At 41.7% G+C, this 144179-nt stretch overlaps 1 protein-coding gene across 2 annotated transcripts; it reads right to left on the bottom strand.

Moving 5' to 3' along the window:
- Positions 1-31508: 31508 nt before the first annotated feature.
- TBX15 (T-box transcription factor 15) lies at positions 31509-138793 on the bottom strand. Of its 2 annotated transcripts, none has more exons than XM_032249589.1 (8): positions 138568-138793; positions 82473-82686; positions 77647-77748; positions 75802-75973; positions 74584-74751; positions 62488-62552; positions 48216-48313; positions 31509-32630 (listed from the first exon to the last, which is right to left on the bottom strand). In XM_032249589.1, exons 1-8 carry the CDS (start codon positions 138770-138772, stop codon positions 31846-31848), a joined length of 1809 nt encoding a protein of 602 aa, XP_032105480.1. In that variant the 5' UTR covers positions 138773-138793; the 3' UTR covers positions 31509-31845. The 2 variants fall into 2 exon arrangements, with proteins under 2 accessions (XP_032105480.1, XP_032105481.1); XM_032249590.1 differs by lacking the exon at positions 138568-138793 and adding an exon at positions 95265-102871.
- Between the last annotated feature and the right edge of the window lie 5386 nt (positions 138794-144179).

The following is a 144179-nucleotide window of genomic DNA, read 5'->3' as shown; positions in this document are numbered from 1 at the left end:
TTTTTTTTTTTTTTTTTCCTTTTCCTTTTTTTCTTTTTCTTTTTTTTTCTTTTTTTTCCCATTTATTTATTTTATTGCATTTTAGGTTTTGGGGTACATGTGAAGAACATGCAAAATTGTTGCATAGGTACACACATGGCAGTGTGATTTACTGCCTTCCTCCCCATCACCTACATCTGGCATTTCTCCCCTTGCTATCTCTCCCCAGCTCCCCACCCCCCACCGTCCCTCCCCTGTTTCCCCCCAACAGACCCCAGTGTGTAGTGCTCCCCTCCCTGTGTCCATGTGCTCTCACTGTTCAACACCCACCTATGAGTGAGAACATGCGGTGTTTGATCTTCTGCTCTTCGAACAGAAACTTTTTACCTTTAACCACCATCTTCCCATTTTCCCCAATCCCCACAGTCCCTGGGAACCACTGATCTACTTTCTGCTTTTACAAATTTGATTTTTTTAGATTTCATATATAAAAGTGAGATCATGCAGTATGTGTCTTTCTGTGCCTGGCTTATTTAACTTAGCATAATACTGGTGGGGCCACTTTTTAGGAAAAGCCAAGATATGGAAATCTAAATTGATTTACAAGATAAACCAGGATCCAATTATTCTCATCACAAGTGGGATCTTTCTTTATTAAATGATTCAGAATAATGTTATTTTATGTATTCCATTATCTGCTACTGTTAAAATATGCGTAGGTCTCAAAACTAGGTCCATTCACCTTTCATCGAACATACTATTTGCATAAAATACAGTGTCACTCTATTTAAATGATTAAATACTTATATTTAAATGAATTTAAATAGAGGAAACATGAGTTTTGTTAATGGTCTCTTTGGATAATATTTTAACCTAGGGGCTCAGTAGTTTTTATAAATGTAGAGGTCAGTTCTAGTTCAAACTGATTCATAGGAATATTTTCATTTATTTGGTGTGCATGTGTGTGTTTAGAGTTTTTATTATCATTATTATCGTAGGAGAGGTTTTAATTGAAGGTTCAAAAAATATTCATAGGTGGTTTCTGTTTGAGTTCAGTAAATCATCCAGGGACTCCTGATTTACTTCAGTTGAAGCTCTGTGTATCTGTGTCTATTGCTTATATGGACATGTCTGTACCAAATATGTGCATAGGCATAGACATCCATCTTGATTTTTGTCCAAGCCCACCTCACCTTCTGTCTTAAGCATTCAGCTCCTGATTGTTGAAAGAGACCTCTGGGTGCACAGGAAAGTCTAAACTTCATAGAGAGAGAAGCAGCTTCCCATGGCTGAGTGGGAAGGCCCGCAGGAGCAGCCTCCTAAAATGAAGAGCCTCCCATGGCCAGCTCTCTCCTGGGCCAGCACTTTCCCACATGCTCCTCAACCAGTTTATGACTAGCTGCTGCCTATCCCTGCACCACACCGCTTCCTGGGTGATTTCAATAGGTATGTGAGTACCTATTATAAACCAGGCTCTATTCTGTGAGCCAAGACTCAACACTGAGCAAGAGATACATGTTTCCTGCTCTAGCCACACATCACAGCATTCTTCTCTGAGATACCTACCTCTTGAGTTATAATAATTTTCAAGAATCAAACAGGATAGATAATAGATATTTATTTACATTTTTGACTGATAAGATTTGCCACATTACCTGATATTCATTATTAAATAAGATAAACCCAAGAAAGAAAGACTGTGAAATGCACGTGAATTGCAGGTGATCTTTGGGAGGTGTTTTGATCTATACCATGTTTATATCAAGTATAAGTATAAGATTTACATTTACCTGCAAGAATTATGGCATGTTTAAAGAGCCTGTGTGAATAAACATGTAGCAGATTTGGAGAAAAAAGTGAGTTTTGCTTTATTGTAAATCTATTCTTCTTCATTCCATTATTCGAAAAATATTTATTAACCTGTTACTATGAGCCAAGCATTTGTTCAGATAAATGGTTAAGTATTGTATGTCTCAGGCTTTAATACAAATGTTTTCATATTCATTACCTGAAATGGTCCACAGAAGTATCCTGTGCTGAAGACAAAGCAAAAATATTATTATTATCACTACGACTTCAATCATGGTCCTGAGCACCCGGAGCCAAAGGTTCAAAATGTCCTTCTCAATATTGCATAGTTGAGGAGCCGCGTTGTTACTAGGCAGAGGTTAAGAACACTGAGACTGGAGATCTACTACTGGGTTCAAGCTCTGCCTCTGCTGTGTGACTTTAGGCAAGTGCTAACATCTCTGTGCCTTAGTTTCCTCATTAGTAAACAGGAAGAATAATAGTTCCTACCTCGTTGGGCTGTTATGAGAATTAAATAAAATGATGCCAGTTAGACACTTCGTGTCTGGCAGCTGGTGGGTGCTTAATAAGCCTTCACCATTATCATCAAACTCAGTTTTCTAGTGCCAAAGCCTCCCTCTGCTGCCTGTGTCCGTAACTCCTGTCTGACTTCACTTTGTTCAGGGATTTTCCTCTCTCAGATCAAAGGCATTAATATTTCAAACTCCCAAATTCCACTGGAAATTCTGACTAGGCTCATCAAAACTATTATGACAAAGGCCTTAACACTGGTGGCCACGAACCAATACGGTCACCAGGTTTTCACTTTCCATAGGAAAAGCAGTTATATTTTCCAAGTCCAGCCAGTTTTCCTCATGGAAATTAAACCACCGTGGATTCTGGTAAGCATGATATTCTTTTTATTAAAGCACTAAATTTTTCTTTATGTAATAGAGGGAGAATTTGCCTTCAAGAACTAATACATGTTTTGATATCCATACAGATAATAATTCCTTAAGAATATTTTTAAAGTTAGTTTAGTTTGGTTGAGGAGAACTTCTATGATTTTTGTTTTCACACACTGACTCCTTAGACAGCAGTTAGTCAATCAACACATTTCCTGAGCATTTATCTTATGCTGAACCCCAAAATAAATACTGGAGATTCAAAGATAAGTAAGAAGTGGTTCCTGACATCATGGGTCAGGGGAAGCTGGACAGGCAGCTGCCCTCTGAATGAGTATCCATATGTTCTTATGGGTTACCTTGTTTGAAGAAATCTTATTTGGAAATGAACATTTTAAAAATTGCATGCTGAGCTCACCTACTTCCATACTTTATGCAAGTTAAAGGTGCCAAGAAGCTGATCAATCTCATACAAGCCATGAAGATAGAGAAAACTGGGTCTGTTCTATCAATAAAGTCGCAGAACTGTGAGAAACTCTGAAGTCTCCAATCCAGAACGGGGAGATACTTTGGCCAGGTTGGAAGCCCATGAGGTTGGCAGGATGTCCAGTAGTAGAGCTCTCAGGCCCAAGATTCGTGCTCTTTTGGCAAAACAGCAACTTCCTGCTTCAGAGTAAATAGGCTTAAGAGGCTGATGGAAATGGTTCTGAGGAATGGATCCCTATCCAAACGCTCTTGCAAAAGGTTTCAGTAAGTTAAGTGTAAAAGAATCAGAAACAGATGGATTAAGTTTCTCACAGAATACCCAGGGCTGAACAATTAACAACAACAAAAACAAGTTTTAAAAAGGGAACCAGGTATGGCCATTGTCCAAGTCTGAACCCTTGAATGAGGGTTTGGAGTGTTCCACCAGACACCTAACTCTGTGGGGTCCTTTACTATCTACCACACTAAAACTATGAGTCCTTAAAGTTAGGTTTGTATACTGCTGCAGCCTTCTCTAGAATATGAACCACTGGAAATGCAGCCAGACGTCCCTTTGTTATGCAGAACTCTTTCCCAGTATATACTCCACAGATCACTTGTTCTGTGATGTACAAGCCCCCATACCATTGTTCAGGATCTCCTCTGCCAAGGAGAATCTCTGCTGAATTAACCCCTCATGTCCCTCAAGGCTTACCTCCAATGCCAGCTCCTTGGAGACATTTTCTTTGTCCCTCTCTCAGCCAGCTCCTCCACCCAACCTGACAACGGCCCCTCCTGTTGGGTGACTCCAGACAGCTGCACCAAAGCAAAGACCTATTTGTCCACAACCCAAAGAATGAGCAAAAGCCAGTTAGCACCTTTGAGAACTAAGTCTTACTCCAGGAGCACACCACTGCACAACTTCAGGGGACATTGCTAATTCTGTATTTTATGTGAATAGCAGCCTTCCTAGCAAAAAACAATGTGCATAACAGTGACTTCTGGGGATGGGAAAAAAGGTAACCCTGCCGTGCTCATCTGTGGCCCTGCCTCTCCACACTTACCCATGTGTGCCAATGGCCACGCTACCCAGCACACTGCAAAGGCATACACATACACTAGAGTTTGAAGTGGAGAGAAATGTGGAACCCTGCGGTGTCCATGGAAGAAACCAACATGTGTGATGGTCTATATGGGCTAGATTTAATTTCCCAAAGTGTATTCTGTGGATTGTTTGAGGTGTTAGACAAAAATAAGATTACCTGGTCAAATTAATTTGGAATCTCCTCTGAATATCTTAAAAGCATGCACTATGTTGCTTTGTATCATTAACTTCCAAAGTGGGTGTGAAGAGAGAATAGCCGAGATCAGCGGTTCCCAAACTCGTTTGATCCAAGAACCTGTCTTCATAAAGCAGCATTGTGGCTTTCTGAGAAACATGTAAAACAAGAAAAAGATACGGTTTTCTGCCCTTTTTAAACAAATGGCACAGTGTCCCACCTCAATCTTACGGCCTTACTTGGAGCCCATAATAGTTTTTCTGTACCAATTGTCCTGAATGTGAGAGATCTGTGGATGGGTCCCAGAAGGTTTGTGAATGCCCTGAAATTGCATGCAAAATTATATTCACCTGTATGTTCTTGGGAAATGGGCCTTCAGATCTGGGGAGGAAATCAAGACTCCAAACTAAGGCAGATTCTCTACCAAATCCTTCTTCATTACTTTGGAACAACGTGGGGCAAGGAGAAAGGGAATTATTTTTATGCCCAAGTAAATGGGGGCACAGAAACAAATTCAAGAACAGGAATGTTTATCTAATAAACATTTATTAATTAAACATCCCCAGAGTAGTCACAATGTGGGTGATGTTCCTAATTTGGTCTAGAGTCTTTTTCTAGGCAGACTTTGAAAGACTCACTTTGTGAAGACTGGTTTGGCATCTAGCATGGCGATGAGAATTCTAGTTTCCAAGGCTCTCGCCCTCCACCACTCCTACACCATTCCACCTGGCTGGCAAGGGCATAGATGGCAAATCCATTGCAGGGGCTCCAGATGCCTCCAGGCATCACAGAAGTGGGTTTCATTGTACAGAAAAAGGATCCAAGATAAAACGAACAAGTTCAAAAGATCAAGATGCATTTTCATTGATCTTGGACTCGTAAGAGCAGTGCCATCAATCACAGTCATTTAAAAATTCCTATTAATGGCCCAGAGTGCTGGGGTTTCCATATGGTTTGTCTTTATAACATTTGGTCTTGGGCACCTCTTTAGAATCGGCATGAGAATCTGTCAGTGTCAGATTCAGACCCTCGCCTGTTTCCTCACTCCTGGCAGTAGTGTAAGGAAAGAAAGAAAGCACATGTGCTTAAGTATGTGCTTTGGGACAATGGAAATTGGGGTTGAGCTATGGAGCCAGAGGACTGACCTTGCCCCTGAGAGAAACCAGAGGGCTAAAACAAGATTAACCCAAGTCAATGAGAAGGTCCTAGGATAGGACCTGGAACCATGGTGAGGAAGCAGCAAGTCTGGAAAGAAATTCTGCCCCAGCTCCACCATGCAAGATATTCTGGTGGCACCAAGGGCAGGACTGAGCCTGATGTCTCCCAGTGGAGAAGGAGTGGGTATTTGAGGGACTGTGTATTTAGGACAAATTAACAGGGACTGAGAAAGTGCCGGGAGGCATGGTTGTAGGGGAAAAGCCCTTCCTTCTTCCTCCCTCATCTACCTTCAGTGAAGCAATGCAATACACACTAGCAAGAGGAAAACCCAGCCTTGGCCAGGTGCAGTGGCTCACATCTGTTATCCTAGCACTTTGGGAGGCCAAGGCGGGTGGATCACGGGGTCAGGAGTTCGAGACCAGCCTGGCCAACATGGTGAAACCCCATCTCAACTAATAATGCAAAAATTAGCCAGATGTGGTGCCACACACCTCTAATCCCAGCTACTCAGGAGGCTGAGGCAGGAGAATCACTTGAACCTGGGAGGCGAAGGTTGCAGTGAGCCAAGATTGTGCCACTGCACTCCAGCCTGGGCAACAGAGTGAGACTCCATCTCAAAAAAAAAAAAAAAAAAGAAAAGAAAAGAAAATTCAGCCTTGCACTATCCAACATGGAAGCCACTAGTTACATGTGGCAGTTGAGGACATGAAATAGTATGGATTTGAAATGTGCTATATGTGTGAAACACATATAAGATTCAAAGACTTGGTGTAAAAAAAATAGTAAAATATACCATTAATAATTTTATACGGATTGTTAAAATGACTTAAATTTTTAGTTGACAAATAATTGTATATATTGATGAGGTAGAATGTGATGTTAGGGTTTATGTATACCATGTGGAATGATTAAATTAGATTGATTAACATATCAATCACCTCACATACTTATTATTACTTTGTAATATATTTTCATATTGGGTCAAATTAAATGTATTGCTAAATTAACTTATTCTTTTTTTACTTTTTAAATGCAGCTCTTAGAATATTCAAGATCACATATGTGAGTCACAGTATATTTCTGTTGGATAGCCCCGTTCCAAAGCATGGCTATATTCGTCTCCCAGGGCTACCCTAACAAAGCACCACAAGTCAGAAGCCCTAAAACAACAGAACTAGATGCCCTAAAACAACAGAAATGTATTCTCTCACAGTTCTGGAGGCCACAGGTTTGAGATCAAGATGTTGGCAAGGTGGTCCCTCTGGAGGGCTCTGCAGAAGCGTGTGCTCCAGGCCTCTCTCCCAGCCTTCAGTGGTTGTTGGCAATCCGTGGGGTTTTTTATTTGTAAATGCATCAATCCAGTCCCTGCCTCCATTGTTAAATGCTATTCTTCCCAGTGTGTCTCTGTGTTTCTGCCTCTTCTTCTCTTTGTATAAGGGCACCCATCATGTCAGAGTTAAGACCCACTCTCCTCCAATATGACCTCATCTTAACTAATTGCATCTGCAAAGACCCTACTTTCAAACAAGCCTACATTCTAAGGTTCTAAGAAAGATATTGATTTACACAACAGTATTCAAGCCAGCACAATAGCTAAACCTGTCCTTTTCAGGAAATAGGAGTTCAAGCCTCCCCTCCATGGAGAAGACACATTTTCTCAGCATTGAGTGGTGAGATATGTTTGCCATGTCCCCTCACAGACTCACCATACATACCCTGAACCCCAAAAGAACTGCTGCCTAGTGAGGAGCTTGCCAAGGTAAAGCACATTCAGGACTGAAATTAGGAAATAGCTTCTGTCCTGGATCCCTCATTAACCACCACAGTGGCCTTCCGCAGAAATACTAAACCACTCTGAACCTCAGAGTTTCTTGTTTCTGCAGTGGAAATACATACCCCTGCACTTCCAAATTCACAAAATAGCTGTGAGGATTACATGGGATCATTGCAAAAGTGCTTTTGAAGGTACTAACAGTCCATATAAAATATAACCCTTTGTTACAGGCTGCTGCCAACTCCTGTCCTTTTGCCATACCAGATTCTCCAAACAGGAGAATCACTTCAAAGGATGGAGGATCTGAAATCTCTCAGCTTCTAGCACAGTTGGAGATGGACACTTACAAAATCCTCCCTGAGGAACTCCCTGCCCTCAAATTGTTCCTTTCAATCCAGTCTTCTCACTGTGAACAGAGGATTATTTACACATTTTTGAAATCTAATCATATCATTTACTCTCTGCTTAAAAACTCTTACCAAAAAAAAAATATATTTATAAATATATATAAAAATATATATATATATTTATTATTTAAATATATATATGTATATTTAAATAATAAATGATACAGACCTTGCTATTTTTGATCGGGGAGAGAAGAATGTTGGGGTGATCTTCTGGTAGTCTTCCACTGGTTGAGGCCCCAGGATTAGGAGTCAGGCAAAATAAACAGATCTTAGTGATGGAAGAGTTGTGATGTACAGAGCAGGATTTGGACATTATGCTATTGGAATACATGCAGCCATTCAGAGGAAGCCCAGGACACCTCAGCCACCTGTGAGGCAGGCTCAATCAGCTGGGCAAAAAGCAGCAACTTTGGCAAGACCAGGTTCCAACGGGCCATCAAGGGACGAGGCCCAGAGGAAGCCTGAATTAGAAACACTTGCCGTTTCTCATTAGGCCCAAGAAAGTTATTTATTTTGTTTTTTCTAGACTGTTTTATTTGGCATAATCTTGAGTGAAATGTCATTCTCTTTTCCCAGGGTGCTTGAAGCTGCTTGTTTGTTTTTGCAATTGGCCATTTTACAAGTAGGGGTCATGGGCACTCACACTGAGACCTGATGCCACCGGTGAGCACGTTATTCCACTAAAATACAGGACTTGGGTAAGGTCAGCTGCATGGCGGATAGGCCCTGCTTGAGGATGGCTATGCATTTTCTGATGCTATTACTAATGGTTACTGTTTGTAGCTCTGCCAAGGAACCTTCCAAAGTCGTCCTCCTTTGCTGTGAATGAGGATCCCTAAGTCAACTGTGAATTTGTTATTGATGCCTCCTGCATTCCCAACAATAGCCTCCATCAATACCACCTTCCCCTTAAAAATCCCAGGTCTCCGAGTCTCCCATCTAGTTAGCTCTGAAAGAACCTAAGCCTGTATCTTCTAAGTAGGGTGAGCAGATCTTCAGTTTACACTGCACAGTCCTAGCCTCACTTGCACTGATAATGACAGTGCCCCTTTTTCTCTCAAAATTGTCCTGGTTTGGATGACAAATTGTAAGGATGCCCTATTTTCAAACTATGTTTTCTAAAGAGAGTTCTTTTTGAATCAGAAGATGCCAGAGCAATATGTTTTCTTAGGCAATAAGTTTGGAAAACATTGTTCATTTTGTCTTAAAAGAATCACAATTTATATTAGCAAATTAAGAACTCTGAGAAGTCCCTGCATAAATATATCTGCTTAACTCTGTTAAACCCAATGTTCCCAATATTTATTAAACCACAGCCCTTGATTTTTGACAACCGCATGTCAATAGTTCCTTGGAAAACAGTTTGGAAAGCACTTCTCTGAAGTGTAAGAGATTCAATGTGCTTCTCCCAGAATTTCAAAAAAATCCTTCAGGGAGAAGCATATAATCATCTGAAGGGCGGATGATACCCTCTGCAAATCCTCCACGTTGGTCATAACCATATTTTTGAATTAAAAATCACACAACATGATCTGACCCATCAATCTGACATGGTCTAAAAATGAGACAAGATCTTTGAAATCAGGGCAGACCTAAACAAATCTGAGATGCCTATAGATGGTCCTGCCTACATTCCTTTCACTGTCGACCTCAGGACAGACTTTTTAAACCCTCAGAGGAAGCTCATTACCACTAATATGTCCAGGCTTATCTCTGAAATCCTTTTGGAAGTTATGTGACACTGTTACTTCGCCACCTTGCCTGCTCCACCTCGCAGCAGTCAGCCACTAAGGCACACAGGTAGGCGACCTTCCATGGGATGGTGGAGTAGAGGCTACCTTCCATGGGGCCATGGCAGCCACCTCTCTGATTCATGGGGTAAAGATACGACTTCCTGGATCTCACCCACCCTCCTCTCATCTTTGCCATGAAAACAAACCACAGCTTGTGTATTTCTGGCACATTTGAATTTCTAAAAGAGTTAGTCTTACCCTGTCGTGCAGTGCCCAGGATATAGGAGACAGCTTCAAACATCACAGGCTGAAAACTCTTGCATGCCTAGAGAAATGGACATCTGTTTTCTTCACCATAAACCTAGATGTTTTTCTGTCCTATCTTTTATTTCTCCACTTAAAAGATCAATGCTAACAAAGTGTTTTTGGTTTGGAAAAATGTTTCCAATTTGTTACAGGCTTGGTCATGGTCTTACAAATCATCTTTAATGTTTCTCCAAAATCTGAAATTATACTTAAGTAATGTGCCAGTATCTGCCTGTTATAAAATAATGGTCCTATGACTCTCAGCAGGAAAGGTGAAATATAATTGATTCTGAACACTTCCAGGTATAAATAGTGGATGATGTAAGTCCTTTAATCCAGGAGTGAGCCTCTGACAATCCTTAAACTAATGTGTGAAATTATTTGATGACATGGATTTACCTCATCCTGAGTTCGAAGACATAGATCCCCTTTGATTTTGGGGGAAAAGTTTTCTTCTCACCCAAACTGGAGACTCAATCAAACACCACCCAGTAGTGACTTTATAGAGCTGGATGGTCCATTAAGCCATGCTGACTATATTCTGGCTTTCTGAATATTATCAAAGACTAAACTGGTAGAATAAACGCTGTTATTGGTATGACTCATTCCTGCAGAAATTTCTGGAAAGAGCATTTAACGTAGCTGACAGTCAAAAAAATATATTTTTTTAAAGAATGCCTGTATAACTTTACAAAAGAAGCAAGTATTGTTTCTCTGTGAAAGGTGAAGACTGAGTATGGTCCCCAGTTTGTTATATAAAGACAATGTGTACATTTCCACTGAGGTTAGACTAAAAGAAAGTGGACTAGGAAACTATTTGGTTCTATGGAAAGAGATAGTCTAGATACGGGATGATTCATTCATTCACTTCCATTCACCAATCATTAATGAAAATCTACTATGGTTTACACACCACAGTCCCCAGGTTCCTGGAGACCAGGGAGGGCAATTCCAGGTCTTCAAGCTCACAACAACTAGTAGGAAAGACACATGCAGTGGATAATGGCTATGTGTGAGTTAGTCCTGAGAGAGGAATGAGGCCCTGAGCAAGCTATTGACATTTCTCAGCAGCATTTTTAAAAAATAAGAGTTCCTTACATGAACAAGATAGGCAGGGTATTTCAGGCCAATTAAAGGACTCCACAAAAGTGAACACATGTAAAAACCGTATGACATTAACACAAAGAACAAATGAGGAAGTGGTAAGAGATGAGGCTGGTGCTAGATTGCCCGAAGGCATGAGGGTGGACACTGAGGTCCCTACCACTCAATAACTCTGAGTCAAGATCATTTTCCTCCAGGCTGTCACCAGCTTATGTGCCATGAAATGATAAACTAGCTCTTATTAACCATGTCAAAAGCTCAAAGTGGAAGGTCAAACCCAGGCAGGAATGAGGACAATGCTGATGGATTTCCCTGCCTAGTTTAAAAGGATCCGTATGCTCACTGGGAACTAGTTGCACCAAGGGCCAGCATAATGTGCATGTACACCTCACACTTCCTTACAGAGAGTCTCATCTGGGTTTTCCCAGATGAATAGATATTTGACATGACAGAAGATGTCCCCAGCCCAAGAGGAATCTTACTGGTTTTTTGCCTGGCACCCTTAATGAGTCAGTTTGGATCTGAGGCCTCCACAGAACCCTGTTGCCACCCATCTGGTTAAGTGAAGTGAGTATGGGTTTCTGGTGGTCCACGATGAACGTGTGCCCCATACCTGAAGACAGCAGCACTGCCCTCAAGAGAGCAGGCTGCCCCAAAAACTGAGCCCAGAACTAATTCAGTAAGCATGGCTTTATATAGCTGAACAGAAAAGGCAGCAGGGCCCGTACTTTTCTATGATGTAAGGTTTGGAGCCATTAAACTCCTTAATGTCTTTAGATGAAGCCTGGGCATCCAGCACCAGAAACACAGGACCTGGGAGGGAACTGCTACAGGCACATCCTGCCCTTTGCCCCTTGCTTTCCCATAAACATTATTGGATCTCTTGGGCCCAGAAATCTCTGGTTTTGTTTAACATGCATGGTGGACTTCTCCTAAAGATAGCCAAAGGTCATTTCTACTGCACTGAGAGCGTCTGAAAGCTAGGGCTTTCTTTTCTACATTTTCTTGCTGAACTATCAAGTTTTCAAATGTTTTCTTCTAGAAAATGTCCCACAAGCTCAGTTTGATTGTTCCGTATTGACAATTCTGTGACCAGGGCTAGCTTCATGAGTTTAACACTCGGAAAGTCCCGTAGTTCAGTGTTCTGCCATTGCCATGTTGAAATGCTCAATAAATCTGAACAAGGAGACCCACATTTTCACTTTGCACTATCCTGCATATGATGCAATGATCCTGACTGCAACCAGTAGAAATATACCTCTGGCTTTGGAGTAACACTTTCTTTTTTACATTTTTAAAGGGCGTTCACACTTGCTATCTCACTTGATCCTCACAATAAAGCATCCAGAAAAGGAGAAAAAGTGGAAGAAAACATAAAACCATGAAGTTAGAAGAAACCTGGGTTCCGATCCAGGCTCTGCAATTATTACTTATGTAAACTTGAGCTAGTTATTTAATTTCTCTGAACACGGGCTTCCTCTTTCTAAGACAGCACAACTACTTAGCACATTAAAACTGGTGAGATAATTATGTGAATAGTGTGAGAAAGCACTGCACGTGGTAGACTCTTACAATCATGAAGATGTAACTGAATAAACCTCGTTTCCCCTTTGATCTTCTAGCTTCTCTTTCTGTCCCCCATTTCTCCCAGTTTGCAAGACATAAAAGGTGAAGCTGAGTGATTCAGATGATCTGCCAATTGTGTTATTCTGGATCCTATAAAAAGCAGGAGTCAAGCTGGGATTAAATGTGCAAAGATTTTTATTAGAGGAAAAGGCTCTGTGAGAGAAAAGGGAGAAGATGGGAGACTCATCAGATCAGGAAGCAAGTCTGGCCCCAGTGAAGAAGAGAATGAGAGCCGGTTGGGTGGAAGTGCCCTAGACTGCTGTGCCATCTAAGAGAGAGTTTCGAGGCAGCCGTGGGACGACCTCGGGCAGGCCAGTCAACTCTCAGCTCCTCCATCTCCCAGGAACGATCCCAGCCGCGCCCACTCATTGGCTGCAGAGCTGATGGGAGGCGTGGCCTTGGCGCAAAGGAGGCTGTGCATTTCAGGAGCAGCATGCAGGCAGTGCTCAGTCATTTCCCCTGTATTTGCAAGTCTTTAGGGTGCATTTTCATGGTCACCACATTGAACTTCACATTGAGTTAATGACGAAACCAGATCCACCCTTGACTCAATTATCCCACCCTCTTCCTGTGTGACGGAAGGTGTTCTTTAACCGTTTTTTCCCCCAAAAGCAGAACAATGTTTTGCTGGAACTGGCAATTCTGCCTGGCCCTGGACACAGGGTCTATCTGCTGAAGATCCCTCTGTCCTGTCTCTTTGAGGAAGTGAAGCGTTTTCCCCCAGAACGCTTCCTTCGCGGCTCAACTCAGCAATACTGGGTTTTCGGAGCCCCGGAGAGGAGACTCATTCATTCAGCCCTTTCCACAACCTGCTTCCTGTAACATGTTAAGGGTGATTAGAGAAAATTGCCCAAAAGATAGGCATCTTTTGGCTGTTGTAGTCCATGAAGTAATTTTTTAAATGAAAAAAGAAAAAGGGAGGTGGAGGTGAAGGAAAAAGCACTTTCACATCCATTGCAATATTGACACATTACTCTGAAAAGTGGATGAAGCTAGGGCAGGTCACATTATTATTCTGATGTTTTAAATGTGGAAACCGAAGTTTGGAACGTTTAAAACACTCGCCGCAGATTTCATAGCTCATGGAAGAGAGAGCTGGAACTCTTGCCCACGCCTTCCGCCCTCCTCCGGTAGGACTGAGTCTACACAACACCAGTTAAGTCCTTCATTTGAATCATAGAAAATGTTAGTCAGTTCAGCAAATTGTTATTTTAGCAGTTCCACGCACCGCCCCTCCAACCACTTCCTCTCAAGGTCTCTTGGGCTCTAGAACCCAGGATACCTAACCACTGCCAACATTTGTGGGAGGGAGCTTTAAAAAAAAAAAAAAATCACACAAACTTAAAAAATCACAAACTTAATCAACAGTAAGCAAGGGGAAAGAAGAAGGGAATAAGAACTCCAGTCTAATAAAAATTTATCTAAATAAAGGAATGTTTTAAAACTAAATAAAGTTGTACTATGTCGTTTTCATGTAAGTGAGGTATTCGTAGAAACTCCTCAAAGATCTGCCTTAAGGAACAAAATGATTTATAATATATTTTTCTCATTTATTATAATGTCCCTAACTTAGTTTTTAATCCTTAGAACCATGTCTGAAAGTTAGTTTGCATTTGTAATGCAATATTAAGAAGGATGGACTAAACCAATTAGGGGGGGAAATAAGAATATGTGGAAATTTGCTTTTAACCTTCTTGAATGAAAAACAACGACCATTGACCATATTTAAAAGCACTGATTTATTTGCCAGAAAAGCACACACATACTGTCAGGCTTGGTCACTAAAAATAGATCCAAAAAGGAGGTGATATTAATCTAGTGGAAAATAATAGAATAAAACCGAATTTATTTTTTAAAATAGTATTTTATTCATTCTTAATACCTAACTCAGGCCAGCTCGTTTATATCCTACTTCCCCTTTACCACCGCTCCCACATCTTCACACGTACACACCCTGCCCAGTTAATCTAAATTGAAGAAATTTTACTGTGTTCACATGGTAAATTTGTAGAAGACTGTTTCCATCCATAATGCCAAGTAAGAAAGTAGAGCCCCATGGCAAAAGTTTAAAGTACAGATAGTGTCTTTTTAATCCCACAAAATCGTAGGACTGATGCTTCTACCCAGTTTGAGAGTTCCTTCAACAATATCCATAAGGTACTCCTTTTGCCTCCATAGGAACTTTTTTTTTCTTTCCAAGTTTTATTTAACATTAGAGGGTTTATGTGCAGGTTTGCTATCTGAGTAAACTGCGTGTCACAGGGGTTTGGCATACAGATAATTTTGTCACCCAGGTAATCAGTATAATACCTGATAGGTAGTTTTTCAATTCTCTTGCCCTGCTAACCCTACACCCTCAAATACATCTCAGTGTCCATGTGTACTCAGTGTTTAGCTCCCACTTATAAGTGAGAATGTGCAATATTTTGTTTCCTGTTACTGCATTAATTCACTTAGGATAATGGCCTCCAGTTCCATCCACATTGCTTCAAAGGACATGATCTCATTTTTCATAGTTGCATAGTATTCCATAGTGTATGTGTATCACATTTCTGGATTTTATCCAGTCCACTACTGATGGGCATCTAGGTTGATTTAAAGAGTACTTACCGATCCCAGGAATCATGGCTCTTAACAGAATGCCGCTAGCTTCTAGAAAACAATTTCACATCAAGTTGAAATCAACTCATCAACTATTTGAAAGATATTTATCATAGCATCCATGTCATCTTATTCTTTTTGGGTTATGCATAAACAGATCTCTCCAACTTTTACTATAAAGGTCCTATTTCATGTATAGCATTCCCATGGAACACCTATAAAGATCCTATTGCTTTGAAACACATAACTTGCCATTATTTTTCTTTAAGTATAATACGTAGCTCTGGACTATGCCACCATTGAACCTGTATTTTTCCTTCTTCAAACTGGGGTTAGTAGTATTTTCTACCTCATAGGTATCTGTTGAATATTAAAATAAATAGTACCTACAGTTATTTTTTACCAGCATCTGTGCTCTGCTTATCCTCTTGGGCACATTGGAGTCCATTTTCCAGACTCCCTTGTAGTTAGGAGAGACCGCATGACTGACTTCTAGGAAGGGAAGGTGGGCCTAAAGATATATGCCACTTTCAGACTAAGCCTGATGTGTGTGTGTGTGCTTTTCCAGCAAATAAATCAGTGCTTGTAAATGGAGTAAATGGTGGTTGTTTTTCATTCAAGAAGATTAAAAGCAAATTTCCACATATTCTTATTTCTCCCCCGCTAAATTGGTTTAGTTCATCTTTCTTGTGTGTGATCCTCCCTCGTTTTCTCCTTCTGTCTACTGAATGGAAACAGCGCCAAAGACCTACAGGAGGGTGGAGCTATGGGATTTAAAAAACCTGGCCAGGCGCAATGGCTCATGCCTATAATCCCAGCACTTTGAGAGGCCGAGGCTGGTGGATCACGAGGTCAAGAGATCGAGACCATCCTGGTCAACATGGTGAAACCCCATCTCTACTAAAAATACAAAAATTAGCCGGGCGTTTGGCACGCACCTGTAGTCCCAGCTACTTGGGAGGCTGAAGTGGAAGAATCGCTTGAACCCGGGAGGCAGAGGTTGCAGTGAGCTGATATTGCACCACTGCGCTCCAGCCTGGCAACAGAGCAAGACTCCGTCTCAAAAAAACAAAGCAGAACAAAACAAAACCTGAGTCTCTGTATGAATGCATTTCTTCATCCCCATCTCTCCCTTGACCCATACTGGTATGCAACAGAGGCAAGCATAAAATTTTACTATGTTAAGTCACTGAGATTTTAAAGTTGTTTCAGCTCTTAGTCTACTGATGCTATGTATATTAGGTGAATACTTCCACGGAAAAACAGTGTCAGATAGAGAAATGCTCAATAAATATTAGCTACCATTACCACTACTATACACATAGTCTGATGGGAGTTCAGTGTATTCTCTCACTTAATCTAGTCACTTCAGCCTAGAACTGAACCTGCTGTTTTAAGAATTACAACATACTTTGACTTGTATTGAAATTCCAGTCAACAACTCCACAATGAAAGAGAAAAACAGATGTTTTCACATATGCTTTTCAACAAGTTCTCCCCTTTTCTGTACGTTCTAAACATTTTGAAATGTAAAAGTAAGAAAAAATACACACCTCTGTTAAGTTTGCTAATTTTAATTACTGACCCATTTTGAAGACCGTTAATATATTTTTGAATCCTGATTCCTTCGTTCAGTGTCTTATTTTCTTCTCTCAGTGATAATATGTGACAAATTTTTCTGACATGCAATTTATTTTCTTCTAAATTGCTAACCAAGATTTTGGTGAAGATAAGACTAAGTACAAAACCCACTACAGTGTAGCCCTAGGGGCTCCCTCAAGAATTGGAGTGGCCAACTCTTTCACAGTATTTCAGTTCCACAAGCTTGGATTGTATTGTCATTCAATTCATGTCTCACTCTCTTGTCCTCAAAATATCTTAAAATCTTTGTCAAATGTCCCATTCATAGTGTGATTTGCTTTGTGATAGCATTCTCCTAATCAATTAGCTCAGTAATTCTGACATAAAGATAAAATGGGATTCGCTTGAAATAATTGTTTCTTAATGATCCTGGGCTGACTCCTTGATGTCACTGCTGTCTTTTCCAAGCACTCTCAAGTCATCTGCTCACGAATACATTGCAGAATACTGCCTGGGTTTCGCATTAAGTCCATAGCATAAACTTTCTTCCTCCCAACTTCTCTTTCAAAATAATGATGTTTTCCCTTCTCCAATTTTTTGGGACCTCTCTCAATATCCACGTTCTTACCCATTACCAACCATTTCCTCTTCTCGTCTATTCATTTCTCTAGTGCTCATATATTTAGATTTATTTGGGCTGAAACATTGAACTTAACGAAATCTGGAGCCCCACTCCCCAAGGCACAGAAAGCACTTGCAGCTACCAGATACTGTAACCATGACTACAAATCATCCCAGCAACAGGTTGGGAAACTTTATCTTCTTTATGGAGCATCTCCAATCTGGAAAGCCTGCACGTCCGCTCAGCTTTGTGCTGAGGGTCTGCTATGTGCCAGGAATTTAATACATGCAGCACATTTAATCCTAACCACAATGCTGGGAAAACTGAGGTTCACAGAAAAAGCTGACCAAGTTTACACAGCTAGAGTCAGGTTGAGCCCAGAGTCAACCACGTCTTTCCAAATCTCAAATGCAGATTCTCTGCGCTGCATCACAACTGCCTTTTTACTAGGGCTCTCATACTCTCTTTCCACCTAGCAGGGGTTTCCATTCCTTTTGTTTATGTCTGCTCCACACTTTTCAGCATTGAGACACTTCTTGGTGAAGGAAATGGGGATTTGTCAGAAACTCAGGCTGCTTTACTTCTCCCCTCTCCTGTCTGTCATACATTGTAGACACTTTCCCAAGTGACTGAGCATATTCTAGAAAAAGGAGCTTTCTTATTTTTTTCATAAGCTTCAACCTATTTTGACTCCAACTTTGCCCTCCGCATGTAGCCTAAAATCCCCTTGGTCATGTTGGTTAGCCTTGTTTTCCCTGAGTCCTCAGGATGTGCATTCTGCTCTTTATCCTAAGGCTCTCTTTTTTCTGTCAGCACTTTAATTCCATTTTCCTAAACATCAGTGTCCTTCCTATGCCCTCTGTGCAGTCCTGATCCTTAACTAGAAGATTCTTTTCAGTGCCCTTCCCACCCTCCTTCGGGGCATTCTATGCCTTAGCATACCCATAAGCTGAAGACATGGCTGTTAACTGACTATCCTTTGGTCTCAGCTGATGAACACTCCAGCTTTCCCTCCCTGGAGGCATTTTTCTTCTTTGGAAGGGACTACAGAAATGAGATCCATTGATTCCAAGTACAATTTCTGGAGAGACACTGTCTGGTACTGACTGTACACCTCAGTGAACTTGGGTTATGTACTTACCCTCTCTGGGACTCAGTTTATTTATCTGTAGCATGGCGATAATAATTCTGGTAGGACAGATGTTGGCTATTACTTATCATCAAATCAATCTTAATGTTGGCATTTTGTCTTCTGGTAAATAAAAGATGAAATAACTGAGGATTGAGAACTTTGAAGTTTGCCACTAAATTTACATCACATGAGTGGTTACCTCTTCCACTTAGCAATAAGCAGCAACAGAATTTTTGAGTAGTAATTATCGTTATATCCAAGCCAAAAGTTGCAAACTCAAATGCCAGTGGAGCAGACTAGATGAAGACCGTGGAACTGGATAACTCACGATGCTTCTCAAGAGGACAGCCCTACTCAGTATCCACATGAAACTGTGACCTCAAAATTACCAAATCTTCCTTTGTGCTTTTCCCAAGAGACACCAGAAATCCAGGCTTTTATGTAAAATTTCCCAATTTTTACATTTTGCCAAGTTATTTTTTTCCCTATCTGGCATTTACATGCCTACCACCAGCATACCACCTGTTGGCAACCTCTAGCTCGCAGCCTGAAGTCTGAAGCCCCACGCCCCTTAGCCACAGAACAGCCTTGTAGCTACCACATGCTGTTACCATGACTACAAATAATCCCAGAGATAGGTCAGGAAACTTTATCTTATTTATGGAGCACCTCCAGGCTGGGAAACCTGCGTGTCCACTCAGCTATGTGCTAGAGTCACCCTTTTCTTGCCACAGATATTAGTTTACCACAAGACTACTCTTGTCAGATCCCCCAGAACGTCTAGGTCAAATTCTCAGCCCATCCCAAGATTCCAGCCACTCACCGGTGATATTATTTATGGTATCAATTACTAATGCTCCTGAGATTAAGAACCCGGTAAATCAGATGCCAGAGAAGCTGTTGCTAAAATTGTCTATGTATGGTTAGAAGCAAGGAGAACCCTGCCCTTGCCCCGCACATTTGTGGAAAAGAGGGGGAGGTTACCGGGGCCAGCATCCAATGTGTTTGCAGTCAAGTCTGCTGAAGCCTGCGAGATGACCCATTTGAGGAAACCAGGGCTGGTAGCAGCTGTTGAGCAAGGCTTGCTCATTTTAGGATTATGGGAGAGCTGAGGAAGCCTTGATAAGCTGCTAAGAGCAAAGTCTATCTTTGGAATCCTGCATAATTTTCCTGCCGACTTGATCCATAGTGAGCTAGAGCTAGGATTAGTTAAAATTTAATGCCTATAGATAGTCAAAATACATTTTAAAATTTTATTTCATCATTTTTTGGCTTTTTTTTTTCTTTTTTGTGAAGAACAAGCCCTCGCTATGTTGCCCAGGTAGGTCTCGAACTCCTGGTCTTAGGCTGTCCTCTTGCCTGGGCCTCCCTAAGTGCTGGGATTACAGGCATGAGCCACCACCCCAGGCCTATTGCATAATTATTTATATTGGCAATAAATAAATAATAAGAGCAACCTAAATGATTATCTGCAGTGAACTGCATAAAAATTACGGCACATCAATACCATGGAACAGTTTGCAGCCAGCAATGGGATAAATGAATTTTTCTAAGGCTATGTACAGAATAATATGTATAATTACCCCTTTTTGGTTAAAGCAAGTAAAGAAAAGAAGGAAGGAAATAAAAACCTACATGTATATATGTGTCAGAATAAATATATATGTGAGTATGTAGAATGAATAGGTTTAGAGCAAAAAGTCTGGAGAGCTACATACCAAACCATTAACAATATAACAATAGTGGGGACAATTTTTATTTTTGTTGAATATACTTTGGCATTTCATTTTGTTACAAGAAGAAGTCATTTGGTAAATTTTAATAGTGAATATATAAAGAAAATATTTAGTCTTTTTCTGATCCACTCATTAATTCATCAACTCATTAACTTAGCACCTATTGTGACTCCACAACTGTACTATATGCCATCAAAAATATAAAAGAAAAAACTTCTGTCCTTAGGCATCATAATCCAGAAGAGCCTATATATATATATATGTAGATAGTTTACAAATATTTTTCAAAGTCAAGTAAACAAGTCCTTTCTTTTTCATAAGTAAAAAACAACTGTCATTATTCTTATTTTATAGATGAAGGAAGCTGACATGCAGAGAAACTGATGTCAGCAAGTGAAAGAACTGGGCTGTGATTCCAAATCCAGGAGTTTCTCTACCGATTGATGATAAGTAAGTGTCTTCTTTCAGGTTTTCTGCTTCTCAGAGTGCCATGGCTATGAAGGGAAAATACAGTGCAATAAAAACTAGGTATTAAGAAGCACTTACAAGCGCCTGGGCAGAGATGACATACCCAAGTTTCATAGCTTAATTTTCGATTCAAATGAGATTTGTCAGCTTATCATTACTCATCTTTCTTCTTATCCGTTTCTTTAAACAGAATCTACTCCAAAGATTGACCAAAAATCATGGACAAGAGCTGGGTATCTTTCATGGAGCATTAGAGATGGCAAAGACCTTAAAAATCACCTCGTTTGACATCTCTATTTTAAAGACAGGAAACGGAAGCCCAGAAAGGTCTGAAGGCAGTCATAACTGGTGATCACTGGCAGAGCTGGGACTTGAATCTACTACTCTTTCAGCCATCCATGCCATGCTCATCGTTATGAATGACCCAGTGAAACATCAAACTAGCATTCCTGAGTGCCCCCATTTACCAGGAAGGTGCTCTCATCAATTACAATCTGATCTAAGCAAAATTCTCACTGGTTTGGTGGTTCCCCAGATTGGCATTAATGAAATAGGCAGTCATGCTAGTCTAATCACATCTTTCTTTAAACAGCTTGGGTTGACATGCTGTTTTCTGTCCAGAAGACAGATGGGCAAACACCAGAACACCTAGCATTTATCAAGTATCTATTATAGGGCCCTCAATGAGATTAGGAGTTTGGGTTGCATTATTTTAACATTGTCTTTAATGGTCTAGGAGATATTGATGTCTGTCTTATAGCTAATAAATAATAAAACCAGAACCTCAAATCCAGGCCTTTTTTTAAAAACTAGGTCTAGGGCTCTTTCTCTGTGTTTTGCCTTCCATCGTATAGCAGAAAAACCACTGAATTTATCCCAAAGATTGAAGCTTCTTTAGAAGAAAAACATCCTAATAAAAATCTCAGTTTCCAGACGGAAGTCAATGGAAATCAAGTAAGAGTGTATTTCATTCTGTCATCTCCTGACCTACAAAACTAAGTTAGAAGCCCAGACTCCTGGAGAGTTGCTGCCTTTAGACCTTACAGGAGTCTCCGCTCACTTCTCATTGTTCCAGATTTTTGAATCTTGTCTTCAGGACAGCTTCTTGATCTCCTCTCATCACAGCAGCATCCCATCCTCTCCAAGCACAGGAAATCTGTGTTCTCTGGGACAGATGACAGAACACAAACTTTAAAATCCCATAAACCACTGAGATTTTGTGGTGAGCATTTAGAAGTGCTAAAGCCAAAAATAGATGCTCATCGAAGTCTAAGCGTTTCTCTACCATCCTCCTGCCTTCGTCTTAATGTCACCTAGTTCTAATGAGGGTCTCCTGCTTAATGCAGCAGGAGAAAAGGATGTTTTGTTTACAACACCAGGTCCCATTGTGACTGTGTTCTTGTAGTACAACTCTTTCAAAGCAACGTTTTCCCTGAGATAGTGAACCAAAACAAATAGATAACCTCTACAGCTGATACTTCTTTAATTTTTTCTCTAAACGGAAAGGACCATGTCATTGAAGGCATAAAATGCACCTAAAAAAATATTCTTCAGTAAAGCCCAATAGAATCAAGGTGTGACATCCCCAAGAACAGCCAAGTCACAAAAGAGCTAGTTATGTTGAAGGCCAAGTTAAATAACTCATAATTTTGGATCTCTGGGTCCCGCTAGCACCCTTGAGTGTGGGCTTATAAAATTCCAAACAGGCAAGACAGCCCCTGTTGAATCTTGCTTGACTGGGCCCCTTCATGGGTCACTCTTCTGTGATTTGGCTTTCCCCACACATCTCACACCTTCCCACAAGTGACCTTTTCACTCTGTGCTTGGCTTTTCCGTGGGGGTTAAGTGTCTGCACACATTCACGTCATCAGGTTCCTGGTGTGAAAATGACGTGGTCATATGTGCTATTGCTCTCCAAATATGCAAAGGACATTGAAGCTCCACTCAGGCTCCTGCAATCTTTTCTGGGATAATTATGGATATAAGGATATGGCAAGATGATGAACGCCCCACATATATCCATTGTTCCGATTTGTGTAGCCCCTTAAGCTGCACAGCAGTTTTTATGAAAGTGAGGTTTCACATATCTAATAGTGCTTAGTCCCTTAGGACATGTGTTGTGATTTCATAGCATCCCACAGCCATTTTCTCTTATATAAGATTTCCAGAATTCCACAGGCATACTACATCATGTGGCATGGGCTGCTGCATTTCCTTGGAGCATTATGACAGGCCACCCTGATTATAATCACTGGTCCTCAGCTTGTCATCCCTCTGTTAGCAGTCTCACTTTCAACTACTCATTGTCATCTCCAGAAAGCCTCCCCTGAACTTTGGACTGACTCAACTCTCCTACTGCATCCGTATTTACGTCTAGCATAGCATTTCCTCACTACAGTAATTGCTTCTGTTTCTGGTCTCTCACCACACTGGACACATTAGAGCTCCTAAGTTGTATAGACCAGCTCTCCCTTATCTGCGTATCACCAACACTTAGCACTATGTCCTGCACAAAATAGACATTTCATGCGTATCGACGAGCCATTGCTGAAGGTTTAGTTGAATGGGTTAAGGTGGAAATTATTTCCAGGCCTGTGAATTAATTTTATTCCAGAAACTCTGTTGCCAATATTACTGTCATGAGATATTAAGTATGACTTGTGTTGACACTCAGATAGAAGGACATACAGGCCGCTAGAGTTGTCACTGCAGAAAGGATAATTAGTTTAACTCTCAAAGGGTAACTTTATTAACCATGTCTGGAGGGGAGGTGTTGAAGGATGACTGACTTCCCCATGCTTTCACTTTGTAGGAGACAAGGAATTTTGCAGCCACCTGGATTGGCCTTTAGTTATGTCTATAGCTCAATATCCTTCTGCGGTATCTTCCTTAAACCTTCCCAAAAGTCTGTATAAGGCTTCATGACATTACCAGACTAAACTGCCTAAAACGACACATGGACCCCTCAACCTCTGTTTCAACTTTTTATCCATGGTCTTCCCACCCTCCACCGACAAGCAAGCATACCTTTGTCTCAGATATAGACTGCGAACCCTGGAAATAATCTTTACCAGTCTCAGCATCTTCAGTTTTCTCTGTTCAGCTACATGATGAAGATGTCCCTGAGAGATGAAGTCTGGTGGATTTTGTATCCCAGAGGTTTGACTAGAAAACTGAGATTTTCCAACTCTGGATCCTTTAGGCTTTGCACTGATTGTCATCTACTAGGGTCTTAATCTTCTGTAATTCTGAGCAGTTCAAAAAGTCATTCTCTTGCCATGGTTGAGAAGAATGAGCCCTCGTGAGGATGAGATTTAGAGAGCCTTAATGAGAAGGTGTACATAAGTCTATGTGGCAAAGAGAATACAGGAAAAGGGCTCTGTTGATGAAGCCAAAACCCTCCTGAGAGCAGCTGATTCCAGAAATGGAAAATGAAACCAGTGGCATTTTGCCTATTTGTTCTGGGCATCATTCTGGGTGAAGAGATGGCTAATTTTTCTCTGAAAAGACTAATCAGTGACAGGACCCAAGATAGTTATTGTTGCTGTAGAGGGTGCTTCACTCTGTGACCTTCCTTTCTGAGGACCATCACCAGCAACATCCTTAGGTCAAAGGCCTGAGCATCGTCACAGGGCTAGATAAAGCCTAATTCCAGAAGCTTAGTATAGAAGCCATATATGAATGTGGTTCCCAAACGGACTGAAGCTTTGGGGACTGCAAATAACATCACATGGTTGGGCCTTCCATGCTCCCGCCTTGACATTTTCTATGTTATGCAAGGACCTTCAAAACCTACAGGCTGGTTGTATTGTGATCCTGATATTCTAGAGATGAATTCCATATGCAAGTCATGCTTGAGCTCTTCCTGTATGAAACCAAAGAGGTGATTCCTATTCTACCATAAGCTTATTTAAACCAGGGAACAGGGCTTGGCTAGCATTCTCAGAATTTTGCCCAAGAAAAGAAATATTTTCTAAGTCTGCCTTATCAAATATTAACTAATAGTGCAAGCTCTAACGTCAGACTGCCTGAGTGTAACCTCTGGTAAGATTTATAGTCTTTCTGCATTTTTCTCTCACCTATAATGTGGGTATAATAATCATAATATCAGCTTCATAAAGCTGTTGGGAATTAAGTACTGTCTGTACTATCTAAAGCACTTAAGCCGACATGAATAAACATTTGATAAATGTTTCTTGTTTTATACTTAGCACTTGAGAAAAGCTCACTCTGCATTTTCTAAATCCTTAAGATGTTTTAGGAGAATGGGAAGGAATCCTACTAAAAGATATATCTCACAGATAAACTGAACTCCAGTGGGGCAAAGCTAACTTCCAGATTGCTTTGCAAAGCATCTGCGAAGCTGGGACTAGAAATTAGCCCTAACTTTGCCTGCTGGGCTTATAAGAAAAGCAGATTGAGACTGGCTCAGGCTAGGTTGGCTCAGGGGCTGCCAGAAACTCTCTAATGCCTAACAAATCTGTTTCCTCTTCTTTCTATGCACTCAGCTAGACTATGTTGCCTGATTTCTCTTGCAATTAGGTGTGCTCATTTGAGTTCTAACCATTAGAATAAAGAGGAAGTCATGCACCAATTCTAGACTTGGCTCATGAGTATTTCCCACGTTTGAGTTTTTATTCTTTCTCCATCTGCTAGATGAATGGAGAAACACAGAGCTAACTGCTGAAGATATTAGAACCATTAAGTGGAAGAAGATTCTTTCTGAAGAAGAGCCACTCAGTGAGAAACTCCATATTGGGTTGTGAGATGAGTGAGAATTCTGGCTTGAGTATGGTAGAATTTGGAGGTTTACCTGTTACCTCATCTAGGGACAGCCTGAGAGGGGCTCTACCTGCCCATGAGTGGAGGAAGGGTGCATGGTGTGGCAAGATAGGAGAACACCAAGAATCTTCTTCGTGGAGTTCAAAAGCTTCTCTGAGAAGGAGGGCTGCCGGAGGTTGACTTGGCAACCCTTTGGCAGCCCCCTTTGTCCACTTTGGCTTCACAAGGTGAAAAATACTAAAAATGACTCAAAACCCCTTTGGTTTTCTGTGCCTCTGCAGGGCCTGCAGTAAAGTGTAATAAAAGCAGAAACTGTGAGTAGGAAGCATCTGAAGTGGGCAATGCCGTTAGGCTGGCCCGTAAAAGATGAGTGCTATGAGCAGTAAAATGAGCTAAGAAGGAAAACATGATGAATTTTTCTCGGCTTTAAGCAGCAAGATCCCATTTCACCATCCCACATGGCACTGTGTGCCTGGCTGGGAAAAGCAAGAGCCTCTGTGCAAAGCCTGACTCAGGGAGGGTGGCAGTTGAGCCTATCCCTGGGGCCGCAGCTGGGGGAATGGAGTGGGGTGGAGGTGCTGGGGGATGGGAGGGTGCAGCTTGATTTCTTCACCACCTCCCAGGCCCTACTGACACTCGCCAGGTTGAAGGTTCCCACTGAGACACTGGAGGAAATCCTGAATTGCCCAAGTTACACACCAAGGACACCTCACATAGGGAAAAGGAACCCAGAGGTCACGGTGCCAGGAACAGCAGTGAGAACTTTATGAGATTTGACTCAAGCAAATGAATATCCTCTGCTTCAACTCCACTGCCATAGCTCATTATACCACACAGAGAACATGCGTCTTTACTGTGCTGGCCCCACCCTCGCACCAGACACCTTCCTCCTCTTCAGTTTACGCAGTTTCCTTGAATTCTTCGAAGTACAATTCAAGTTCAACTTTCTCCGTGAACCCACCTCTTTTTATTATAGTCCCTATAAATCTCATTTTTGGAAAAATATAGTAGTGGAGAGGCCTGAGTTGGAGCTTTGCCTTTGTTACTTGCAAGCTCTCTGATGCTGTGCACATTACTAATCTCTGTAAGTTTCAGTTTCCCCATCTATGAAATAGGGATTGAAATATAAATCCTATAGGGTGGCTGCAAGGATTACAGGATATTACCTTGCATAATGTGTTAGGTGTAATAAACACTCAATAAAAATTAGTTTTCTTCTGAAATTTTGCAGCATGTATGGTCTTTGCCACCAATTTAATACTTTGATTGTTCACTGTTTCATATGCATGTGGTTTGACTCCTCAACCAGGGTAAAATCTCCTTCTAGAACAGAATGTCTCAGATCGTTATAGACTACCAAGCCATATTTAATATTTTTGCTTATTAATTACTCTTCATCATTAATCTGATTGATATCAACTGGTTGGTTGATCATTAGTTTTAACCTTTTACAAAGTTAGATAAGAAAGTGCCTCTCATCCTCTAAGAAGGTCATGAAAATATGACTTTACTTGGGCTGTATAAAAGAAAGATTCATATTTTTAAGAGTCTCTAAATGACTCCAGTCCCAAGAGTACTTAAAAAAATTAGTATCAATGCTGCAAAGCTATTATAAAGACAAAAATGCGTGGCCTCCACTGACACAAGACCTCTAAGAAAATGTCTGTATTTGTACTAGCTCAAATGTCACCGTCTGAGAGAAGCCCTCTTAGAAAATCCTATCCAAATGAGCCTTCATTCTCGTTGGCCAGTCATTCTCTATCATTCTATTAATTTTAATTTCCCCAAAGTCATCATTGCAATCTGAAATCATTCATTTACCTGCTAGTGTATTCAATATCAGTCTCCCATCAGACCATGAGCTTCTTAAAGACAAGAACATGGCTGGTGGTTCATTGCTACATTCTCAGTGCCTAGAGCAATGCTTGATAATGAGCATTGAATAATATTTATTGAATTGAACCGGATGAAGCTTAATATAGGTGTAGGGAATGAAGCTACTGTTGTTGATCATAACAAAAAAGCTTTTGTGAAATGCATATTTGTGGCTGGGTTCCCTTGGGAAGACAACTACTCTCCTTTAGCTTGCTGAATGCAAATTGGTGCAACAGAGCTTCTCTGAAATCCTCAAAGTACTAAGCAATGAATTAAACACTTAGCATCAACCAAACAGCTCTGCTCTTGGATCTCAACTCTCAAAAATCCCACTAATGAAAAACTTTTCTATAGAAAAAGATATTAATCTATAGGCTGTAAGAAAGTTCTGAATGTCTCCATATTTATTAAATTGCTACTTGAATTGAAATGCTATCATTTTTCCTCCAACACTTATTCATTTTATGTTTTGAAATATTATTTTGTTCTTAACCCGCTATTTCTTACTTCTATAAAAATTCTGAGCATCCTTCAAAGCTCAATTGAAGTTCTGCCTCACCAATGATAACAACCTCTCCTTCTTACTGTAAGCATCTTCTTTGAATTTCCAGAGCATTTTATATCATTGACCTCATTGTGAATGGCTGCCTAAAAAGTGAGCCCTTTCAAGAAAGAAATCATGGTGTGTATTTTTTTATCCTCCATTATGTATAATGGATGCTTGCTAGCTACTATTTAAATTTACATTGATCTATCACAGAATGCCATATGAAGAACAATAAATCTTTGTTAATTTAGGGGTAGCTTTAACTTGTAGTAAATAATATTATCTAGCCATGCAACCCTTCTGCACCATCCTTAAAAAATGGCTTTGGTCAACAAATTATACAATAAGTATGTGTTGAGATTCTATAATAGATCAGGAACTATCCTAGATATTGACGATGCAAAGATGAACAAGATAGCCTTTCCCACTACAAAAATGAGCAATTATGGAGCATCTTAGACTATGGAAGAATAATCCTTCTAATAAATAGCCCTTTGTGTATAATTATTGTGTAATCATTATGGAAATTACAATAAATTCTCACTTTTGTGAACGAGAATTGCATAGAGCATATTCTTCACAATTCTTTATCCAGTTTGTGTTTTCAAAAAATCATTTTTATTACTTTTTCAGGTATACATGGAAACATACGCCATAATTCAGATGTAACTAACTTGGATTGTTCTAATTAACCCAAATTACAAAAATGTTTTGTACTTAAAATTCTAAATGATTATTAAAATTATTATTCTTACTATTGGGTGAAAACATGGAGATTTCTATGTCAAGTTTTCTGATGGGTGTACTGTGATTATCTACTATCCCAGATCTCAAAGGGTGTTGGACCAGTAAACAATGTTGGTATGCTGCTAAATAAAAAACAATAATAACAACCACAAGCTTCACATGTAGTTGTTTTTGTTATACCATTATGAAGCCAAGGGGTGATGCAAGATTTCCAAATAGGAGTGGTTTTCTAAGTTTTGAGGCATGCCATGCACAGAGAGCCGAAACACCATGGAGATACTCAGTCGGTCATTGTCCAGCTATTTTGATCTGATGGCTAATAGAATTAACTAGCATGCCACCCTCTGGAGTTATTTATAAAACTAAAGCAATGATTAAGTTTTGGTTTGCTCTCCCAAACCAAACTCCATTTCCAGTGAATGGCTGTGGTGGTTGGCAACCTGAGCCCCCCAAATCAAACCCTGGTTAAATGGGTCAGTGAGCAACCAGTGTAACTGTCCACCAGCAAAAAGTCTGGGATAGAAGCAAAGGCAAGAGGTTTCAAGTCCTGGCTCTGCTGTTTCCCAGCCATCTAGAAACGGGCAGGTAGGTCACAAACTTTATCATTTACTTCTCCATTTGCAAATCAATACTTCCTGGCCTGTCCACCTTTCATGGTTATTGTGAGGCTCCAGTGGGATAATATATGAAAGTGCTTGTAAATGGCATGGTCCTAGCCTCTTTACCATTCTCCCCATGCTGCAGTGATGCATTCAAGGAGGAAAGTGTATACTTATGGTTCAACACACCAAGCAAAATCCAGCCTCAGAGGCACTCTCACCTCAATCCCTTAAGATACGTCTTCTTTCCTGATTGTCCAAGTGCCTGTGGTGCTGCTGAATGACAGGGCTAATTGCACAGACCCTAAGGTCAGATTGTCAGCTTCATCACTTGGTTGAATATTTAACATTTTATAAGCTCATTTCTAGATCGATAAAATGATGATTCAAATATTATCTATCTCACAGCATTGTGGGAGGGTGAGATCATCACGTAAAATACACGGTATAGTATCGGGGGCACGCGATCACAATGACAATTACTATCGGCCTCACACAGGTTTCTGCAGCTAATACGAAGGCAAAAATCACACTAGAGTCAGAAGATCTGGTTTCAAGTCCTCATACCCTCTGTGACAGGCTGGATGATGCTGCAAAAGTCATCTAATCTCTCTGGAAAACAGTTACTACTTAGAAAAGGATGCTTATATTCACTTCATGGGGCCTATATAAAGATCACATAGAGTAATGTATATAAAACTTCTATACTCATTGTAAAGCATGAGGAAAATGCGCAAGGCTGTTATGTGACTTTTCTGTATGAACAAACATGCAGAAAACAATTGCAAAGATTTTATTTAGCGGCTTTCTGTGCTTGGCACTTAGAAACAGAGTTCCGTGCATAAGGGCAAATTTTTATACACCTTTCCTTCATACATATTTTACATACCCTTTTATTGCCCCCTTTTTCATATTCATAATATTGGATTCCCCACTAGGCACATAAATACATATATCTACAACACCTCAAAACCAAAAATCTTAATAATATCTGTATTATTTTACTTGGTATTATTTGCATTTCCACACCATTTTAAAATTTTAGCTTGCACTAAGCTTCACTTGTTTTCTTATCATTAAGAGATTTGAAGGGAAAGGGAACAATGAAGGAAAAAACCCAAAACTTCAAAATGCAATGAACTATTTGATAAAAATGGAGATCTAAGGACAGGTAGAAGGGTATAGAAGACTCATCTGCAATTCCCTGGGACATGAGGGGACTTTTCCTGCCACAGGGGCTAGCGGGCAGGCATGCTAGGTCAGGTGTTTGGACCCAGCACGTGGAGGCCAGGCCTCTCTCTGTGGCCTCTGCTCTTGGTATCATCTTCCGAGATTATAAAACTCTTCCATCTTCACACCCTCCTATTTCCCTTCCCCTGCCAGGCTGTGAGCTGTGGAATCAGCACTTCCCACATGGTGCACCTCTCTTCTGGATCACAGTGGTCAGAGCTGTGGGATCAGCACTTCCCACATGGTGCACCTCTCTTCTGGATCACAGCGGTCAGAGCTGTGGGATCAGCACTTCCCACATGGTGCACCTCTCTTCTGGATCACAGTGGTCAGAGCTGTGGGATCAGCACTTCCCACATGGTGCACCTCTCTTCTGGATCACAGTGGTCAGAGCTGTGGCATCAGAATGCATCCCTTGCTCTGTCCCTCTCACCCATGCCCTGACCATGCTCAGTGTCCCAGAGAAGTTTACTCCTCAGTAACGCCATGATTCTTCCTATAACCTGCAGTGGGGTGGGTGGGGTTTGGGAGGACAAACCAAAAACACATCTCCTTGGTGAATTAAAACTCTCATCACTGCTCACACTCTCTCTCAGTCTTGCTCTCCACCTAACACTTGCTCTCTATTCTTTCTGTCCCTCTTGTCTTCAGCTGCTCTTACTCCCTCTTTCCACAGGCACCACTGGGAATATCAATGATAGCATACAAGTGAAGACAGCCAAAGTTCAAAAGTAATCTTTTTCCAGAAGCCAAGTCCAGATGTCGTACTGATCTCTTTCTACTCTCATCCACGGGGAGGGTCTCCAAGATACACGGTTCATTCGAGAAGCAGAGGAAGTTGCAGGAGAGAATGGCTGGCAGCTACTGCTGGCCCACTCCAACTAGAGTTGTACATAGACAAATTCTTGGTGAAAGTACCCATTCTGGACCTCCCTCCACAGAGTCTGCCCAGTTCAGAGTCAGTGTGCATGTATGTTTGCGTGTGTATGAATTGTGTATGAATATATATGTGTGTGTGCATGTATGCATAGGTAGGTCTGTCCGTCTGTGGGTGTGTAACTTTTCATGGCTGCCACACACTAGCATCTCCCTTATCATTATGACGAAGTGATTATGCGGTCTCTTCAAAGGCCACTCTGGAACAGACAATGCTTTATAAAACTAAGGTCTGGGAAAGCAGGAGAATGGCCACTGAGTTGTGGATGATTCTACCGCAAGTATCCTTCAGTGGCTTAAAGGTGTCCCTTGTTCTTGGGTATACGTTTTCCTCCAGGAAAAAAAAAAAAAAATACACAGTTCCTGTTTTCCAAAGGCACTGGACGCCCAAAGAGGAGGATCTGCCCACGGAGACTCTGGGGCCTTGATTGTCATATGCTCCGTGGTATTTGGACTGGCCTTTAAACCATGTGCACGGACATCTGGGAGGAGGAGCCTGGAACTGCCCCGTACTGCCGGCCATCACAAGCGTTGGTTGCCTGCTGGTTATTGGGTGAAGGACTAATCATGTGCATGCTGTGCTCCATCCCTGAGGGCAGGTACTGCCTCTCTCCAAAGGCCCCATTGGAAGGAGAAGAACAGAGTAAAGTGCTTTGAGAGGCGCTCAGTTTTTCTGGGCTTGCGGCTAGCCTAGGGGAGGTGGGGAAATTGTATCCATACAGGTTGTAAGGGTTGTGAAGGGAGAAGGCATTGTAGGAGCTCTGCTGCATGTGACTGCCCCCGAACATGTGTGGTGATGAGGAGCTGGAGGCAGCATTGCCTGCCTGCATGACATACTGAAACTGGGAAGTGGGGAAGGACCCCAGCTGGCCACCGTAGGCTTCCATCTTGCTGTTGCCAGGCAACGAGGGAGGAGTTGGTATTCCTGAGATCAGGGATGGAGTCCTCTGAGGCATGAAGGTTTCAGAGGGCTGAGCGGCTGAAGAGGTGCCACTCTGGAGCCTGTTGTAGCCACTGTCACTCAGCCCTGGGTAGCTCTGCAAGGCAGCCATGTTGCTTCGGGCACATGGTGGATAATCAGAGAGGTTTAGATTACACAGCTGGCTCTCTCGGCAGCCCACATTGAAAGTATTGGGGGCCAGGTGAAAAGTTGGAGGAGAACAGGATGGAGATAAAAGATGAGAAGAAGCCGAAGGGGATGGTGTCCCAGTGCTGGAGGTTGTTGGGGAAGTGCCTGTGCTGCCTCCTGAAAAATAAAATGTGAATACTAGTGAGACAGAGGCCTTTTAAGATGAGTGAGTCTAAGTCAAATCCAAGCCACACAGAAGGTGCCTTCAAATGTCCAAGATAAGGCTGACTCTTACAGAACCATTTTTCCTCTTAACTCTGCAGACCTATGCTAAGTGATTCCACCTGTGGACACATACACAGTCATACAGGCATATACATACACATACATACACATTCCAGAAGATGATGACTAAAAGCAACACTATTTTTTTTAATTTCTCTCTGTAATAGCCTTAGTAAGTCCTTTGTATAAAAATAACAACAAACCTTCCAAGATTCATGTTGCCATTTCTCACCATCAAATTCCCTTTCTAATAAGACCTCTGGGAATCACCCGTGGGGGCTGCAGAACAGCAAAGATTGCTGCCTGTTCCTTTCCTCTGGTAGCTTCGTCCCAAAATGATGCCTACCAGATCCCATCTGACAAAGGGCTAATACCCAGAATCTATAAAGAACTGAAACAGATTTACAAGAAACAAACAAACAACCCCATCCAAAAGTGGGCAAAGGATATGAACACTTTTCAAAAGAACACATATATGAGGCCAACAAACATATGAAAAAAAATGTTCATCATCACTGATTATTAGGGAAATGCAAATCAAAACCACATTGAGATACCACCTCACACCAGTTAGAATGGCGATCATTAAAAAATCTGGAGAAATTTAATGGCAATCATTAAAAGATGCTGGAGAGGATGTGGAGAAATAGGAACACTTTTACCCTGTTGGTGGGAGTATAAATTAGTTCAACCATTGTGGAAGACAGTGTGGTGCTTCCTCAAGGACCTAGAAATAGAAATTCCATTTGACCCAGCAATCCCATTACTGGGTATATACCCAAAGGATTATAAATCATTCTGTTATAAAGACACATGCACACATATGTTCATTGTGGCACTGTTTACAATAGCAAAGACCTGGAACCAACCCAAATGCCCATCAATGATAGACTGGACAAGGAAAATGTGGCACATATACACCATGGAATACTATGCAGCCATAAAAAAACGATGAGTCTGTGTTCTTTGTAGGGACATGGATGAATCTGGAAACCATCATTCTCAGCAAACTGACACAAGAACAGAAAATCAAACAGCGCACGTTCTCACTCATAGGCGGGTGTTGAACAATGAGAACACATGGACACAGGGAGGGAAGCATCACACACTGGGGTCTGTTGAGGAGGGCCAAGGGAGGGACAGCGAGGGGGTGGGGAGGTTGGGGAGGGATGACATGGGAAGAAATGCCACATGTAGGTGACAGGGGGATGGAGGCAGCAAACCATATTGCCATGTGTGTACCTATGCAACAATCCTGCATGATCTGCACATGTACCCCAGAACCTAAAGTACAATTAAAAAAAAATACCATTTTACTCAGCAATCCCATTACTGGTTATATACCCAAAGGATTATAAATCATTCTATTATAAAGACACATGCACACGTATGTTTATTGTGGCACTGTTCACAATAGCAAAGACTTGGAACCAACTCAAATGCCAATGAATGATAGACTGGATAAAAAAAAATGTGGCACATATACACCATGGAATACTATGCAGCCATAAAAAAGGATGAGTTCATGTCCTTTGCAGGGACATGGATGAAACTGGAAACCATCATTCTCAGCAAACTGACACAAGAATTGAAAACCAAACACTGCATGTTCTCATTCATAGGTGAGTCTTGAACAATAAGAGCACACAGACATTGGTAGGAGAACATCACACACTGGGACTTGGGGGGTGGAGAGCTAGGGGAGGAACAGCAAGGGGTGGGGGGATTGGGGAGAGATAGCATTAGGAGAAATATCTAATGTAGATGACGGGGCGATGGATGCAGCAAACCACCACCATAGCATGTGAATACCTATGTAACAAACCTACATGATCTGCACCCCAGAACTTAAAGTATAACGGATAATAAATAAATAAATAAATAAATAAAATATGCTATCATGAGAAATAAATACATAAATAAATAAAATATATTGTCATGGGGGAAAAAATAAAGACCTCTGATGTCAGCATTAAAAATCCACTAGCTCAGCTTTTCCCATTCTTAATGGAAATGCATTAAATTTGTATTTTATTCAAGGGCTGTTGCCTACTTTGCCATTTTTAGTCTTCCAGCCAAACACACAGGACACCAAAGCGGGACCCTAATCTCAGAGGAAATGTGGGTAATGGGAAAGAGCGCCAAGTCAAAATTGAGGCCAGGGGTGGGGGGCAGAGCAGCGGAGCCTGGCGTATGAGACGGAAAATGCATCACATGAAAGACATTGGGAACACAATTATAAGAGCTACGTCAGAATAAAGCAAGGCTAACCCAAAACAAATTATTCTGAACCAGAGGCTCTGCTGATCTCCTTTTATGGGATCATGCCCAGTTTCGGAGACTGAAATAAAGACTGTAAATGGAGTCTCTGGAGTTTGGATATTTATGAGAACAAGAGGCCAAACAGGTCTTCAACTGACCTGAGAGTCAGGAGATCTGGGTCTGCTCACAACTCTGCCACACTAAGTGCCCAGGTAGCCCTGGGCACATCACTTACCCTTTGCAGGTTATGGTTTCTTCATCTAGAGATAAGGAATTAAGTTAGATCAGTGGTTCTCAGGCATACAGGACCTGGCAGCTTTTAAAAATGCTGATGTTCCAGGATCCTACCTTGGATAAACTAAAGGATCGTTTCTGGGCATGGGATCTCTATATCAGTATTGTTTTAAAAACTCCCCCAGATGTGTAGCAGTGCTTAAGAACCAATCATACAACCCCAGTTCCTCATTTCTAAGTACTCAGAAACGCCCTTCCTAAACTGAGTGTGCATGAGAATAAGCTAGATGGCTTGTTAGAGTATAGATTGCTTACTCCATCCCCAAAGCCTCTGATTCTGTAGATCTGGGGTGGGGCTGAAGAATTCTCATTTCCAACAAGTTCTCAGGTGATGGTCCAGAGACCACACTTTTGGCTAGAGGACCTCCAGATTCCTTTCATTTCCAAAAGTCCTTGAATCTGTATTTGAACAAGTTGATCTTATGATGTGTGAATATTAGAGCTAGTCAGGTGGATGACTCATCAACAGACTAAGGGCCAGTTCAGTCCAGCCTACCTTATTGTGTTGTTAGACGGTTTAAGAAGGCCAGTAATGACCTTTACGAGCCTCCTCTTTCCCAAGGTCAGGAAGCAGCAGTGCAGGAGCCGCTTCCTGTCTCATCCAATGGAAGTTAACAACATGGCTGAGTGCTGGGCTACAGGGCCCTTCACTTGAATTCTGGAAAGAGCAGCTGCTTTGTCTTCCATAAGGAATCTCCCATGATGGAACTTCCTCCTTCAGAGCAAGGTTAGGACTTTCCCAGCATTGTCAAGAGCTGTTATTCCCCCAAGGAATGTAATATCCTTTTGATCACCTACCACTCATGTTGGGACACTCAGAAGCTGAGCATTAGAAATGGGTAAGAGACATTTTAGGTAGAAAAGAGCAGGAATAAGGTTTTTCTCAGTGAATAAAATGTTATAAAAACTAGGGCTTGGAACAGTGGCTCATGCCTGTAGTCCTAGCACTTTGGGAGACTGAGGTGGGTGGACCACTTGAGGTCAGGAGTTTGAAACCAGTCTGACCAACATGGTGAAACCCTGTCTCTACTAAAAATACAAAAATTATCAGGGTGTGGTGGTGGGCACCTGTAATCCGAGCTACTCGGGAGGCTGAGGCAGGAGAATCTCCTGAGCCCAGGAGAAAGAGGTCACAATGAGCCAAGATAGTGCCATTGCACTCTGGCCTGGGCAACAAGAGCAAAACTCTGTCTCAAAAGAAAAAAAAAAAGTAGCAGGATTCCAGAGACACTGGAATACAAAGAAACCATCTATCCACAGTATGCTGAGAACGCAGGCGTTCCAGATGGGTCATTTAAAACACATTGCCTTCAAGGAGGAACCCAAAGTTAATTTTTAGCAGGAAATAAAAAGCTTTCAGTTTACATCCATGGACATAGGTAGTAGTGCTGGCTAAACAAGTAAAAATTTGGCTCTTGTTATTACAATAGTTTCTTCAGAGGTAAACTTTGACAAAGCCTAGCAAATAACAAAAGAATTTCAAAAGAATTCCCCCAATGAACTTTCAAGGAAGAATTGTATTTAGATATAAATAGCTGCTGATTTGAGTCAATTCAGGAACTTCTCCTTTCTCATTTCTGATCCTCAAATTAAAATCCTTTAATCAAAAAAAAAAGTAAAATGAGTTTTATTCCGCAATTTGAGACGAGGCCAACATTGTAAATACTGCTGGGAGAAAGAAGCCAGCAGCTGGCCATGTTGAAAAAAGCCCTGAGCCTGATTCTAGGCCTGTTAACGTCTGTCCAACTCATGATCACTAGCAATGCAGGCCACCTCTTCATTCTCATTAGCTGTGAAATGAGGGGCTTGAATCAATGGGCCCCAGGTTCTGTCCTTCTCAGCATAATACCTGTAACTAAGGCTTCAAGTAATATAAAGTGCAAATGGCCAAGAACACGTACTTTCCATGGAACTATTTTAATGTAATGGAGGATCTCTGCCAGGAGAAGATTCTAGAAGGAGGAGGAAGAACATTTCATCTGTCTTATTTTTATACAGTTGAAAGGCCAGCCCTTCTGTGCCTTGCAGAAATCTCAAGGATTCACTGCAACTGTGTGATGCCTCTTTGAGGCATCCTACACATTTTCCTTATTTTCCACTCTAAATGCCATGAGCTTTTTTTCTGAAATACATGCTATGGCACAAATGGAGAAACTTGACTCCAGCTGTAAAGAGATTTGTGTTTTATGGGATAGGTATCTGATCACTTCTCTTTGAAAGCCCATCCTTCCTCTACCTGATCTGGTGTTTAAATGGTCCCTGAGGAGACCACGTGTTCAGCATGCATAGTGTCCTGTTATAGGTATGTTCCATCAGGCACTGGTCCTAGCCCTGCAGCAGGAAGTGCACAATGGAGCAGATGACTTCCTACAACTCTAAATGGTTTTCTCTGATGGCACAAGATGGAATGCATGGTACTGATTTAAACCCTCAATTGGTTTCACTACAAAAGAAAAAAAAATAAGAAGGGAACTATTAACAAGTTACAGGGATTCCTTCTGAGCAGATGACAGGCACATGTTAAGAAGTTTGTAGTCAGCTTGCTTGGGATTTTAAATGACATTCACTGGAAATGAGACTTGGTGGCCTGCTGAGCTTGAGTGGGTGGAAGCCTCCATATGAACTACTGTTTGAAGGAGGTGCAAAGACAGAAGGAAGTGTCCAAGAGAAAGTCATCTTGCATTCATTCGCTTTGAAGAAATGCTTTTATGTGCATAAAGTACTCAATACAGATAATAGCTATTTTTCAAAGTCCCCGTAGAGAGAGAGAAGACTATGGTAATTCATTTTGCAGAGAAGCAAACCGAGATACTGACAAGTCTTTCTCCTCCTATGATCTAACAGCCTGTCAACTGTTAAACAAGTTTGGGATTTCCAGCCAAGTGCAAAATAAGCACAAAAAGGGAGCCCACCCTCCTTGTGCATTTTCAACACTTGGCTGACTAGAGATTCTCATCGCAAAAAAGGGCAGGGTGGAAGGCCAGGCCAGGCCACACTGGACACAGGAGGGTCAGAGCTGCTTCTCAAAGCAAGCATGCCTCTCTTCCCTATTCCCTCCTCCCCTCTGTATCTGCCAGGTCCTGAGTGTTCTGAGCATCTTGACAGACATTTTATTTAATGGTCAATTGTGGACTATAGGGTCAAACAAACCCAGTTCCAATCCCAGCTGTCTTACTGATTAAGGAAAGAACCTTAGCAAGTTAGCATCTCCATGCCTTTTACGTTGTTAAGGAATTGCTAATATCTACTTGAGATGTTTTGAAAAAGACATAAGATATAATAGTATATATTATGAAGTGCTCATAACTGTATTTGGCAGGCATAAATTATTTTTTTTAAATTTTTAGTAGAGATGGGGTCTCATTATGTTACCCAGGCTGGTCTTAAACTCCTGGGCTCAAGCAATCCTCCTGTCTCAGCCTCCCAAAGTGTTAGGATTACAGGCGTGAGCCGCTGCACCTTGCCCAGCACATAAGCATTAAGCATTGTCTTCCATGATAGAAGGAGGAGAAAGGAACTTGGGTTCTGATTGCAATGGCTCTGAGGTGTTGGCCTGTTGGCGGTGAAGCTGAGCATCTCGGCCTCTCCACACACTGAGGAGCATTATGTTGCAGCAGCAGGTACATATTTGTTGTCACATGTTAGAGGAATCTCTGTCACTGTGAACGATGGAGCACTAGGCCAGGTAGCAGCCATGGCCCTCCCTGTGCCATCTTCCCAAAGGCTAACCTAACTCTGCTTCCTCTCAATTATCTGTCCCTCCTCCCCCACTTCCACTCCAGGACAAGAATGGGCTGCCCATATCTCCGACTTTCCTCAGATCAAGCAAAGTGGAACTGACAGAACATAAATAGCTAGACTGGTATCTTTCCCACTATCCTGAGAGGTCTTAATTCACTTCTGAGAAGTGATTAAAATATAATGTCCTAAGTAGCTTAAAACTTTCAGGAGTTCTGTAGCAATTGTAGGGTCTGCAGGTTCTGTAGGATCTATCTCCTACAGCCCCAGATCCCTTCATCTTATTTTACCCATGGGTCAACATGAGGTGGCACACATGAAAATTCGTATGTGACATTAACTTGCTCCAATATCCAAGGCTAACAGCCAAAACAACCAAAAGGGATGCATGTTTAGCAGTGATCTCATATAAGGACAATAACCTAGAAAATACTTTTTTTTTTTTTTACCATGAAGACAAGTTAAATGTGAGCATGAAAATCCTGAATACCAAACCTGCTGACTTTTGCATATTTAAATTGATCATTTCCAGATTGTAATATGAGGGCTTTCACATACAGTTTCCTTTTCGATTTATTTTGTTGTGCTTTTTTTCTTCCTCCCCCCAAATTGAAAAACAGTAAGACCAAACCCCATCTGGGCTATTAAAGAATAAATTTCCATGTAATTACTTGGTTCCATGAGCCAGACTCTTCTCTCGAATAATTCAATGGGATCTGTCTCTGAGGAGTGCTGATTCACAGTGCATCCTCGAGAAGCCTTCTTTGAGGCTTTCAAACAGGTAAGAGGTAAAATGTCAGCACCCTATAGACTGATTCCAGAGAAATCATTTTATACCTATGACATTCCATATGTGGACTGCAGCATTTCCTCACTTTCCATTAACTTAATTGTTTTCTCTGCTACTAATGTTTTACTGCCTTCCTTGAGGCAGTATGTATCTGTTGTTATCTTCCTTTAGAATTAATCTGCTTCTTTCTGACAACAGTACTAGTGTTCCCACTATTAAACACCTTCTCCCACTCTCATGCCTCACCTCTACCTGCAGGGAAGGCATGTGACTGAGACCTGGACAATCAAAGTGTCATATTCCCCTCACTACACTAATTACAGATGACTTGATTAAGGACAATTAGACTCAATGAGATTTTGGTATAAATCTTAGGTGAAAGGTACATGACTTTGCCCATCAGATGTAAACCTCAAAATAAGTAGGGCCAGGGGTTCAGCATGTTCACACCATAGGAAACCTGAGAATAAAGTCAGCATGGCAGAGAGCACAGCTGAGAGACGGAGTTGATGATCTTTTATGGGTGCCTACATTAAGCTTTGCCTAAAATTGGCTATTTGAGTCATTTCAGTTTCATGAACCAATAAGGTTCTTTTTTGTTTTGCCATTTGGGTTTGATTTTACTTATAACAGTAAGAATCCTAACTGATATAGCTCCCATATTCTATAGGTAATTTCACTGTGAATCTGAAGGGGTAGGAATATTAAGATAAAACTTGAAGAGAGAGAAATAAAAATGAGGATGTAGGACTAGACTATGAACCACTTTGTCAAATAGAAGCTATGGATGATTCCTTCCTAAGACATGATAAATCACCTACCAGTAGGAACAAGGGATTTCAGCTATATAAATACACATCTAGCTCTGTAAAAAAAAATCTGATAAGATAGCGACTTTACTTTAAAAAAATAATAATAATCTCTTAAATGGTTCCTGGGCTCATTCCGATCAATAAGAACAGGCTAAACAATGAAGTGAAAATGCTGATAACTTTTGAAGGTGATTTTTTCATATTTGTGTTCATGACAAATAAGGAATATACTGTACAGAATAGAAAAACAACAGCTGCTGGGTTTTTTTTTTTAAGTTTTCTAGAAGCTTAGTAGAAAGAAATGCACATATCTAAGCAAAAAGGTAATTCAAAAACCAATTATAACCCCACAAATGGTAAGATAGAAGAGGAATATCTAAAGACATTGAAGCGGCCATTCTCTGATAGGTTTGTAAGATGCATTAGATAAGACATAAGGAAGGATATGTAAACAGAAGCAGAAAAAACAATGGTATGATCTTGTGAGAACAACATTAGGATGCCCAGAATTAAGTGAAGTTTGTAGACTTCCCTGAAAGTCATACCCATGCTTTTTCTCCTACTGGGTTTATTTCTTTCAAACAAAGTATATCACTTTAATTTCCTCATCTTGTCATTATTCCTGTCCTGAGGACTAAACATTACCCACGAAAACATGAGAAACACCAATGAGTGAACAAGTGACTCTTACTTCTTAGTGTTAAAACTTCAAGGTCATTTTATTCACTCCCCATATTCTATGCACTGATATATGGATTCCTGAGACCATAAGTAATTGTTCCCGACTTACTATCCTGTTATTTTCACTTAAGAATTTTGGGGGCTGGGTGCAGTGACTCATGCCTTAATCCTAGCACCTTGGGAGGTCAAAGTGGGCGAATCGCTTGAGGTAAGGAATTTGAGACCAGCAAGGCCAACATGGCGAAACCCCATCTCTACAGAAAATACAAAAATTAGCCAGGTGTTGTGATGTGCACCTGTAGTCCCAGCTGCTGAGGAGGCTGAGGCAGGAGAATCACTTGAACCCAGGAGGTAGAGGTTGCAGTGAGCCAAGATCACACCACTGCACTCCAGCCAGGGTGAAAGAGCAAGATTCTGTCTCAATAATAACAATAATAATGATAATAAGTTTGGGGCACTTTCTTCACTGCCCTTTACAAACCTTATTTTCTTCCTGGTATCTGATTTTCTGTTCTTTATTTTTTATTTTCTAATCATCATGCCCTTCAAAGTTTATCCTGAAGTTGTCTCTGTTTAGTTGATTTTTGCCAAACACATTGACATTAGTCCCTATCATATAGAACACATCAGAGTTAATTCACCTATTCAACCACTATTTGAGTGCTAAATATACCCTCAACCAACAGAGAGTGTTTAGAGCCAGAGATTTAATCATGACGGGAAAAAATGGAGAGAAAAATGTGGATAAGAGAAATTAATGTAAGAATGACACAAATGAACAAGAGCTCACCTCAAGGAGACTTGGCCTACTCTGAATGGCAGGGAATTTCCCCCAAGGAAGTGATATTTAAACTGTGATCTCAAAGACAGAGGGTGCTAAGACAGTAAGTGGGTAGGAAGAAGTCTTTTAGGAAAAGAGAACAATGTGGCAGGAAAGAGCACACCATGTTTGAGAAAGGGAAGTAAGAGGAGTGATGCTGGAACAGGAGGAAAAGAGGAAAGGTGGCATAGGCTGAAGCTACAGTAGTAATAATAGCAATGACAAGGATGATCATAGAGAACGTTTACTGAACACTCAGCAAATCCAAGGCTCTTTCCTAAGCACTTTACATTCATTCATTCTCATTGGTATTATCTCCAGTTTGGAGGTGAGGCAGCAAAAGACAGAACATGCAAGGTGTTGCAGACAATGTTAAGGGATATGTCTTTCATAGGTGAAAGTAAACTGTGGCCATTGAATAGCTTTAAGCGGATTGGGCATAGAAGGTTGAGGTGCAGGCTGGGCACGATGGTTCACACCTGTAATCCCAACACTTTGGGAGGTTGAGGCGGGCAGATCACAAGGTCAGGAGTTTGAGACCATCCTGACCAAGATGGTGAAACCCCATCTCTACTAAAACTACAAAAATCAGCCACGCTTGGTGGTGGGCACCTGTAATCCCAGCTACTCAGGAGGCTGAGGCAGGAGAATCACTTGAAACCGGAAGGTGGAGGTTGCAGTGAGCTGAGATCATGCCACTCCACTCAGCCTGGGTGACAGAGGGAGACTCTGTCTCAAAAAAAAAAAAAAAAAATATTGAGGTGCAAACCTGTGTTTTGAAACAAAAGACTCGTTTCAATATGAGGAATGGCTTAGAAGAAAAAGTGGAGACTATGGAAGGGATTATGGTCATGCAGTGAGAGGTGACGTTAGTACAGAGTGGCATGGCAGCAAGGAAGGTAAGAGATGTGGAGAGATGTGGACAGATTCAAGGTCTTAGGAATGGCTGGCCACGAGGGTAGGACAGGGAGGGAACCTTCCAGGACGTAGAGTGTTCTCCTTTGCTGTGGAGAGGGCACCAGGCTGTGGGGCAGATGATGAACTCAGTTTTGGACATTTTGAGCTTAAGAAACTTTGGGGACAAAACAAAATACGTCATTAATTACTGTTTGTTTTAGGGGATTGAATTGAAATGCTCTTTACCCCTTATCAGGAGCTCTTCATGTTTATAGTATAAGCCATGTTGCAGAATTGGGATATTGTTCCTCTATAGCTTAAAAAAAGGAGTGCTTTAAAAAAATTGTAAGTGACTATACAGTGGTAAGCTGTTCGGATGGGCATTATTCCTCACCTCAGTGATGAATGAGATCTGTATAAATTGACTACGTTTTCATCATTAGAGTGACGTCACAGTTCAATGGCTCGTATCCACTGAATCGTCCTTCTTTCCCAGTATCTTACTTGTATAACTTTGTCGGTAGCTGACCCTCTCACTAACCAACCTCAACTAATACAAGTCAAACTGGTGAAAATTCAGTCACCAATAGAGACCCTCATAATCGTAACTTTTCAACTGCCTGAAAAACACTGCCACACCCAATGGCACTGAGCTCTGTAGTGATGTCTGCCAACTCTCTTGGGCAAAGGAGGGCTTCTGTAAATGGCATGTCCCTCATGTCCACAGATGGAGATTTGACGGTTCTGGTGTCATTGGTCCAGAATGATTCCTTTTAGAACAACAGTGATTAAATAGCTTGAAGTCACTGCCAATAAAACTCTCAGTTTTGGCCACACAAATAGCTCCATTACATACATGAGGAAGTTGAGGCACAAATTTTATTCAAGGATATACATCAGAACAACAGGATTGCACTGCACATAGCTATAACTAACCTGGACTCTTGTTTCCTTTTCCTTCTATGTTTTTATTGCCTCAGTCACTTTCTGCAAGCATAGCTTGTCTGGATAGTTCATTTCCTCCTTGTCACTAGCAATGTTCAGGCAGAAGCCATTCCTGAGACAGAATATTCATCTCCAGAATCTCCAGCCTCTCCAGACTCTCCAAGCACATAAATATTCTTGAGTCTAACTGAAGACATCTGAAGACCTTATACTTGATTTATAAAATATATATATATATATATATATTGACCTATTTAGAGCTAATGCTCAAATTGTTGAACAATAAACCATCAATAGGAAGAGTAAACTAAAATCTTTGAGGAAAATCAAAGCTGTAGTAAGAAAGAATAAGAAAAATAATGTGGTGGAAGGAAAGCTGTCCTGTCAAATAGATCTGCTTTGGTACACTCAACTCAGTTCTGCCACCCCTTAACTACATTAGCTAGACCAGACTTGTCCAATCCATGGCCCAAGGGCTGCGCGCAGCCAAGAATAGCTTTGAATGCAGCTCAGCACAAATTTGTAAACTTTCTTAAAATATTAAGAGATTTTTTCTTTTTTGCTGAATTTTTAGCTCCTCGGCTCTCATTAGTTTTAGTGCACTTCATGTGTGGCCCAAGACAAGTTTTCTTCTTTCAGTGTGGTCCAAGGAAGCCAAAACATTGGACACCCCTGTACTAGACTGTCATGCCCCAGTTACTTTTTTGTGTCAAAGGCAGAAGATGAGTCTTCTCCCTAAAACAACTATTTAAAACACTCTATCCAATGTGATTTTAAAAATAGAAAGATTTGAATTTTTGCAAAACTGTGGCTAATTTACCTAGTGCTTTCCTCAAAGTTTTATCAGCAGATGAGTCTTAATGCCAAGAGAAATAAAAGACGGCAACCAAGGCAGGACGAAAAAAGCATCCTTGACCTCAACTAGCCAGAAAGACAGATCCAGCTCACCAGTAGCACCACAAAATGGTCTAGGACTGCTATGTGACATGACAGATATTTATGTGCTTGAAACAATGAGGTAATGTGGACAATTGGTAAGTCAGTCAATATTTGACACCAATCTTAGGTTTGGTGACAACACTTTCAATGAAGTTCCCTTCATTAAAAGGGAATTACTGTAGAACACAGGGGCTACCACTGCAGTTTCCACTAGTTCATCCCTCTCTATTCCTTCTAAGATATAAAGCAGCTCAGCACAAATGGCTATGTCTCTTCTCTTAATTTTATAAGTGATACCGTCCAGAGTCACTGAAACTCTTAGTTCTTAAAGGAAGAGGGAATGGGTGTCATTGCTTTTACATCCTTTGTTAATGTCAAGAAACCAAGCCACATATTTTTTAATAATGAGAATCTGGATCAACTTCAGTGTATATTTCAAAATATATTCCAATTAAACTATTTAATAGAGTCCTGGCTTTTTCTCTAGCCCTATTCCATCACCATATGTATCCAACAATTCAAGTTCTTTCTCCTCTTCCGATAAAAATGAGGGTCACTGAAGTGTTTTGAAAGTTCAGTTTCTCTGAAACCATTGTTTTCAAAATGTCAATAATAACCCTTCATCCTGGTAAATTTCTAGTATAAGTACCATGAAACCTACTATGCTGCACAGCTAAGTAACCCATGCAGGCTTCCTGTGTCTGTCCCTGCCTGACGGCCACCCTCAGTGATCACTCCATATCCATATCCACATCATCATCTTCACGTTCAAGGCCCTTACGTCCCTGCAGGTAGACATGTAAGAGGAAGATGTGTCAGGATCAAGGCATACTGCCTTTCTGATGATTAATTATTTAAAACATGATTAGACTATTTCTTTTCAGAGGGTTCTGGTGAAGTAAGTGATCCAGAATTTCCATCTCTTTTATATTCCCACTTCCCTTAAGAACTAAGAGTTCCAGTGTCTCTGGACGGTATCACTCATCAAATGAAGAAAAGACATGTGGTCTAAGATGAAGGCTGGGAGTGGTTCTGCCCACCTGAGCCACAGTGCCAGAAAGTGATCTCATTCACTGTTCATGGGTACATACTGGGTACCAGGACCTGTGGTAGACCTTGGGGACACAGCATTGAACACAATTGTCCCCACTAATGCCTGCCCTCAGGGACTGGTGATATCCCTGCCAACTTTCTTCGACCAGCCTCCATGATACAAACCCCTGCTTAGCTAGAGCTTGGAAAGGCAATGAGTAAAGCAAGGGCAGATAAGCAAAGAAGCCGCCACAGAACTAAATCAAATCCATCACATATTTTTGTCTACTCAGCATGTTTATATAAATTTCCTCACACTGAAAAAAAAAAATCTCTCTCTTTTGTAGGTGAAAAAATTGGCATGCAGGCATGGAAGTAAATTGTCCCCAAAGTTAGAGAATTCATTACCATGAAAGGTGAGGGCCTAGATTTTCCTGACTCCCTTTAAGCCTCTATCTCTTTTCCTTTCTTTTTTTTTTTTTTTTTTTTTATTTTCAGATGAGGTTTCACTCTTGTTGACCAGGCTGGAGTGCAATGGTGCAATCTCGGCTCACTGCAACCTCCACCTCCCGGGTTCAAGCAATTCTTCTGCTTCAGCCTCTCAAATAACTGGGATTACAGGCGCCTGCCACCATGCCTGGCTAATTTTTGTATTTTTAGTAGAGACAGCTTTTCACCACATTGGCCAGGCTGGTCTCGAATTCCTGACCTCAAGTGATCCACCTGCCTCAGCATCCCAAAGTGCTGGGATTATAGGTGTGAGCCACTGTGCCAGGCCACGCCTCTGCCTTTAATGGCCATCCATGAGGGCCTCAAAGCTGCGATGACACATTGAATAACCATTGACTCTGCTTCTAATCACAGCTTTGTAGGGAGGGATATATAAAAGAGATGGAAATTCTGGATCACTTACTTCACCAGCTCCCTGTGAAAAAGAATAGTCTAATCACGTTTTAAATAATTAACCATCAGAAAGGCAATATTCCTTGGTCCTGACATCTTCCTCTTAAGTGTCTACCTACAGGGACATAAGGGCCTTGAAGGTGAAGATGATGATGACGATGAAGACAATGAAAACCAGTAGTATTAAATGTTTCTATGATTTTAAATGCACTATCTCATTTAATTCAAGAATTCTATTTGATTCTATTTTTCCATATAACGTGAAAGATACAACGGGGTGTCAGAAAAGCTGAGGGACTTGACCAAGGTTACAAAGCTAGAAAGGATCCGTGATGAGAGCCTAGCCTAGACCTCGTCTGACTCTATGCTTTTGATCACTATGCTCACTTTAAACCTGACAGCTTTCAACAATTTAAGTTACAAACCTAATTCAGTGTGCAAAACGTTAGAAGTTCCCCTGAAAAGGGAATATAATATAATATATTACCAAGTTCTAGAATGGCTTTCCAAATGGCAGAACCACAAATTGAAAAGTGAGGCTTCCATCAATGGCAGCCACTGGATAGAAGAAAATGAGCTCAGTCTGTAAATCCTGACCAAATATCATCTTCAATCAAGAGGCTGAAGGAAACCCATCAGCATCTGGCTCTGGGGAGCTTCCACCCAGGTGCCCAGGTAGATGGGTGCTGTGGCTGGGGAAGCCACAGGCTAGACTGAGAAAAGGAGTTCAAATAAATCATGACCCATCTGGCCACAGGTTTTCCAACCTGAGCCACAAGGAAAGAAAATCTATAAATTGGATAAAAAGCATGAAGTTCAAAGCAGTAAGGGGAAAGTCCATTTAGCCCACCAACTGAAAGGGGTGTTGTTTTAGATAAGCAAAAAAGGAAGAACACAAGTAGCAAGGTTCAGATAGACTTTCAACAGCCCACTCTTCACTGTGAGACCTGATACAATTTATTCCCATTGTCCAGAGCTAAGTTTTTCCTCATCACAAAACTAGAATAAGAAAACTGATAAGGCTGTCATGAGGAAAAAATGAAGTAATTAAGAAGACCTCTTTAAATACCAAGGCCTATGTGAATGCTTAGCAATATTAATATCATCATTATCATAAATATATAACCACACTCTTAGGAAGGGAGAGAGCATTTTGAGTGCCAGATGAAATGCTACCTCTGGACCCAGCCTGTTTGCACAAGTGGTGATGCTTTGGTTATTTACAGAGCTCCTAAGTCCTCTTCATTCCAGGAGAACTGGTATAACCCATATCTTGGCCTGAGGCCAGATATGCTATATTCGGTTCAGCTCCCACTCTGTCCCTGGCCCTGTCACTAAGCAGAGGCCTTGCTCCAGGGCTTTACCTTGCTGCTTCTGCATGGTGGTGAAGTCTTCGAAGGTGAGTGTGCGCACAGGAGGTCTCCAGAACGCGTAAGTCTCCATGATGGCTTCAAGTCCAGTTCTGATGACAGAAAAGCCAGCAAAGGAGGTTATAAATAATCTCAAAAAATACATTGACTTTTTAAAGATCCAGAGTTGACTTTCTAAAGATCCAGAATTTAATTTATCCAAGTAAATCCAGATTACTTGTCAAACACGTAATAAAAACATAGCTAGTGAGAGCTATCACTGTCAGGGTAAATTAGTCTGGAAAAGATCAAGGTACAGTGATGCCGGACTGTAAGAGGAATAACAAATTAATCTAATTCAGATCATTTGAAAGCAAATGTATAACTATGATGGAATTTTATTCTGACCCTCTTTTAAAGGAGGCTTGGTCTGCAGGGGGAAAAAAAGCATGGTAAGTGTTAAAGGTCCAGGCCACTAATATCATGAGTACAACTGAGCAGAAAGTAACATTGATTGTTTATCTATCACAGAACAACATCAACATCATTGCCACAGTGCACTGACACAGCCTGACCCAGAGTCAACTCCTCACCTTGGGTATGTACAGAATCAATGGCACTGTCAAACTGCTGTGGTTGTAAAGCCTTCTCTTTTTTTTTGAGACAGAGTCTTGCTCTGTCACTAGGCGCCAGGCTGGAGTGCAGTGGCGCGATCTCAGCTCACTGCAACCTCTACCTCCCAGGTTCAGGCAATTCTCCTGCCCCAGCCTCCCAAGTAGCTGGGAATACAGGCGTGCGCCACCATGCCCAGCTAATTTTTGTATTTTTTTAGTAGAGACGAGGTTTCACCATGTTGGCCGGGATGGTCTCAATCTCTTGACCTCGTGATCCGCCCACCTCAGCCTCCCAAAGTGCTGGGATTACAGGCGTCAGCCACCATACCTGGCCTGTAAAGGCTTCTTAAATCAATAGAGATGAGTAAGGCAACAGAAATAAAAGGAGAGGTAAGCAATGAAGTAGACTTGGGTATCTGCTGCAATAAGACACACCTACCTGAAGATAAAGAAAGGGCTTGGTCTCAGAAATTATACTTCAGGCAAAAAGACTAATACATTTCTCTAAACACGTATCTACATTCTGGTAACCTAATAATCAGTCTTGTCTTTGACCATCACAAACTGTCAGAGTTCAGGAAGTATCCAATATTTTACAAGTACATTTCTTTAAGGCTTCTGGTTCATTTATATTAGAAATTCTATAAATTGGACTATGTGCACACTGTCTTTTTTACCCTTCAATTAACTATGTCTCTAACACGTGTGAGGTGCTGATATGCATCATTTTCACATGATTATTAAGGTTATCTCAGACATATTCTTGCTGATATGCAGACCCTCAAAACAAAATATCAGCTGGGGCTTTGTGTGAAGCTTTGAACACAGCTTCTAAATTCTGACTTTTCTTTAAAACTAGCTGCTTCATGTAACTAAATAGAGGAAGGAGAAGTGTGGGAACTATGAGAAAGGTGGGAGGAAAACGGGAAACAGCAGATGGCCTAAGTCTTTTCATTGCAGTCACTGGAAGGTGAGTGGTATTGCATCTCTTCCTGAAATGGATACGCTTTTCCTTTTGAGATAAAACTTCTGATGCCTGTGCTTCTTTCTTGGTAACATATTTCCAGAGTTCTCTTCAGTCTTACATAACAAGAAGAAAGAAATTTTATTTTAGGTGAGAACAAATATCCTTTTCTTATCAACAACTATAGGATACCCTGAGGTTCTTCTCAAATGAACTGCTGATACACTGATTGACTCTTCGTGTTGGAAAATTTCCTCACTTGCACAGTTAACTTTCTAAAGTCTTCCCTGGAATCTTGGAGGCTTTAAATACACCAATGTTGGCAAACCAAACTCTGTATTTTAAGAAGAGGTTCAGAGAAGAGAGTGTTGCATGGTGTTTATTAGCTGTTAATCTGTTAGAAGTAGGAATAGGAGCTATCCCCACATAGTCACTCTACGTTAATGCTGAATACAGTACATGAAACTATTTGTGGAGAGAAAGAGCCCAGGCAATTAGGGAGTTCAAAATAATAAGGGGATAGATAGATAAAGCCGCACTGAGCCTGGATGGATAGAAGAAATAGATCGGCCAGGCTTAGGTCTTACTGCTTTGTTTCGGAATGTTGGCCACCCACCAGAGTATCTTAGGATTCTCTTTAATGGCACAGGAGGCTTACTGAAAATGGCAGGGTCTTTATTGTTCCACCTCCTAGTTCATTCTTCCCAGGAACATGTACTGATGAGGAGGACAAAATATTAGCTCAAGGACAAAGAACAGTCCCTTCTCAGTTCATAATAAAGCAATGGAAGACTATGAAATGGCAAAAATATACTGATACACTGCCAATATTTTATTTGTTGAGTAAACAGAAATGAACTTCATTATCTACCCTAGTTCATTTTGTGCTGCTATGACCTACCACATGCTAGGTAATTTATAAACAATAAAGTTTATTTAGCTCACTGTTCTGGAGGCTGAGAAGTCCAACAGCATGGTGCTGGCACTTGGTAGGGGCCTTTGTGCTGAGTCATATATGGTGAAAGATATGAAAGGTCAAGAGAAGGCAAGAGAGAAAGGGGCCAAACTCATTTTTTTTTAATCAGGAACACACTCCTGTATTAATTAGCCTACTCTCTTGATAATTGCATTAATTCATTCATAAGGCAGAGCTCGAAGAGCCTAATCACCTCCTAAAGGTCCCAGCTCTCAACATTGTTGGATTGCAGATTAAGTCTGCAACACATAAACTTTGGGGGACATATTCAAATCACAGCAGTTTCATTTTCATAATAGGCAAAACTACGTGACAAAAGTGTAAATAGTTTTGTTTTATTTAAGCAGTAAACTCTATATAGAATAGTGACTCATAAATTGAAATCTAAAATCCATCTAAAAGAACTGAGTTGTAGAATCACAGATTTTAAATCTGGGAAGAATCTTGGATGTCATCTACTGTAACTCTGACGATACTATCTTGAATGGTTATCCACCTCTGCTGGTATATATCCCCAGGAAGATTTTCATTTTATTGATAGGTCTGATATGACTTTCAGCCTCTGGTTTCATTATGAATAAGTAAATAGTGAGAGTGACAGGCATTTCCCACAAGTAGTCCACCTGCCACATCCTCAGCAAGGAGATCTTCCCTGGCTAAAGAACATAATGTACAACAGGCACATATGGACACAAATGTAATCCATCCAGGGGTCTATCACAACAAGGATCAATTTGGTAGTGAAATTGTGTGGGAAGGGTTATGGCTCCTAAAAAAAATAATGGCTAAGAGAACACATGCCTAACCACACCTTATTAATCCACAGTGAATCTATCTCCTGTAAATATATCCTACATAGCATATATATAAATTATTCTATAATAGAAATGATCCTATAATATATATTATCCTACAGAGAATAATACTTGTCTCATAGTCTTATATTATTGAATTTATTTATGTATTTTGTATTTATGTATTCAGCTGTTTAGAAAAATTAATCCTATTTATGTATCATATCCCACCTTCTTTATTTGTCCGTAACCCTATTAAGCTTCGTTGGATAAATCTAATTATTAGAAGGTCCTAGTTCTATATACCAATATTTGGTGTAGTCCCATGGCAAGATTAAACAATTCACCTCTCTCCACCACTGGTATGTCTGCACCTCAAGGGCTTAGATACCATATTCTTCTATGCCCAGTTTTCTAGCACAGTGCTAGTTACATGGTGAGATCTCAAATGATATACATTGAGCTAATAAGGAGAGGAATAAAAGCTTTATTGCTGAGTCATTCTTACATTTTAATGAGCATTCACTTTTTTAAGTCTAAAGCTTAGGAGCACAACTTGGTATAAAATAAACTCTCTGAAGACAGAAGAGATCCTCCAGTACTAGAGATTTGGGAATTGTTTCTATAGCTGATCATAATTGTGCCTTTATTAACTTCAGGCTCAGAGAGATTTGCATTTTCCTTGTTTCATTCCATTCCAGCCACAGAACTTCTGAGCTTCAGCAGAGTCTGAGTTCCCTCGCAGGGGTGAGTCATTTCACGCCCCACCTTTTTGAATGAAAGTTCTTGCCAACCACCTATTAACATCTTCAGCCAGTTGGGTGTCTAGTCAAAATTTACCCTGTGATACACATTGTTTACTCATTTGTCATCATTTTACCCTAGTTCTGTAAAATTTTATCTCCAAGTTTTTAAAAGTGAATTCATTGTCTGATGGGTAGAAAAAGCAGCCTTAGGTAATGGTATGCCCTTAACGTGCTCCACGTGGTGAGCCTCTTCAGGTCTGCTGAACACCGGAGGCCTGATATCATCTCTGAGATTTCCAACCAGAGATGGTCAGATTGGCAAGTGTCCCCCTCTTGCTCGCTTTTCCCTGTCCGCTCTCGTGACAACGTGGGCCACATCCAAACCACCTTTGTCCAGTGCTTTGGCCGTAATCACCTCTCTGGTTTCCAGGCCTCTTCTCTTTAGTCTTTTCAGTCTGCTCACTGGCCAAATCAACAGAATGTGCTGAAGAGAAGGCAAAAGAGGAAGAAGAGAAAGCAAGCCAAGGACCTCTTTTGCAAATTGATGATGCCTCGAAATCAACTTATTTGTAAGAATAGCCAGACTACAGAAAAAAAAAATCCTTCCAACATTTTCAATCCAAAAAAGATGGCAGGATCATTCCTTCAAAGATCAACAAATACTTGATAAGTACAACAACAATTATAATAACTTTGACAGTCCTACTTGATAGCACACCAATGCATATTTCTGTTTTTCATATGTCTGGAGATAGGGAGTTGCTTTTTTTTTTTTAATTTTGATTTTTATTTTTTTTTGAGACAGAGTTTCGCTGTTGTTACCCAGGCTGGAGTGCAATGGTGCGATCTCGGCTCACTGCAACCTCTGCCTCCCGGGTTCAAGCAATTCTCCTGCCTCAGCTTCCTGAGTAGCCGGGACTACAGGCTCGAGCCACCATGTCCAGCTAATTATTGTATTTTTAGTAGAGACAGGGTTTCACCATGTTGACCAGGATGGTCTCAGTCTCTTGACCTTGGCCTCCCAAAGTGCCAGGATTATAGGCATGAGCCACCCGCACCTGGCCCAGGGAGTTGCTTTTTAATGTTTCATTTGTTTCTCTTTAGTTCTGACTTTCTTAACTTTACTCTTCCCCATACTATTTTGCTGGTGATACTGGTAACAAAGGGAACATATTCTATGGGTTGATAAGGCCATTGGCTATCTCTCAGTAGACAATAGCAAGGGACCAAGGGAAGTCTACTGAGATAAAGTCTTGAAGTAATAAAAGAGTTGTCCAACCAAAAAAAAACTTACATGCTAAGTTCAGGAAATATAGAAATAAACAGACAAAAAAGACACAGCGTCTCTACCCTTTATGAGTGTCCTGTTTTTTTTAAAAGGAGCAAGATATAACTGACTACTTTTTGAACTGTGCAGTAAATGTTACACTGAAGCCATGTATGCCAAGTTGCCATGGAACATCGAGCAAGAAACACTTAATACACCTAAAAAACTCGAGGAAGATTCCACAAAAGGCCAGTTATTTAAGCTTAATATTAAAGAGCACTCAGCAGTTTTCCATCCAGACAAGAGGCAAGTTTTTCTAGTAGACTTAACAGTATGTGCAAAGACTTGGAGGTATGCAAGAAAAGCCATGCTTTGGGGACTGAAAATAGTTCAGGGTGACAGGAGCCTACAGTACAGAATGGGGAGGGTGGTAGACACCATGAACATTTATTCCACATTAGCTGCTTAGGTTTTATCCCATTTCTTTTTCCTCTTTTTTCCCCTTCTTTGATCTGATCCCCCTTTTTTCCCTTCAAGTATTTGAAAGAACATTTAACTGGAATATACTATTCCTTCAGATAGAGTTATCACATCTCAACATTCGTAGATTTTTCTTGCTTGGTTGAGGTAAGGCCAAACCTTCCTCCATACTTCCTTCTCCTTCACTAGATCTAAAACAGAATTACTCAGATCAAATTATCCAGACGACTCAGGAATTTTGTTGTCCAGGGATATTCTGAAAGATCTCCCAGCAGAGGTGTGCAAATTGACTAAAACCCAAACCATCGTTCAAAACTTGGCTTTAGGTAGTACGGTAAGTATACCTACATGATGAAGTCGCTGTCATTAATGTGCCCTGCAATGGTTTGGGAGAACAAGTGTTCAATGGACAGATGCCTGGAGTTGAGTTAAAATTGTTCCTTGCCCAGTTATTCCCAACTTGAGAACCCTGTCCTTCCTTGGAGTCTGAATCAGTAGTAATGGCAGTGCATAAAGAGTTTTCACTGACTCAGAAGTGTAATTAGAACCCATGATAACACAAAGTTGTCTAACTAGAATATTAGGTTTCTTTGCATTTGACTGAAATGGTCTAACTTTGATTTGATCACATGAGGGAGAAATTAGCATCATGGTTAAGAGCACAGGCTCTGGGGCTAGATTAACTGGCTTCAAACTGTAACCCTACTATTAGTGCAACCTTGGCCAAGTTAAATAACCTCCTCATATCTAAGTCTGCCTATCTGTAAAATGGAGGTAATCATAATACTTCCTCCTAACTGTGATTTAATAAATGCAGACTAATTAAAGACAAAAATGTATCAAAACAACAGAGAAAACATAATGAAAGTTTGAGGACCATTGATCTAACTCAAGCAAAAGAATTCCAGCCATTTTGCTCAGATTGTGACCTGTAATAGAAGAATATATTCTTACTTCACTGGAATCCAAAATTCTGTCAGTCCTCTGGCCCTGGATTAAATGTGGAAGGAGCTGTCTGGTACCTAATTCCATTTTTCATTGTCTTCTCAAAGAAGTAAAAACGTGTCCCTCAAGTCTCTGTAGGCCTCATTATCTTGCAGATATTTCAGACTCCAATATGTTAGCCATTAAAAAGACGTCAGTCTGTTCGATGACACTATCCCTGGGCAAAAGCCATAGCTAACAAAACGACTGCCAACTTTCTCTGGCAAGGCCACATAGCCAAGAGGACAATGGTGGAAAAGCCTCACGACAAGGGAGGGAGAACAAATAAGGCAGAAAAAATGTTAAGTACTGGCTAAAAGACCACAAGACAAAGAATATGACAAATAATTATGGCCTGCATGAAAAGGAGGAGTCCAGCTGGGTCCTCTGCCAGAATCCAGCACAAGGTCAGCTACCTTGAACCGTCAATGCAGCAGTGCCTGATAGAGTGTCCAGCACTGATTACTTCCATAGATCTGCTAAATGGCAGAAGCCACCCATGTCAGGGATAACAAAAGGGTATGCGAAATCTACAGGGGCTGGTAAGATTACCAGGAAAGAGCAGGAAGAGATTGGCTGGAAAAATATACCCAATGGCGTTAGGGAAACCAAATGAAAATAGAGAAATTGAGAGTGAGGGAGACACTTGGGATGTCATGCTGGTTGAATAAAAGACAACTGGTCAGTTCACGAGCTCTAAGCTCAGTACATGAGCCTTCAGGAGTGACAGGGAGCCAGAGGTGGACAAAGATACAATTTCTGCTGACTAGCAAGCTGTGCCTAGCAGAAGAGAGTGAAATCATTCTCTGGATGCTGTCATTGGCTGGATTTACAAATTCTGAAAACTAGTGCCTCATAGTATTCAGTCTTACACAGTAAAAGAGGAAATAGTACATCGATGTCATCAACTTGGAGATAAAAATGGACAACCTGGACTACAGACACTCTACGAAATAATTATTACTATTGTTTGTATACTTATGATTTGAATGGTTAGAAATATATGAGGTTAAACTGCATGAAATTCCCAGAAGTTTGCCATTTTTGATATAAATACAGTAATTTTCTATGTTTAACTTAATAGATAAAGGTATAGATAAGATTTGAGTTACTTGGTTATAATAGAGAACTCTATTAGCAAATTTTAACTGAGATCCACCATACACTCTTTCTTCTCCCACTCCCAAAGACACGTTGTTTCAGATTTCACCAAAAACAAACTGGCCCTGGGGTTAATTTCTAGCTGACTTTTCCTTGTTCCTTTTTTCCTTCTGTTAATATTAGGAACTTTGATTCTTCACCTCACACTCCACCTTCTATTGGGTGTCGTGAGGATGGGCTGGCCCTCCAACAGGGGACTCCTATTTGTACCCAAGAGAGGTGGTTCTCTATAAACATGGCCATGGGACAGCTACTGCTGAGGAGGGGGTCAAGGGAAAGTTCTTTACTCCCAAATATTTTCCCCGTCTCCATTAGGGAGTAATTATTTCTCTCAGGTTAACTATCAACCTCATTAAACATCCGTTTTCAGTGAGCAAATGTATCCATTCCCGGAATGCAGTGAATGGCCCCATTTTTAGACCAGCATCCCCTGACATGTTACGTAAAAGGATGCTGGGCACCAAGAAGGACTGCTGCCAGCCACTTTCCCAGCAAACAGCACTGCTGGCCGCAAACCCTCTAAGAATAAGCTCAGACTCAGGTTTCTTCTCCCACTTCATCTTGCAAGCCCTATTGTTTCTTCAGTGAGGGGCAACTCATTAAAACTACTTACCCATATAAAACAACTTCCTCATGATACAGAGGCTGCCACTGGCTTCTTTCTGATAGATTCTAAGTTACAGAATTTGAATGTTCTGGCTCAAGCCTCCAATGGTGGATTCCAAAGAGAAAAACATACTTTCCTAAAAAGCTGTACCAATTCCCTGGGCTACCCAAGGGCCATTCCACTTGGGCCCTATCATAGAACCAGTAGCAGTGGCTTCAGGGTGTCATGTCAGCTGGAAACATCTGGAGGAAACCGTGTCACATGGGACAGTCCCCGCTGCAGCTGTACTAGATGCAATGGAGGCTGGGGGAAATCCCAGAGTCTCTCACTCCATGGCACTTTTAAGACAAGTTCAAAGAACCCCTCACTACCCAGACAAACCATAATCTTAATCATCTCCTTTTTATGTATGTGTTTGCTTTGGAGGAAATCCCTGAGAATTATATAAAATTTCCCAAGCTGACTTGGGCTTTCTGTAAAATCTTGGCAGCCACCCTATCAGGGACAAAGCTTTCACATCAGATGTGGGCCAAAAGCTGCAGGGTCTCTTTCCTTCCACAACTTTGGTTATCTCTTTAATATGCAGGGTCTTGGAAGCTGTCATGCTCCTTCTAGCTGAGCACAGCGCACTCTCCAGGTGGATGTGCAGATGCACTTCCCAAGGGTGCTTCTCGACAATTAGACCCAGTGCAAAGGCTCTTGCTTCCCTTCAGCTTCACGATCTTTGTCTTCTCTTCAGTGCAGGCTCCAAAGACACCATTGTCTTTGGAGTGGGTGGCCATCCTCAAAGACATAATTTTACCTCTCAGTTCACTACTGGGTGGTCTCTCTCAACCAAATCTCATTCTGCGTTAGCTCAGTCTCTGGGAACCATTTCTTTCCCGAAGCTCACAGGCACTGAAAATTGCAAGGTATCCTTCTCCAGAGAGCCAGAACACACAGACGTACTCCAGCTACCCAGAGTCAGATCAGATGGACTCCAGGGTGTGTGGGTCTAATCCACAGTTAGGCTAAATCAATGTCTTACAGCAGCAATCAGTCTCCAACTTTCAACAAAATGGCCATTAATCTTTAAACTAAGCCCATTTAGAGGTTCGCTCTTTCTTCCTTCCTTATGTGGTATTCAAAACTAGCTTCTCACTGCTGCTCTACCTGATTTGCCCCTAGTTGGAATAAGACTTTCTCTCTCTAGAGCTCCTGGTTTTTAATTTCTGTGCCACTCATCAACACCTTTTTACTATTTGTAGCTAAAGGAAAATTTGTGTTTTATTTGTTATTCCTGGAGCTATGGGAAAAGAATACAAGAATAGAAACCTGAAATAGGTGCAGTCCCAGTCTTCCAGGAGCTTATATTCTAGTAGGGGGCAGAGGCCAGGAGCACAGAGCGCAAAACCAAAAAAAAAAAAAAAAAAAAAAAAACTCAAGCTGAGAAAAGCTATTTTTCCCTGGGAACAGGAAAGTGTTACTGTCACCCACAGTAGGAGAAGTCTCCCAGAGGCAATCCTGGGATATTGTGCCTGAGAGTTAGGCCTGATAATAGGTGAACACTAACCGCCCCCCCCACATATGCACACAAAACCAGATTTGGGCCACACAATTTCTAAGAAATCTACAAGTAGAAACAACTTAGAAAAAAACACAATTCCCCTCCCGTTGCCAAGAAAATGCCTGGAAGCAAAATCTGTCAGTGATTTCACTCCAGAAGAAATGGCCATCTGCTATTCTTCCCCACAACATGAACACACACATACACCCACCCATCTCTCTCTCTCTCCCTCTTTCTCTCTATCTCACACACACACACACACACACACACACATACAGGTATACTAACACACATACACGCACACATTCACATATTTATGAATACTTACACATACACACATAGACACACACTCACACATATACAGGTTTACTTATACATACACACATTCAACATTCAAACACACACATGCATGCATGCTCCCAGGGAAGACTTCTCATGAGGGGCATAATTACTTGGTAATGGAAAGTGGCAGTTCCATAAGTCAAATCTGAAGGGTGGAGATCTTCCCATGCTTCTCATCTGACACCTCCTAAAGAAGCAGAGAAACCTACAACAGGCGCTAATGATGGTGGTACCACAGGGCTGAAACCTGGACTCACTGGGGCTCCCACTGGGGTCCTACACAGTCCAATGAATATCGCCTCTTGTTTCACCCAAGCTCAGAATCTATTCTGTGGAAGATATAGGAGCCTAATGCCATGGAGAGCAGAATACATTTTGACTATAGATAAAGGTGTTGGGGGGTTGTGGCATAGGTGAGAAGGCTGAATGAGCTGATTAGAACTCCCCTGAATTAAGCTGACACCTGAGAAACGTAGGCCTCCTCTGCTAGGCTTTCCACATAACAGGAAAACAGCTGGGAATGTATTTTCTGCAGACAAGCAGGCAAGAATCTGCAGGGGGTTCCTTCTTCCAGACTCAGCAATCAGATCAGTCATTCTGGTTCCCATTGAGAGGAAAGAGAAAGGGATGGGGCAAGAAGCCAGAAGGACTTCTCCATGGATTGCTTTTTTTTTTCTTTTGAGATGGAGACTTGCTCTGTTGCCCAGGCTGGAGTGCAGTGACACAATATCGGCTCGCTGCAACCTCTGCCTACCAGGTTCAAGCAATCCTGGTGCTCAGCCCCACTAGCAGCTGGAATTACAGGCACGCACCACCATGCCTGGCTAATTTTTGTATTTTTAGTAGAGATGGAGTTTTGCCATGTTGGCCAGGCTGGTCTTGTACTCCTGACCTCAGGTGATCCACCCGCCTCAGCCTCCCAAAGTGCTGGGATTACAGGCATTAACCAGCATGCCTGATCCAATATCTCTTTACATCAACGTATGAAAAATAGGAAGCTAGTATCCTCAGCCACAGGTCCCCAAGCACTCTTTCCTATTCTTCCGAGGACACAGTTGTCAGCAAGGGGGCCACATTCGGATGGTTCTGAGTGTGAGAGGCTTATGAGCCAAGAGAGACTCTCAAAGGCATTTGAAGAGAGTGTTGTGGGTGGCTGCGTCTTCCCCATGGGAAGATTCCTCCCTTCTTGAGCCTCTGGATTGTACTAGGATGGATTGAGATCGACAAACCTGAACATGTTTTGGTTTGAGGTTTGGCAAACTCTGTAACTCCAAAGTCTTCCACAAATGTTTTGTGTTCTGCAAAACCAAAAAACATTGGCCAAGCACTTTCCCCCCTAATTTTTAAGCCCATGTGTTTTTAAAGGAAATGTAATCCGTATGTTTCGGGTACATTTATATGCAACTCATCAAACCGTGCTCCTCTGCATGAATCACTTGATGTCTAAAATGCATGGGGAAGATCTTAGATTTATAAAAACATTTTCTAGCACTGAAGGGCAATAGATGAGGGGCTGGATGGAAGGTGGTAAACTGGGTCCAGATGCTGGCACATCAGTTCTCAAGATTTGCAAATAATTCTCTATATCCTCATCCATCAATTTTTCCCACCTGCAAAGTGGCATTAATAATTGTTGCCCTCATCAGATCTTGTGGGTAGCTAGTGATAATTAAAGTGTGATTATCAGGTAATTTTGAGATATTTAAAGAGAAAAATACAAGGACCTCCATACTTGCCCTAACAATTTATTTTAATCCAGGTTTCCAGAGTGCTGGAGGGCAAAGATGGCTTCTATCTTTGGTAATTCATCCTTGCCCCATCATGAGACACATGACTTCAATGTCTTGTATCATGGTTTCACCTGCTAGGGAAGGTCAGGCTGGCTTCCTGTTCTCTACTAGGAAAACCCTTATTTACACCGGGATAGAAAGTTGATGAAGTCACGGGGAGCAGACTACAAGGACAAGCTGAGAGTATACAGTTTGCGTTACTTGGAAAAGCAAAGGTTCTAGGTGGCTTGAATAGTGTTTTTACACAGATTAAGGCCTTTTAGAGGTAGAGTTCTGTTCTCAATATCTGTTCAACATAACATAAATCAGGTGTAAACTGTTAGCATGATAAAGTCCAAAGCATTCAGGCTTTGAAGTCAGGCAGAGTCAGTTTTAATACCTGCTCCAGCTTTACTATGGGACGGTAACAAAACTGCCTAACCTCTCCGAGACTCAATTGCTTCATCTGTAAAATGTGAGTCTTTTTGAAGATTAGAGAAAACATAATTAATAATTCAGTAAGCCCCTAGTGCAGAATCTTGGAATAAAAGGCAACAGGAAATGGCTCACAAGCACATTCTGCCGACCTGGACATGTAAAATAAGCTAGCGGGAAGGAAGAGGATGGGCCTTCTGAAATGAAGGTAATTCATTCCTCACCGGCTAAATTTTGAAAATGAAGGCCTTTGTCTCGTTATAAACAAATAATGATCAAACAGGAAAGCATTTTCCATGTAGTCCATACAACTACTATACTCTACCACTAACGAGGAGTTGCTTGACCAAAATATATTGCTCAGCCTTATCATCTACAAGCTGGAAGTTTAAGTGATTTTTACTTTACTCAGTACATATAATTTTTAAAAATTCTAAGGTGAATATAATTTTATTAAAATCTAAATATATTTTACATATACAATAAGTTTAGTAGAGAAGTTATTCATAAATTATTTTGTAAAGAAATTGATTACCATGACTGATCTTAGCATAAATCTGGATTATAATATAATGCACTGCATATTTCACAAAATGGTTTAAAATGAAAGTTTTGGGTTTATTTGAAAACTCTTACAGAGAGAATACTAAAGATAACTCCTAATAATCTGTCATTTGAATGTAAATAAATGCTCTCAAATTATGAAAAAAAAAATCTGGCAAAGTAAACAGTCATTGCAAAGCCTATATACTTTGAGACAGATGTATCACATTTATGGATTCAATATTGTCTGTATAAGATGAAATTTTCTGATCAAATTATCTTAGATACAGCTGGTTTCCTTACCCATTTTCATTCTCTTTTAACTTTCCATAGGTAACAGCTTTTAATTTTATATAGGAGGAGTGAGACAGAATTTAGAGAAAAGAAATAACTATCAACCAGAGAAACAACACAGTCTCTAAGGACATTTATAGCAGGAACAAATAGTCCTATCAACTTCAGCAGTTCTTTAAAGATTCACTACATAATAACCTAGTCATAATGACTGAGGCTAAGTCACCAAGGAAGGGGTGTTCTATATACCCTCTTTTCTAAAGCAGGAAGCATTTAATATATTTTGGAACTATTTCCTAGAGGAAAAAATGTTAAATTTTTTCACACAGTTTTAGCTCTTAAGGTAGTAATTTTCTGGAAAATGTTATTTGTCTACGACTCTTTGTTTCCTGGTAATGCAAAATATTTGAGATATCACTGCAGGTGCTGAAGCTACCTACTGATACTTATCAGAAAAAAGAATGGCTAGTAATAGTAAATTACTAGCGATAGTGATAGTAAATTACCATAAAATTTCTTTTAAGTGACTCAGTAACTAAATATGACGTAAGGAAGAAAACAGAATGAGGGATTTGATCTGGTGATTTAGACTATGCAGCAAAGAATTTGATTATTGCATTAGCTATCCATTTCTCTTTGCCAAAGTCTACACAGTGGCAGAGCATACAGGTGTTTTCTAAAAATCAGGAGCCATGAGCCATTAACAGGATGTAAGGGAAGTGACGTCACATAGAAAAGAGGTTTCTCTTCCGCAGTGATTCTTACCTGTTTCTCCCAGAATCTCTGAATCCTTTAGCAAAAGGGTTTCGGTCAATTTTTAATCTGGTAATCTGGAAACAAACAAATAAGTATGAATTGCTTTTATATTAACTGATTTCTTTTTAGTAGTCCTAGAAAATTACAAAAATCACTGTTTAAATAACAGCTGTTGCTCTTATTTAATTTCCTTTCAGCTTGAGATTTAATTTGAAGCTGCATACAGAACTTGGCCTGGCACACAGATGTCTGACCCACCTGACTCACTTCTCCATAAAAACTAAAGTTTGCCCAGTATGTGACTCTATAAACTCTCTTCTACTCACCTTCCTTGCCCCAGAGTGGTGATAAATCACTTGCCTAGACAGACATTGAAATGGAAAACTGGTCAATGGTCACGTCCATAGTACACGACACACGAGAGGCACTTAAAAAATGCTTGTTGAATGAATGAGTAAGCAAACGATGTGCGAGTGATTGAATAATTAATAATGGACTCAGTCAATTCAGTCAGGTGCAATCAGACCACCAGACAATCCGCCTCAGTCTGAAAGATCCAAAAAATTGACTGCATTTTCCATTTCACTGAAGCCATGCCTTTCCTACTACTAGAAATTGTTCATTTAATGACCTGAAATGTTCATGTAAAAGACAGAAAAAGTAGCGAGACTTTTGCCAGGGTCTTACCCAAAGGAAAATCAACAAATGTGAGACTGAATGGGGCAGAATGCAGTACATGTCATCCAGTATCCAAGACTCACAAGCAAATCAGTAATAAAGAGTCAGTTTCATAAGGCTGACCAGCCCAGCACATTCAACTGTGTCACCAGCTTGGACAGGTCCTCAGGGGCCATTTGGTTCAACCTCCACTCAAAGCATAACTCTCCCTCCATTGCATCCTATCTTAGTTCCAGCAAACTCCACCATGGGGTTGTATCTATTACCCTCATGCCTGTAAACTAGAACAAGCCTGAGCAACATATTCCATATACACACTAGTGTTTCCACTTTCATCCTTGGTACCTTTGTGTCTGAACCAATTGTTAATGACTCACTACATTCAAGTGAAAGACTTAGGGTTGGGTGCTAAGGAGCTCAGGAAAGAAGGAAGGCACTCCCAAAGCAATGTCATTCTAGAAATAAGGGAACCTAATTATTTAAGACTACCTTCATATTTTTGATAACTGCAGAACTATCACTAAGCTAAAATTGTTTCCTACGTTGCAAATCTTCCCTAGTTCTCTTTTACCTCATTTCATCAGACTGGAATTTCCCAAGACTGCAGTCTTTAAAAGCAATGTGAGAATCTGTTTCCTTTGCTTTTGGTGTTTTAGTCATGAAGTTTTGCACACGGAGAAATAGCATTAGGAGAAATACCTAATGCCGATGACGAGTTGATGGGTGCGGCAAACCACTATGGCACGCATATACGTATACAACAAACCTGCATGTTCTGCACATGTATCTCAGAACTTAAAGTATAATAATAATAATAAAGCAATCTGAGGTTCTGACAAACAGACTCTGACTTGAAAGAGTCGTCAAGGCTTCAAGGCTATTTTCCTCCCCAAATATTCCTTGCCTTTGAAATTGCACACTAATTATGCAGCACTAATAATGTAGCAAAAGCAATTTTACATGTATTTTATAGAGCAGAGCAGGAGCCGAAAGATTTGGCTTTCTAAAGTCCAGTGTCTGCCATGTGAATATGGTATTGAATTTAAAGAGTGTCACTGCTTTTCTGTGTTTGACTTAAAATCAGTTATTTCTTCCTCCATAATCCACAGCAATAAACCATGCGCCATATTTTCTTTTCAAGTTGGGGTTATAATATTTTATTTTCTCTTTCAAGTTGGTTTATCCTGTCCAACTCATTTATGATGGGGATTTCTGACACATGACTGTGATGCCATGTTTTGGGGTCTCCACAGACTCCTGTAAATATAACAGCACTCTACTTCATGGGCCTGGGAGAAATGGTTGAAAATATATTTCCCACATCTCATTTGATCCCAGGCCAATGGGTATGCATGGAAATTTAATAGCAAATGCCTCAACTCAGGAAAAAAACAGTATCTGTACACTTGTTTTAAAGCTTTAATTGTGAGAATTAGCTTTATGAAGAGCTTGGCTGTGCCACTCATCTGCCTTCTGTATGCAAAGCAGTGTGACAAGCAGCAGAGGTGACAGAGTGGTATACAGTCAGTGTGTCACTGTATGTCATCCATTTATCCTCAGAAAGCTTATAATCTAGAAGAAAGAAGCAGACGTGCACTAACAATTACAATATAAAACAGAAGGTGATAAGGTTCACAATAAAGGCAAAGTATGATGAGAGCTTAGACCAAGTAGGAATTACTCTAAGTCGAAGGGCTCTGGGGTCTCACGTTAGAGACAGTATGTGAACCAGGCCTTGAAGGATGTATAGTATTTTAATGAAAAACACAAGACAAAGGGGACAAAGGAAGCATTTCTTAAGAAAGGCACTATGCAACAAAGGACATGAACAGACACTTCTCAAAAGGAGACATTTATGGGGCCAACAAACATGAAAAAAAGCTCAACATCACAGATCATTAGAGAAATGCAAATCAAAGCTACAATGAGATACCATCTCACGCCAGTCAGAAATGGTGATTATTAAAAGTCAAGAGGCCAGGTGTGGTGGCTCCTGCCTGTAACCCTTGTACTTTTGGAGGCCAAGGTGGGCAGACTGTCCGAGCTGAGGAGTTCGAGATCAGCTGGGCAACATGGTGAAACTCCATCTATACTAAAAAATACAAAAATTTAGCCAGGCGTGGTGATGCACACCTGTAGCCCCAGCTACTCAGGAGGCTGAAGCAGGAGAATCACTTGAACTGGGAGGTGGAAGCTACAGTGAGCTGAGATCGCACCACTGCACTCCACCCTGGGTGACAGACTGAGACTCTGTCTCCAAAAAAATTAATTAAAGAAATAAGAAATGAAAATGAGTAACTAAAGAGTCAAGAAACAACAGATGATGGCAAAGCTGTGGAGAAATAGAAACACTTTTACGCTGTTGGAGGAATGCAAATTAGCTCAACCATTGTGAAAGACAGTGTGGTGATTCCTCAAAGACCTAGAACCAGAAACAGCATTCAATCTAGCAATCTCACTACGAGGTATATACCCAAATAAATATAAATCATTCTATTATAAAGATATGTGCATGTGTATGGTCATTGTAGCACTATTCACAATAGCAAAGATATGGAATCAACCAAAATGCCGATCAATAATACACTGGATAAAGAAAATGTGGTACATATACATCATGGAATACTACACAGCCATAAAAATAGAATGAGATTATGTCCTTTGCAGGGACATGGATGGAGCTGGAAGCCAATATCCTATGCAAACAAATGCAGGAATAGAAAACCAAACAGCACATGTTCTCACATATAAGTGAGACCTGAATGATGAGAACACATGGTTACAGGGAAGGGCACAATAGACACTGAGGGGGAGAGGAAGAGCATCCGGATAAACAGCTAATGCATGTGGGACTTAATATCTAGGTGATGGCTTGATAGGTGCAGGAAACCACCATGGCACACGTTTACCTTTGAAACAAACCCACACATCCTGCACATGTATCCTGGAACTTAAAATTTAATTTAATTTAATTTTTTTTAAAGGAAAGGTCCATGCAAGCATGAATATCAAAGTGGGAAAGAATAACATGTATTCCAGAAACATGGAGAAGTCTGGTTTATCCGGAGCTATGGGAAGAAGAGCAATGAGAGAAGGCTGGAGAGGCCAGCTTGAGGCCATGTCATAGAAAGCCTTTGGCATTTAGATTACTCAGAAGGCAGCAACGAGCAATTTTAGCTACATACACCAAAGTATGATCCCAGATACTGCTTGTGCTGGCAACTTCGTCTATGTTTGCTGATACCAAGGGTAACAGGGACAGTGCTTTGGAGGATGAAATGAATGCATTTTTGAGCTCCATCATCTTTAGTTTAATTCCATGGGTCCCATATCAAGAGGCAGCCTGAGACACTCTGAGCTGATGAGTGTCTTCTACAGTACAAAGAAGGATGCAAAATAACTGAGCCATAAGGCTTGCTGTCCTGTGGATATGACATAAGGTGAATTCCCATCTTATGATATAAGATAGAAAAAGAAGTTTTAAAAAATCCTCTCCTCGGTTGCAGTGAGCCAAGATTGCACCACTGCACTCCAGCCTGGCGACAGAGCAAGACTCCATCTCAAAAGAAAAAAAAAAAAAATCCCTCCTTCTCATAGAAAGGAGAAGACAGACAAAGCAAAAGCAAGCAGTTACATTTAATGAACCTTATCTACCCCATTCAAACAAAAATCCGAGGATGGGGTGGGGAGAATCGGAGCAGATTGGCAGGGTTATCGCCATGCATAGACGGGGGTGACTGCATCGAAGTAAGAATGCTACCTGGTCTGATTAAACAGAAAGAGGCCTGAGTTTGTACCTCCAGGCTCCCATGGGCCTTCTTTGGTGGGTAAGGGACTCAGAAGCCTTCTCATGCCATGAGAGGAAAAGCAGGGTAACTATAACACAGATGTACTGCAAGGTTTAGTCAGACCCAAACAGAGGACCTGGGTGAGACCTGAGATGAGACTGAACCAGCAAGGAAGCCCCACGAGGCTGTGACCTAGGCAAGAAAACAAAGCACAACTCAAGCAGTTTCTTATCTGGAGAACAGATCAGCACTAGGGACCCAAGCTCAGACCAGACCAGGTGCCTCACAGCACAGGCCAGTGAGCCCAGCAAACAGCACAGGAGTGCACTCGCTGCCATGATGGAGGCACATAAATTCCATCTCCACTGCTTTACGTGAACCATACATCCAGAGGTCATGGGGCAGAGCGAAGGATGGGACAAAAACCACTGCTAAACACTTCACCCAAAGTAAATCGAGTTACATGAAGGGATATTTAACCCAAAACAGAATTGGAACGTTTAAATTTTCCCCTTATCCTCCTCCAGTGTAAGGGCCAGGTCTTTTTAGGAAAATCGGCTATAGAAAATTTTTTATATATGTCATATTTGAGTAATTTTCAACCCTATTCCACAAGTATATGTTTCAGTTAGACCCAAATATAGCTATCTATCTCCACCTCTCTGACCTTAGCCCACATCCTCATCATCTCCTGACTGAGCTATTCTAAGTAGCCTTAAAACTAAACTTGTTTCTTCCGTTCTCCTCCCTGTAAAATCTCTTCTCTACCCAGCACCCCACGTAGTCTTTGTTAACATGTAACTGGACCATGTCATTCTCTTTAGTGACCACTGCTGCTCAGAATTTAACCCAAATTTCTTTCCCAGACTTGCAGAGCCAGCAGGCCCTTGCTCTGGCCTGTCTCTCCAACCTGCTCACACTCCCCTGCCTTGATCCACGGGCTCAGGGCAGGCTGAGCAACTCAAGCAAACTGAGATGCTCCCAGTGCGGGAATGTGCCCAGCTTTCTATGCTCAGGCCACTCACATCTGCTCTACAACCTGATTTAAACGCTAACTTCTCTGCTTTGCACATAGCTGACTCCTTGTCCTAAGTCTCAGCCAAAATGTTATCTCCTGAGAGAGATCTGCTCTGATCATCCCCTAAAATAAAATACTTCTGCAACTCCTTTTAACTGCATCCTTTTTCATTCCATCTTTGCTCTTAACGCAATTGGTAATTACACATGTATTTTTGTATTTACATGTTTACTAAATGTAACTCCCCCTGGACCACAGGTAGGAACCATGTCTGTTTTATATACCATTTAATAAAGCAGAACTTAGTGTGACATACTCAATGATTATTTATTCAATGAGGGAGTAAATGAATAAACGCTGATGTGAGAGCCAGGGCTCAAGAGTACCAAAGCTTTAGATAATCTAGACCAAACAATGCTCTCGATTCTATTTGCTTTCACTACAGGCATTATAGACAAAAATCCTAAGTGTTCATTCAGTCAAAACAAGGTCTATTAGCAACCTCCTATGTGACTAAAACAAGTCTACTGGTCTACATGTTCAAGCTTGGTCCAGTAATAATGAGAAGGCAGGGAAAATGCAGAGGTTGTAAAAGCATTTTTCTTTACCGATTTTATTTGGAAATAACGTTATACTGACTTGTGTTGTTTGAATTATAGAAGACCGAGCCACAGAAGGGGGTGGTTGCCGACTTGCCACCATTAATTTTAATCATTGTCACGGACTTCTTGCCTAGTAACATGGAGGCAGTTAATAAATGAGGTATACTTCACAGTGCACAGGGCAGACGTAAATAGCACAACTTGCAAAGGAAATGAAACTTGAATATCCTGAGTATGGTTTTACAGTACCAAGCCTGAAAGGGCCTTCTCTTATTAACACTCTTCATTATTTTTATTTTGTACTATATTGCTTGAGAGGTTTTCCATACGGGGGGAAACAAAACAAAACAAAAAAACCTTAGCCCATATGAAAAAAAAATCCGCCCTGATTTGACCCAGCGAAACGGCTCACTAGTCTAGACCACAATGAGTGGCTCAGAAATCCTATTGGATTTGCTCACACAAATCTGGCTCTGGTTTCCGACTTCCTATCTGGTTCATGTAGCCAATTCTCATCAAGAAATAAGACTGTGTTACCTGGGGAGAACAGGGCCATGTCTTTGAGAAGTCTAGTTTCCTGTTTGAAAACAAAAATCAACATTCAGCAGTCTTTTGCCCTTAGAGAAGACAAAGACTTTGCAACGTAAATTTCTTCCTAATTCCATGAGGATATTTTGGCTTCAAATTCTTCTACGAAAAAGCATAGAGCGTTGAGTCACCTTTATTCCCACATCTAGCACTTTATACTCCATGAAGAGATTCTGGGCATGCTGCACCTTCCTCTCTGCCATAGACGTGCCAAGTTGGCACACAGAGAGCAAATAATAGTAATAATAACTTCAGTATGCTAGCAACCCTGGGAGTCTATTGATCAGTAGCAAGCATGGAAGGAAGGAATGGAAAAAGGGGAAAGAAAAGCATAAAATATTCCATGAAAATAGAAAAGCTCTCTTTACTAATACTTATATGCAGAGAAACAGAACCAGAGATATATTTAAAAAACCAGTGTTAGAGTCATGTTAGCTAATCATTCATTTAGTTTCATTTCAGTCATTTGCTGATATATATTCAGTGCTATGCAATATAGGGCAGACAGAACTATCTTAGAATTATGGAGCTGTGCTTCAGAATGTTATAGGCCAATTCTAATCCCTTTCCCATCATTTGAGGAATCAACATTAAATCCCATTCTTTCATTCTACCAAATGGAGACAGTTAACATCTATCTACTCTCCCCTGTCTCATAATTTCATAAATGAAGGGACATTTTTGTATCAAAACAGTGGGAAAGACAAAAAAAAATCTATTAAAGTGAATATCTACGTTCATGAAAGTCCCTATACTTCTTTATTTTTCTCATTTTTTAGTGGACCATAAAAAATTTCTCCATAGACTAGTACCGATTCAGACCAAATCATCAATTTGCAAATGAGAATGCTAAGGTAGAGTGATTTGCCAAAAGCAGTACATCAACTGCAGAGTTGGCAGTAGAATTCAAGTCTCCTAACTCTCAAATTCGTGTTTTCTACATCACCCTGTTTATTTGTAAAATGTACAACTTTTGTTCTTAAAAAGCTCAAAATATCAAGGGGAAGATTGGACAAGCATGCCAGAGTTACAACATGATGAGGTCATGAGAGAGGTGCAGAGCCCTAACAGTTCTAACTGGGGAGAGCTCATTTGCAGCTGAAAATGTGAAATAAAGTGGTAGGGGATGGTATTTTCACCGAATTTTTGAAAAGTACAAAAAAATCAAGACAGATAAAAATGAAAGGAAAGGGCATTCCTGGAAAAGAAAACAGAACATAGAGAGGCAAGGAGGCTACAAAGTTCAGGCAATAGTAAAAATCTAACCAGATGGCGACACTCTTGGGGATGTGTGATGAGGAATAACAGAAATTGAGCCTAGAAATGTAGTTGGTGATTAGCCACAGAGGAAATTATTGGAAAAACTCGGGGTTGAGGACTTGACTCCCCAGGTGCTGAGGAGTCATTGACAATTTTTGGCATAGAAATGGTGCATATCACTGTGCTTCACAATGATGTATAGGATGGCTTGTGACACATTAAGCTTGCAGTCCAGGTGACCTAATTGGAAGCTATCATAAGAACCCAAGGTGGGGGTAGGCAGAAACAAAACAAGGGCAAAACCAATCAGATTAGAAAGAAGAATGTATTCTATCAGTAGAAGCAAAAGACATTAGTGGCAGACTGAATGTCTTAACAGCCAGGTGTTCAACTTGGGTGACAAGATGGGAGTCAATAGGAACACAGAGTCTAACAATGGGAGGCTCACACCCGTAATCTCAACACTTTGGGAGGTTAAGGTGAGAGAATCGCTGGAGCCCCGGAGTTCAAGACTAGCCTGGGCAACAAAGCGAGACCCCATCTCTACAAAAAAATTAAAATAATTAGATGGGCATGGTGATACCTGCCCTGTGGTCCCAGCTACACAGAAAGCTGCTGCAACAGGATGGCTTGATCCCAGGAGGCCAGGGCTGCAGTTAGCCATGTTGACACCACTGCACTCCAGCCTGGGTGACAGAGCAAGGCCCTGTCCCAAAAAACAAACAAACAAAAAACAAAAACAACAGGAGAATTGAAAAGAGTCACAAATAAATAGTAAGTTGGGGAATATTTTGTGTACAAAACACCATGTTCATACCCCTCAAATGTAGACTTACTAAAAATGTATTGGTCTAGAATATCTGGTGAATAAAAAAAACATTTTCGGACATGAGCCTCTGATAATTTTCAGTAGTTGAAAATCCTGGTGATTGTCTTGGTTTATAACAATTGCTCCCAATCCTCATTAAAAATCATGCAGAAAAAAAGAGGGCTAAATTAGAATTTCACAGCTATCGGGGACCTTGTAAGTAAAGCATAGGCCAACTCCTCGTTTTCTAGAAGAAGAAAGTAAAGCACAATTATTGTAAAAAACACAACTTGCTCAGAGCAACATGTGTAGCCAGTAGAGAATTTAAGACCAAAACCCAGGTCTCTAAATGTCTGGCCCATTGCTATCTGTGGAGCAGGACACTGCTTTTCCTTAGAAAGTCTGGGCAGTGTTCCATTTCCGTTACACTCCTTCTACTGTCTTTTCTTCAGTGTTTCCCCAAACGAGTTCCTGAGAACATTAACAACCTACCACTAAATTTTTTCCTCTTTACTCTCTCATAGCCCTCCTAACCATGTCCTTAAAAAGAAATAGATGAAGTAAATAATTTTGTCATATTGATTGTTCTCATTCCAGAATGTCAAGAAGAATAAAAACACAGTAATAGGTGAAAATAGCTCACAAAAGAGAACAATTTATGCTACATGGCATCTTCAGAACAAGTCTGAAAAGTATAGCTAGGTAACAGCTCTGACCTATAGGGTGCAAACCTCAGGATTCCTGGGGGAAAGGCCCAAGGTTATTTTGTATTACTAGATTATTACTGTATTATATCATATCTACGCAGCCAAAAAGAACATTAAATAATCATGCTTGTTGATTTATCCAGGGATTAGGGGCTTGTTAAACAGGCAAAAGCTGTCATCTTGATCCCAAAATGGACAGCAATGAGTATGACTCATCTATTTTGAATGTCAGCACATCATGAATTTACCAATATGATATGACGACAGAGAGATCAAACTAGTTACCTATGGATTATAATTCCTTTGAGAGCCATTGCAGCTCCTCCAATTTCCAACAATGCACTTTTTTCCCTAATAAGCAATTTATTCTTTAAAATTGCTTCTATGCCCCACTTTTCATGCCTGTGCAAACCCAGCCACAGAGAAACGTAGGCTAACTACTGCTAACTAGATGCCAGGCTTGTGTCCATGAATTTATACATGTTCCCTCATTTAGTCCTCATAACTATGAGACAGGCACATTTTCAAGACCAGAAACACAAATTGAAAGGAATTAATGCCACATAGTGTCAGAGAAAAGATCAGAAATCAAACCAAGTTTATCTGCTGCCCAATTTTATGACCTTAACCATGATGTCCTGCTCCACTTCGGCCCAGATGTAAACAAAATATTTCTATGAGTAGAATGTACTCATATGCTAGAACACTGTCTGTGAAAGAAGGTGAAGGATGTGAAGGAGATGTCAGAAACCCATGCTTGGCCCTCTTTCATTGTCAAAGTGAGTTGTAGCTTTCTAGTTTCAACTTGGGTTACAATAATGGCTTTCCTGGCCTCTACAACTGATCTCAGTGAGGCAGTAGAATGCTCATTCTTCAGTGTTCTGCAAGGTAAATTCTGATGTTCAAATATTTATTGTCACATCACTGCCTTCATCAGAAACTATTTAAAATGGTGGCTGGAATATTCTTAGAAGAGTCTAATCAGTTATCCAAAGAACTCAGACTCTTACTTCCCTTCGTCTGAGCCAGAACTAATCCCAAAGTTCTGGTTGCTCCAAAGGCCATGTCTGTATTGATACTATTTCTTGTATCATAACTTGAAAAATCTTAATTATTACAGTTTTCTGTGTGGATCCTTTATGTCCTCTGCAATTTTACTACCTAAGGAGTTTGAGACAGTTTATTAGCTTTTAAATAGCACCCAAACCAAACTAAACTCTTCTATAGATCAAATGTGCTATCCAAAAGGAAAATCTGAAGTTGGAAACAATTTACAGCTGCAGAGAAAGTCTAACACTGTATACACTTTCTCATTTAGTGAACTAACGGCTGTTGTATGTCAAATTCCTCTGAAAGTAAATAATATCTAAGGAATCTTATCCAGAAGAACCACAATGAGTCCATACTTACATAATTCACCTTCAGCTGCTTGGCACATAATAAGCACTTCACAAGAAGAATAAATGAATGTTTTTCTATCCATTGCTTTCATTGTTAGAGCACAAAGCAGAGTATCCAATACAAAAGATATTGAGTATAATAGTGTACATTCACTTTGCTTCAGTAGGCCCCAAATTAAGCACATTTTCAAGCAAGATAAACAAACAAAACATGTCTTTGTTTTGAAAAAAGGTTCACTGCAGTATCTTTATAATTACATATTTTGATGAACAATTAAATCCAATCCAATTAACAAAAATGACATCCTCATGCAACTTTCAGGAAGTTACATAAAGTGAGACCACTTGTAAGTCCACCTAGCCACCTTGCTCAAAAAGAAAAATTTGGAAAGCCCACAATAATTTCAGACTTTACTTCTCCTCCCCCCTCCTCTATACATATTTTTCCTGTATTCTTCTGGCTAGTTCGTGTGTGTGTGTGTGTATGTGTGTGTCAACATCAGAAAAGTGTCAACTCTTCCAGGAAAACATTCTTTCTTCCACAAAGCAAGAAACATCTCTGTCATTGAACTATTTCATTGTACTATCATTATGTATTTATATGTCTTTCATCCAACTAAAATTCTTCTTTTCTTAAACAAACAAACAAAAAAGCATCTTAATCAACTCTATTTCTGTGCTAAACCTGGAACATAGTACGTTCTCAATAAATATTTATGGAATGAATGAATGTATTACGGATATAAAAACTTACAGATCTTAGGATGTGGCTGGTGGTCACACAGAAGTAAATTTAATCTGAAAGTGTAAGTGGAAGTGGTGGATCTTAAATAGACCCACAACAGCTTGATGACTTTGATGTAGCCTGGTGGAAGGATACACAGAAAACTGTAGATAAGAGAGAAGGCATGACTCAAACCTCAGTACTTGCAAAGGAATTCCAAATGACGAGGATCATTTGCTGGGATGTAGTAGAGATCATGAACACAGGTGCAAGTACAGAGAATAATATAAAAATAATTTAATAGGTTTGGTCCTCTTGGTCAAGATCTTGTCTCTGATCTAAACCTAGACCATGTAAGCTCTTACTAGGCACTACCATACTGTTATCACCAATGCCCTGTGTGTACTGCAGAACTGTTATATCTCATATTAACTCGTCAGTGCCATGCAGGACTAAGCACTTATTGCCAAAAGCATGAACAGACTCTTTTGAAAGGAGATGTAGCAGAAGGCTCTCAAGGGCCATCTCTTACCTGCTGGTTCTGATAGGCTGTAACTGTGGTGAACACAGTCTCAGGAAAGTTGAACGTTTTCACCCCATCCCCAACAGGAACAGGCTTAGTGGGTGAAAGGTCGCTGCTGAAGTCTTTGCGAATCACATGAACTCGAGGCTGGTATTTGTGCATAGAGTGCAAAATGATCTGAAATAAAAAGGCGAATTGTGCCAGGCTTGGCTTTAAAGAACCTACATTCTGCTCTCATGCAAACAAATCACTAAGTAGAAGCACTATAGAAGAAGCATAGATTGAAGGTGAGATGTACAGAAAGCTAGAAATCAGTATACTTGCCCAGGAAGGACTAAGTGATTAACTAGCATTACATGGAACCAAATAGCAGGACATCCTTATCATGGATGGTAGATGTAATATGTTTGCTTGAAATGGACAATGCTGAATGACTACTCTAGTACTAATGGACAACACTTCATTAAAAGGTCTCAGAACCGAACCTCTGCCATGTGACAAGTTGTCCCTCCAGCTTCAAATTTTCAGCATGTGTTCAAGCTGTCTTTTAAATTCTACATCCGATTATGCATTCATTATTAGATAGGTGAACATTATTTTATGTTACGTGAGAGTAAATGGTAGATATGGGTTTTCGCACCTTCAGAAAATTGTTGTTTCCTTGAAGGTGGAAGGAATAGTTTTAGCTAATTCAATTTTCCCATAGCACCCACTATGAGTCCTGCCACTCAGTTGAAATTCAGTATGTGTTTCACTGCCAAAGATAAATTAATAACATCACATGCTCTAATTATACCTGGAAAGTCTTAAGAGTTAGTCTCCCCTATAAATTCATAAATTCCTTGACAAATTAGCTGAAATTGTCATTCACTTTTTTCACTTGTTTTACTGCCTTGTGGGTTATTTGAATGTTGTGATTTCTTTTACCACCGGTTAATTTGTCGTGTTTCTCTGTCTTGCCTCCTCGACTGGACAGTAAGCCTCTGAAGTACAAGGACTTTATCTGATAAACACAACCTGATGCATAACAGATGTTTGCTAAATGTTAGATTTGTAATAAATGGAATTTAACTGGAAAAAAAACCACTTTTATGCTTACTTACTTAAAATGACTTAAAGTGGCATGGAAATTCTTATTTCACCTATTTGAAAAAGCCTGGGGCTAGCCAGCTCTAAGGCAAATCGGGGAAGAGAGAAAGAAAGGGGAGATGGGATTCCTTGACTCACATGTCCTTGATCATCCAATTCATTGTTGGTGAGCTTGAGTTTGTCGAAGCTGACCACCTGTCTCATCCAGGTGTCTCCAGAAGCTAGAGAATCAGGGTGTATATAAACTCTTGGGGGCACAGGGGAATCAGCATTGCCAGCCACCATCCACTTGGAGCTGTGATACACATATCTGAGATAAAGAGGAAGAGAGGGGAATTCAGAGACAGAGGCAGAGAAGAGACAGTGGCCCAGGAAATAAATTGAGACAAGGAAGAGGAGAGTAAAACAAAGAGATGACATGAATGGAGAAGTGATGGGAAAGAAACAGAGAATCAAAGGAGGAAGAGAGAAGGGTGGATAACCAAGAAATTGAAATAGAGACAGAAATGGACAAAAAGATGGAGTGGGAGAGCAGAGAAATATTGTGGTTAATGATCAAATCTACAGCCCTTGCAAGGAAAACATTCTCACAGTCCTCTTTCTTTCTTCCCTGTCTCCATGGCATGCACCCCTGTGCGCACACAGGCATCCTGAACTCACATGTCTAGCTATAGAAAAGGCATTTTACTGCAACCTTTCACCTTTCAAATGCAAACCATATAATCCCTTGGCCATTTGTTCAGGATTTTGTTCCTTATTAAAAACATCTTCCATATTGTCCTATAAAATGCAGCCATGTGCAGAGCCCTTCCAAGTCTCTCAATGGTTAACCATTTCCTTGCTAAGAATCTGGACTTTGGGGCATTTCTGTGATGGGCCTTTGCCTCACTGCAGCCATTCCAGAAACAATGCCAAATACCCCCAGTTCACATTGTCTTTGATGAACCCATTTTGAATATCATCTTCTACATTATTTTCCCACAAAGTCACTGGAAACAGGATGTTGTTTGGTAGCAGAGGAAGTCTGGTTTCCCAACTTGGCCAATTTTCTCATAGTTCAGAAGAAACATCTCCATGGATCTGGCACTTCCCTGCTTCTCAGTTCTAAAGGACCACATGGGACCTGGACCCTGAGAAATAGAGGCACTCAGTCCAAATCACAGCTCCCAAAATCCTCTAAAACTAGCTGGAAGCATCTTTTCTCCTAAGTTTTGAAATCCAGACTGTGTCTCTCTCGGCCAGCTGTCTCCCTGCTTGCCATACTAGTCCTAGCCTTTTTCATCAACTGTTGCCTCCAAATTCATGGGTTTAGGGCCAAGTTCTCAGACTTTAGATATTTCAAAAATGAGTAACGATTTAATGATTTTAGTGAGATCTCAAGAGAACAAATAAGCCATAACTCTTTTTTTTTCTGGCAAGAGCTATGTATAAGCCATCCAAGATACACAAGGATTACGTTGGCTTTTAATCAGTTTGAGGGAAAATTACTTAACAAACTCACTTACAACCCATATCAATGAATAATAATTCTTCGTAAGTAGATATTCTTCTTAAAATTTTACCCAGTTCTCCTATTCTTCCTCTCCATCATCTATGGGGTGATCCATCAAATAATCATTTTAATGTGCTTCATCGTTCCACCTCACCTTCCTCTCTCCAAAATAAATCACCTCCATTCATTTAGTATTTCACAAACCAAATTACTCAATATGCTAATCACTTTCAATGTTAGCTAAATTAATTTTAGACTTAAGATCCACTTGATTTTTGCTACCTCGTGGGGCACTATAACCCCATTCTGTCCAGGGACATAGGGGGGAATCCCAGACCAAAATTAACACTTTCACCTGGTTCTCTGACATATTCTCCATTCCTTGTTCCCTGTACAGTGTGCATTGCTGAAATGCCTCCTCTAAGGGGTCTGAAGAACTGTCTTGGAATGCTGGTAATACCCACATTTCCACATCCCAGAGTTACTGTTACCTGTATCTTTTATTGTCCACAGGCACAATGTCCATTGCTATGTAGTATTGCTGGTGTGGATCTAGGCCAGTGATTTTCACTCTCATGGCAGGAAACATCCTCCTATGAAGAGGAGTAAAACAGAAAGCTCAGAAATCAGAGTGGGAGAAGTAGCAGGGGTAAATGCTTAAAAATGTATTCTTAATAGGTACTCTAGGCATATCAAATTCCAATGTTCTCTAATCCTCAAAGTTGGCTAATTTTTTCCACTTTGGAAATTACCACTATAAAATATACTGGAGACTTACACTACTGAAATGGTATCTCTTCTTAACTTAAATTGACCTATTTGATGATTCATACTATCCAAGGGTTCATATCACACCCTGTTTTGTATTTTTAGTTAATGTTTCTTATGATATATATGTATGCATAGACATGTGTGTGCATGTGTGTAGCCACGCATACATTTCCTATTAGCTATAATCTTTTTAAAGGTAAGTACAGCAACTTGCACTCTTCTTACAATCCAAAGAGCTTTTCAGTTTATTGCAAGTGATCATAAAATATCTTCAACTGAGTTTATTTAAAAACAACCACTCTAAAAATATTCTCTCAAGAAAAAAAAGAAAAAAGGAAGGCGCTGCCAATCTCCAAACAAATAGCCACCAAGATTTTTAATGCATGAAACTGTAGAAAATTTTCTGCAAGTTCTCAGGCTGTCAACGTGTGTGTCAGAGGAAGGCCTCTGTGGAATTGGGAGCAAATACCAAATGAATTCTAGTGGCCTCTGGGAAATACCTTGTTTCTACCACAATGGCTTGTTAAACTTACCAAAAAGCAAGTGAGGTCAGGATACAGCACTTTACAACTTCTCTCATAATTGAAGAGAGGAGGAGACAGAGCAGCCCAAAAGAGGTATTGAGTTTCAACAAGTCTAGAATAAAGTTCACTATTCTTCTTTAACCATAAGAAAGACGAAAAACATCAAGCTCAAGCTCTTTTGTATCAAGCCAGGCATAAAAAGTCCTCAGTTCAAAAATTTGGATTGCTCTGAATGTGCTCTAGGCTACTTGTATACAAAATACTGCATTAAGCTTAACCATCTGGGGCTAGTTAGTTGAGTTGGGCAGAGCACAGTGCTAATGAGGTCAAGGTCACAGGCTTGATCCACATATGGCCTAATTGGCTTTGCTCCATTTCATGGCCATAGACCATATCCTGACCTCAGACAGCCATCTTGCAAATATGCACTGGTTGGTCACAGGAGAGGCTCTCTGTGCTAGTTACACACTTACCACTCATCCAGGGAAAGCAGCCCAAAGGGCTAACATCCCCTGGCAATAGGTCAGTAACATTATAATCATATCTGAGGGAAAGCACAAGAGGGATCACGGTCCTTTAATAGAAATGGTGGCTAATTCTTAAATAGTTAAAAAATTAATACATACATAACTATTTCATCTTTCTCCACCGTATTACTCTTCAGAAGCTTCTGTGAGTATCTCATTTAAAATTTTCTCCCCCTACCATCACAATGTTTATGTAAAAGCCTCATACTTTTGCCTTATGGTGGGCTAATTAAATCTGATGATGGAATACTCATACTGACTAAATCTAACATTCACTATAGGTTAGACGCTTTAATTCACATTAATTCTTTCCAAAAATTTGGGAAACTCGATCTACACATTTAAATACAGATCAGTAATTCCCTTTTTAATAACACTGATTTATAGCTTTCCTGTATATGTAAATGTTTGAAGGGCATCTTGCCAGAGATGTGGCAAACGTCCTCTCACTTACTGAGATAAGAAAATATGGTTCTCCCCAGTCACCTACAGAGCCTGTATTACATGAATGAGACAGATTTCTTTTCTTCATAACTTTACAAAAACAGGGTTAGGTGTTTTAATTCAACATCTGTTTTGTCTGGAACAGCTATATGACCTTGAATGGAGAAGCTACCGATCTCTATAGACTTCTTTTCTTCATGACTTTACAAAAAAAGGAGTTAGATGTTTTAAATTCAATATCTGTTTTGTCTGGAACAGTTATATGACCTTGAATGGAGAAGCTACCTGTCTCTTTCCAGGACCCAACTTCTAAAATGAATGAACAATGTGACTTTGGATAAGCCATTTAACTTCATCACCTATAAAGCAAAGGAAACAGGCTACATATTCTTCTACAGTGCCCTCTTGCTTTAAAATTCTATGACTACCTTTGAATTCTGTTCTTAAAAATTTTGCATTTTTTTTTGTCTGCATTTTAGCATAGACTATCAAGTGAAGCCACAAAATTCTAAAGAAAACTTAACCTTTCATGTTTCACAAAAAGAGATATGTTTGGTTTTAATTTTATGGCTAAATTTAGGCCAGTTCTTTTGTCTTCTAAACCCGTTAATCCTTGCAAGCACCTCTGTCCATGGTGCTGATTATGCAGGTTGGGTTGGTATACTCAAAGATTGAGGGCTCTGTAGATTTCAGTAGTTCTGAATCAATAGGATTACATTTTAGCAGGTGGGGGGAGGTAGATGGTGACTAACATCATCTAAAAGAAAAGAAAGCCATATATAACTAACATAACTAAGAAGATGGAGATTGGAATTAAAACGGAAAAGGATACTGACAATACTGTCTAGGAAGAAAAATGAGTGAGAAGCAAGAAATCAACCAGGAGAATGAGGAGGAATAAAGAAAATTCACAGATGAGAAAGCCTTATATGTATGTTTCTGAGTTGCTTCAGAATTATCTGAGGAGAATGATAGTAACAACAGTTGAAGCAACTGAATACAGAACTAATTGAAACCCTAAACAAAGGATTTCAATTACTACTAAAGAACAAACTATGTGTTTGTCTTGAGGCATATGTAGATTTATCCAGATATTAAGGTGGATTTGTGAAATCATAGATGTGTAAATGAAAATACTGCAGAAGAAATTACAAAATGAGTCACAAGAAGGTTGTCAAGGAGATGCTCAAATGAACTCAATTCACTGAAGCACAGGGAATAAGGGAGTGATATCAGGAACAAACATGACTATAATACACAGACCCAGGAGTAATAAAGTAAAAACCCCAGAATGAAACTGGAAAATCTTATAAACAATTGTAATATTTTTCCTTTCTCCAAACCAACTCTTCTACCAAAAACAAAACAAACAAAAAGATTCCTTGAGTTACTTTGTTTTTTTCCCAAGCCTTCACACCCCAAAATGTGGAACAGAAGTACACTGAGACCCAAGCAACAAAAAAGAGATGGTACTGGACATAATTATCTAGCCCAGCTGCTGCCCCTGGGAAGTCTTTAGTGGTTTTATTCACTACTGACAGAAGGAATAGAGTTCCAGAAGAGAAAGAAAATAAACAAAATTTCAGGTTTATTTTGACTTCATGTTTTTGTCATATCTTATTGTATTTGGAGGTTTCCTTATATGCACATAGGTAAAGTGTACTCAATCAAAATGTCATTTTACTTTAAATGGCTAAGTTCATGAAAACAGCTCATGATCAGTAAGATGGGATCCCCATGACATGTGAGATTATGTACAATGGCCTTGAAAATACAAAAGTAGCATAACTGTTTTGCTTAATTTCAATGAACTATTTCTATATGCTGAAATGCTTAGTCCAAATTTATTTATTTATTTTTATTTTTGAGATGGAGTCTCACTCTGTCACCCAGGCTGGAATGCAGTGGCGCGATCTCAGCTCACTGCAACCTCTGCCTTTTGGCTTCAAGCAATTCTCCTGTCTCCACCTCCCAAGTAGCTGGGATTACAGGCACATGCCACCATGCCTGGCTAATTTTTGTATTTTTAGTAGATATGGAGTTTCGGCATGTTGGCCAGGCTGGTCTCGAACTCCTGGCCTCAGGTGATCCACCCTCCTCGGCCTCCCAAAGTGCTGGGATTACAGGCATGAGCCACCGCGCCCAGCCCAAATTTAATTGTATCTAAATCGTTTCATTTTGAATCCAAGGGGCTAACTACAGCCATTTCTTAACAGTTCAAAGTTGAGACCACTGTTTTAGAGCCGCTTAGATTTATACAGAATTCTGGAGCTGCCTCTTAGTACCCATGTCCCTCAGCCAAGCTAACTAATGTCTTTCATCCTCTGCATCCTAATCCATGTATGGAATGATTATGTCCAACCTCATGGGATTCCAGTAAACTTCCAAAGACGTATGTTGAGTGTCCAGCATAAAATAGATACTTAACTATGGAGAGCTGAAACATAGCAATAAAGGAGTAGCTTAACTAAAAGTGTCTACTTTAAGAAAAACTGTGTTTTTAAAACTTTGTAATCCTAGAAAAACAGTTTTGCAAGAAATTCCATAGGTTACCATTAAAGTTGTGTAATAATTTCAAGCCAGTGATGAAACACAATGGACTGTCAACAGGGCTCAGAATATGCAACAAGCCAATTCTTTTAAAAAATTATTACGAAAGCATTGTTGCTTGAAATACTTTAGAAGATGCAAGTTGTTATTAGAGAAGCAAAATTCTTGGAAGTATTTAATTGTGAAGTAAACGCTTGCTTTGGAAATATACATATTGGCTCTTAAGATACCATGGATTTCTAGTACTAGCTGAAATACACTTGTAGGTAGAAAATGTTTATGATTTACATGATTTACATTTGATTGGCCCTTGGAGGAAAATAACACAGTCACAGCAAACACAACAGAACCACTTTACCAAGATGTCCAAATGCAAAAAAGTGAGTGCAAGCTGCTTTGGTTTCATTGATACCATCACAAATAAATAAGAATGGAAGAATGTAATGGTTCCTACTTCTGCAGATTCTTTAAATCTGACCACTCAAAGGAATTTGTCCTTACCTGCCTGCTTTGGTGATAATCATTTCAGTTCCAATATCATGGAACCGCTTCCAGAGGTCAGCACATTGAAGCTCTACTTGAATCTCCTCCATGGAAGACATGGCAGCAGGCACAGGGCCTGCAGCGCCAGAGGCCAGGTCAGTGTGAGTGCTGAAGGAGCAGGAAGTCCGCTCAGTGAGCACCTCAGAGTCTGAACCAGTGCTCTGCTCGGAATCTGCAAAATAAACAATCAAGCCTTAGGTGAGAAACTGCTGAGCTCCCCTCACCCCTGGCCCTAAAAGATGGGGGTGGGGAATGCAGTGAAGTGGGGAGAGGGGTGAACAAAAGGAGACTTAAAGCTGGGAAGCTCCAGAGCACAGCACTCAGGGTATTTTATTATTTTTTATGGTTTGTTTTTGTGATTTATGACCTTCTTTCAGGTTTCATGTTTCCAACATGACATCTGGCATTTTAGTAAGTTTTAGCAACAGCTGAAGAAAATTGGTCCACAACAGGCAATATAAATAGTACTAATGTCACCATGTGGAAGGGAATGAGGCCAAACTGGGGCAACAAAATAAATGCCAAATTAAACTAAAATAATTATAGGTTATAGGTCCAAACCTAGATTTGACTATCTCATTTGTGTGAGTAAAGATTCAGTGCTAACAATATGTTCTTCAGTTCCATACCACTCAGCATCACTGCCTGTCAGTTATTTTTAAACACAGAAATTTTTCCTCTACTTACATAAGTCATGGCCATGAAAAGTAATGAAAAGCTGCTTGGGATCTTTAGAAGTATTTTGTCATATATTTGAGTAAATGGTTTTTCCTAGGAGTCTAATCAGGGCATTTCAGATGGGAAAAAAACCTCTGTTGTGAGGCGAGGATGTAAGCATATGGAAAAAGTTACCCAAAAAGGCAGTTGAAACAAAGGGAGTAAATGAGTTCAGGAGACACCTTGATTGGTTTCTGAAGTATGGGCAGAGGGGAGGGGTGATCCAAACAGGAAGGTGGGATTGAGAGCAACCAAATAAAAAGTTGGCGTGCTGGGCCAGATGGTCCTTTCCTGTGTCTTCTGTACTAGTGAAGAGAAGTGGGGCTGAGGGGGCAGGGTAAGCCAACTGATGGAGAAGGCTAGGGCCAGATACATCAGGGAAGATTTTCTGGAATTTTAAACATTTACCTTTAGGAGCTTCATGCCAAGAATTGTGTGTCCTAAAATTTTTCAAATTCAGATAATCTAGTGTAATCTCCTAAAATCAAATGACACTGCAGGTCAAGCCTAAGAATCCATTTCTCTAACCTACCCTTAACATCCAGAATTCTGATTGCTTTCCTTGAAGATAAATACATACATGAGTAAAGGCTGGAAACAAGTGTTTTACTCTGACAAGTGACTTTTCATTGCTGTCAAGGGTCAGAGCTTCTTGAGCATCAGTCCTTGGCACTAGTAAGATGGAAAAAGAATGAGACAGAATGCCAAATCACCTTGCTGCCAACCTCACTTACCTGCAGCAGGTTTGCAGCCCTGTGATCAATACATCCCACGTTTCCTTTACTTTTCTTTCCCTTGGTCACTGACTTTTTTCTCTTGCAACCCAGGCAGCATCTCTGGCAAGAATATCTAACAGCTGTTTCAAAGCCACAGAAAACAAAGTGCCCACAGGGGAAAAAGTGTCATTTTTCTACATCTTCCCAATTCCTCACCAGTTGCTTGTGAAGATACTCAGGTGCTGAAGAACCGAACCAAACTTCTAAATAAAGGGCAAGTTTCTGACCAAAAACTTCAGTTTACCCATTAACACTACTTTAGTCACTATTTTCATTTCCCCTCCCCCTCTGCATTCCCCACCACCACCAAATAAAACAACTATAAAGTTTTATAACTAGGTTTTACATGTCTATGCACATAATTTTATACCTAGGACTGAGCAGCAGCTATTTTTGGTCTTCTCCAAGCACTGAAAAGTAGAAGTACTTATCTAAGATGAGAGCTGTTGCTGAGTGACAAATCTATATCCTAGCCTGATTCTATATGCCTTTCAGTAGCAGAGTCATTATATCATCACACACTCAATCAAATACGCTAATTCATGTCCCCTGAGACATGGATTCCCAAATCCTATTTTGTTTCTGGGATATTCTAAGAGCTCCTCACTTACGATGGATATTGTAAATTTTTCAAAAAACTCCTCAAAACAAGATTTCTAAAATATATTATTGTCCTGCCTTTGGAAGCAAAGAGTTATGAAATCCACCATAAAGTGCCACAATTATAAAAAATTGGAAACAGACACCCTAAGTAGGATCCAGCAGAAATTTTGGACATATGATTTCTCCAATGTATGTTTAGGGAGGGGAAAGAGGAAGGAAAGGTATCACTACACTATGAGATAAATATTTAATGGTAGCTAAATTGAGGTTGAGATTGGAATTGGGACTATGGCTGGAGAATTATGAAATAAGTGACTCTACCCTTAACTCACTATGTCATCTAGACAAAACAGGGGCTCAAATATAACATCAAATGGATTAATGAATAACCTTAGACAAGCCATTTAACCACAGGGGCCTATGTCCTCAATGTGCAAGGAGAAAGAATGAACTTAAGGATTCTACCTCTAATGACCTGAATGTAAGAATCCTCCCCAGTACAAGTGATAACCCAGGTAACCAATTAGAAGCATCAAATTTAAAACTCTTTGAACAAGGCAAGTTAAATAAGGAAAAAGACTGGGGGCTCAGATTCACATTACCATAGGAGTTAAATAATTGAGTGAGTATTCTATAAGGGTTTATAGTTTCAATCAAATCAATCAATAAGCACCTATCAGCATATGTCCTTAGATGAAGTACCATGCAGATAATTAGAAACAGAATCCAAGACCTTAAGAAGTTTCCCCGTTAGTGTTGATTAATTATGTGTTTATTGAGTGCTTACTATGTGCCCAGCACTGTGCTAGATTCTGGGAAAATAACAAAGTACATAATGGGACCCCTCTTTCAGTGCAGTACAGTGGAGACTAGGAGCATTCAGAAATAATCAGAGAGCAACACAAATAATTGCCACACAGTTTTCCACACCATTACATATTGTCTCGGATGACTCTTAAAAGTCCAGAAATGAAAGAGATCTAAGAGGGCTAGAACACTCCTGGGGAACCCATGGTTACTAGAAAAGAAATGGACAAGTCTGTGGAGGCATAGGCAGTATTTGTCCATGAAGAGGATTTTCGAATACAGTTATTTATTTAACTGGAAATACCCTGAACTTCTAGATTTTCACTCTCTCACAAAATAGGATCCAGTGACTTTTATATACAGAATATAGGCAACAGCCCACATGTGCACTAACATGAATGCACCATGCAATCTTCTATTCTCAATTATTTCTTAAATATTATAATCTTGAAATAAAATTACTGTTACTTTTATATAGGTTTTTTTTTAAAAGCTTCTAGAAGTGTTAGGAGCACCTATGAGGTAAGCTACCCTACAACACCCTTAAAATAGATATCTCAGAGTCAAGATTAACAGTCTAGGTAAAAATAAAATTTAATCCTTTGTAAAACATGTTTTTAAATCATATTTATAGAAAATATTTTGGCTAACCAGATCAAAATATTTAGCTATTAATTATGATGTATAATCAAGTTATCTAAGTCATGAAAGAAACACAGCTGGTTATTTTAATAAAATCGGATCATCCATTTAGAAATACAATCAGTCAGTCCCTTAAAGATCAAAAAAACACCTCTGTGTTTTCAAGTTCATTTATTCTTGGCAATTTGTGACTTTCTGTCTTCAAAAAATAAGCGTTAGAAACTCATATGAATGATGCAGAAGGATTTCTTAGCTATCACATACTGTCAGAATAGTATTTCAACAGAAGGAGTTTAAGTAAATCAAGAACATAAAATGTTACACATAACCAAGGCAGCTAAAGGAGAAAACTTAGGTAACCTGTGCTGAGCCAGTTACAAGTCACTGGAGAACATAGTGTACACAGGGCCAAGGCAACATATCTATTCTCATCCCAAAGAAAATCCTTTAAAAAGATTTTAACTGTAATTTTACTTTCTATCTCTGACCTATTTCACTTTGATAAAATGAATACTGTAATACTAAGTTTCTACAGAAAGTTGAGTTTAGCTTAAAGTAAGTTCAATTCTCACACTAGAAATAACAATAAAATAATTTCTTAATTTATATTTCACACATTACCTAATATTGTCTTCCTGTTGATAAGGTAGACATAGCATGTATTTTTATGTCTATTTTGTGGATAAGGACATTGAAACAAGAGGAATTGAAAACTAACGCATACTAGAATGTAGGTCTTCTGCCTCCGGATCCAATGGTCAGGTCTCCCCAAAAGCATACTAGGTTCAACCCAGCCAAAATAGCTGACAATTCTGCAACACCCCTTAACTATTTTAACCATCCTCACAACTAAAGTGACCTAAATATGTTTGATCTTGGCCAAGTCACATGACTATTCTGGTCCCCAATTTCCTTAATCTTTACAGCACAGTACATGCACATTTAATTAGAAGTGCTGTAAAGTTCCTTTTAACTCAAATGTTTAATGGGTGGATTAGTACCACAGCTTAGAGACCACCAAGTCTAACAAAAGCAAACCAACTACAATAAATTTATTTGGTTATCATACACAGAAAATGCCTAAATTGCATATACTTTTATCCTAATAAAAACTTAATATCAAAATTAAGCATTCTGAAAGTATATTTTACAGGTCTGGCATCTCCACTTAACAGTTAATTTTGAGGAATTATTCATTACTACAGTAAACAAAGCACATTTATTCCTGTGGCTCTGCTACTGATCAGCAGTGGGATCATCAAAAGTTTCTTTGATTCACTTGGCCTCAGTTTCCTTATCTTTACTATGGGGTGATAATAAGGTATCATTCTGTTCAAAAACAAAGTTATATCTTTATGATAAGTCATAATGTAAATTGATAATAGTATTGACTTTGGACAATAAGATGAATATAAGCTCACAAGAACCATCACAAAGAGTTAATGGTCAACATTATAGCTGAGCTCTTAATATTTGTCAGGCACTCTGCCAAGGCTGTACATGTAAAACATCATTTAGTACAGGCAAGCCTAAGTGTTGTTATTAGTACTATCTCCATTTTATAAATTATTGATGACAGAGACCAGGTTACATCCATTCTACTACCTAAGGATTTCTGGCACATAAGACTGCCTTTAATTCCATTTTTCTGTCACCAAATATTCTGCTTTGCTTTGACTAGGTTACATATTAATGGACCAAGACAAATAAAACAGGTTCTTGCTCTGAAGGAGCTCACAATCTGGTAGAAAGGACATAGAAACTGTTAAAGAGGCTGACTATGCTAGGAACTCCAGCAGAGGTAGGGGCAAAGTGTTGAGGAGCTTTGAAGAGGAAGAAAGTCAATGATAAGAGGATTGAGAGGACTTTAGGAGGTAATATTTGAATATGGTCTTGAAATAGAAGTTGAAAATGAACAAGTAATAAAACGATAGGGAAAGAATTTCATGTAGTAGGAATAACAATGATAAAGGATTTGGAGTTTTAGAGAATTACAAACTGGTATGTCAGAGTTTAGATTATGTAAAGAGAGAGGGGGTGTAAGATAAATGATGAAGGTGGAAGGCCAGGTTCAACTCCTCTAAATGACTACATATTGAACATTTGCTATTGTGATAGTCACTCTTCTCTTAGGACATCAGGGAACAAATAAAAATTTATGGCCGAGGATCTTGGGTATCAGAATATGGAGTTTAGACTTTATCATCGTCATACTAAAGTTTTCTTTCACATGCAGGTAATGATAGTTCTGTCTTCTATTCAGAATATGAATTCCATAAGCTCAGTTCAGTGCTTTTCCACGTCTTGTATGAATGATGCAAGATTACCTGGTTTCAATGTGAAATGTGTAAGATGACTGTAAAGTCAGATTACAGATGTAGAATGTTCTGAGACTACATGCACAGTGCCACTTCCGTAAGACTGGACCTCAGCTGTCATATTTTCCCCAAGGAAGAAAATAGTTTGAGACAATTAAAGGAGAAAAACACAACCCAGATGATAGACAATCCATCTTATTTTCTTTTCTGTCAAATACTGGTACACAACCACATTGAATAGTGTTTCCCACTTCTTGATCTGGTTCATCAATCCCAAAATCTCTAAAACCAAATCTCTCATGACTATCTCAGAGCTCCCATTCACAGAAGGGCAGATATCAGAATCTTAAAACCCAGGCAGCCCTCTCTGTACCAGGAGCACATAAGTTCCTATTTCCAGAGGACCTCTGCAGTGGAAATTGGTTGTGGGCTATCAGATTTTATCCAGTAGCTTAGAGAAAGCTGGTGACGTAACTTTTCATAGAGTAACTCTAATTATGGCAGAAGCAGAGCATTTGGCACTGACCTGAGTACGGACTGAGCTCAAATTTGATACCCAGTCCAGAGCTTCAAGGGAATGAACTATAACCCAGGTTGGATTAAACTAAAATTGTGATGATAGCAAACACTCAAATGAGCCTGTTTGATGGCTTTAGTAATGGAATGGAGTCCCTGAGCTCTCCATGCCCTCCAAGTTCTATTTGGGAAAAGGGAGTAACCTGAAGCCTGTAATTCTCATGCCAATAACCCAATTAAGGAGACTAAGGGCACATCATATCTCACCAGCTGCCTACAGCACTCCCCACCTAACAAGCAGCACCTCTCTCAGTGATACGTGAAACCATAGCAAGGACCCAAAGTCATCCCTGAGATCAAAGCCTTTGAGAGAGTCTTTGCAAAGAAGTGGCAGTAGTAATTTTTTATATCTATTTCTAGTTAAGGAGACAAAGGCTCAATGTCATTAAAGGTTCAACCTCTGTTTTAAGTTATTTGAAAAACCTTCAGATTGCTTTCCACAGTGGCTGGACTAATTTGCATTCCCACCAACAGTGTACAAGTATTTCCTTTTCTCCACAGCCTTGCTAGCATCTGTTGTTGTTGTTTTTTCTTTTTAATCATAGCCATTCTGACTGGTGTGAGATAGTACCTCACTGGGATTTTGACTTGTATTTCTCTGTTGATTAGTGATGCTCAGGATTTTTTCCTATGTTTTTTGGCCACTTACGTGTCTTCTTTTGAGAACTGTCTGTTCATGTCTTTTGCCCATTTTTAATGAGGTTGTTTTTTGCTTATTGATTTGTTTAAGTTCCCCATAGACTCTGTATATTAGGCATTTAACAAAAAAGACACATACATTTGTATGTTCATTGCTGCACTATTCAAAAGAGCAAATACATGGAATCAACCCAGGTGCCCATCAATAACAGACTGGATAAAGAAAGTGTGTTACATATGCATAATGGCATACTATGCAAACATAAAAAAGAATGAAATCATGTCCTTTGCAGCAACATGGACACAGTTGGAGGCCATAATCCTAAGTGAATTAACACAGGAGCAGGGCAGGCATAGTAGCTCATGCCTGCAACTTTAGCACTTTGGAAAGCTGATGCAGGCAGATCGCTTGAGCCCAGGAGTTTGAGACCAGCCTGGGCAACATAGCAAAGCCCTAGTCTTACTAAAAACCCAAAAATTAGCTGGGCTTGGTGGCACATGACTGTAGTCCCAACTACTTGGAAAACTGAGGTGGGAGGATCATCTGACCCTGGGGAGGTCGAGGCTGCAGTGAGCTGTGATTGCACCACTGAACTCCAGTCTGGGCAACAGAATGAGATTTCATCTTAAAACAAAAACAAAAACAAAAAACCCACAGGAACAGAAAACCCAGTATCTCATGTTATTTTATGAGTGAGAGCTAAACATTTAGCACACATGGACATAGATATGGGAACAAGAGACACTGAAGACTACTAGACAGTGGAAGAGTGGGGCATGGGTTGGAAAAATACCTACAGGGGACTGGGCTCACAACCCGAGTGATAGGATTTGCACCCTAAACTTCAGCATCACGCAATATTCTCATGTAACAAACTTTCACAGCTACTCCCTAGATCTAAAATAAAAGTTAAAATACTTTGAAGTTGAAATTTCAAATAAAAGATGAAATTACAAAAAAAAATTTGCTTTAGCCTAGAACAATATGCAAAAGTTTCAACCTCCAGTGCTCCAGCATGTTTTGAAGCTGGAAATGAAATAAAAGGAAGAGAAGTAGCAAGCAAGTACTATATTAGGCACTTTATATACATTATCATCTCATGCAGTTTTCACAGAAACCTTTAAAGTAGGCACCACTGCTGCCATTTTATGTATAAGAAAATGGAGGCATGGCATGAATAAAAGGCTTCTCTCACAGTATATAGATGGGAGGTGTCAAAGTGGTAATTGAATTAATCTGACACTAAAGTTGATGTTCTTTTCGCTATATTCTCATGCCCACTTTTCAGAACTAGGACTTCAGAGCTGTGCTGGTCCTACTCTGAGCTCAGAAATGCAAAGCGAATGCTCAGGCTGCTCAGTTAGAAGGTAGTGCCATGGAAATCAAAACTGTCAGTGTTTTCAGAAAGGAAAATTCAAACAAAGCTCTGATGGAAATTTTCCTCTCTCAGTACCAGCGCAGTTATATTCAGGGATATTTTAGGTCTCTTCATCAACTTAACATTATTTAGTAAATAAGTACAAGTACAAAAGTCCTCTTTTGCTGTATTTCACTTCCTATCCCCAGTCCAACCTAGGAAAAAAATCCGAATATGACAGACACTGAAGATCACTTTCAATGTCAAATCACCCTTTTGCTTTAGCCTAGACCAATAAGCAAACCATTAGAAGGTACTTGGAAGATGTTTGGGCTTTGAGAAATGTTTAATGGAAGCATTGAAAGACAGGGCAAGGCAGCTGAAGCAGGTCCTACTTGTGCAGAATTTGGTTTATTTAGGCTTAACTCAGGTCAGAGTGCAGGACTCAAAAGTTTCCGATGGTCCTAAGTGGGTATCTATGCTTGAAGAGAATTCATCTGATAATAATGTGTATGAAAGCACTTCACAAACAGTAAAGTATCAAATTAACATATAAGATTCTATGCCAATGACCAAGCATATCAGAAAGACAAAGAAAAAAAAAAAATAAAGAACAAATACGGGTCTGGAATTTTCTAAAACAGTCCTAATTTCAAATATTTTATCTTATTCTTCCCACAAAATTAATATTTATGAGACCAATTTTTGGTTTAGAAAATATTCCTGATGAACACACAGACAGTGCATAAATGGAATAATCCAAAATTAGCCACAAGCCACATGGAAATGTTCAACCTAAGTACCTCTTGCACCAGAGGTCCTTCAAAATTTCTTTCTGGTAACTGAGTGGTCTTCAAGATTTACCAATTTCAGGTGAGCAGCGGTCAACACAGGCCCCTTCCTTAGGCTCTTGGCATTTTTCCTGGGTGAAGCAATATATTAACTCATCCCCAAGGCAGTTTGCTCTTTGCAACCACTACTTCCAACCTCCCACCACCACTTCCATCACCCGCCACTGTCATAGCACCATTATGTATCTGCCATCGTGGCCTTTTAATTCTGTGATACTAAAAGTGGACCTTTCTCCAAAGGCCCTACAAGCATTTGCTTTATACCTTGTTAGAATGTTCCCACAGAGCACCAATACATAACTAAATTCATGCTATTCTTCCTAAACGGGAAGAACAAAGCAGCCAATTTCTAAACAAGTGTAATTTAATTTTAACTTCTGGAGAGAGTGCTCCTGGAGGTGGCAGTTTCAAAGATGTAAATAGGATAGACATTTGAGCACAGCCAGGAATGCCCTTCAAATGATCCCAGGAGACCACCAACTACACCAAGTTTAAAATCTACCCGACTCACCAGGCAAATATAGAAAACCACCCTGTTCAGTAAATATAACATGGCTGACAACAATGTAACAACCTCTCCAGTAATCTAAATTCATCCATTCAATCAATCATTCATTTGTTCAGCAAATAATATTCATTTTCTAGCCAGGGCCTGGCTGTGTGCTAGGTGTGATTAGGGGCACAAAACTGAATAAGAGATGATCCATGTCCTCAGGAACTTATACGATCATTTAGGAAGAGAGGATAAGTCCATAAATAAGTCTAACGAAAATATAATAGTCAAAATCCACCACAGCACACAGCATACTGGCCTTAGGATCCAAATCTCTCCTCTTTCCAACCATCTAACCTTAAGTAAGATGCCTAACTTCTTAAGTGTTAGTTTTATCATTTGTAAAATGAGGATATTATTCTTATCTACTATGTGAAACTTTTATGAACTATTAACAAGGTGCACATATATGTGGATTTGCATTAATACTTTATGAACAAAAAAGATCTAGACATATGAATGCTAATTTTTCTTAGAAAAATTAGCAACAGGATTCTATGGGAGTTTAGACAGGAGAGAAAATCTCTCCTAGCCAAGGGATCTTTTCTGGGCCTAATTAAGATACGTCTGTAAGATGCAACTGCAGAAATGGGGAATAAGGAGAAGGATCTTCCAGGAAAAGAGAATTTCATGGTAGAGGCATGGCAATAAAATCTACCAAACGTATTTAGAGAGCAGCAATCTATGTAATCCAGACTACATCTGTGTTATTCCTCTTGTATCCTCAGCACCTGGATAAGTGTCTGGCACCTATCATGCACTCAATAAAATTTTTTTGTTGAATGAATTAATGAATGAAATGCTGTATGTTTAGCAAAGTAAGAGAAGAAGACATAGTCAGAGAAGAGCTGGGCGGGTAGGCTGGAGCCAAATGCAGAATCTTGAATGCTATTCTTCTCATCTTCTTCCAGGAGACAAATATATCCCTAGTAATGAGGTGTCTTAATTGCATGACATGTTCCCAATGAAATCCCTATTAAATCCCAGGGTCACCTCCTGACATCATAACCTGAACTATTGGAATCCTACCAGCTTTTCCTTGCATGACTGTGAGCAGTGTCAAACTGATTGGCAAGGTCTGACCCAAAATCTTTCAGAGGTTTCAACTGAGTTCAAACAGTTCAGTCACTTCTGTGAGTAGCCGTCAAACACCTAGAAGATACTCAGATACTAACTCTCCTGCACATTAACCTAAGAAGGGAAGGTGCTTACAGTCATGAGGATAAAATGGGGAAAGAATCAAGTTCTTCTACAAATGCTAGAGCTAGTAATGCTAAGGGAGAGATAGTGAGGCAGAGATGCTCTCCTCCTTCAGGAACAGAATGACTGCTGTGCTCACCAGTTCCCCTATACCTCCACGTTCACTGCTGTCTACACGGAAGTGCAGTTTCCAGAGCTGCTGAGAATTAAGGGAAAATATCACAAACATTCTTTAGAATTCCACAGATCCAGATGTATGACTGGGCAAGCTGCTTTACCCTTCTGAGCCAATTTCTTCCTCTAAAATGGAGATAGTGGATACCATGTGTCACAGTGAAGCTCTTGGCACAAAGTGGGAATATACTTAATATAGTTCTTCCCATGATTTGGAACAGGGGATAGCCATAAAGGTTAGGTCTTTTCCCAGTCAATTCCCTGTCCATATCTGAGAGGCAGAAAGAAGGCTTTCAAATGAAGAAATGAAACTCTCAGTAAGGAAAATGTAAAATGTAGAGTAGGAAAAGCTCACATGATGAAAATATTTCAGGGCCTAGAGCAAAGCCATCAAAATTGAATGCTCTAGGAGAAATGGTGAACAGGCAGAAAGAGGGAAAGGCAGAAGAAGCAATGAAAATGCCATGTAAGAAAGCCTGTTTTCATGCAGGTCTGCTTGAGTGATGCTCTCCTGGTCCACAATGGCTGGCACACTATCTGAGAAAGAAAGTGATAAGATCTAAAAGAAGAGAGAAAAGGTAGACCACTAAGGAGAGAGGTATACTGGGTTTTCAGTAGGGAAAATGGGCCACAGAGCAAGCTCTCACCTTGAACAGGGAAGCAGAGAGAGCAATCCAGGCCGAAGAAGCTGCCAAAGGCACTGTTCCATGAGAGGTGGAGAGGACGGGGCAGAGCTGGGAAGCTGCAGGAAGCCCTAACTGCTGATGGACAGCCTTGTCAGAAACACCCACCTGGCTCAGGACAAGAAAAATGCACTGGGGAGGTGGAAAAAATCTAGTACCAAGGTGAGACTCCCAGGAAGCATCAGCAGGAGGCCTGAAAGGCATTTTAACCCTATTTTGAGACTTAGACACGGGAGCATGTCCAGTGCCACTCACTGGACATGCTCCCGTATTAGAGAGAAGAACGTATTAGAGAGAAGAACGGGACCCAAGTCTTTCCCATTCCAAAACTTAGCCTCATCCACCATCTCACACCACCTTCAGAAACCCTAAAATCAAATGCTTTAATGGCAGAAAAGAGTTCACTCTTGGGGCACAGGAAAATTATTGAGAGTGAAATCATTGAGCGCCTTTATATTTACAATTCACCAAACCCAGATTAAGATGATTGCAAAACTTAGAATCCTATTCTCACATCCCAAGTCCCCAGACCCTTCAGGAAAAGCCATCCTCCCAAGTCTCTCCTTTCTTTTTCCTCTACAGCTCTTCCCGAAAGGGAATGAGTTATCAAAGGATGCTAACCCCAGGGTGAATTTTCTATGATGGCCAAGAAAAGGAGGGTGGGGTGAGGCAAGGAATTGCCTTACACTGTCATCTGTGTAGAAGGCTGATTTGGGAATCCAAAAGTGAACATGTTATTCTTAACTCCATTCCCGACTCCTTGAGTCATTCTGACCACATCACTTAATCCCACTCATTCCACGGCCAACACCTTGGCTACAACAAGCCTCTGATTTTCCCCAGGCCTACCTACCTTAAAGGGTCAGAATGACCCTTGAAGAGACAGTGTCCTTCAAGTGTGTCAGCAATTCAGAAACTGACAGCTTCCAACATAGCTGGTGTGTTACTGAGTGTCTGTTGCCTTCTGAAGGAGTGGTAGTGTCACGAGACAGCAGGATTTCCTTGCCAATGTTGCTCCTACCCTCCTCCCCACAAGACTCTGCTCTGCCTCGCCCTGTCCCTGCCTAGGAAGACTTTGAGCCCAGGGGCCATGGCATTTAAGCACTGTCAGAGTTCCCACTTCAATTCCCACAGTGGTGCCAGTTCAGCATCTGTCATGATGACCCAGCCTGAACTGTATTTAGAAGCTTGGACGTGGCACCATGTTCCAACCCATCTCAGAGTGACAGGAGATTTCCTGAGCACCTGGGCTCGCGATTCAAGCACTCCTCCTCCCAGGGAATGGGGGGGTCAAAATGACTTTCCTCTGCTGGTCCGTTTCCTTCTTAGGATGGTGTCCTTCTGTTACAGGCCTCTTTTGAGTCAATCGCCATCAATGCTATTACACACTGCTGTCTAAAAATCCATACTTTTTATAAAGCTTGCAATACATGTCAGGGGAAAGACAGGAGAATAGGAAAGTCAGTCAGCAAATGAGTTTAGTACTCTGTTCATGCAGTCTTCTTACAAATATAAATTTCCCTGAAAACATATCCTGAGAGTGTTCAGAACCTAGCAGATATTGCCAGTGAAGAGAGAGAGCCTATCTATGTCACAACTCAGTGGAACAGTGTATATAGGAATTCACTTCATCTTCTTGGCAGCATTTATACCGGTCTTGAAAGCAGCATACCAGAGTCCCCCCAAAATTATAAGTTAGTTCTGGTTAGTGGTTAAAAATTAAGTCCATTTATTTACATATTAATATTACTCTCCACCCAGACAGGCAGACTGATAATTATATAACACTAGTCAGGTGAGCTGTAAGTCTTAAGGGTTACTGCACACAGAGCAGGTCTAGGCCCTCCATCTGATAGGTCACAGAAGAAAGAAAGGCTTTTCTCAATTGACCCCAAACTCTTTACCCCCACTGTCCCTAACCAGAGTTCCATGGAGAAACCCTGCCATTTAAAAAGCATCAGCATTTGGCCTCTCCCATTCCTGGGCAAGAACCCAACACTCTCAGAGAATGCGGTTTTAGGATCATGGCATCTAATCCATTCAAGGATTATTTTCCCCCCCTACTGTTCAGATGGGTGTGTTAATCATCACCTCTCTTTGTTCTGTAATAAATTCAACCCTGGCCTCTATGCATCACTGGAGTTTAAAGATGGCATTTTGACAGGTCAGATACTCGAGTCAATGGACCACCAACCAGTCAAAAATCTTTAAGTACTTTTAGGAACATGTGGAAGTAATTTTTTCCAAGAATTCACAAGTCTGGAGGATAAGATCTTATTGATGGCGTATGAGTGTTGTATATATTAAAGTATTACTTTATATACCATATTCTACACTTAATCAACATTGATTTAAGAGTGAAGGCAGATTTTCCTTTATATACCAAGTACTACACAAATGTTATCAAATGCAAATTACAATAAAGTATACAATATATAGCATCTTTAAAAAAGTAAGGCGAGTAAAACTATAAGTGAATGTGCAATGAATACATGTTTAAAATGCAAATGCTATAGGCTAGGAAATGTCATAGATATCAGAATATTTTATATGACTCTTGCTATACATGTACATTTAACTACAGTCATGGTTTGAGATGAATTTTTTTATAAAGAAAAAATTTATTATACAAAATATTGATTTCTAATTATTTAAATGAAGAAGTTACTAAAGTCAGTGGATAGGCTTTGGAGGCTTACGAGTCACTCAAAATGATAAGATAAATTTGCGAAAGCTTGTGTTTTTCTGGGGAGAGGCGGCATGGGATTTATGAGATTCTCAAAGGAACCTATGACTTTAAAAGGTCTTAAGGACCACACTGGTCTGATAGGTTTTCTTCAAGTGTAATAAACATCCATCTTTCCAAGCTCTCTTCTGCTGTAACAAAATGCGTTTTCCCTCAGCCAGATACTTACAATGAAAGAAATATTCAAAAGAATATGACACAGAATACTAATGGTACATCTCAACAAAAATATATTTTTATCTTTTTTATGAAGAATGAGGGGTTGTGTTTCTCCATGTAGCAGTGAATCTTAAAATGGCCACCTGAGACCATCTCACTTTCTCTTTATGATTCTTTATCTTCCATTGATCTTTATTTTAACTACACATACACGTATATATAAGTGGAGTAAGTTACAATCCATATTCATCTACTTACTTGGGGAAAGTAGATGAATGATAAATTACTTTTGAGTGAATGAAAACGTGGTTTTTCCTTTGGCCTTGCTGCTTTTACTCTGGCTCTCTTTTCCCCTGTCTCCCAGGAAAATATTAGTGGCACAGGAACCCCAAGCTCACCGGGGTCTTTCTCCTTACGTATGCCAAAAGTTTGCACCGCAAGTCTGCTGTTGTGGGACATGCAACCCAGTCCCCTTACCGGAGATGTGCTCTTAGGCAGTGGTCCCCGGATCTCAGAAGAAATCCCTCTACCTCATGACCTCTAAGGCAATGTCTGTGTCTGGCACTGGGGCTGAGAGGCAGCTCCCCAGGGAAAGCTGGACACAGTGAGTCAGTGAGGCTGCCCCCGGTAGGCCTGCCAAGGCTTTCCCAAAGGCTATGGCAACCGAGCCTGCCCATGAGAAGAACATTTTGGTGAGCTCAGATTGTTTGCTACCAAGAACCTCCTTGCCCTCACAGCTAAACATCTATTTTTACCACACTGTGACACTGCAGACTCTCTGTTGTCATTACAGTGAATAATAAATACAGTCAACTCGGCATGATTTGTCATTTTATGGTGAAAGGAACCCTGGATTCAGAATCAGAAGGTAGGCATGTTATTCCTGGTTTGGAATCAGGAAGCAGGAGGGTGAGTCCTGATTCCGACTCTACCTAGAGATGTGACCTTGAGGAACCATTCAACCCTGTGGCACCTCAGTTGACACATTTGTGAAAAGTGGAGAAGAAATCCTACTGCTTACCCAACTCAATGAGGCACCAGCAAAGCAGCAAAATGATGCAGATGACAGCATTTTGTAAATTATAAAGTGTCTCATGAATCTAAGTTATCAGCACTACATTTAATTCTTTAGCCCTCAGAGATTTCTCAATGTGCTCCCAATACCATGCTTAATCCATACTTGCTAAATCCATGCAGTACCCACTAGAGATGAGGAAACTGAGACTTGGGGAAGCAAAGTGGGGAAGTGAGAAGAGCTGTTTGCCGAGAGCCTGGATTACCTCCTCAATCTCATTCATGCCTCCCCCAGCAGCAGCACTTCATTCACTCTTGCTGAGCAACGATTGCCTCATCTTTAAAATGGAGATGTTAGCTGCTTGCTCCTGTGAGACAAAGATCTAGACAAAATGACCATCCCAGCATCTCTTTCCATGATCTGTGAATCTGCAAGACGTGAGCAAGGTCAAGAGTTATGTGCTGGAGGGTCTGTCAGCCAAGTGTGCTGCCCAGTGTGCTGACCAATGGACCCTATTTGTTCCTTTGGTTTCTGAAGCACAGCATCTGGCCATCTCCAGAGTGGTGACTCAATGAAGGATCACAGTACAGTCAGGGTCTCTATCATGCTAAGTGGCTTTTCCTACATTCTGATTCTCTGTTAAGAAACATATGTGGCCACTTTTCACTGATCAAGCAAAATAGCTCATTTTTATAATGGGCAGCCAGGTAACATCTTTAAAAGTCCAGCTTACAGTCTACACCAAGAGATTGGCTCTATCACATATCCTCTTACTTAGAGACCACTAGGCTGCAGGATAATTAGTATAACCAAATTGCTCTAATTATTATTAGCACAAGAAGGCTTTTCTCAACCCAATGGAAAATTGTTCTAGGGACTGCCCAGGGATTCTCAGACCAGCAGCAGAGCTGGCCTTCTGCTCCCTCCTAAAACAAAAGCTAGGCCCAAAGAAACATCGGGTTTTACATGAAGTTGCTCAACTTCTCTAGGGCCCAACCTGCTTGTCTCTTTTCCCCTCTGGGCCTCAGTGCAGCTCTTCTCTCAAAGCATACCTCACTTCGCCTTTACCCCACAGAGTCACTGTTATGGCAGGACTCAATGTTGACAACCTTTTTTCAACTCCACAAGGAAACACCTATTGAAAGATCTTGCTCTTGATCCCCATTTCTCAAAACGATCTTCTGAAACATGCTGCTTATTGCCTCAGAGGAAGTGACTTCTCTTCCTTCCAGAAAGACTCTACCATGGTTTGAGTTGTGATTACACATCTGAATTCAGTTCGTACAAGATAAATATTATTATTTAAAGGTAAATGTTCTGCTAACGCAGTCCTTAGGAGAAAGAATGTAACATGTTTCTTGTCACACTCTAAACTACCTGTGAAAGACCTCCTTCTTGTCATTATCTACAATTTAATTATGAGTCAGTGTGGTGTGAACCAGAAAAAAATACAGCCTCTTAGGAAGGGAGAGCAAATGAGTTTCAACACGCATGTCAACTCTAGCCATTTGAATGTGGCATTTGAGAGCCTGAAATTCAGAAGCATGAGGCCCAATCCAAACTCAAAGGAAAGAGTACCTACCAGATTGATTAGTCATGTCTTTCATGGACACAAGAGTAGGGAGTAGCAATATATGTGTTATATATTCATTTTCATATTATTTCTAAGATCTCCACTGGAATGCTGCTTTGCATAAATTGTCAAAATATCCTTCTTACCTGCTTTCAGGAAATAAAGTTTATTGTGTTATTGTTCGGATTTTATGTTATTCTTTCCAAGTGGCCCAGATTTTCAAGAGGCTTCTGAGAGGCCACTAATCTCTCCTCTCTAGAAATAAGGTCATCATGTTAGCAAACTTCCTCTGCTCTGACACAGTTGTGGTTTTAATGGAGAACTAATGTCTTCATCAGTATCTGTGCTATTTCACACTTCATTTCCTCCCCAACTCTTGGATGAAAACCATCCGGTCCTGGTGATTTACTTCGTGGGAGTTTCTTTCAGGTTTGTTGCCTTCTCCAGGGATGTCACACAAGCATTTTCAGGGCTCCAGTTGGGAAGCACCCAGCCTTGAAACATCAGTGTGTGATCAAGTCACTCACGAAAGCCAATGTCCTTTGCAGGGACCTAGCCGTGAGGCCCTTGAGTCTGAGGATAAGAGAAGCAGCTGCTGCTTTTCCTGCCTTTCTGTCAGCACTGGTTCAATGGTCAAGGTGGTCCAGATTGCCAGGACCCCAAGAACTGGGAACACATGGGAGGGAAACACAGACACTCTGAACTCAGGATCCACTATTCAGGTTGTCTCTGGATCTCTCAGTGAGTTTCACAAAAATCTCAAAACAGCCTTAAAGCAAGAATAGTCTTAAACTTCTTTTATATGCTCCATAGTTGTAGCCATCACCCAATCCAGATTCTCCAAGACAGTACTTATTTCCCTTCTGTGGTCCTCAAGACATATTTGCATTTAAAATAACCTATCTCCTACTGTCTGGCATGAAACAACAAGCTCCTAGCATGGACACACAAAAAATACGTTACTTTTAACTTGATTAAATTCTGGCTACATGACACACCTAGAGAAGCAAATAGGGAGGGTGAAGGAAGAAATTATAAAAGACTGCTCTTCAGGGGCAGAAGGCGCCTCTCTTCATGGTAATAGTCATATACTCTCAGGGTCTAGGCATATGTGACTTGCGAAGGAGAGATTTCTCTGCTGCTTTGAGGCCTCTGGCTTCATCGGGGCAGGCTCTTGTCTGACTTGTGCTCCACCGAGAGGGGACAAAGACAGGATTGAGGATGCAGGACCCAAGATGAAGCCAGCTCATGCTGAGCCAAGACTCACTGACGTAAAGAGGAGCTCTTTTTTCATGCATCCTTGGGGAGAGGCCACATGATGTGGTCTCATCTTTGGCCTTAAACATAGTTTAGATGAGGACAAGAGCCATGTTAGACCATTAAAGTATCTCCCAAAAGCAGATGAAGAAAATATATAAGCACTTTCCCTGAGTGCAACCTCCAAGTACAGGGCCAGGCTGAGGCCTCCCCAGAGAAGCTGTTGCAGTGGTGCTGGATGAGGTGCCTGACCTCTCACGTGGTTTTGTTTTTGCTATTCTGTTTCTCAAATGAACATCTGATATTCATACCTTGTAAGTATAGGTCTTTACTGTTCTCCAATAGGAAAGCTTAACTCACAATGTCAGCTATATTCCAAAGACCATCACAAACGAGGAAGAAAAAAAAAACAGCTTCAGTTCTCAAGCTTGCCAGCATGAAAGCACAATATGCATCACATTTCTCACTGGAGGATCAGGTGAGTCAGTCCAAATATCAGCACATGATCTGTGTTCCTTACCAAATGGGGCAGTGATGATAAAAGAAAAAAGTCCAACACGCCACTGTTCACTCTGAAAAGACACTGGCATTTTCTGCCCCCCAAAGAGCAATGCACAAGAACAATTTTCATACTACAACAAATTTAAAGTTTTAAGAACAGATAGAATCATTACACAATTCAGATGCCACGTAGCTATCTATAAAAAGAACAGGATACTCCAGAAAACGAACTACAAACGATGACTACATCCTTAATGTCATAAAATACCTGGCTTGAAATAAATTTCCCTGACACGAGAAAAAACGTGTATCAACGATTAGAAATGTTCAAACTCCAACTGTCACAAGGATAGCAAAATCATGAGAAAGGAGTTTCCCTCCTAATGTAAAGACATTTCCCCTAATTGGCTCAGCATTCTAAATTTTTGGAATACACAGGTAGCAGCTAACATGCAATTCCCATAATTAGAAGCAAAGAAATCGGTTCTGAGCCCAGGGCAGGGGAGGTGGGAGATCTGTGAAGTTCCAGTCCCTGGTCCTTCCTCTTTTGTTGGCAAGGTGTCCAAATGGTTCTTGAGTTCTCCTTGGCAATCATGAAAGGTCATCTGCCACAACCACAGTGCCTTTTACTATTTTGCCTTGTGCCCTTGGTTGCAACATCCCATTGTTCCTGATACCAGGTGGCAAAACCTAAAGGTCACCATTAACCTGGGCCAAAATTGCTTGCTCCCATATCTGCCAATTCGCACCACACACTCGAAAGGTCACTAACTTGATGTTAGTATCCTAGACCATATGGGCCCTACTGCTTCTCCACAGCTATAGCCCCAACAAAGTTATGTCCCTTCCCTGTGGTATCCCTGTGCAAGGGTGGGAGGGCCCTGTTCCTGCCAGTATTCAAAATCTGAATGTGACTCTCTATCAGTGTCTTCAACTTGCAGGAATGCAGGGCTGCTGTGGAAGATGATGTAAGTACACTTGACCCTTGAACACCAAGGGTTTGAACTCTGCAGGTCCACTTACACATAGATCTTCTTTTGCCTTCACCATTCCTGAGACAGCAAAACCAACCCTCCTCTTCCTCCTCCTCTTCAGCTACTCAACGTGAAGACAATAAGGATGAAGATCCTTGATGATCCACTGCCACTTAATGTATAGTACATGTATTTTCTCTTCCATGTGATTTTCTTAACATTTTCTTTTCTCTAGCTTACCTTATTGTAAGAATATAGTATATAATACACACACACACACACAAAATATGTGTTCACCAGTTGTTTATGTTATTGATAAGGCTTCCAGTCAACAGTAGGCTATAGCAGTTAAATTTTGGGAAAATCAAAAGTCATATAGAGATTTTTGGCTACACAGAGAGTTGGCACCCCAACCCTCACGTTCTTCAAGGGTCAATAATATAGAAATGAAAATTTAGAAAAAAAATAATTTTCTGCCCTTAAAATCAACCATGTCTTCAGATTCAAACCAAGACTCTAAATTCTCAATTATTTTAAGTGTGGGTTCGCGTCTCACTCAGTGTCCTCACTGAGCATCAGCAGTCTTACACCCACTTTTTTTAAAAGGCATTTTACAATCCTGGGCCAACCATCAGTTCCCGATGTCTAATACCTCCCTCTCTTGGGCAATCTGCCCTAATATAGCCCTAAACACCTACAGATGCCCAGACTAGTCACCCGCGTAAAGTATGGCTGAACCTCCCAAGTGGGCTAGCCATAACAGATTTGAGCAGTAGAATAATGGTGACTTTTTGGCTCAGAACGCTGACTTTTTTCCTTGGCCAAAAAAACTACACTAGGATCCACAAGAGACAGAAATCAAGTGTTTATTTTACATGAAATTCTGCTATCTCAGAAAATGAAGCACAGGAAGCCACCAGGAAAAACTGTCATCAGCCAAGGACCTTTAGCACTTGAAAAAATGGTGTATCCCATATTTAGACCAAGCCTCTTAACACAGAATAAAAATAGGAAAGGATGGCTTGAGGAAAGAGAGGCGCTTCATGTTTTTTAAATATATAAACTCAATACTGACATTTTTCCATGTTGCCAAAAACTAGTTTCTGGGAAAAGAAAAAAAAAAAAAAAAAAAAAAAAGCTATGGCCAGCTAACAATATTGTATTTAAGATTTGCTTTTGTGACTAAATTAATTAAGGCCATTGGTAGTTATTCAGACTAATGATTATTTTTTTTGTTGTCCTCTGAACCTAACCCTCATAAATGAGTCACTAGAGTTTAATTTATTCTAAATTCTTTTTTATTTTAACCTTTATAACACCTGATTTAGTCAATCTACCAAATATAAAATACAACATATAGTATAAACACAAAATATAATATACAAATAAGAAGAGATAGATAAAATCTTAGCAAATTTGGACTGCTCTACATCCCCAAGAGAAACAGGGGATCTCCACTGTTCTACTCATTCCCACCTTCCCACTCTGGTCCTTGGGACCCTCAGAGCCTCCCTCCACTTAGAAAGAAAGGTAAGAAAGACTTCTTCAAAGTTCCAATTATAAAACACATTTTAAAGTGAAGTGTCATTATTTCACAGCTCACACAATAATATTTCAGATGGGCAGGAATGGAAGTGAGATGAGGAAGGCCATGTGCCCATAATATGTTTGTTACACATATGCGAATTATCTGAAACCCGTGTCTTCATAACCCAGCACCAACAGTTTATACACAGCGTTGTTCCAAATTTTTTGTTTAAGTTTATTGGTTTCCACTCTCAAGGAACTCAACAGGCCTCTTCACTACACAACATTTTTGGATGAATAGTCTTTTGGCCCCTACAAAGGTAGGCATTGTTTCAGCAGACCTGAGTTCCTTTTAATAAACAGTCTGAAATGAACAGTCAGGGAGTTGTCTTTACTTGGAGAGGGAGTGAACTTAATGGGAATATGTAAGCTATCTATAGTGCCCTTTGCCTACCCTTCTAAGTTCTTATAATCAGACCAGACCAAATAAAGCCAAGGTTCTATCCCTCAAGAATTGTCACATGACAGTCAGGTGGTCATGGGAGAAACAAATCTTCACATGGAGAAGCATGATTCTCAAGAGCTACTTTCCAGTGGGCTGTCAAAGCCTTCTTCTTCCCCAACATGCAATCAAATAAAACTGTAATAGGAAGACCAAACATCACAAATCAACAGTCAGATGGACCTCTGGAGACCAAGGAATGCTAAGGAGTTTCCCTGTTTGGCTGGGCAAAGCAAGGATCAAAGGAAGCTTGGAGTGGGTGCAATATCACAGCCCTGGAACAGAGGTCAGGTATTTGGCCTTTTCCTGGCTTCCAATGATATTGAATACAACAGATAAATTAAGATCAAGGCACAAGGCAGTTCTAAAAGCACCAGCCTGTCCCCGGGAGATCTCAGGAGCAGAGTCACCATGAGCCAGATCTTATCCTTACTTGGAAGAATGCCTGTCAACTTGAGGGTGGATTACATACAACAATGTCTAATCAAAAGCCCTACAACATGATCATAGAAGGAGGCAAACTCATCAAGAGCATTCACTTGGCCAGGGAAGAGATCCTAATTCAGGCACAGGCCAAAGTCAATGAAGTTCACTATGCTCCAGCTCCCGATTAAGCATATGTGTGTGGAGAGATGATTTTCCAAAATAGCAAGGGAGCTCAAGCGCTTACAGGAAAATCTGACCCTTTAACTTAAGGCAAGAATGGCCTACCAGCAAATCTCAAAGACAGGAAATATCTCTGGGATTAATAACTCAAACAGATATTCATTTTAGGTTGGGGGATTTCCCTAGTCCAACTGTTGGTGTCTACGACTGATGCACACAGTCATCCCAGCTGGAAGCGCTGCATGATTTTATAGGCCATTGTTCAGTATATCCCTCAAGTTCCTCCAGCGCCTATCCCCATGACAGAGAGGGAAGAGTTTCAAGCACTTCCTTGGCTGGAAGAATTACAATATATCAAGCTTCAGGCTTTATCAGGCCCAAGAGTGAGACCCACGAAGGGAGTATGAAGAACGTAAACCACCTTTCCAGACTTCCCGGGCGGCATAGAAGTCACCTACAATATCACTTGAGGGTTGCCAGGAAGGCCTCCCTTTACTTTTCTCTGACATGGGCTTTTAAATATACAGAAGCTTCCTTCTTAAAGGCTATCTGGCCTTTAAATATGAACAATGTGATTAAAAAAAAAAAAGTTGTTGAGGAAAAGTGAACTCTGAAACTGCTATAGTGATTTTGCTTGTACAAGGGAAACTGCAGAAACACCCAGGGTTATAAGATTAAGCTAACACAGAAAAACTGTATACTTACACAGTCAATATCTCATTGTATCTCCCATCTTACATATCCCAAAGCAGTTGGGGTTGTTCCAGAAAACCAATCAATCAATGAATAATTACTAAGCACATACAATGGCGGATGTTAATAAGAATAATTCAGGGCCCTGCTCCCAAGGCACTTACATTCTAGTGTGTAGATAGTGTGGAAATATAAAACTGCTCAGCCAGAAAAAAACCCTGGCATGCTTTTCTGCTAGGCAAGTCTCTTTTTGCTAGAGTCTAGAAAAAGAGCTCTCAGAGCAATTTTACAAAGAGTAAGAACTCCCTGCTCTAGCACCATTAGAAAGTGTAAAAAGGCAGAAAATTACATAAGGTCATCCTCTTCTGTTTCGATTTCCTGATCATATTCTAGGCTTCATGGAGTGCTTGTGTCCAGAAATTTAGTAAGATCCAAGAATTAGTTACAACATCCCACTCTTCCCTACGTGTGTCTTATGAAGATCTATAGTTCAGGTATAAAAGATCATCTACCAAATAGTTCACCCTTCCAGGCAAGGTAAATGAGCACAGTCTATCATAGGTCTTCAAAGACCACTCCTCCTAATGGCTATGAGCTGTGGGTCATGCCTGGCTTCTCCATCCATAACCCCCTCACATCTCTAATGAACAGGATTAATGCCCCATATAAAAGAGGCCCCAGAAAGTGGTCCTCACCCTTCTGCTACATGGGGACACAGCTAGAAGGTGCTATCTATGAATCAGGAAGCAGGCCCTCACCAGACAGCAAATCCCAAATCTTCCAGCACCTTGATCTTGGACTTCCCAGCATCCAGAACTGTTAGAATCAAATGTCTGTTTACAAGCTACTCCATTCATGGTTTTTTTTTTTTATAGCAGTCTGAACAGGCTAAGACTTGAATTGGAGCTTAAATTAGGCAAAAAAAGAATACTAGTAATAGATATCAGGACAAATGGTAAAATTTAAATACCAACTGGGTTAAATAAGAGATTATATCAATGCATGAGTGTCCAATTTACTAACAAATAGTTCAGAAAAAAATTAGGTATTTGTGTATAAAGGTTTATACACAAACACACACAGAGATGGCAAATGGAGCAAAATAGAAACAATTTGTGAGACTGTGTGCAGGCTATACTGGCAGGAGTTCCTTGTAATAGTTACTGTCTATAAACTTAAAATTACATTAGAATTAAAAGTTAAAGAATATTTAATCATTTTGGAAAATCATCCCAACAAATTTGAAAAAATAACCACATCATCGGAGAGCTGAAAGATATTGATAGTCTTCAAAAAATATATTAAATCCACTGACACTTCAAGATTACGGAAGTCACAACAAAAGAAACTTCAGCCTAACAAAGTGAAGTTTCCAAATGGGTTCTCTAGTTCCTGCCTACTTCCATTCCTATGAGAAATTCAGAAAATTATACATGGCTACTGAATGTTATATTTAACCAATTATTGTAATATTGGGTAAAATTCAAACTATTGTGGAACAATGAAAACAACTGAACATTGAAAACACAACCACGTACTTGACAATAATCAAGGAATAAGAAGGAAATGAAGAATTTAGTCAGTGTTGGACCAATCCAATGAGGCTCAGACCCTCCTCTTTTAACTTAGAGTAATCCCTTGGCCCACTGTGCTACCCCAAATCCAGGAGTTTCAGTTTCTCTAGGGTAGGGCCATGACTGGAGTGAGGAGGGCAAGGCACTAGACTGAGAGTGAAAAATTTGAGGGAGCACCAAAAAAATCCATCAAGATAAATAATATTTCCATGCAATATAGAGAGAGAGAGAGACAGAGTTGCACTCTTGTTGCCCAGGCTGAAGTGCAATGGTGCGATCTCTGCTCACCACAACCTCTGCCTCCTGGGTTCAGGCAATTCTCCTGCCTCAGACTCCTGAGTAGCTGGGATTACAGGCATGTGCCATCACACCTGGCTAATTTTGTACTTTTAGTAGATACATGGTTTCTCCATGTTGGTCAGGCTGGTCTCGAACTCCCAACCTCAAGTGATCCACCTGCCTCAGCCTCCCAAAGTGCTAGGATTACAGGCATGTGTCCCCATGCCCAGCCTCAACGCAATATTTTTAAAAATTAAAATTAATGCAAAAATTGGTGATGAATAAAATTATCAAAATATTTAATAAAATAAAGATAGTGCTATGGACTGCATGTTTGTGTCCCCCCAAAGGTCATATGTCAAAACCCTAACCTCCAATTCAGCAGGTTTTGAAGATGGGACTTTTGGGGAGGTGATTCGGATTCGATGAAGTCATAAGGGTAGGACTTAGTCCAATGGGATCAGTGCCCTCTCTCTTACAATAAGAGGCACCAGAGAGTTTGTTCTTCTTTCTACTATGTGAGTGGCCATCTGCAAATCAGGAAGAGAGCTCTCACCAGGGCCCAACCCTGCTGTACCTTGACCTGGGACTTTAGCCTCCAGAGCAGTGGGAAATAAATTTCTATTATTTAAATCTTCCCATCTACGGTATTTTGCTATGGCAACCTGAACAGACAAAAACAGACAGGATCAGTATTCCTGATTTTTCCTTTTGCTTCGGGTTCCAATATCACTCCAATGTTTTGATGTTTAGTTCAGCATAGATTTTTTACATTAATTTTGAATTTTTAAAATACTGCACTAAATATCATTTATCTTGATTAGTGATATAATTTTTGCCTTACCCTAGTCCTGGCCCTACCCTAGCAAATACAGTCTAGAACTCCATTACCACCACATCATCCTTCCCTATTCTCACCAGCCCCACCTCCCATCTCTCAGAGAAGTAGCTAAATCCTCATGGTTCCTGGGACTGCATTTCACACTGTGAAATGCAGTCTTACCTTATTAGGCATATTGAGATGCTCACCAATTCCTACTGACTCTATCTGGTCACTACCTCCTCTGCTCTCTGATGGCCTGGTTCACAAGAAGAAGAATATTAAATAGCTGTCTCACCCTAGAAGGAGCAAAGACAGAGGCTGGAATAGTAAATGAGAAGGAAGATTGATAAAGGATAGGTAGAGGACCATGCTTAGTGTTCCAGTATCATAAATACTAATTAATAGGGAGGCTCTTTAATTTGGGGAGAAAATTCCTTACTGGTCACCAGAAGGATAATAATAATATATATGTATATTGTGTGCGGGGGTGTGTGTGTGTGTGAAGTTAAATGTATGCTCTGATAACATTCCTTGTGGGAGAAGGCAGAAATTAAGAATAAAGGAAAAAAGGGAATGTGGAATACAGTGGGAAAGGTCAACAATTAAGGCCTCCTCTGCACCAGGAACTGTGCTAGATACTTCCCACATTACCTCACTGAATCCTCCCAACTATGAATGCTGGGCTGTGGAGGATACACTCTGACCCATGCCAGAAAGCCTTCAGGCGAATAAGAGTATTTATTTATAGACATCTGTGAGAGAGACCATCAGATCTCCTTTGGAAGGCAGACAGTTGTGTTCTGCCAGGTGTTCAAGGCTTCTGCATCCGAACATGAAATGTACAAGGTGTCTCGGGCCTGAGAGATGATGGCCTTTCATATTTCCAGTACCTAACCTCTGTCAGCACTGCGGGGGCTCCAGTCTGTAGCTGGAAAACACACCAGCCCTGCCAAGCTCAGCTGAGCCTTCCCTGGAGTTACTGCCTCGCAGCACCTGTTTCATTACTATTGTGTTTTCCCTAAAACCACCTTAACACTCTGAGCACTAGAAAAATATAGAGCTTTATTCTCCAGAACAGAGTTGGTCCTACTCCACCCCCCTAACTCATCATTGTTAATTAGTGAATGAACTCAGTTTAGGGAGCAAGGGGAGCTATTATACATACACCCAATGAGAAAGAGATGAAATCTGACTTCAAAATCAGAATAAGCAGAAATGTCTGCAATAAATTCAGTACATCCAAAGATGCTCTGGTTAAACTAATTAGGAGACAATTCCTCCTCCTTATACAGACACCTGGAATATATTACCTTGGGGTGGAGCAAAGAGGCATGTTTCCTATGGCTTCCCGGAGGGAAGCCCTAGACTGAGACCAGCTTCTCTGAATCTCTCCTGCACTCCAAGAAAAGGCCCAGCAATTTGGAGATTGGCAAGACAACTGCAGGGCTAGCTGAAGAATCCCTGGAGCAAAACAAAACTGGAAAAGAAAGAGAAAAAAAAAAGAGAGAGAGAGAAAAAGAGAAAAAGAAAAGGCAGAGCAAGGAAGCCTGGCAGAACTCTGCGGTTTATGTGAGGTGGGATGGGGGACCCCCTGGCCATTTCTGCCTCTGCTTTTGGCAGCCTCTTCATCTTGCTGTGTTTATGGGCCTGACGTGACTTTCCACCCAAGTACATCCCCTAGGCTTGCACTGGAAAACTTGCCACCTTCTGCCCAGTTCAGGTTTCATCTGATTCACACCAGGAAGCTCTAGTTTCCAAAACCCCATGCATTTTTGCAGCTGAATGGAAACAACTGGATGCAAATCGGTCCTAGAAAACACCTGCAGCTCTTCACTGCCCTTGCACCTTCAGCTAACCTTTGACGCGAATGAATGGGTGGCCAGACTCAGTGGCTGAGCTTCTCCAGGTTTGGCGTCCATAGCTGCCAGTTTCCCAGGACCACAGAAGAGGGGGCCAGTTCTAAAACGTACTAAAGTTTACACAGCACAATTGGGTGACCAGGATGCCAAACTGGAGAATGAGAGGAAGGGCTGCAGGGAAGGCCTGCCAGGGTAGGAAGCGAAATGTTTAATTTTTAGGAGATGACACAGCCTCCCAGGCAGGCTATTGAGTGAGCCGGCAGAGTCTCCCTCCGGATCAGGGCTTCATATTGGAAAGTCCAGCTGGTGTGAGGAAACAGGAACAAGTGGCCACTCTGACTCAATCATCCCCAGTATTTGCTACTTGTTGCTTTGAAGGGAGGAGGGAGGGCAGACCCGAGGTCTGGTCAACACAGCAGTGGCTCAAAGTGCAATTTAATCATCCTGGACTTGAACCAATCCATCCTGTTGGTGTGAGGAAGGAGCAATTTGTTACTGCTGCTGTCATCGACACTGGGCGGCCATGGCCAGAGATCTTCAGGCAGCAGCAGCAGTAGGACAGGCTGGGGAGCAAAAGAAGGGGGTCGCAGTTGTGCTGGGCTGTAGGGACCACGGGAGAGTGGTAGCCCCCAAGGACTGGGAATTTATACAAGGTCCTCCTTCATCCAGGCCCTGCTGTAGGAAACCTGGTGGGAATTGAGAGACTGGAAATGATTTCCTGGCTCCCCCTTCCTAACTCTGGCTCTGCTCCATACTCTGTCCATATTCTGCAGAGACACCCATCACCCCGTTTTACATTTGTCTGGTTACGTATCTGTCTTCTTAAGAACAGAGAATGGTGTTTATTCATCTTTGTACCTCCCAACACCTAGTACCATGTTTGTTGAATAAGTAAATCAACTATTGCTATGATGAGAGTGTGGTTCACTCTCTCCACTGAAATTAAGCATGTACTCTTCACAGTCCCAATGTTTGCAAAGTACTGCAGGGGAAAAGGCAGCCATCTTCCCTGGGGAAAAGGAGCATTACTCAAAGTGCACGGGGGGAAAGGAGATATCAGAAGAATGCCCCAATTACTGTGTAATCTTCAGGTTCCTAGGCCCTTCCTCTGACTCTCTGAGGGAGAAGCTTGATGATGGAGGCCAAAAAGGGACCAGATGTTTCATCTCACTAGATCCCCTTATTTTACATGTGAATCCCGAAACCTAGGGAAGAAAAGTGATTTGCTCAAAATTTCCTATCTAGTACTAGCAGAGCTGGGAGTATCATATGCCTAACCCCTTTCTTTCCCACTATAAGCTGAGTCACTTCCATGAACATCTCCTTAGTACCTGCCACCTGGGAGACTCTCTGGTAAGCTCTGAGGGGAATGCAAAAATGATAAAGGTATAATCCCTGCCCTCAAGTTATGTACAGTCCAAGTGCTCAGTTAAGACCCCGGCTCCTATAATCAACACAGACTATGGTGGTCATGGTGAAGCAAATGACAATGGCTTTGGACCTTCTACAACCCAACATATGAATGTTTACAGAAGAACTTTTTAAGTTACAGTCAGCTTCTACTTTTTCAGATGATCTATAAGAAGTGAATCAGGATTAACATTTATATCATGAGGATATGCCAATTTTTCAAAAGTTCTAGCACGTTAAACCCAAGTCCTAGACAACAACATTTCTTTCTTCTATGAGGACAGAGTTATACAAAAGCCACATTCATTTTTTGTAGAACTCTAAGGAAGACTGTATAAAGGTCAATTATTACAGATCAACATTGCTAAAAAATTTGGCTACGGAAGCTCACAATTTGTTCCAATATCAGATAAATAAAAAGTTGACTATAGCGTTTTTAGGTAAACCCTAAAAACAGCCTTCAAATTCTGGTTGCCTACATGACCTCAAATGGTACCGCCATTTCCTCAGTGCATAAGGACAATTCAGATGATGATAAGGGTAACTATCATCACTTCTCCCAGAAGTAAGACAGGCTACTTACTCTTGTCTCTGTGGCCAAAAGGAACCATCAGCACTCCATTCAGTGTTTAAATGACAGTGATGCTTTGTTCCAAAGCCTCAAAATATCCTGGATGGACAAGTGGAGAACTGATAAGGCTTCATGAACTTCAGTGAGCCACGTCACTACCTCCAATCAATTATGAAATACTGGTGCATCGTATCAAAGTGCTCTCAAAAATGGCCAAACCAAGTGCTAAATTTTCATGTCCCCATAAAGTGTAACCTCTAGGATTTAAGGGACTCTCTCTGCCCCTTTACACGGTTTCCTCACCCTATTGGTTTATTTAGCTATACAATGAAGACTTCAGTAGGAATTTAGAAAATCGATGCCAATGATGATCTTTGGAAAAATATCAATCATGAACACTGACTATTCAGGTAAGTGTATTAATGTAGAAATGGTTATTACATAATTAAATTACAAGTTGGTAGGAGAGATCTTAAAAGCAGAACTAGTTCATGACAACCCCGCAGTTCCATTAAAATCAAAACTTTCAGCTGGGTATGGTGGCTCACGTTTGTAGTCCCAGCACTTTGGGAGGCTGAGATGGGTGGATCACAAGGTTAGGAGATGGAGACCATCCTGGCCAACATGGTGAAACCTGTCTCTACTAAAAATACAAAAACTGGCTGGGCTTGATGGTGCAGTGCCTGTAGTTCCAGTTACTCAGGAGGCTGAGGCAGGGGGATCAGTTGAACACGGGAAGCAGAGGTTGCAGTGAGCCAAGATTATGCCACTGCACTGTAGCCTTGCGACAGAGTGAGACTCCGTCTCAAAAAAACAAAAACAAAAACAAAAAACTAAAACTTTCCAGAAAAAAGAGAAGAACAAAACTTCTAAGGAATCCGCTTTTCAGAAAGATGGTATATTTTGAAAATGGAGATAAGAAACAAGTCACTTTCAAAAGTTTATCATTCAGGTCAGGAGTGGTGGCCCATGGCTCTAATCCCAGCACTTTGGGAGGCTGAGGCAGGCGGATCACAAGGTCAAGATATCGAGACCACCATGGACAACACAGTGAAACCCCATCTCTACTAAAAATACAAAAATTAGCTGTGCACAGTGGCGCACACCTGTAGTCCCAGCTACTCAGGAGCCTGAGGCAGGAGAATCATTTGAACCTGGGAGGCAGCAGTTGCCATAAGCCAAGATGATGCCACTACACTCCAGCCTGGTGACAGAGAGAGACTCTGTCTCAAAGAAAAAAAAAAAAGTTTATCATTCAGGTTTATCATTAAATTGCATTAAATTTTCTAATCTCTGAAAGTTCTAACCTTTATGCTGTAAAGTCTAATATTCTTGTTGAAAAAGAAGTATAGAGAATATATGTCTAAGTAAATAATCCATGGCGAGACCTCATATCCCTAGAGAAAAACCACAGTATAATATTGACTCACAGAAATCAAGAAAACATGTGTTTTTATGAAGTTAAAAAATAGAGCAAAAAGCTGATTTAGGACATTAGTTTATCAAAACTATTACTAATCATGTATTTCAAGGGCTCTTTCATTGAATCATCCTCTTCTTTATAAAGTCTTCCTAAACACTTTATTTCAGACCTGTATTACTGCTTACCTGGACCACCACCGGCATCTTCCCTAGTGACAGTAGAAAAGTTCTCTAGTTTCATTCTAACATTTTTCCCCCTCCTGAGCATCAGACTACATCGCTAAGGTCCTCCGTACTTAGACAGGGCTATGGTTAGTTTTGCCCAAAGAACTGTGACATAGCTAACTTACGGGCTAAGGCCGCAGTGTAACCCTCTTCCCTTGCCATGGCAATGTTGAAAGCCACGTGTTGAGATGGTGGAACTACAAAATGAAAGCAGACTGGGTCCCCGAGTGACCACTCAGAAGAAAGTCATGCTGGAAGATGTCCAGACTTCTCTCAGTGTTACAGACTATTACATCAGTGGGTCTCAATCAATGAACTCCACTTCTGCAATCAGTTTGTACCTTTACAATCTCCTCCCCTACTGAGTTTAGTAACATGACTTGCTTTAGCCAAGTGGACGTTTGTAAGCTGATGCAAGGGTTGATCCATGTTTGCACGCTGGAGCCTGTCCTCTTAGAACGCGGCTGACATGCAGTGAGGAAGCCCAAGCTAGCAACAAAGAGAAGCCCCATGGAGAACACAGGAGATTATCCGACAGCCAAAATGGAGACTACAGACATACATCCACTATTAGGCCATCTCAGCCAGCCATTTGAGCCGCCCCTGCTGAGGCCCCACATATCATGAAGCAAAGATGAACCATCCTGCTGTGCCCTGAATACCTGACCCACAGAATCAGGAACAAACTAAATGGTTGTTTGCCACCGGGGTTTTAAGGCACAAGAAACAAACTTGTATATATTAAGCCACTAAGACTTCAGGGTTTGTTTGTCACTGCCATGAGGCTAAACCTATCCTGACTAAACTGAGATCTCCCCATTTCTTATCTTTCCCCATTCCATGCTTTAGCATCTCATTTACAACTGTGACATGAATCTTCCTAAGACATAGCCCCCATTACGTAATACTTACTGACATTAATAGATCACTAATTGTAGACGACTTTACATAATCCTTATGACAAAACCTTTATAGATAAGTAAATGGAGGTCAAGAGAAATTAAGCAACTTGCCCATGTTTTCAGAGATAGTGAGGAATAGAGTCAAAATTCAAACCCAGCCTAAGCTAATAACCATTATCCTCCTTAAAAAATTCCAGGGGCTCCAAACATCTACTCAATTATCCTCTATGCCTAGACCGTAAAGTTTTTAGGGCAGGGACTATTCCTTACTCATCTACATATTGTAAGTGTTCAATAAATAGTTGTCAAATTTAATTGAATAGGCTATTTGTCTCAGGCCACTTGTAAAAACAACCTAAAGGCTGAGCATGGTCAAAGAAGGCATATGCACTGGGACAAATCAGCCACATGGCTCATAGTTGCTTGCAGTCACTCTGGAGAAAGGTGGGAATAGCCAGCTGGAGTCATGGTTTGGGTCCCCCTCCAGGCTTTTCCAGTGGTTCCAATTCTTTCCTACTACAGGAAGAGATAAACACCCTTCATATATTTCCTCTCACCCCCAACTGCAAGGAAAACAGTAACACTAATTAGTTGTAACAGGGTGTTCATTTCACACAGGTCTCAGCAGGTTGCCCTGCCGTTCTTTGAAATGGTCTGGAAACAGCCTTTATTTTAAACATCTGAAGATAATTGAACCAAAGTTGCACCCAGAAAACCTGAGTGACATGCCTTTTATTCTCTTCCTTGCTAACAAGAAATGTTTGCTGCCATTTCTTATTTACTCAACACCTTGAAAGCCTCCGGCACTGAAGACTTGCACCCCAGGATCCTAAAAGAATAGGTTAAAGTAATGATCAGTAATAAATAGAGGAACAGGGAAGTCTGAGATATTAAACAAAACCCTATGCCTATTTAAAAGGAAGAAGGAATTACTCTACAAATCTATAAACTTAAGCTCTGTACCTGGAGAAAATGGAGAAGTTGGAGGGAGGACTGAAGAGAATTTATGATGAAATCAATTTCTAAGCATTCTACCCTTCAAATACAAGGGTATTAGGTAACAAAGACAAAAATATTTTCTAGCATATTGTTGACAAATGGATAGTAAAGTAGGCTGTCATATGCTGTGGGTGGAAGTGTAAGTTGAACAACCTTCTGGGAGGGTAATCTGGAATAACCATCAAAATTCTAAATACCATGACCTCAACTGTACAACTCTAATTCTAGAATTTATTCTACAAATTCTGTCACTAGAATGCCCCAAAATAATCATGGAGCTTTATTTGAAGAAGGAAATGACTGGAAACAACCTGAAAGTCCATCCATATAGGTTCAATAAACATTATGATAGATCCACACGATGGAATTCTATGAGGCTTTTAAAAGAGGGGGAATGCCTGTAATCCCAGCACTTTGGGAGGCCAAGGAAGGCGGATCACGAGGTCAAGAGATCGAGACCAACCTAGCCAACATGGTGAAACACCGTCTCTACTAAAAATACAAAAAAATTATCTGGGCATGGTGACATGCGCCTGTAGTCCCAGCTACTCAAGAGGCTGAGGCAGGAGAATTGCTTGAACCCAGGAGGCGGAGGTTGCAGTGAGCCGAGGTCACGCCACTGCACTCCAGCCTAGTGCCTGGTGATGGAGTGAGACTCTGTCTCAAAAAAAGTAAAAATAAAAGAGGGGGAAGTGGAGAACCCGCAAGAATGGCTATTGGACAGTCTCTAACACAACAGCTCAAAACTAATATTATAAAGTCTAAAGTACCATATGTATTATGCCACAATTTCTGTTCTTATTTTAAAGGTTTGTATATGTGTGTGTATGTGGGTATGTGTATATAAGGACTCATACATATCATACATGTATCTGGAATGATGGCAAAGGAGACTGGTAACTGTTTATCCTGGGATAAGCTAGGAAACTAGGGATGGGAGATCGCTCTTTACTTTGTGCTGCTCACTGTTCATTTTGGGCTGTTTGGATTTCTTTAAAGGTATGCAAATTATCTAAGTTCCTTTTTTAACATATAAGTAAAAAAAGGAGAATAAGTAACATGTATCACAGCCTATTAGAGAATAGAAACTGGTGGTCCAACACAATCTTCTCAGGCACAGAGGTGTGCCTGCTACTTTAAGATGAAGAAAACAGAACCAGTCTTGTGATTTTGAGGCTTTGATTCAGTCTTTCAGGGAAAACCAAAGGCCCATGCACAGAAGAAGATACCTAATGGGCTGTCACCCAGCAGGGATTTCACAAATCGTGCAGAGCAGGTGCTCATGGGCCTGCTGGGCAGCAGTTGAGGAAACAGACAGGTAAACATTCTGGGCTTAGAAACACTGGCTCCTCCAAAAAGGTGAAGGAAACCCTCCACATCACTACTATGTTCCTCTAGGCCTGACCCTCAGTCCAATTCCTAGGAGAACTAGGAGAAAACCCATTGCACGTTCAGAGGTCCTCAGAATGTAAAATGGTGTTCGGCCTGCCTCCAGCACATCCTGTTAACCTCCACGTGAACTGCCCTGGGTAAGGAAAAGGGGTATGGAAAGGGGGAGGGTACCCAGAGGAAAGGTGCGTATACTGAGGCTGGGGATTTTAACGGGAAAGCAACAGATCTACCCCACAGCTCTGCTTATCCCTGGCTGTCATCTTTAGCTGTCTTCATTTGCTTTCCCACTTCTAAGATAAGCCTAGTGATTCCATCTTCTATGTTTTTCAGAGAATGAAATACAATTGTCAACGTGACTTCCTATCCTGGGACAGAAAGTACTCTGAGAAAATAAACTGCTACACAAATATAAAATATTAGCAGTATTATGCAAGTGATCTTTTTGGAGAAAACCCAGCGATTTGACTAAATTTTCTACTCAGCTGCTTCAGTCAAAACAGTTAATCTGATAGCTCCGCACAGACAAAACCCCAAACTATGATTATTCATTAATTGTCACACATGTTAACTAATAGAACACTTATTTTAAGCCAGGGATGATGTGAGGACCAGACATTCAGAGATAAAGACAGACTCGTGACCTATAGGAAATACCGGATACAGTGAAGGGGACAGATATAAACAAACATGTACTCCAATACCATCACTGCAGCATACTGTTAGAGGTAAAGCAAAGTGCCCCCAGAGAAAAAGAAAAGGATTGACCTTGTGACACCGACATTATCGACCTTCACATGCAGACTCACCAAATCTTTATTTTTTTATTTATTGCTTTGCATTGTTTTCACTTAAGCATCTAAGTGAAAATTTCAAAAATGAAGGAGTCAAATTGTCAAGATTTCACAGCGGTAAGACTGCTATATAAAAATCATAAAAATGACCTGTAAGTAGCAGCATAATTAGGCAAGCTTTCAAACGAAATGATTTAAAAGAATATGTTTACCACCACTGAGCTAAGGTTTTAGGTTCTCCATATGCCTAACAACACAAAACTATATTCCACAGAAACAGAACGTCATCAGCCAACTCAGCAAATCACATCCATCAGTTAAGTGAAGGAACGGGACAGGTAGAAGACAAAATAGTCAAAGCAGTTGTTTAAAATCATGTAGACAAAAGAAGAGGTTACCCAAATGTTTTACTTTTGAACTTGTGTCTTATTCGATTTGGTGTTTCATTCAGGTCTAAATATCATCCTAAGAGTTGCAAACGTGGAGCATAGCTCCCTGAGTTAACCTGCATAAAATTAAATTTAATTCTAATTTAATTCACTTCCAGAATGGTATTCTGTTGTCAATGTTAAAACCCTGAAGGAGTTTCATTTTCCACGACCTCTATAAAATAACAAGTTGTATTTGCCACAACCAGTAAAACATCCCGGCCTCATGTGCTTAGGGAGCCTGTAATCAGATATTACTTACTGCCCTCATGTTACTTCAGTAGCCACAAGTCACTCCTATTAAAACAACAGGTAATTTTCTGACCTACCTACAGTTATGAATGTTCTCAATTATGACATGTATTTGTTTACTGGCAGAACTATTACAATAGCATTACAAATACAGGTTCCAGAGCACTGTGACCATTTTTGCCAAACGTGAACCTCTCAGGCTTTTTCTCCTGGAAATCCCTAAGAAAAAGACAGTGATACAGAACAGTGTTTTCCAAACCTGGCTGCCCATCAAAATCATCTGAGGACTTTTTTTTCTTTTTTGCGATAGGGTCTCACTCTGTCACCCAGGCTGGAGTGCAGTGGTGTGATCTTGGCTCACTGCAACCTCTGTCTCCCAGGTTCAGGCTATTCTCCTGCCTCAGCCTCCAGTGTAGCTGTGATTACAGGCATGCACCACACTAACTTTTGTATTTTTAATAGAGATGGGATTTCACTATGTTGGCCAGGCTGGTCTCGAACTCCTGACCTCAAGTGATCTGCCCACCTTGGCCTCCTAAAGTGCTGGGATTACAGCCACAAGCCACCACCATGCCCAGCCTAACATCATCTGAGGACTTTTCTGAAAAACAAACATAAATGCTTTCTCTCGATGGCATATACACACACACACAGACACACACATATATTGCATATATATATATATATTGCATTTGTAGGTAAACAGGCTGTTTTGCCAATGCTGTTGGGTAAAAAGAAAGACCCAGAAGTTCTCAGCATGGAAACTAGTTTGGGGGTCTGTTCTGATGTAGGCTTCCAAAAGAAGGTGTTGGTGCCCCACTTCCCATCTAAAGAGAAGCAGATGATGTGAAACTTGGATTACAGTTACAGTGAGCCCCAGAGCCAGGGAGCACAGGAAGCTTTCCTGTTTGCCCAGATCCTCTTTTAGGAAAAGACACCAGTCCTCTATCTCCATCTTGAACATCAGGCATTTCAGCTTCTTTGAAAAGTATCAATATGGGTGTGATTAGAATATAGGTTTGGGGGTTTTCCTAAGATAGAACAGCTCAAATGGCATAATCAATATATCACCTAGCATGGATTGTTAACAAGATCTTGGTTAAAGAGAAACCTTCTTGCAGGTCATGGAAAGCAACTAGCACAGCAGTCAGAAGATCTCTTTCCCCGGAGTATCTGCACCATGTTCCTTAGCATCACAGACAAATGGACTTACTCCCTATACCTAGTGCAGCTCAAAGGACAGACCTCTCCCAGCAGGTTCATCCCATCTTCTTCACTCAATAGGACCCACTTCACTATGAAACAGAAAATAGGGGAGCTTTCAATCTGTGTGATTATTATAGGGGTGTCAAGGCAGTGACCTTCAGGGGTTACTCTCTGGAGTGTTGATTCTGACCTTCTGGACCATGAAAGACCTGAAGGGCAGCCTATAAGAGAACCCTGTAAGCATTAAGAAGTAGCATGCAGATAAATGAATAATGAACTTTTAAATCTTTATGGACAATATATATCCTCAGAAAGCACTTCAGCATTTGAAGAGTCTTGTTCTTCAGAGATGTCAAATTGGGTCCTTCATGACGTACAATCAGATCTTGGTGAGTCATCTTGTACAACCTGGGTCACATTCCCTTGAGGATACAGAATAAGAACCTGTTACCACGGGGCTGAGCCCTGAGCTGGGATCTCCTATCAGTTCATGCTCATATTCCACACTGCTCCCAAAAACACCAGGTTATTCAACAATTCCTAGAGTCTGTTGGCTATTAACATTTAAAGGCCCAAAAATGTATCTTGAAGAAGTATCCTCTATTATTCAGGATCAAGGATTCTCAACTAGAGAAAGATAGACTAAGTTTTTCTGATCATTTACACAGTAAGTGCAGAGAAACTCTCTTTTCCCACGGTTGGAGCTCAAGGGATCCATCCACCCCAAGTCTGTTGGCCTTTGATACAATTTGGGTCTATGCTCCCACCCCAATCTCATGTTGAATTGTAATCCTTGATGTTGGGAGAGGGGCCTGGTGGAAGATGACTGGATCATCGGACGGATTTCTCTCTTGCTGTTCTTGTGATAGTGAGTTCTCACAACATCTGGTTGTTTAAAAGTGTGTAGCACTTCCCCCTGTGCTCGCTCTCTCTCTCCTGCTGCCATGTGAAGACATGTGGGCTTCCCCTTCACTTCTGCCACGATTGTAAGTTTCCTGAGGCTTCTCCAGCCATGCCGGCTGTACAGCCTGTGGAAATGTGAGTCAATTAAATGTCTTCCATTCATAAATTACCCAGTCTCAGGTGGTTCTTTATAGCCATGTGAGAATGGACTAATATAGCCCCCATAGGTAAGTTTGGCCCCTCCATGCCTGCCTCTACCCTACAGGATTTAGAATATAACAATGGCTTGGAAGCTACCAACCCCACAGAACTCACAGTGACACTGGGTCAGCCCTAGCAGTCCACTGCCACTGTGGCCACACTAGCTGAGAGTTCACACTGAATCAAGGAGACCTTTATCTTCTAAACCGATGGATTGTTAACAAGATCTGGGTTAAAGAGAAACCCTCTTGCAAGTCACGAAAAGCAACTGCCGCAGCAGTCAGAACATCTCTTTCCAAGCAGCAGCAGGAAGGCAGGTCATAAGGCATAAAAGAAGAAAGGAAATAGCAACGTGAGGCTGTTTTTCTCCTTGACCATCTGCGTCAGAATCAAATAGTATTGAGGATTTTACATGTAATTCGACAGGACGGAAAATCACCTGGCACTCTGTGGATATCTGTTGCTGACTCTTTTCACCATGCAGTTTTATGAATTCTCACAGAACTGCCTTACATTTCTCAGCCCTCCATTTTGCTCATTGATTACCTTGTGCTTGAGAGGGTTTTTCTCCTTCCTTCTCCTGACAATCTGCCTTCTCTGGTACCATGGGGCTGAGCCCCGAGCTGGGATCTCCTGTCAGTTCATGCACATATTCCACACGGCTCTCGGGAAGGAAAAGCCAGAAAAATTTCTGTCATTCTGCTTCAGCTTAACTCAGTTCTTCTCTCTCAGGCAAACACATGCAATCTGTCTTTCATTTAGAGATATTTTTTTGCACTTCTGTTTAACACCAGATATTTTCAGATTGACTTTCATTCTATTTCTTTTTCTCCCTTGCTGTGCAGAAAACAGAGGCTGCTGTGGTCATAATCCTGAAACAAATAGGAAAAGAGAAGGCAGAGAAGTTCCCACAAACTAATTATGTTTTCAAATGCTAACGCCTCAACAGGCAAAAGCTCCCAAAGAGACTCCATGAGCATTCAACAATTTCTGTCTACACAAATGTTAAATGTCCTTTCTTTCTTCTTTAAGTCCAGGGGTCTTATTCGTATTATAGAGATTCCGGAATATAAAGAGATCAACTGACATGTTCAAGGTCACACCAGCAGGAAACTAGCAGGCACCTCATGCTGGACTTCAGGATCATCTTGAAGCCACGTCATCTGTAAAGTCACAAAACCCATCACTAAAGTCTGACAACCACCAATTCAGTTTTACAAATGTTAACTGAGAGCCAACAGGAATTCAAAGATGAGTAAGACACAGTCCTTTCCAGGGTTTTCCAGTCTAGTTGAGGCTTGTAAAATAAATATTTCCTCCAAAAAGTTATAGTTCAAGGAAAAATATGTTGCATGTCATAAGAAAGGTATAAAATATTAATTTTTACTGGCTTCTATTTTATCCATTCTTCTGTGACCAATGCTAAAATGTAGAAAGTATCAACCAAAAGCTTTGTGTGAGTGTGTATATGTATTTACATATGCACAGAATAAGAGAGATGGCCAAAGCCAACAATCCCTTGGGTATAGGCATCAATTGCCCAAGAGCCTAAGGGTTAATGCCAATCTAGTAGGGCAAAAGGAATAGAACAGGTGTGCATCCTGCCAGAAAAATAACAGGTTAAAGCCAAAGTACTGTCCTGTCAATAGTGTAAAGCCTGCAGGTATCCTATGGTGATAAAGGCAGAACAGGAGCCTTGATTAATGGTCGAGTTAGATTACTTGGTGAAGACCTCCTCCCAAGAGAAGCTGATAATGATGGCCAAAGGTGGACCCTTGTATTAGTCAATCTTGGCTACACCTTTGAGAGTTGTAGAACAGCTAACTGGGGCTCCTTTGTGGCCAGAAAACCACAGAAGCATCCTGGCACCATTTTGAGAGACATTTGATCTCTCTATATTCTGGAATCTCTATAATATGAATAAGACCCCTGGACTTAAAGAAGAAAGAAAGGACGTTTAACATTTTTGTAGACGTAAAGACATTCCTCAAAGAAGAGCTCCCTTTAGTCAACTCCAAGTTAAAGGTAAAATTTGTGCATCCAAGAACTTTCCACGATTACAGTATAACCGAACGCATGAGCTCTCCATGGACATATGCAATGTTCTGAAGCCCTTGCATGTTTGAATTTATACATCATATCAACATTTATATCAAATTGCCCTTTTCCATCTTAGAATATTCCTGTCATATTTGGTGCTCACGATAGGTCTTGAACATAGAACCAACTTTCTTTAGAAAGAATTTTAGGGGGAAAAGCAGGAGGAATGGTGCTCCAGACAGCAGAAACAATGGCATGAAGAGGAGAAAAAGGCTGTGTGGAGAGGTGCCAGGAATAGGGCAGCAATGGAGAGTCACCAAGGAAGGTCATGTGGGACCCTCTTGTGCCAACACTCTCCAAATGGTTTCTTTTCCTTTCTTTCTTTCCCTTTTTTTTTTTTTAATGGAGTCTCACTCTTGCTGTCGAGGCTGGAATGCAGTGGCAAATCTTGGCTCACTGCAACCTCTGCCTCCTGGCTTCAAGTGATTCTTTTGCCTCAGCCTCCCAAGTAGCTGGGATTATGGGTTCCCACTACCATGCCCTGCTAATTTTTGTATTTTTAGTAAAGACAGGGTTTCACCATGTTGGCAAGGCTGGTCATGAACTCTTAACCTCAGGTGATCTACCTGCCTCTGCCTCCCGAAGTGCCGGGATTACAGGTGTGAGCCACCACGCCCGGCCAAATGGTCTCTCATAAGAACACTAAAGAGTGTCTCAGTTGCCTCAGTGTATGAAAAGTATAATCATGAGCAAGATAGACAGATGATAACATTAGGCACTCCCTAATTTTGCACCAAATATGACAGGAATATTCTAAGATGGCAAAGGGCAATTTGATATCAATGTTAGCTGACATGATGTATGTACCAGACACTATGCTAAGCACCTTAGATTTGTTGTCTCATGTAAGTCTCACCACAACCCTGCAGCAATAGTATTGCTCTTATTTTACATGTACACAGCTGAGGCACAGTGTGCCTAGGTCATGCATTAAAAGTCACAGCCAGAATGGCTGCTCAAATCAGGTCTCCCTGACACTTCCCTGCTGTTCAGTGCTACTCCTCTGGCCTCTATCTTCTGTCTTAGTGTCCTATACCAAGCAGCTTTCTCTGTTTCTGGTATATGAAGGCTGTCTGCTTTCATGCTTTCATGCTCACACTCACACTTGTCTCCCAGCAGAGGCCATCTAATACACTATAGGGTTAGTACTCAGCTGACCAGATGATGGACACACACACACACACACACACACACACAAAAGCCCTCAGAATTCAGAAAAAAAAAAATGCTGGGTAAAAACCCCTCAAAAGTCTACACCTATACACATGCCCCAAAACTGCCCTTGAAATAAAGCAGATTTTTCATTCTCAGCACTCACCAGCAATGAGCCACACAGCTGTGGAGGCCTAGCAATTTGGGCAGGAAAACAGACAGGCAAAGAAAAAGAAGAATGTAGTCAAGCCTCAAAGAAAAAATGTTAACATCCAGAACCAATTCACCCACGCAGGCTCGGGAACTGTTACACCCAGTTCTCCATAACACCCGACAGCACCGCCTCCAACACTCCCCTACACACACACACCCACATACACACACACACATACTCATACACACACACACATACTCATACACACTGTCTGAGGCTTGGCTTACTCTCTGCTCACCGCTTCAGCAGTCAAATTGACCTGTGTCTTTAGAAAGCACCTCCTGCAGTACCTACCACCCAGTCAGAAATATCACAGAGATGCTTTAAATCTCTGTGATGTCACAGTCTAATCGGGGTAATGCACAGTTGTACCAGATGGGATCTAATGTTCCCAGGATTAATGTTGGTCATGCAACTAGTGCTCTGAACACTGCAGGAAAAATGAAATGACCAAGGCCTGGCTAGTTGCATACCTTGCAGAATCTACATTTCTAGTTTGATAGATCTTATGGATGAATCCAGTAAATCACCCAAGATTGCAGTGTTCATCCCATCCTCTGCCACACTCTATATTTCAAGAGTTTGGCTCTCTATGGGTTCCTTGGGAAAGGAAATGGACCCAGAGATTCATATGCTTCTGTTGCTGCAAGAGCGTATCAAATCCCATCAATCAGTTGCCTGTATAGAGTGGGGCTGGCAGCAGCAGAAAGCAAAGCTTTAAAACAGAGATGGACTTTACATCTTTCTCTTTTTAGCTTCTAAAAGCCATTTGTTTAACCACTGGGCACAAAAGACAAGAATATGACAGACTGTACAACTAAACAGCCAAGAAACACATTAATGCTAAAATCCACACACCAAAACGGGGGCAGGGGGCTGGATTTTCTTCAAATCCCTGCTGGAGACATCAGACTTCCTAATAGAGGAAGGTTACTTGGAGTGGAGAAAAGCGATGGAAAGACAGTGAACAGGTGTGCCAGAGAAGCATGAAACCTGTTGTTAAGTTCTCTGAAACTCATTGCTGGCATCTCATCCACTTACAGCATTAGAAGAGTAAAGGAGCGCAGGGTGTAAGTGTTCATGGAGATGAGAGACTTCTGCAAATAACTGATGCCATACCAAACAAGGCCACTCTAAATAGAGCTGTTACAAAATGAATGAATCAGAGCAGTCACTCAGAGGTTAAAAAGTCTCTACTCTAACAGCGGGTGGACTTGCCCTGGGTCCTCAAGGCAGTTTCCTAATCCTAGGGCATTAAAAAGAAGCCACTGTGGAAATCAGAATCTCTTCCTTTGTAAATTCAATCCATGGCAAAGGGATTTCAGCTGTGATTACTGAGTTTGAAAAAATCAACAGTACTTAGAAATGCACGAATTGCCCGTCGTTGCAACTGATATGTTTCTAAGCTGTTCCATTTTGAATCAATTACCAATAAGATTCCATCCCGTTGTGAATGAGCAGGGAATGGGTAAAACAGAGCAGTTAAAGTTTCCCCTGAATTTCATTGCATGAGGAGATTTAGGATGAAGAGGTTTTAGATAAAATTCAATATGTAGTCACTACACTTCAGACACTGAGATTTCTGTGCATTAAAGTCAAAGAAACGCAGGTTACATTGGGAAGGCTACACATGCGCCATTCCAAAGACCATGGCTTAGAAAATCAACCCTATATCACTGCTACACAGAGACTAGCAGGTACGGAGAGTCACCTTAGGAGCAGAGGAACTAATAATGACAAGCAAGGAAGGTAATGACCTGGAAACTATAAATAAGCTCTCTCTCATTCACAATTTGAAAATTTCTCTTTTGGTGACAACGTTAGCAGCAAGTATAAATTTCCACCTTCAAAGGTTTGACATTCTCTCTAGAGCTCTTAAGAGTCATCTACAAGGCAGTCAATATAATCTAGTAGTTAAGGATATTACTCTGGAACCACACAGGGCTAGGTTTAAATTCTGACTGGGTCACTTAAAGTATAGTGGAACTGTGCGTCTGTGGGTGAGCTATTTAATCTGTTGAGCCTCAATTTCCTCATTTGTAAAATGGGGAAAGAATTACCTTCCTCCAAGGCCTACTGGGTAGATGTAACGAGAGAATGTGAATAAAACTATCCACACAGAATGTGGTACAGAGTGTGCTCTCAATCCATGAAAGCTACTGCTGGTTAGAGGTGGGGACACTGAGCAAAGACGTTGCTTGGAAAATTGGAGAAGTACAGGAACATCTATCTGTCTTGGAGATAAAACGTGGGGCAGAGTCTATTTTGAAGAATGAGAACTGGATTCCAAAAGGAAAGAGCGGCGGCTCCCTTTTCCTCTGGTTGGTTGGGACCTCAGCACTTCTTAAGGGCTCTGGGCTTCTTGAAGGAGGCTGAGGAAAGTTTCTCTCCTCTGTTCCTCTTTCCTAGGGAAGCCACCTTCTCTCTCTGTGGCCAGAAAATAATATAAACAAAGTCATGGTGAAACAAAAGTGTTAAAAACAAATAGTAAATGATCAAATCCAGGTTTCCGTTTTGCAAAAGGAAGAAAACTGGGCAAACCAGGGCTGCCAGATGTGGATTGTCCAGTCCTAAGCTGGACAAACCAGGGCTGGGGTTTCTGCTGTTTCTCTTAAAAAAGACTTCCCAGTCTCCTCTTTCCCGACATTCAGCTTAATTAAAGGGTTTCTTTTAATTTAGACTCTTTCTTCTTTTACTCTTTTCATTGTTGTTGTGGTTGTTGTTGTTGTTGTTTTAATTCATCCAAGCAACAGCTACCAATCCTCTCCTGCAGCTTCAACTAACTGGTACAACTGGCTCATTTTACCCAGAATCCTAACAGTATACTGGAGTATGGCTTTAGAGCCAAAGAATGAATCCTCCTATTTCCTATCAGGTAAAGCCTGATCTTTTGGAGATTTCTGGGCTCCAGAAAGAAATATCAAAAACGAACCAAAAAGAAACATGCTTGTGCTATTCCACTTCCCTGTATCCAGAAAGGCCCTCCTGACTTCTTTGAGCAGAGTTCTGGGGGAGTTGGTAAAGCTGAGTCTCCTCAGCCCCGCTTCTGCTCACCCACTCTTCCTACCGTATGCCAGCCAACTACTCCCCACCCCTTCCCCAGATGCTCAGTCAGGCTGGCATTTTGCCTCAGTGGAACCTTCAATAGCAAGAGCTGTCAAAATTCCTTTCATCTTTATTCACCACAGGTACTCAAATTCTGTACTGTTTCTAACCATAAGCTATAAACAAAGGGGGGATTCCACTTCAAGTCCCAGACATTCCATTTAGAGCAAAAAAAAAAAAAAATGGGGGCAGAGGAGCAATGGCTGCTATAGATTACAATTTGCAACAATTTCTTATCCAAGCTGCTCACTAAGGTGAGTCATCACTGTCAATTCAATTGATAGGAATAATAGGCATTGTGCTAAATCTTTTGTTCCTGTATGTGTACTATCTCATGTAGTTCTCAAATAACCCTTTAATGAACACATTTCTTATTCCAGTTTCATAGATGCAGAAACTAGGGTTGAGGAAGATTAACTAACTTTCCCAAGGTCATACAACTAGCAAGTGTTAAAACCAGGGAGCAGACAGAACCAGTCTTACCCCAAGTATCTGAGCTTTTAACCACTACACTGTATAATTCACTCATTCATTGCACCAAATAGAAATGATAAGATAGAGTATTTTATGGGTGTTTTGATATACATATAATTGTTATATGTATAGCACAGAGGCTGGCACAGAGTGCTTGTTTAATAAATGTTGCTATTTGTTATTTTTGCTTTTATTGTGTTATTATTATTACAGTTTTATTATTATTAAGTGTTTCCTATGTAACAGTCACTTGTCCTAGGTTCTAGAGATAGAAAAACAATGAGGACAAGGTCACTGGCCTACAGTAGTTTACAGGGTAGTAGCGACAGAGGACGACTACTAAATCCACAGACTCCATGGTGGCAGAAGTCTGCACAGGGGCTGCACAGAATGGGGACATCAGATGAGGGTGGGGAGCCATCACTGGAGTTTGAACCCAGCTGCAGAAGTCTGTAAAGAAATAAAATCCTGCAAGATAGAAACATGAGAAACCCTCCTAGGTGTGTGTGCTCGACACAGTTTTGCATCTGACCCTGCCCTCAAGTTCAGCAGCTATGAATAGAGGCCTTGAATGCTAAGCTGTCTTCTGATCTATCTTGTTGACAAGCATTTTGCCTGTTACTAAGTCATCCTTTTAGCATTCTCACATCTCTGCCATATCAAGATCTCAGCTTAGCAGACTAGACATGGAAAATGGTTACTAGTGCTTTTCGCCAGGCTCTAATAGTAATGAGGGAGCAACTGATTTTTATTGGCCCACCAGTTCAACTCACCAGTGATGAAGTTGCCTTTTCAACCCTCATTTTTCAAATGCAGAGTTTTTCCAGTTATTTCTGGGAATGGTGCAGAAAATGTTCAAAGCATAAATAACTTACATTTCCTTTAAGTTCACTTAATGCCATAGAACCCTTTCAGCAGCGTTCAGGCAAGCAACAATAGGTTACATCAGACACAAGGACTGGAAATCTCCGATCCAGGACTTCTGAACATGTGATATTAATATAAAAACTTTTTCAAGAACTTCATGAAAGCTTTTAATTTTAGCTCAAAAAGTCTATTTTTTTCCTCATTCTTTGGCCTTGTGTTGCCATTGCTGTTAATTTCTACAACTGCAGTAAAATTCCTTTGTTCCAACAAAGTAAGAATGGGTCAAGTGATGGCCAAACTACTTTAGGAGAAAATGTTAATGTTTCAAAAAGCAACACCAAAGTTAGCGTCACAGAATCTTGCAGCTAAAAGGGCCTCAGATGTCATTTGAGCCTTGTCTCCCTCATGTCACAAACGAGGAACTGAGGCCTCATCAGTGGCTGTAAAACAACTTTGAAACTTTTTTTCATCATTAATATGTCTTATTTTAAAACAAACATCCCTGGTTCCAACATCAATTACAAAGCTAGCACTAAAATCTAGGACTCCTAATTTAAGCTCCTCTCGCCCTCTTTCTACCCTAAAAACATGTATATAATCCAGAACACGAGAGTCCGTGTTGAAAGCTTTGCAGGAGAGTGAAGACGTATATATCCACATGAATAAGTAAAAAGTTTCTGATATATTTTGCAATTCAGTATTCCTCTGTAAGCTTGTTTATACCTTTAATTTTCTAATGAAATCCTTCTTTCTAAATAGGGCCTAGGTATAGCCCCCACCCTTTGATGTCAAAAAATCAAATTATTAATTAAGCTTCTAAATTGAGAAAACTTCTCTGAACCCAGGGAAGGCACTGCTGTGTTCACAACCACTTGTTGCCTCAAATGTTTGCCCCTCCCCACTGTGAAAATCATTTATTTATTTTTCAGGAGCAAGACTGGAAGCACTAAACCACCCAAGGCACCCAACTCCTAGGTTTACAATTCTGAGCGCTGTATCCTGGAGAGATTAAAGGTCTGGAGCAAGGATGCATCGGGACAGGACTTCCCTCCAGAAGGGAAGCCACTCCCGTGGGCTTCTTACAGAACAGTTATTTCAGCTACTGGTAGTCACCTCTCACTCTGCTTGTACAGTTATCTGGTTTCTTTTTCTTTTTTTAATAAAAGAATTAGTTCGTCGATTTTTAATCCCCAAGAGCGGCGAGAAGGACAATCATTTGCTTTTCTCTGACGCGGTGGGCAATGCCCGCTTTCTAGGCGTGAGCATCCCTGCCTCTTAGGCACCCAAGGGTACTCCACGTCTGGATCCCACAGGACGACTTTGCTTTTTAGCAGACTAGCTACGATATTTACTGACCCTAGAATTACCCATTTGGAAATGGTTAGGGATTAAAAGTTCTTCAAGCCAGCGGATTCTTGGTTTCTAATTGCTAATGTTTGAAGTCAGTTTGATTCCTCGGAAATTTGTTCTGCCTGATGAAAGCAAAAGCTCCAAGTCCCCTCAGGGCGCGAGGTGTAAAACCCTTGGGATCCATTTGCATTTCTGTCTGCCGTTGGAGGGGTTCCTGATTTTTTTGTTGGGGCCGGGGGTGTCTTTCAACAGGGCCTCCCCGGTTAGCCCAGGTCCCCACATTCCTCCAGGATCTAATGAGAGCTGAGAGCAGTGGCCATCCCCGAGGGTTCTGGGTTAGCCCAGGGTCCCCACATTTCTCCAGGACCTATTGAGAGCTGACAGCAGTGGCCATCCCTGAGGGTCCCGGGTCCCGGGTTTCCAAGGCCCCGCCATAACTCCGGGCGCACGCGGCGAGGCTGCGGAGCCAGCGCGGAGCCCCGGGGCGCGAGAACAGGAACCCCGGCCGCGCCCCGAAGCCGCGCAGCCGGGCAGTGCCCGACCCCGCCGCCGCTCCCGCCCGGCGCTGCCGCCGAGGCCGGGCGGAGGGGCCGAGGGCTGGCAGAGGCGGCCACGGCCCAGTGCTGACTCGTGAAGGGCACCGAGCTGCTCTGTTTTCCCAGAGATGGGTGCACGGGAAGAGATGCAACCCCAGGCCTTTCCGCGGCGAAACGGAATCTGACATTCTTGGAGACGGGGAAGAACTGGACGTTTTCATGGTGCGTGGAAGAAGCTGGGGGAGGGGAAGTAAGTGGCAAGTAAGTGGGTTAACGGCTTCCCGGACCCCGAACTGCGGCCTAAACTACGCGCTCCCGACTGTGAGACACTAAAGGAGAAAGCGGCGAGGGGTTAGGAAAATCGGTTCATCCAGTTGAGAACTAGGAGCTAAAACTCCAAGGCTCCGGGCTGGGTCTATAATAAGGTCCTCTCTCATGTTCCCCTTCCAAGGGAACTCTACTCGTCTTCTGTAGTGGGTGGTTTGTGCTTTTGTTTTTTAATCCTCTAAGGCATATGGCAGCATGTTGGAAACTGTCAGCTCATTTGAGCCTTCCCAACCATATTGTAGAAAATAAAAGAAGGCAAATAAGAGAAAGTTTTTACATGCGTTTCTTATCTTCTTAGTTTCCCCAAATCACAATGTTTCTCTGGTTATTTCCATAAGCCATTTTTGTTAGTCAGATTTCTCTTAGTTATTCCGTTTACCTTCTACGTGGAAGAACACGAAACCACTTTTTAGAATTAAAAGCACCATTCTGCCCATCGAAAATGAAGATAGCATTATTACAAGATGAAATGCCAAATTTAGTTCGAAAAATTTCCACTTTCCCTGTTCTTTTAAATGGCATCAGTACAGTCTCAATTTCTAGTATTTTGACCGGTACTTCTTTTTGTTGTTGTTTGAGACAGAGTCTTGCTCTGTCGCCCAGGCTGGAGTGCAGTGGTGCAATCTCTGCTCACTGCAATCTCCTCCGTATCCCGAGTTCAAGCGATTCTCCTGCCTCAGCCTCCCGAGTAGCTGGGATTAAAGGTGCCCTCCACCACCCCGGCTAGTTTTTGTATTTTTAGTAGAGACTGGCTTTCACTATCTTGGCCAGGCTGGTCTTGAACTCCTGACCTCATGATCCACCCGCCTCGGCCTCCCAAAGTGCTGGGATTATAGGCGTAAGCCACTGTGCTTAGCCTTGACTGGTACTTCTGACTTTGGTCACAGTCATAAGTTTATTTACAAGTTAAGTAAAAATGCTCATTACCTGAAAGTTGCAAATCTGGGATGCTCTAGAATCGTCACATTATACCTAGGGGTGACAAAGCTTTTGGCCCCTCAAATTTTATACATTCCCAATTTGTTAAGCTGGCAAAACACACACACACACACACACACACACACACACACACACAGGCACTTTTTTGTCCGAAATTTTGTCTACATCCATTCAGAACTGATATTTTGATGTAGATATAGTGTTCTGGTGTTATATATGGTGTTCACACACATAAGTTTGTGTATAAGCACATACATTTGCGAACACACATTTTATACAGCTATCTATAGAATATATAAAACGCCAGCTAATATTAAAAGTATAAAATGAAAAGTAGTCATTTGCAAGGCCTGTTTTCACTCTGGTATCAAAAGCTCATCACCAGTTTTGCAGTCAGCAAGATATCGTGCCTAAAAGTGAAGCCATTAATGGCATTGAATAAATGTTGATTGGTCCTCACTAGTTGCTTGAATTCCCCTTTTCCCATTTCACAGCGGGTCCTCCCTACCAAATCACATTTTCCACCCCTAAACTAAGAGCAAGGAACTCACTTAAATTAACTAATGATTATCCTTCCCCAAAGAAGTGTAAACGGGACCCAAATTTATAAATTTGCTAATTGCTGTTCCCAGTGCAGACCCCTGAGTATCTCAGTCATGCACATATAAAATTCCAGGCTTACTAGAAACCAGGAAAAGCAAAGCAAAAATAAACCGCATGGATGAGAAAGAGTAAGGAAAGGAGATTCCACATTCCACCAGTTCCTTAGTTTTCCCTTTTGTGAAAAGTATCTCAAAAGGTCAAAACATAAAGCTCAGATGGGAAAATCATTTAAATATTTTCTCCTGTTGAACTACTTTATCTTTGGAGAGTAAGAAAGCAATCACCAGCTACACTCCCAGAATAATAATAGAATGGGGTTCTGTTTCCAGAAAGGAGAACGGCACATAACATGCCAATCTGCCCTCTATTCCTGTGGAATTTGCACAGCTCTGCCTTGCTTTAAAAAACTAACAAACAAACAAAAAATTATAGCCACTCTGAGAAGGAATTTACAGATTTAAGAAGTCATTATTTTTCTCCCGGGTGTGAGAAATAAATTTCTACCAGAGTCCATAATCAGGGTCTCAAAGCGGTCTTCTCATCTTATAATTTTTTTGGCAGTAGAACGATTGCGATGGACCTGAAATATTTCACTCAATAATAGCATTGGCAGCCCAAGAGAGGATTGGATGAACACAATGTTTAGGCCTTGTAAGCCAAAATGTATTTATCCCTTTCTCCTTGTGGACTAACATGAGGGTTAATGAGGAGGGACTCGTTTCCATGTTTTCAGGTAAATGGGGAACGCAAACCACAATACATAGTATTTTTAGTTTTGGTCCCCAGTTTAGGCATTGCATGCCATTCTTCACTCACTCCTCACGTGCTGTCTATATTAAAAGATATTTTAAACAAACTCTCTTTCATATTTAAAAGATTTTTATACCATTTGAAGTCATTGGTATGGGAGGTGTCAGAAAAGTGGCAGAGGATTTGTGTCACCATCATTTCAGTCTGAACTCCTATTTAAGAAATTAAATTCTCCCTTCCTCCCCGCATAAAAGTTGCCCCATGATACTTTCCTTCTGGGAATTTCACCTATACAAATCACGAAACCCAAAGTGGCAAGCTCAGAGCCCAAATATAGTGCTCAGTAAGAAATAATCTTGGGTTGGGTGTAGAAGATCTGAAATCAGAATTGCATCGCCCGTAGACTGTGCGCGGAGCTGCCTAGGAAAGCCTTCGCTACCCACGAGGTTTGTGCTTTCCCCAGCGGGTCTCCGAGGTGCAGAGGTGGACGCCAGAGGCGGGTGAAGGGTCGCACAGCACTTCGTGGCAGCAAAGGGAGGACCCACACATCAGCTTGTTACTCCTGGGTCTACCATTACTGGCTTCTGAAGCGCGGGAGCCTAGGGTGGGGAAGGACCTTTGGAGGTACAACCGACAGCACATTTTACCTTCCCATCACAGTCCAAACTCTGCATTTGCGTTTCTCCTTTTTGTGAACTCCCCATTTGCCGTGGTCATTTCTTTGGGTGGGAACAGGTTACAGTTACTTTCCTTTGCTTACCGGTTTCTATTGTGCCACCAGGCCGGGCGGGAGCTTTACATAGAATGTCTTCATAACCATCGCCACTGCCAGGGAACGCAGCCCTGCGTACCCAAAGGGCGTCTAATTTAGTACCATCGGATCAGTGCGCGAAAAAAGGCCCTTGGCGCTCATCCCCACAGCGAACAATAATCCTCGCTGGCCCAGGACAAACTCGGGCCTTATCTCCCCTCTTGCTTCCTTTCACACAAGGTCACTTACCAAAGGGGTGACCTCCGCGGAAGACCGTTTTAACCTGACAGGCGAGTGCCTTGCGTAGGTTCACCAGGCCTCAACCTTGACTCTTCCGAGCCAGGCGCCTCCAGCCCAGCACCAGTGCAGGGGCGCGCACAGCAGAGCCGAACCAAGGTTCCTTGTCCCCACTCCAGCAGGCCCTTGGGCATCTCACTCTACTCCTTTGCTGAACACCCTGTCCCTGTGGTCCGAGCTCCGGCCTGTGCCCTGGCTCGCGCTTGCCTCACGCAAACACATTCTCGCTGGCTTGAACTCATCACTTTTTATCCGTTACTTAAATGTCAGTGAAGAGTCACTTCCTCCGTGTTCACCCTGTTTCCCTATTGGGGGTTGGAAGCGGGTAGAGAGGTGACGTTAGAATTCAAATCTCGGAGTTGTATTTTCAGCCAACAAACCATAAACTGGCAGATTAATTCAAATGACCACTTGATCTAGATAACTCCAAGGAAGAAAGTGCCCTGGGGCAGCCGCGGTCTCTGCGCGCGCTTTTCCTGTCTCATTTCACTAGAAGCAGAGCTGACGGGTGCGTGCGAGAATGCGAGAGCCTCCCACGTGTGCACGTGTAAGCGGAGTGTCGATCTGCCCGCGTGCCCTTGGATGTGCCTGTCTAGGTGCCCACCCGCGCGCGCCACCGCCTTCCCAGGCCTCTGGAGCGCAGCTGCTGCGAGGCCCGGCCTGAAGTCTCCGGAGGAGGAAATCCCTCCACAGAAGGTTTGAATTATTTCGCTCCGCGGGAGACCCGGCTTCGCCGCACTCAGCAGAAGATTTTGGCGGGAAAGGCCCAAGCCCTAGCTGAGGACTCCGGGAGAAGCCGGGGCTGAGGTCCGAGCGCAAATGGCGCCGCCGAGCGCCTGAAATCTGCCTGCAAGGCCGCAGCCGGAGCAGCTGTTCCAGCCGTTCCTGGCTCAAAAATTTCCTCTGTTGCTCTCGGAAAGGGCGGGGGCGAGCAGGCTCGAGAGCCAGGCTCCTCCGAGGCAGGTCTAGAGGCACTCCTACCGGCTTCTCCAAAAGACAGCGAATGCTGGCGTAGGTGTGGCAGCGGGGGTAACTCACAGACCCTTCTCCAAAGTCTGGTGGGTTTTGGGGATTTTCAGGGCCACCAGTCTCGGTGGAATTTTTGAAACACTTGAAATACATACTGCGTCCTCGGTGGAGTGAGTGGCTACAGCGCACAGGCCGGACTGATCCCCGGCTGCTGCAGGTTGGTGCCCCAGACTGCGGGTGCTCGGGCGCCAACCAAAGCCAGCTCTGTCCAGACGCGGAAAGAAAAACGGGCTGTGAAAAAGCAAAAGGCCACGTCTTTGAATGAAAGTCAAACATTAAAATCGGACCCTAGGGTTGTCTAGAGATATTCTGAGGCTCCGGTAGAGGAGACTAAAACACAGTGTTAGGAGAGACGGTGAGAGTGCTCTAGGCATGCGCCTGTGCCTGCGCGTGTGTGTTTCATTCTTCCCCAAAACAATGTTTCGCTGTTTTCCTGTTCCCTGTTTGCTGTCGGCGTGGGGGCGGTGGAAGAGCCACGCAGCGGCTTCTGGGCCCTAAGAAGAGAGCTGAAACAATAATGAGGCTCACCCGGAAGAGACGCTTCCCTGAGCAAAAGAGGATGGCCTGCGCTACTCCTCCATACATGCATCTTTAAATGTGTCCCTGTGTGTGTTCGTAGGGTGCTGCATTACAGAAAAGAAAGGCCTAAAAACAACCCCAGGCCCTGGTCGCGCCTTTCGCTACCGCGTGTGTCTGCTGCCCGCAGCTCCACCTCTTCTGCTCCCTGGTCCGCAGCGTCTCCAGCCACCGCGCTCTCTTTTTTCTAAAAGATCTTTTCTCATCCTACTACCAAATCGTTAAGAAAGGCTTAGCCATTTCGGGAGCTCCAACTCGGGGATTTCCCCGGCCCACTAAAAGGTCAGGTATGGCCTGCAGCCCAGCTCCGCAGAAAGCCAGACGGTGCTGGGCTTTCGGCTTCTTGCTCCTAGACCCTTGCCCTACAAATATATTTCGTTTTCTCTAATATAAATACCCATCTTTCTCTTTTTAAACAAAAATGATAACGTAATGAGAAATGACCAACCGAACTCTGTTACATAAAGTTAGTTCTATGTTAGATCGTCCATCCCACCCCCATCCCGCTGGAGCATGTAAACAGAATTCAAGAGCTTAGTGCCCCACGTTGACGCCCTGGGATGGTCTCTTTTTGCCTCATTCCCTAACTTTTCTCTCTTCCGCCTCCTGAACGGAACTCAGGCTGAGGAGAGCGGCAGAAATAGCAAACTCTGATCTGAGTCTCTAATTATGACCCTGCGTATTGCCCCTCTTGAACATAGGGCCCCAGACGGGCTCCGTGAGAACTGGGGCCTCCCAAGAGAAAACTTCCCCGGGACAGGACGTCTGCCACGCGCAGCTAAACAACTTCTGTTTTTTTTCCGCGACGAGGAAGACAAAATAAAAGAACCTTTCAAGTTTTAAGGTGTTATAACCCCTGCAAGAATTTCTAACTGTATCAAGGCCCACGCGAGATCTTGACAATAGATAAATGGGGTGAGGAAATAGGGTCTGGCCAGGGAAGGGAAACACACGTTAGCCCAGCGTCCCTTTCTGGAATGCCCACGCAGGGGTCCGCGTGGACCTGCACTTGCATTCAAATACAGGAAAAGGCTTGGATGGATGAAATAAATCTCCTTTTAATTTTCTTTTCATCGACTAATAAAAATAATTCCCCAGCACTAAACTCAAATACCGTAACGGGCCACAAAAACACGGAGAATTCATAAAACCTTGTCTCTGCAGGTCACCCGCTAATCGCATTATTATTAGCCTCGGGAGCATGGAAATTGAACTGTCACTGCCTAAAGAGAAAGTAAGCGACAGCTGTCCCTCCTTTGAGTTGGACAGCTTTTCGGCCGGGATCCCCAAGCTCCTGAGCCCGAGGCCGTCTCTACCCCAGTGCAGGCCGCTGCCCCCTCCCCGGGCTTGGCAGGGTGCGGAACGGGGTCCACTCCCCAGTTCTGGCTGTTCAGCAGGAGCACCTTCCAGCGTGGTTTTAGAAGTCCGGGCTGGAAAGCTTCTGAAACCGCTAAACCAAGTCTCGAGCGTTGTGTGTGTGTGCGCGCGCACAGTCAAGATTCTTCTGACAACAGCTGTTCCCCCGGGCTGTTTTTGCACAGTTGAAATCTTGGCACTTAATACAAAACCTTAAAGTCGGCGTCTCCCCTCCTAGGGTTCTGTTAAAATACAGACATGACATCCGCCCTACTTTTTACATGTTCTGTGCACATAATATACATGTGTTACGTGTAGATCTGAGACACAAATCAATCGTACCCACACCGTAAATACACAGAGGTGTGGGCCCTGACCCAGCGAGCAGAGTATCGTTTCCATTCTTGTTTCCGTAAACGCCAAAGAAGTGGAAATACAATTATGTCCCACCATGGAAAAGTTGGTGAGAGAAGGGCAAGAACGAGGTTGAAGGCTAAACGAAGCAAACTGGTCATTCCCTGAGACTGAGGTAGCGGACTGGAGAATGCCGCGCCAGTCCTCCCGAGATCTCAGAAGCGAGTCCCAGATCTCGGCTCCCACAGTGGCCTTCTACCTGCGCCCCTCCCAACTCCAGTGACCCTCAGCCCTTCACCCACGGACACCCTGAAAGCTGCGCTCTGCTAGCAAAAGAAAAGAAAATGCGAGCCAACAGGGCTCCTTGCTTAAGGTTGGCGACGAAAAATCCAAGGCTCAGTCCAGCCCCAAAAATTGGTTCCAGCGAATTTAGGAAGGCTCAGTGCATTTGCGCGAAGAAAAAGAAACCCATGTTGGGGCAAGGCAGGGCGTCAACCGCAGGGCCTTGCTCCTCACCAAGACTGGCGACTGGCCCTTCGGCGTCCCCTCTCCGCCCGCCTCCCGCGGTCTCAACCGACGAACTCACCCGGGTGGGGCTCCAGGCCGTGTGCCGCCGCGTCCTCCGTGTCTCCGAGTGGGCCCGCGGGGCTCAGCGCCTCCATGGACAGGTCCAGCCCCTTCTCCTCCCAGTCTCGCAGTTTCCGCTTTTTATTTGAGCCGATCAAGGCTTCAACGGAGAAAGCATGTGCTCTCGAGCTCAGGGCGACTGCAGATCTTCTCCTTTCACTCATTTTAGCCGCCCACACCCCGGCCTCCGCTCGCCCCCGCTAACGAGGGAGCACCGCGCGCCCTCAAGCTCGGAGCGCCCACCGGGCCGGGCCCGGGAGACGCGGCGGCGCGGCGGCCGAAGCTGAGGCGGCGGCTTGCGGGTACTCTGCACACTCCCCCTGCGTCCTCCTCCGCCCTCCGCTGCCGGATCGGACCTGCGCCCCTACGCTGGCCCAGCTGCTAGGAACTAGCGCCCCGAGCGCCGCCAGCTCGCTGCATGAGTGCCTGAGTCCTGCTTCCCACCCACCGGGGCAGGCGCTCACAGGCTGTGTCCACTGAACTTCATCTTGGTTTTTGTTATTATTATTATTCTCTCCCTCTCTCTCTCCCCCCTCCCTCTCCCTTTCTCTCCTCCCTCTTTCTCTTCCTCTCTGCCTTCCCGTCCTCCCTCTGATCCAAACTTCTGGGAAACTTTTTTTTCCGCTAAATTCCTCCCTTCCCGAGGAACAGGGGGCAGGCGGTGTGCTCCTGTCCGAGGGGTGAGGGAGAGGGAGGGGGGGAGGAAGAAAAAGACTGAGGGGGGAAAAAGCCAGCCCCCAACCAATGGCAAGGAGGGAACAGGAGAAACTCCGAGAGCGCGAACCAATGAGAGGAAAGGAGAGACTGAGGCCCAAGCCAAGGCTGCGCGATTGTCGTCCCCTGGACGCTCCTGGGCCGACTTTAACCCCTGGCTTCCCGGTCCCCCCATGAGTTACTCCAAGAGGAAGGTAGGACAGTTGAAAGTCGAAGCCAAATCTGAGCCTTTACAAACCCCTGCAAATCCTAAATCCATACGTTTTTCTTCCAGATCTGCTGGGTTTCATAGACACTGCAAGCTCAGAGGCATTTTAGATGTAGATCCGGAATTAGGGGGTCTGACAAAATGTTAACCTGTCCAAAACTCCAGAAAAACGATTCTGATCATCTCGCCTCGGCCCCAGGTGCGTTTGAATCTGCTGATTCCTCCTGTATATCGCCATACAGGTTTTTAATGTTCCTATTAAACTTTTTCTAAGCAAATATGGTTAAGGCAAAAGAAAACAAACAAACAAACAAAAAAGCCCAGTTACTAACCAGGGTCTTGTAACTGAAAATTCCAAGATTGTTTCCTCCTTCCAGCTCTACCTGGTGGAGGAGGAGACACAGGCGTCTTGAGAGCAAGAGGCGGGCGGATGAGCACAGGGTTTGGTGAGAGTCCCTCGGGCATATTCCAGCTGGGCCCCTCACGCTGCAAATAAATACTTTCCCTGCGACCCGAACGCTGGGCTGCCCTTCGCCTATTCCGGGCTCTTGGTCCGGAGAACCTATGGAGAAGTGCCAGGCGAGAGCAGCTAGAAACTCTAACAGAAGAGACCGAGCTTTTTCAACATTCTCTGTAAATCCAGTTACATCCAGAGCCTGGCTCTCCCAGCCAGGTGATATCCCCCGGCCGTCCCCCGCCTTTTTCAATCTCTAAGGACTGTATTCAACATGAATTTCTAAGGAATTTAAAATCCAACACTCCTAGCCATTCTTAATTCCCACATCCCTTCCCAAGTTACGCCACTGGTGGAGGACGGCAGGAGACCACCGAGCTCAGAGAAAGCTCAAACCGGTTGCGAAGTCGGTCCTTGCCAAGCTGAAAAAACGTCTCGGATTTCGCGGACAGCGGCCTAGACACAGCGCTATCTTCCAGTCCGAGCGCTCTGGTAGAGACGGGTCCATCCTTTTTCGAAGAAGCCGGAAAGAGTCGGGTCCCAGGGGCGGGCGAAAGGCTGAGAGGCCAAGCAGGCTTGTCATGCGGAAAGCCAGGCCCTGAGCAGGGTCCAAACCTGAAAGTTTAGATTAGGGGGCCCGCAGCGTGTTAGATTTTTGTTTTTGTTTTTGTTTTCGTGAGGCCCGGGAGAATTAGCTCTCATCGGTCTTCCCACCTTGCGGCTAGAAGACAGGGCTTGTCAGGCCTCTGAAACGCCGAATTCTCTGCCGGACTGCGGAGGGGCCCAGGGAAATCTAGTCCTTATGATTACAGTTGGAAGTGCTCTGCTGCTGAAGGCAACCACAGCGTTGTGAATACACCTTGGGCCTCTTTAGACAAGAGGCTACTTTTGCTCCCCACCTTCACCCCCGCCCCAAATTAGCATCCAACCTGAACGACAGGAAGCTAGCAACCCAGCCAATGCAGAAAGATAACGGAAAAGACACGGGATGAGCGTGATTCAACCAAGCCTGACCTTCCCAGAGCCTGTGTGTCAGGCTTGGAGGTCCCCAAGAAGCACGAACAAGAACTCTGGGCAGCTGGAAGCAGGGCCCTGGTCCCCGTCTCCTGCCGCTCTGCCAGAGGACTTCGGGAGCCCGGATGGAGAGGCTCAGGATCTCCCGCTTCGGTCACCATTTGGCGTTCCTTCCAGGAATAGTCGCTGAAAGTGAACGCACATTCACTACCACCAGGCTTCAGCAGAGAAGCTGGAGACAAGGCAGCCAGGAACGTGCAGTTTCCTTTCCCAGAGGCTCTGGCCTCTCTCTCGGCTCCCAACTCTGATGTCGCCTGGCCTGGCGTTTTCCGCCCGGGCTGGAGCCTGCCCCTACCAAGCTTGGTGGGGTAGCAGTGGGGCCGGCCTTTAGTCTTTCCCAGCCCTTTTCTCCTTCCCATCGCAGGTATCTCCCATCTCTCTCCGGGGGCCTTTTGCGTTTCACAGCCGTTCACAAGCCTGGTTTGGACTAAGAAGAGAATATACCATAGTCCTCACCCTTCCTGAGACCACGAAATTTTTCTCAAAAAGGAGGACTTAGCCTGGGCAACATGGTGAAACCGCCTCTCTATAAAAAAATACAAAAATTAGCCAGGTGTGGTGCTGCGGGCCTGTAGTCCCAGCTACTCAGGAGGCTGACACGGGAGGATCACCTGAACCCGGGAGGTCCAGGCTGCAATGAGCCGAGATCGCGCCGCTACACTCCAGCCTAGGTGACAGAGTGAGACCCTGTCAAGAAAAAAAAAAAAAAAAAAAAAAGGAGGACTCTTTTGTTATCCAGGAACCTAACTGCAGGTCTGGAGGCTCGATTGTTCCTGTGTGTCCAAAGACACAGCATCTGAGCGACATACATAGAGGAATGATCAATGCCTTCAACAGCGTACATCTGCATCCACCCCGAAGCCTGCACTCAGCAGAGTCAGGACTCAGACGGAAGAGTTCCCACACCCCTCCTTCACATTGCACATAGGCTGCTCCCACCCCCATTCCATAGACACACATATCCTGGAATTGTAGGTTAGGCCACTAAAACCAATCGGACCCAAATGAAAGCAGGCCGGTTTTTAGCAGTCTTGAAAATAAGGGGTTTCCTCTAAGTAAATGGGAGGAGCAGTGAAAACTCCTGTGACTCTGTAGGAGTTAATCTAAGCTTTTTTCCCAGAAGCATGCACTCCTTGGTGGGCGACTCTGCTGATGGGGAGGAAGGTCTGGAGAAAGAGGAAGCTGGATAGCTTAATATGTGTGCTTAGGTGTACACTCGTGTGCAGTTGAGGGAGGGTTTGGGAGATTACATGTAAGAATCTGAAAGTGTGATACGAATTTTCCTTCTACTGATTACATCAGTGGGCTTTTAAAATCTCTCCTCATTACCCGTTTATCTCTTTATGGGTAAGGGTGGGGTCCCCAGTTTTCCCTAGGCACTACCTAGCTTTCCCTGCTATAGGCTCTAACTTTTGCCCTGAGTGGATCCTGCAGGCGATCTACCCTGAAATTATTACATTTCAGGGCTGTTTTAGGCCTGAAACTGATTGACAAAGACCAAGCAAGATGTCTGCCGCCACTTACTCCCTGTAGGTCCCTGAAAAGGAAGCAAAGGTTATTAGGTACCTGGGAAGTATGAGGAGCCCTGGGGTGTCACAGGCTACCTGCAGGGGCTTGGGGGGACAGTGGAGGTCCAGGCCTATTCTTGGCAGGGGAGAAGCTAGAAAAAAGCAGTACAGTAGCTGTTCACCTAAAACTAACCATGTCAAGATATTTTGATTTTTCAAAGAAAGAGTAGAGTCATGCGGCATCAGATGACAGTCATAAACACAAATAGGCATTCCCAGAAATGGAGCGCCCTCATCCTCCACATACTGTCTTTTCCTCCCATTACCCCAGGCTGAATAGCACCTTAAACACCGCTGCTAATGCCTCAATACCAAGGTGAACCACCAGCCGGCTTTGATTTTGGAGTTTTGAGTAAGTAATTGAAAACAAAGTTAAAAATAGTTGGCCAGCGGGACATATTAGGCTGCCCCTAAACACGTGGGCAGGACACCCTGTGGGGGTGAGGGAATTACAATGAATTCGCCCATCAAGATAGGTATAAAACATTATGAGGCGTCTATGGGGTGGGAAGAAACCACCGAGACTGCAAGACGAGGTGGAGCGTAGTGACCAGACCCGGTTCACCTCCAAACTGTGTGGCCTTCCCTTCCCCATGCCTCAGTTTCCCTATCCTCAGAGTGAAGGCGTTCCTAAAACTTTACAACTAAGCAAAGCAGGAAAGGTCATCAACCCTGGGGCTGGACAGACCTGAGATTTTATTTGTCGTGATAGAATCTTCTGGGAATGTGAGGCCAACGATTCTGTTTTTCACATCTTTTCCCAAATTGGCGCCCCAAAGCAAAACAACAAGAACAACAACAACAAAAAAAAAAACCCAAAAACAAACAAAAAAACCGGAAACATGAAATGGGGCGGCATAACTGGTCTGGAGCCCTGGGGCGTGGTGAGATGGCGAGAGGGAGTGGACTTCTGGACGCCTGCCCAACGCCAGTTCTGCGGAGGCAGCGTGGGCCCACGCTTGCGGACCGCACCTCCGGTGGCTCAGGTTCGCTCAAGTCGCAGAGAGCTACGCATAAGTCGTTAAGCAACCACCCCCTCACACTTTTTTAAAAAATAAAAGTACGTGGGGGTGAAAGGTCTGTAATGATGTTTTTTTGTTTTCACGAAATAAAATCTTTTATTTTTATTTTAAACCAGCAGCGTGCCCATCCCTTGGTCCTTCCAGATGTTTGCAATAAAATCGCAGGTTTTGCCTTTGGGACTGGAAATAAAATTTAACGGCCTTCACCCTGTAATTATTCTCTTAGCTTGCCCTTCATAAATTTATCTGCTTTCTATCGGCACTGGGGCAAGAGGCAAGCGAAAAGGGGGGAAGCCCCAATTTTATATTTGTGACTATAAAAAAGCGCCACCCGGTTTCCTCGCCTTCGGCCGCCGCGGTGTGGCCGGCAGAGCCCGGCCCGGCGGGCCGCAAAATTGCCCTATTGTTTGCTGACTTCGGTCTGCTCGGGAGCAGGGCCCCTCCACAAAGGGAGCTTTGTGTGTCCAGGTCGGAGGGGCCGCGCCCAAGAAGTGAGGAAGTCCTGTTCCCCCAGGCCCAGCTTCTTTTTCC

Source organism: Sapajus apella, unplaced genomic scaffold (genome assembly GCF_009761245.1).
Source record: "Sapajus apella isolate SASKATOON/1434 unplaced genomic scaffold, GSC_monkey_1.0 scaffold69, whole genome shotgun sequence".
In the NCBI taxonomy this organism is placed as follows: domain Eukaryota; kingdom Metazoa; phylum Chordata; class Mammalia; order Primates; family Cebidae; genus Sapajus; species Sapajus apella.
The sequence above is the reverse complement of the archived record's forward strand: the minus strand, read 5'-3'. Positions and strand labels throughout refer to the sequence as shown.

Bases quoted from the DNA above. Each gene is read 5' to 3' on its own strand.
- TBX15 (XM_032249589.1), bottom strand. From the start codon at position 138,772: ATGAGTGAAAGGAGAAGATCTGCAGTCGCCCTGAGCTCGAGAGCACAT. The intron at 77,749-82,472 runs GTAAGGACAAAT...TCCTCTTCATAG, and splicing joins ATTATCACCAAAGCAGGCAG to GAGGATGTTTCCTGCCATGA. The intron at 62,553-74,583 runs GTAAGAGATGGC...GTTTGTTTCCAG, and splicing joins CAGCCTATCAGAACCAGCAG to ATTACCAGATTAAAAATTGA.